General features: G+C 39.2%; 2 protein-coding genes and 1 long non-coding RNA gene across 18 annotated transcripts; 2 read left to right on the top strand and 1 right to left on the bottom strand.

Moving 5' to 3' along the window:
* Window positions 1–25640: 25640 nt before the first annotated feature.
* On the bottom strand, window positions 25641–69129 carry PANK1 (pantothenate kinase 1). Of its 14 annotated transcripts, XM_066191236.1 has the most exons (13): window positions 61792–61875; window positions 61417–61535; window positions 59926–59996; window positions 58882–59040; window positions 58460–58521; window positions 56898–57526; window positions 56065–56177; window positions 43618–43970; window positions 34686–34939; window positions 33083–33259; window positions 32561–32684; window positions 27742–27867; window positions 25641–27121 (listed from the first exon to the last, which is right to left on the bottom strand). In XM_066191236.1, the coding sequence occupies exons 8-13, from the start codon at window positions 43951–43953 to the stop codon at window positions 27062–27064; spliced, it is 1077 nt and encodes a 358-aa protein (XP_066047333.1). In that variant the 5' UTR covers window positions 43954–43970; window positions 56065–56177; window positions 56898–57526; window positions 58460–58521; window positions 58882–59040; window positions 59926–59996; window positions 61417–61535; window positions 61792–61875; the 3' UTR covers window positions 25641–27061. The 14 variants fall into 14 exon arrangements, with proteins under 14 accessions (XP_066047333.1, XP_066047337.1, XP_066047332.1 ...); XM_066191240.1 differs by lacking the exon at window positions 56898–57526; XM_066191235.1 differs by lacking the exon at window positions 58882–59040.
* On the top strand, window positions 68845–102352 carry KIF20B (kinesin family member 20B). Of its 3 annotated transcripts, none has more exons than XM_066191227.1 (34): window positions 68845–68944; window positions 70054–70124; window positions 71601–71757; window positions 72214–72300; window positions 72425–72541; window positions 72734–72872; window positions 73244–73428; window positions 75367–75415; window positions 76057–76251; window positions 77069–77180; window positions 77657–77728; window positions 78170–78316; window positions 78758–78920; window positions 79889–80143; window positions 80926–81065; window positions 81650–81800; window positions 82743–82968; window positions 83540–83601; window positions 83782–83901; window positions 85488–85653; window positions 88634–89831; window positions 91156–91294; window positions 91577–91699; window positions 92136–92196; window positions 92824–92949; window positions 93207–93343; window positions 94308–94463; window positions 95363–95539; window positions 96101–96265; window positions 97594–97797; window positions 98175–98252; window positions 98967–99114; window positions 100472–100614; window positions 102128–102352. In XM_066191227.1, the coding sequence occupies exons 3-34, from the start codon at window positions 71602–71604 to the stop codon at window positions 102203–102205; spliced, it is 5475 nt and encodes a 1824-aa protein (XP_066047324.1). In that variant the 5' UTR covers window positions 68845–68944; window positions 70054–70124; window position 71601; the 3' UTR covers window positions 102206–102352. The 3 variants fall into 3 exon arrangements, with proteins under 3 accessions (XP_066047324.1, XP_066047325.1, XP_066047323.1); XM_066191228.1 differs by lacking the exon at window positions 68845–68944 and adding an exon at window positions 69213–69314 and having other exon boundaries at window positions 98967–99072; XM_066191226.1 differs by lacking the exon at window positions 68845–68944 and adding an exon at window positions 69213–69314.
* Window positions 102353–117276: 14924 nt separating this feature from the next.
* LOC136293836 (uncharacterized) lies at window positions 117277–135010 on the top strand. Its single transcript, XR_010722264.1, has 3 exons — window positions 117277–117350; window positions 134321–134362; window positions 134933–135010. It is a non-coding gene; the product is annotated as an uncharacterized lncRNA (long non-coding RNA).
* Window positions 135011–144179: the final 9169 nt, after the last annotated feature.

Here is a 144179-nt window from a genome sequence, read left to right as displayed (position 1 = left end):
ATCTCTGGCGCAACTTCCCAGCAAGCTTCAGATCAGGGCTGAGACCCCAGTTCACATTTTTAGCTGTACATTAACGTACTTGGGAAGATTTGATGACATACCAGGCTAAGTAAACATAGATTAGCTATTTGGTTACATGGTTACTTGCTGTTATTTTCCCAGAACCCTGCCAGCAAACATTTAATGAGGTTACAAGCAACTGAAAACAACCATATTATAAAAAATGCTTGGCCAACAGGAAAAGGCCACCCAGCCTCCCTATAGCAGATTAGTGCAAACCTCATCTCCTTGACTCCCCACTTGCTTCAAGGAGTGCTGTGCCTTTCACAGCCACTGAACTAATAGGCAAGTTAAATAATTACCTTTCTTGTTGCTGCACATGTCTAAAAGCAGTTATTATGTCAACCAGACAATTACATTTGAAGGTTAGGAAACTTCATTTGCTTACATCCCAGTGCTGTTTTCTAATTATCTGTATGGTGGATAGTACAGATTGTGGACTCTGCAAATGAAGTTGAAGAGCAATAAGGCACACTTCATCTGAGCAATCATGTCCTTCCCATTCCCAAATGCCAGTTTGCTCTCATGTTGCATCTTTTTCTTAATCATTCTGGTATAGGATAAGACTCTTTTTACATATTTGCTTCACCGTAAGGCCTGGCTGCACTGGCTGCCATTATAACGTATCTCAGATGTACATGAAAGTTCCTGCAGCTTGAAACAGACAAAGGAAAGCAGGGTTAAAGTACAATCTCTTGAAACAGCTCTGTACTTTGCTAGATAATTTTCACCCAAGCACTAAGTAAATGTGCTTTGCTGTGAGTTCAAAGAAGATGCAAGTGGGGTGAAGACAGTACAAATTCTGCTGATCCCTCAGAAACGCTTAGTTACCTAATGTGCCCTGGCAGCTCACTAAACAGTGACTCTGTTCCCCCAAGTTAAAACATTGGGTTTCTTTGGCAGGATAAATAATTTATCTTCAGTTACTTCAGCTGTTTTTGAGAAGCCTAGAAAGAAAACAAATGTTCCTGAGAGCATCTCCCTTACTCAGTCACTCAGCAAGCAGAAAGGAGTGGGTGAGGTTACTAAAAAGGCACTGCCATAACCTTGCACCGCATCACGAGGTCCCTTTTGCCAGGAAAAGGAGCACAAAAATCCATGGCAGCTTAGCAACCAGCCAGCACAGCGACAGGAGCCACTGACCTTTTAAACAGCTCACAGCCAGCAAAGCGCTCGCTGCTCCCTCTGCCCACCTCTCCTGCCACCCTAAAGGTTGCCTTTTTTCAAGAAATTCGTTCAATAATGATATCACAACAGCATGAAGATGCAAAGCATTTGTGTGATGAAGGACAGAGGAACAGCAGGTACAAGTCACACTGGCCAGCCTGGGGACCAAGGGTGGCGTTTTTCCTGCCTTGTTCACATGCTCCATTTACTGTGTTGGTGTACCTGGCAACTCCCTCATCTCAAGAAATACCACCTCCAGTGCCTGACAGTTTGGGTGCTTTTTGAAAATGCTCCATTTGCAGAGCGATACAGCTTCAGCCAGAGGAACAGCCATAAGGTGAGGTTTGTATTACAGCTGCCCCACAGCAGGAATACACAGATTCCAAACCATAGTGGGGTTTCCACTCCACTACTTGTTTATTCTTCACCCTATCCTGATTACACAAAATCAAAATGTCTCTGTGCGTTTAGATGCCTTCGCAATTTCTTTCAGAACTGTATGGAAGGATTCTGTGCAGTTTATCCCAACAGAGCTGGCCCAAATATGTATTACCAGCATAAATAGGCACAGAATCCAACACTTACTTTTCACCTGTTCCATAATGCAGAGATGTACATGTCAGAAGAATGAGAAAGAGACTTACCTAAAATTTTCTTTCTGGACCAGTGTGAGATACATCCAAATAGTTAAACTCTGTGTGCCATTTGGTGCCTTTACCATGAAGATCGGGTGAGAGAAGCCTGAGAAACTTGTGACAGTCTGTGCCCAGAATGCCAGGACACACTTTCAGAACAGGTTCATTCACACCAATGAATTTAAACTGTACTTTTCTGGTGAACAGCAACACGCACAGCTTTCAAAGTCACTTTAAGAACATTCGTGCAGATGAATTTTATGAAGAACAAGTATAAAGCAGTTTAAGCATAGCTGGAGAAGATTCATTAATGCGTGAAAGGTAACAGAATTGCATATATTTACTATGTTTAGGCTATGCACCTAGTTTAATATCTTCTTGTATTTACCCTATTCACATAGCTCTAGGACAGATCTTCTTATCATTCTTGTTCTTCAGACTGCGCCAAACATTATTTCTAGGCACTTGCTATATTCATGTTGACCTCTTGCTTTAATACTCTCTTGCTTTCTATTCCCTTTGACTGCTGCATCTTTAATGAAATGACAAATAAACAAACTAAAGAACTATGAATAAAAGAAAAAACAAAAAGGGCATGGTATGAGTATGAAAGACAGAAGAGGAAGAGAGAAGAAAGAAAAAGCTAGCTAACAAAAATGTGTGTTCTGTGGGACAGTGGAGTATAAGATTAAATATTTTACAGGTTTTGAAAGAGTTCATTTCTTTTGCGTGTCTTGAAGGATCAAGAATGACCACGTCTGACCACTGACCAAAGTCCTTCCCAGAAGTTTGCTAGCTACCTTGGCTTATACAGTAGAGCACATTGAAATGGGACGTGGTATTTGATGTGAGCACAGAAGATGCAGACAGATGCAAACCCTCTATTGACTGGTCTAGTTAGGTGAAAAGAGGGTATTCTTTTTTGGCTTATTTCCTGTTAGGAAAAAAAAAAAGACACTTTTTCAGCCTCTTTTGCTTCCCCATATTCCCACACTAGCAATTGCATACCGTGGTAGGCACTACAGCCAGCTTTCTGGGAGGCAGCTAAATCCTAAATTGTTCTTAAATACATGGAAAAGAAAGACTTCAATTCTGTACAGCTCTTGGGAAACAAACACTATTTCTAATCTAATCTATTTTCTGCAGTCAACAGCTGTCTCATTCTCCATCCTGAGTTAGCTATTTAACTCGAAAAGAACAGCTTGTTTTGATTTCAGCAGAGTCTATTTATCAAGAATTATATGACTATGACTTGTTTAAAGACAATCCAAGAGGTTCTTTGCAACCCTGTGTTCCTAAATAAAAATACTCCATTGATCATCTTAAGGCTGTCACTCTTTATTGTCAGCTTTCTTTCTGTTCAAATATGTGTCTGTCCAGTCTCTAGACAAAACCAAAGTTTATGTTTTTCTGAAAAGAGTGGCTGATGAATCCATGGAAATATTCCTTTTGCAAGCAAGTAATCTTGCAGATTATGCATATCTTTACAAGCAGGGTTCACATTCAGCTTCTCAGACCTCCATAAAATCAATATCTCTCCAGCACTGTTAGAAATGGTTAAAAAAAGAACTGCTTACCTGAAAGTTCATTTAGGGAATTGTACCAGAATCAAAGTAAACAAACAAATATCTAAAAAAATCCCAAAACAAAACCAAAATCCAACCTGACTTTTAATTGTTGCCATAACACAAAGACAAAAAGCACATTAAGACAGATTGTAATAAGTGCTTCATACTTTTTCCAGTTTTTTATCCATAATATTCCTGAATAAATCTGGGTGTTTTATTTTGAAAATGTGTAACCACTTTTATAGGTTTAAGAAGGGATTTCCTTATGATACCAAATAAAAGCAACATTAATAATCTATTTGTATTGCAGTAGTACTTTGGGGCTTTTAATCAGAGAGCAGTGTCACAGGGCTGAGCATCATACAAACATCTGATAAAACTTGCCCTCCATCCAAAATGTATCCAGATAGAGAAGATGAAAAGTGTAACAGCCCACCTTATTAACTCCTATCATTATGCTGAACAGCAAATGCTCTTTGTTTGCTTCAGTTAATTCATGAGGGAGGTGGTTGCTGGAGACATTGAACAGGAAAAGCAGTCTGGAAAGCAAAGGGATGCTAAGCAGCTGGTAGAGAATGGAGGTGCCAGAGAGGGGCATACATGAGTGGGGTGACACAAAAGAAAGGCAAGAATTTAGAACACTCTCTTTTTACCCAAAGGTAAAAATGCTCAGAACTGAAACACGAAAAAGATGGCAAAAGGAAGGGCTAAAGAGCAGCAACACACTTATATCCTTAAAGAAATGCTAACATCTGATCATAATTGTTCGGAAATTCTGAAAAAGCTTTTTGATCAAAGTGGTCTTCAAGTGACACTTTTTCCACATCTGGTACACAAATTTTTCCATCTTCAGGACAATCTTGCCCTGAGAAAGAATGCCACTGCAAATCTGCAATAGAACATGTGAGAATAGCACTTTTTTCAGGCTATTATGTAGTTGGTCTGTGGAAATCACTACTCTCCCCTTTCTTCACTGATTCTGCACCCCAGATTCTACTTTGGTGATAAAGATCCAAAAATTAACCTCTCTTAGGTTAGCTGGAGATGACCTGGTGAATCATATAACGAGCAAATGCTGTTCTTATCCCTCCAGGGAAAATTAGGGTGTTCTCAGGCATGCCAGGAGTGCTCAGACACCAAGAGTGCAGCTGTGCCTGGGTAAAACTGAAGGGCTGGCAACATGGAGACACATCTTCCTGAACATTCCTGGAAGTGCCAAAGGCCACCCAAAAGCTGTGGTTGCTGCCAGCTTTCGTGTCTTGTGTCAGATAAGAAATGAGTGCTGAGGAACACCAGTTCCTGCAAATGTCCTCGGTGGAGATTCCCAGCTTGGGGAAGCACCACAACCCTTTTGGAGTGTCCTGGGAGAGGTGACACCCAGTCCAGGCTCCTTCTCAGCAGAGGGGGGATCCAGGAATGCAGGAGGAAGGGCCAGGGGACACTTGAATGCACTCACCTAGAAGCCTCAGTGATATGCTTAGAGAACTTGTATCTGTACTTGGAGCTCTTTCACAGTTATCACCTCTTAAGCCTTTCTGTATGTGGAAAAATTTTGTTCAAGCCGTGCAAAACTAATTTTGTTTATAATGTCCTTGATGTGCCTGGTTGGGTTTTAAAAAGATGCACTTAAACAAAGACATATTTTCCCCACGTTCTTGAAGAGTTCAGAGCCCAAGTGTCATTGCTGAGTTTTCAACAATTCACAAAGAAAAATACTTTTCACAGTTAATTTCCAAGATGTGAATCTTACAAAAGTGCTTTCTAAGAGGAAAGGAGATGACTGTTTTAGAAAACAAATTCTGTACCTACGGAACAAGCTATCCAGAAGGTTGTCTCTATTTATCTGATGGTTTAGGGCTGCTGTTAGCATCAATTCATCATCATCTTCAATGTGCAATATTTGCCAAAGCTAATCAGGCATGGAAAGGCAAGGCAGGTTATTTCCTTTTGTTCACACAAGCTTATGTTCTGAAACAAAGATATTAGGATACTTGATGCCATGCATGCTCTTCTAATGGCCAATATGCACCATATGATAGCAAACTGTCACTGTGACTATTATTTGTCTTGGGAGGTTTTCAGCTGAAATCCTTAACTCTGAAAAAAAGTCAGCCCTACTATCATGTCAGAGCAACAAATTATTTTTCCTTTAATGATATTAATATATAATCATTGTATATTGTAATTATGCATTAACCTCTAAATACTGGACCGACAACTGTTTAAGACAAAAAAACAGGATGTCTGTCATTTCCTGAAACAGACTTCCAAAAGCAACTACTGATGAATGTGGCTTTACAGGGTTAGGTATTTCTGAAAAGTCATTGTGCAAATCACATCTACCTTATTAAAAAAGCATAATATAATATATTATAATAGATCCATAGGTACATTCCAATGAACACATCTCTGCACAAGCAGGCTCACGTGTGTCACTGCACAAACTCTTCAGAAAGTAACAAAAGGGAAGCTACTAAGTTGGGAAGGAAACATTAAATACTAAAATGAAAGACAAGGAAACAGATAGAAGTCAAGAGGAAAAACTCTTAGCATGCCATACAAAATATATCTGACCAGGAAGAATGCAATTGACAGCATGCACACAGTGAAAATATGCATCTACTCACAAGTAACTGTTTTGGTGAAATCCCATGCTGGGAGTTAACAAACAGCCGAAGTGTCTTGGGCAGATCAGCACATTCTTCATGCTCAGTCTTCCATTCAGCCCCACCAAGCCATCCATGTTTCAACTAGATCCTTGCTTGTTACCATATTTTAGTTTTTAAAGCTTTGAGAGAAGTGCCCCGGGTTCCCTTTGCTGAGTGAATACTGGTGCAGCTGCTCGATTACATCATTTTCAGAAATGATCAGCAAGAACTTTCCATGATACTTAAGGGTGTACTCCTGCTAAGTCAGCATTGCAGCCCAGAAATACAGTTTCTCAATTTTATGTTAAAGAACATTTCTCTTCGTAGAATGTTTTTGCTTTGGTAAATGAAACACAGAAAAAAATATTCACTCTGTTATACTTCACATATAATTTTACCATTGCTCTCCAGATTTCTATTTTAATTTCTTTAAAAGTTAGTCTCCATTTTCATTTTCTTTGATGTTCCCATACATATCCTTAGCTCGTATCCTCTCAGCTCCACAGATACACAGAACTGTCAGCAAGCAGAATGTTACACTAAGTGTTCAAACAAGCCTGTGATGGAGATGTGATTGGAAAGACTATTTGAAAAAATATCTGACCACAAGAAGCACGGGATTATCTTAACTCATAAAAAGCATGAGACCAAGGGCATGGCACTAAGGGACCCAAGGGTGCCTCTGGCAGGAAAAAAACCCTGCAAGCAGTGAGGGCTGAAATTTTACAGAAGAGAAGTTTGAGTTACTCTAGCAGTAAATGAGACAGTATGTAGAAAAACAAGAAACCACTTTCCCCAGATTGTATCATATTTGTCTTTTCTCTTCAACATCTACAGTGTAAAGCCAGATAACTATAAAAAATGAAGGAAAAGAGCCCATCTGGAGGAGCAAGACAAGATTAGGGAGCCATCTTGTTAAATGTTAGACAGCAATGATAAGAGAGCCCATAAAAGGTGACATTTTAAAGTACTTGAAAAGGGAAAGAAAGAAAGAGGATGATGCTATCTAAGAAAAATAACCTGGAAATTTATGTAAGAACTGGTTATAAAAACATTGGTCAAAATTCTCTGTTTCTTCTTCCTAATAAACCCAGTCCTAATTACAGCAGCTGAATATTTACAACCCCAGAACCAGCATAACCTGCCAAATCTTCCAAAAAACACCCAAGGGCTCTATGGGCAAACTCTCAAATGGAAACACTTCAGAATCAAACTATGCAGCCTCTGCTTTTTCATCTGATCCTGCAGGCCAACTTGCTGGCCATTTATCATAGCATCTTGAACCACTGAATTGGAAAGTTTATAAAAACAACAACCTGACTAAAAAATTAAAGGATAGATTGTAGAACTAAGTACAGGCTTTAAACCTGGTCCCATGCTCAGGATGTACTCCATATGAGTTCTAAGAAAGCTGAAAAAACCCCAGTAGTCCTGGCTTTTCACTCTCAGGTTCCTCCTTATTCACATTACTGGTCAAGGAGCCATGGGGAAGAAATGTATTTGGTACCTGTTTAGACTGGACAGTCATATGAGTATAATTTGGTCAAAGTCTCACCACGTGCCAGCTTGAGAACAAAAGAACAAAATTTAAAAGGACAACCCAACAGTTATCATCTTATCCTGTTATTCCAGCCAACCTTTTAATTGTCTCTTACCTAGATCTTGTTATCAATAATCCTTTTAGTGGGATCAGTTTCACTTTAAACAGCTTGTTACATGGATGAATAAAAGGAGGAAAAATAACTCAAGAATTATCAGAAAGCAAAAATCATTTCTAAAGTCAATGTTCATGTATTGATACAAAGAGGATGACATTCCTCAAAATCTTCTCACTGTGAATTTAATTTTTTTTCTTTTAAAATGAAGAGGTCCCAGTGACTTTTTCAACATCTTCTACATACAGTGGAAATTCACCCCTTATAGGGAATAAACTATTACGATCAGGATAGTATTATTTATACTGCATCTTCTGAATTACCTGAAAGAATAACTTGGAGCATCCCAAAGAAGAGTTGTTGCAGGGAATTGTTGGTTGACCCATAAATTCATTGGCACCATAATAACAAAAGGATAATCTTGATCTCATGCTAAAACTGATAAAAACTAAGGTTGAATTCAATTATTATCTTGATTTTTAGCGATGAGATTTCTCACTGAGGTAAGTTCCCATTTCCAATTAAGTACCACTGGTGTATCTTGGTACCCTGAAAAACATTAGAAAGATGTTGGCAGCAACACCTGCCTATGAATCCAGCTAAGAAAAGTTTTGTTGCACGCTCCAACAGAGTGTTAGGTAATTTCTCTTCTTGAATGGGCATTTCACATTAGGGCATTAGGTCGCATTTAATAAATTTTAAATTGCTACTAAGTTCTAAATTCACCTGAAGCAAAAATAGAATCACAGCAATTTTTTAATGAGTCCACAAGTGTCAGAAGATTTCATTTTCCACCTCCACTGCCACCCTAAAACACACTCCACTGGTTTCACACACTGTCCTGTCTGTCACCACCTTCACATCCTCTGTTTTTTTCCCCACACAGATTTTATTTGGTGCATTGGTGCCAACCGCACAGACCTTTCCTGTCAGGAGGCATTGATGCACTGACAACAGCATTTACATACTTGCTATATTCTCTAGAAGCAATAAAACTAAGGGATGTTCTATTTTCTAGGAGCTGCTTCGTGTCCCAAATTTTCAAATCCCAAGATTTACTTTCTCATTTGGGTAAAAGTAAAAAATGCCTACTAAAGGAGTACTCTGCAAAGTACCTCTGCTTATATGCCCAAGATGCCCATGCAAGACCTCTCACCTGAAATATTTTGTTAACCCATGCTTTCTGGCAAACAAAGCTTGCAAACCAACAAGTGTCATTTTCCCATCAGTCACTCTAGAGCTGACTTTATGTAGCTTACCTTGCACCATAAGCCAAATGCAGAATCACCTCATATGGGTTGCAACCCCTGAGAGATTACTCTCCACTCCATTAACTTGATTAAAAATAGACCAGCTGTATGGGATAATTCTATTTATTCTTTCCAACTTGCTACTCCATCAGGCTAAATTAAATGGGCACTGATAGAAAGAACTCTGATCACAAACAAGAGAGGAAACACTGGCTTCATGAAGAGCAAAGGATGGTGGACCAGGCAGGGAATGAGTCACAGTTCACCCTAGATTTTCCATTCTCACTTGCACTGCTTTGCTCTTTGCCCTGCCTACTCTACATCTGGATCCCTAAACTAACCAGAAGGGGAACTGTTCAAAGCTTTGGATCTGTGGTGTGTCTTGCAGGGCTAAACAGAGTACAGAAAAAACAGTGTTTGCTTCTACAGGAAGCTGGCTCTGGCTGGGATTCACGGGGTTATCTCTGCTAACAGTGTTTCTGCTTTGCCAATTTGCATCACAGCCACGTGCCAACCTGCAAAAATGAAAACGAAATTTGACCAATTTAATTGTTCTCCAACTGCATCCTGTTTTGACTGCTCAGATTTTCACGTATTTAGGGTGGAAATCAGGTCCTTCAGTACATAATGACAGAAACTGCATATTTTTGCTGAGAGTTTCAGGGTCCTTTGTGATCAGCTGTGATGCCACATTCAGCACATCGCTCATCCAATATTAAATTTTCTGCTCTCATCAAATTGTATTTTGTGGCAGCTGCATTTCCCAATTTAAATATTTGGGCCACTTTCAATGCAAAATACCAGATGCACAGAGAAATAGTCTGAACTGATTTAGATGAGGAAACAAAAAAATTGTTAATTCTAAACTTAACACTGAAAACAGCTTTCATACAAAAAACCTCCAGCTGCTATTGGAGCACAGTATTGATATTGGGCAAGTGGAAAAAATACCTGCTCTTTGTATTAACTCAGTCCTTTCAAGAGGGAAAGTGCTGCTCCTCTCAGCATTTGGGGTTCGACTCTCCTATATCAGGCCTTCTTTTCCCCATTATTTTAATGACTTTTATGGGAAATAAAGGTGATGAGCTTGAAGGGCTGATAACAGGGTCTCTGGAGGACAGGAATAAACACCAAGCCAAGAAATTACCAATCCAAATACTCTGGTACCTTTGGGAATGCATAGGAGTAACACAAATATGGAATCCATATTCCATTGCAGTATCAGCCAAAGAAGACAGAGCAGAGGGGAGCAGGGACAGTGACCATGGAAAAGCAGCACACCCTGCACTGCTCCCTTCTCAGTGTGCAGCCACCCAGCAGGTTGCCTGAACAAGCTCCAAGCACTCCTCTGCCAAAGGAGCTTGATATTGTCAAGCACGACAGCTTGACAAGGCCTCAAGGGGGCATTTGACAAGAGGAGACATTTGACTATGTCTACAGAGTGAATTAAGGACTTCTGTGAGGTCTTCAAGAAGCTCTCAAAGCCAACCTAGTTTAAGCTGTGTTTACAATGAACAGCCCCCAAAACACTGTGGCCAGCAGGAATATCATTTGAATCAGGAGAGATGTTAACTGGGAAACTCAACAACACCGCAGACTCCAAGAAACCCCTAGAGAGGCAGGGGAAAGATCCCACTTCCCACATTTGTATTTCACATCTGGGAAATGTGAATCATTACATCAACATTTAGAGAAATCCAGAAACAGCAGGAAGGAAGGAAACTTGGAGTTAAAAAAAAAAAAAAAAAAAAAAAAAAAGTGAAAGACAGGAGATTATTTCTATCTTGAACAAAGGGAGAGAAAAATGTCAGCACTGTCCTGCTGGGGACTGAGGATGAGCAGAATTCCCAACCCAAAAATACTTCCAGGTCCTATTCAGAAAGGGGGATGCAGGAATTTTGTGGTTGCAAGGTAAAATATCTCTGTGTTGATACTCAAAACCTGCCTCTAGGACCTTCTGCAAGAGTTGGGAAACGGCTTTCATTTTTTAAATATCATAAGAAAAAGTTTTCTTCTTCTATTTGTTTTCTGTCAGGAGCTTTGCTTCTGACATTGCAATCAAGAACTGAAATTTCTTTTACTATATTTTCATCTGCAGTTTCACTTAATGCTTCAAATGGATTTGAGAAAAGCTTTCAGTCATTAGGTACACTGTTACTCCAGAAGAAATGCAGTATAAATGGTGTGTGTAGGCAAGTACACTGGCAGTCTGTTACAAACACTGAGGAATCCCTGAAGTTTGGTCACATCTCTTGGCAAGAATATGGCAATAGTTTTGATGGTATCCCAGTCACTCACAGATTGCACAAGAAACTTGGAGAGCTGGAAAGAAAAGGGTGGCAAATGGGTTTTTCATAATTTACCTGCCAATAGGTTAAAAGAACAAATATGTACATTAGAAATAAATATCCACATATGGTCTAGGGCTTCCCATGATCATTATTTATGGACAATTATGACAACCTTCTGATAGCAACTAATGTATTTACCATTTAAATGCATTCAAGGACATTATTCCCCAGAAACTGAATAGATGGTAGTGACAATGAGAACAGTTAAAGAAAATAATGTTTAATAGTAAAAGAAGGCCAGATTATTTCCCAGGTCTTGTTTTTACATTAGTTTTTAATCCTATCCACTCCAACAGCGTTACCCAACTTGCAAGTTGATGCAGAATGTAAGCCTGATTCCTGGTGCATATAAACATGGGTGTACATCCCTTACATAGACCAGACATGCAACACACATTAAAAAAAATACAGTTGCTTCATTTTTCTCTTATTTGCATAATGCTCTGAGACAGCATTCACACCAAAGCCCAGAAAATCATGTTACAATAAAACACCAAATGAGGAAAAAGACCAACAGTTTCTCAGTGCAAAACGGTAATGTTGTAAACGGTAAAAGTAAACACTAAAGACTCTTCATTTTCTGCTTTCTTGCTTCATTATCTCATCAAACAAAACAAGCAAAAACTAATAAATACAACACATAAACCAAGTAAGAACAAAAAATGCTGTTCTTTTTTTTTAAGTCAAGTAAAAGCAGCAAGAATATCTTGGTTTGTGGATAACTTGTAGTTGTCCCACACTGAACTGCATCTGAGAAACAACTATTCAGTAGCATTTGCATTGTATGCAAAGTAACCAATAGAGTTTTACTAATGAAGACTAAATTCATCCCAACTCACTAACAAAATATATTGTTGCATGCCCTCAAGCCAGTTCTACAATTCCCAGCTGCTGCAGGCTCTGGGGAAGAAATGTGTCACAAATTGCTGGCTAATCTTACCAATAAATAGCTCATCTCGCTGCTGAAGAGATTATCTGCTGCCTCAGGGGCCTGCACAGCTAAAAATGCTGCAGAGACAAAAGTGATGGATTTTGATCTTACAGTGTAAGGAAAGATAAGTGCCTCCTGGATATCCCTGAGTTCTGTGGGCTCCTCTCTACTGCCATGGTGTCTGTGACCATGCCAGACAGGTGTCATCTGAGCAGCACCCACCCTCCAGTGCTGAAAAACAGGAGGATGAGGGACCTGAACACCAAAGATTTCATACTTAGAAGATCACAGCTTTCCCTGCATGCAGTTATATCCAGCATCCTCCAAACTGCAGAGAGAGAAGGAGCTAATCCAGGAAAAGACAGTCTCCACCTGGGTGTCCTCACCCAGAGCAGCTGACTCATTGCCCCATTGGCAACAGCTCTCCCACTTCACAGCAAGAGCAGAACGCTTTCGGAGAGGAAAACAAAACTATCAGTTCAATAAACTCCACAGGAAGCACCTTCATTTCCAGTGAAGAAAAACAGAGTGATTAGCTTGGACAGCTTCAGTTTGGGTTTTTAAAAATTGCACCTTTCCAAATGTCTCCATCCCACAGGCTGGGAGCCCATCTCCTGCAGGCAAGCTGTAGCTTGTAGTTCTATTGCTCAGTCACATCAATGTGTGCCAATTAACACAGGCAACAATATAGCTCATAAAATATGTATTTTGCTCTGAAAAGGCTGCTGTAAAGAAAACCCTCTTAGGAAAAAAATGATAAAATTAAGATTTTTATTTCTTTTAATCTGCTTTTTTAAATCTACATGAGACTCTACAAAGATAACCCAAACTGCAGCTGTAGTGACCCACCACAGGACAGTAAAGGTAAGATATTTTTCTTCAATGCCATGAAGATTCTTGTTTCAGGTTGGAAGGAAAAAGTGATTTTTCTCTGTTGAATGAAGACACTAATAGCACGTAATTTCTCCTTCAAGTTCTATGAACATGTACCATCATCCTCTAAATACCCACTCCTGCTAAATGGACAATGTGCTGTGTTTTCTTACTGGTTACAATAGGATCATGACAAAGAAACAAAGTGTCTAAGGTAGGAATGAAAACAAGTCCTAAAACAACGCACAAAAGCATCAGTGCTTTCCAGACTAAAATAAATGGTAGCAGATTATGGAAACCTTACATTAAACAGACTTCTTAGTCTCACCATATCAATCAAAACAGTGCTATTTGTCTAATTGCTTCTGTCATTCGTAATTTAACAGCAGGTCTACCCTACATTCAAAAGTATATTTAACATTTTATGTAAATGTAAAACAGAGTAAAGTGCATGTATGTAACAATTATGCTCTCTAGGATTAGAGGCACCATCTTAGGGGTGGTTTAATCTTCCCTTTTAGAATTTTAGGCATTCATCTATTTCAGCTAAATACAATCTGATGAATAAAACTCATACTCTTATGATGCCTAGGTCTGTTTTCCAGAAAAGAGAGAATATAATCCAAGAGAGAATAGTAGAGGGAATGTATCCTTAAGTTGTGCACGTAGCTATACATCATGAAAGTAAAATCATTAGGTGAAAACTCAGAGTTACAACAGAAGCAGAGAATCATGTCTTCATGTATACAGCTAACTAACTGCATGTGCACACAACTGCATTAGGATATCTGAGCATCCAGCTACATTTTCCAGGCAACTGCCATAACCACAAGTCATCATACCCCTCTGACCACAGTTTGATAAGCAATTAGTCCTTTCAGCAGCAGTGATGCCAATAGAAACAGCCCTTACCTCCTGCTCCCTGCCACGTGTTCCCTCCTTTCGGGCCACCTTCTCAGCCCTGACAGAGCAGCCACACAGTCAGATAGCTCAGGGTAAAAAGTTAAGAATAAAAAAGAAGGTGCTTTTGAACCCAGTGCAGCCTCCGATGCAGTTCCCCATGAGCCCCACAAAGGGCTGTGCTAGTCCAGCTCAGAGGGTGGCAGGGGGCTGCTTACACAAGCACGGTTCTCTCAGGAAACACATGCCAAATCTCTCCCTCAGGAAGCAATTCTGTTTGCACCAAAACATCTGAAAAATCTCCCCCCCCCGTGCCCAGTCTGTTGGACCTTGGCCTGGGAATACGGATCCGGAAGGGATCCCTGGGGGTGTCCTAGTCCCCTTCCTCACAGCTGCGGACAAGAACCAGCTCAGCAAATCCAGTCAGCCCGGAGCCTGTGCTGCAGCAAGGCAGCTGGCAGGTAAACGCTGCACAGCTTGAAGCTGAAGTGAATGTGCAAGCTGGGGCGAAAAGAAAGTTCCTGAGGTTTCCCCTGTTTACATATCAGCTGAATCAACTCTGATAAAGCTTTGTAAAATCAAATTACACACAGTGCAATATTGTTTTTCATCATCACTTTTCCACCTTCAGGTGAAGGCAAAAGTTAATGATTGAATTTTAAAGGCATTAATGTGGAAACCCCTTAGGGATGCCCAGATAAACCTTCCATTAAAATACAGCTTCTGTTACGCTGCTACAAAAAATGGAAAAGTAAACATTAAATACAACGCAACTGAAAAAAAATAAAATAAGAACACATTATGAATTATATAGCACTAAAAAAACCCCAAAAAACCCAAAAAGACAGTAACAGCTAATGATTTGAGGTAAGCAATAACATGGCCCTAAATGAGGCATAATAGAATCACTCTGAGAAAAAAGCAATCCTGTTTCACTTCATTAAGTTTCATGTTATCCTCCAATTTCCCAGCGCTAAAGGAAACGTTTCCTCATTGCCACTGTAGGAGTGCACTTACAACAACAAAGAGTCAGCTGTCCCAAACAGCTTGTTAACTTAAATGAAATCAATTCAGTCAGAACGCTATCACACAAACCCAAATTCATCCCAAATAGCTAATAAACAACTTACCTGTAGATATATTAAACAGAACAGGTCGATAAATAAGTGGCAAATTATCAGAAAGTTCAAAATAAGGATAATACTCACTGTATCTTTTGGCTTCTTTTTTTCATTGAATAGGTTCCCTGAATTTCATCAGCCTGTGGACACACAATTTCCAACAAGACACACACCACTTAGTTACTGCACACCTGGTTGTCCCACAAGGGACTAAGAACTCTCCTGGAAATTCACTATGTTAATATCCCAGAAGAAATATCAGGGCTGTTGGGGGCACAGATGGCTGTGATTAGCGATCTGCACCTGCGGAAGGCCACAGGCCGGCTCCGCAGCCCGTCAGTGAGCAGCCTGTGCCTCGGGCTTCGGAGCCCTTTGGGGAGCCGCTCACACACGCAGACACCCGAACACACCCAAACACACACACACACACACAGAGCCGCGCACAGCCATCCCGGGGACAGCCGCGGGTCCGCATGCACGGCGACAAGGCACAGCACTGCCTGTTTACACCTGCCTCGAAACAGGTACATTTGTTCTGCTTATGCAACAGAAATAAAAGATACCTGAGTTTCCTCATACCATCTAGCAACTTGAAACGCTGTTTATCCTTAAACGCTATTTACCTGACTAGCACCTTACCTAACCAACAGCTTATATATATATAAGTATATGCATATGTGTATGCACGTATATACGGTTTCTTCATTAAATACTGGCGTTTCCGTTCATTTTTATTGATTTTTCCATGTTTTCCCTGTTCTAAGGCTCCACGACACAGGGAGGGCACGAAAGCGACTCCGCCGCAGCCGCACCGCCGGGGAGCCGCTGTGCCTGCCCCGCTTCCCGCTCTGCGCTCCGCGCTCCGCGTCCCGGTCCGCGCTGCCCGCGGGCCACCGCTCTGTCCCTGCTGGCTGCTCCCGGGCCCCGCACACCCTACCTGCAGCCCGGCAGGAGCCCCCGGCCGCCCAGCGCGCTGCCCCACGGGGCGGTGGCTCCGCGGGCCCGGGGCGGGGGCCGGGTGCGCCCGCCCGCCAGCGCGGCCGTAACCGCGGCCCCCAGCACGGGAGGCAGGGGAGCGGCTCGGTTTCGGCTCAGCGCCCTCCCCGCCGGAGTCTGCCCGGCCGCCCTGGTCGCCCACCTGGCCGGCTGGTTGCCTCTCCCCGCAGCGGGGCCGGTGGGCTCGGCCGAGCGCTGCCCCTCCCGTCAGGCTGTCATCGGAGCCAGCTGGAGTCCCTCCTTCGTGGTACCTTCACCAACACGAAAAAGTGCGTCTAAGCAGTGCCACGGGAGCTTTCATCGCATTAAGAGGGATTTTTTTTTTTTCTTTTCTTCCCATCGAGGCAAAGTCAGTACTGGGATTTATGGATCAGTGCTCTCAGGCTTTTCATGAAATATTTCAAACGATTCCAAAGTCAGGCAACATTTAACAGTGGAAATAACATAACAAGAGTGGAAAGAATGGATGGTCCTCTGTCACACACAGCAGCCCTTCCTGCCCATTAGGAATCATGCTGCTGTTTGGTCGCTTTTAAATTTTCAAACTCAGTTCAAAACCCCAGACCAGGGGAAGGACTCACGCAGATTTGGACCCTAGACTCTTGGAACAAGTTTCAAATTCCAGCAGCCTTCTGTTTATCCAAGAAAGATAAACTAAGTGGCCTGCTGAATACTGTATGTGTTTTTGGGCAAGATCTGAAAAGCAGCAGGTCCTTGCTCAGAAAGGACATTAAACATCCTGTGACACTTTCCATGAGAACAAAGATTAAATGGGATCTTTCCTTACCCTTCTTGTTGCCAGACAAGAGCTGTTTGGTCTTTCTGAAACTGGGACCATGCTCCTTTCAGTGCTGCTATGAAGAGCAAGTGCAAAGCTCCCAGGAGTGTGCAAGCAGAGCCCTTGAGGGGTGGCAGGGAGGTGTTTGCTCTGCTGGTCTTCAGGATAAGTTCAAGCATACGTGCGTAAGCATGGCAGCTTCAGGGTAGATTATTAATGGGAAAAGACTTCCCTTTCTAGGTGATTCTGGAGTTACCGTGTGCCATACAGCAGTGCAAGAGAGCTAGGAGAGACACATCTTTCCCGTCCTTCTGCACACTGTGGCATGAAGCTGCACACCACATCTGCACATCTTCCCTAACGCACGTACACCCCCTCCTGTGGCATGTGGCCCACAGCAGTTCAAGAGAAACGGGACTAGGTTTTCCCCACCATGCATGTGGGTGATAAAACTTGTCCTTGAACAACAAAAGTGCAGCTCTTAGTTTCTTGTTGAGTTTTTGATTTCCCCCGTCTCCCCCCTTTTTTTTAATGTTTCTTTAATATTCTGGAAAGATTTTTAATCTTACCTGTATTAAACTGTGCTTCATGTTGGAAGATTCCCTTTGCCAAAATACACTGCTAACATAATTGTCGCCCTGATTCTTTAGCCTTCTGATGACTGTTTACATATTTCTAGTGGAGTCTCTCACAAATGTAACATAAATACGTAAATTTTTTTCATACCAGTCTGTAATGGACTGGTGAACTGACCACTAGGGTCAGAAAGGTGTTCCTCTCATCTACCAATCCTTGACCAAACTCCAAATCCTATTTAAATCACAAATGATAATAAATTTTCTCTTTCTCTGCTCACCTCTAAACCTGAGTGAGTGTAGTTCTTTCGTGTCCCTACCTGCGACACATAATTGCAGCAGACTTTATTTGAACTGCTTGACACTGCAAGATAGAATTCTGAACGAGATGGTCTGGGCATTAAGCTGCTGGTCAAGAGATTGGGGATCTCAACATTGCAGTGAACTTCCTCTGCAAGTCTGGTTGGCAGCATTTCTATGACAACTCCCCATCAGCAGTGGGAGTGGCAGTGGTTATCTATATTGGCTACTGACATTTTGACATCTGGCTCAACAACAGGTGATGCCTCTCTGGAAGCATTGGTGGAAGCATTGAAGAAGTGTTGTGGAAGAGCACTACAACACACTGTGCATTGTACATGCCAGGGAAGCTCAGAGAGGCAGTAATACCACTCACACTCTGCTGACCTGCTCTCAGCGCTACAACAACTTTAAAACACTTCCGTGCTGTTTAATTTTTATATAAATTCATTTTAAGCACTGAGGTATCAGAAGCTAGATATTGCCAAATCAAAATGCTTGGCTTCATTTGGTTCTTGGATCAAAACTCTAACACTAATAGAAACACCAGGGTTTGGGTTACATTCATGACAGGTTTCCTTTTGTCACTAATTTTTCTCATGCAAGTTTCAGCTGCTGAAACCACATAAATGGCCAAGCAACACAAAAGAAGTCACTAGTAATGGCCTTAATCCTTCCGAAGTTGCAGGACTATGCATCTTGCTTTCTCTAGAGCTGCAATCAAATAGGGAAAGGAGCACGTGCCCCCACCTGGAGCACCTGACCAGGCAAAGAAAACACAATTGGGCAGGGGCTTGTTTTGGTTTGGTTCCTGTGCAAACAAGAGTAATTCCTTTACACTCTTTCACACTTTGCAAACCACAAAAATAAACAGAAAGTATAATACTATAGAATTCAACAGGTAAAGTAAAAGTTTTTGCAGTTTGAAGAATGGTTAGGTGCCATGGTACAGTGGATGAATGGCCTTCCTACACAATGAACGTTAATTTGAACCTTTATATACAAACAGCTGTTGCAAACTTAAAATCTCATTACCCTCCTCTCCCATCTCCCTGGGAGCCAGCCAGCCCTGCACTTGCAGCCAGCCAACTGCACAGAGACAATGCTGCAATGGCACGCTCAGAGTAACATTTCCACATCTGGTCACTAACATTTGGATCTACAACCTTTGGCATTCTATAGCCAAAGGAACCCAGCTTCCCTGGAACCTCTAAAAAATTAAGCCAAAAACTGGGGAAACTATAAGTCCCGATGGTTCCTTCAGCCCCCTCTCTGTGCCTATAGTCCAAATTTTGCCAGCTCCATGGCAAGAAGGTAAAGTACCCACCACCTGAGAGCAGAGGCTCCTTTCTAGAGGTGGAGGCAAGCTCTGTTTCTTACTGACACACAAGATTTTAGCAAGAGATCAAAAGACTGTGATGAATTCCTAAAAATATGTGGCTGTGTAAGTCATATACGTAGCCTGGGATAGAGAAAAGAGGGTATGTAATGGCCTCCTCACTTTTTCACGGACTCTAGCAATTCCTGGAACATAAGACCATCCTTCAGCATGAGACCAAAAGATGCATTTAAAACCAGACAGTATCTAATGACACTCAAAGCTAGATGAGGGTATGTCTTGCTACTTACAGACCATATCATCTTCAGAATATTAGGAAATTTTGACAGAAGTATCCTCTCCTTGATATAAAATAAGTATAGGCAGATCAATACTTGAATATTAGTTGAACAAGAGGATGATTCATCTCCTTTTACTGATTACAAACTTCCACATTTCAAATCTTCTGCCTTGCTCCTCTTTATCCATGTGTCACAGAAGTCCTTGGTCCAAGCACACACTGTAAGATTTCTGGACGCTTTTATATGCACGTATTTTACAAAGATCTGCATTCCAGCTAGCAAGTGCAATAATTTTTCACTGGAAAACACAGATTCATCACTACAAATGTCCTATGGAAACATCATTTAACAAAATTTGGCTGTAGAAATGCAGGAGCTTTTAAAAAATCCTTTTATTTCAAATGACTTGCTTTTGGCAGCCTGCTAGGTTTTCTTGTTAGCAGGCTTTATTTTGGTGAATAAAGTGAAATGAAATGTAGACATTTTGAAATTTCCCATCAGAAGATAAACTTAATTAGACATTGGAATTTTTTCACAGCATGGGAATAATAAATTTGAATTAGTTGTACTTGGAAGCAAGCCTTTGCACAGCTATTCCAGTTTTTCTTCTGTATTCACTGAACTGTGGACCAGAAGCTTGGGCTACTTCAATCCACACAGGAATCTGACACCAAATACAGACTGTGACGGTGCTGCAGACCGAGGAGACCTAACTATTTCCATCATTCTACAACTTTTCATAGCATTGTGTTTCTGTTCTTCTGGATGACAAGTATGGCCTGCTGTGCTCTGCAGAAGAAATGGTGTTAGCAGCTTATCCTGCTCATCATCAACACCCTTGCCTGTAGCAGCTCTCAGGGAATTGCACATACTAAAAGAAGGGTGGATTGGGGTTCAGGGCCTGAAGGCAGTGCAGTGAATTTGCCTGTTCAGCAAATCAGCACACAAAAATAAGTAAAAGAAGATGCTAAACCACCACCAGTTCTTCACACCTCCACAACACAGGAAAATAAGTCATTTGGTAAGAATATTCTGTACCTCTGACAAAACTCTGGCTGGTGTTTCCTGTTGCTGCTGGGGCTTTCAGAGAGAGTTCCTACCCAGCCTGGGGTATACTCTGCCTCTGGACAGGCGTTTGCTCCAGGTTACCTGTAAAGTACACAGCTTAACACCTAGGACTACTTTCAATTCAGTTTTTACTACTCAACTGTTGTATTTGTTGTGTTCACAGTCTGGGAGAGAAGTTTCTTTGGTTTAAACTTTAATACACTCCTTTAAATAAAATATTCCCATTGATAATATCTACAGCAAACATTTACAGAGTTAACAAACATAGAAACTATTGTCATTCCACACAGAAAATTACAAGCATCAAAGATTTCTGTTTTATTTGGAGATTTACCAGATTAGTTCCAGGGGCACTTATGCAACACAGAATCTTACAGATAATTTCTTTTCACCCTGTGCTTGGTACACTTTTTTCCACCCATTCATTTCCTTTTTTTCTCTGTGAGTTATGCATGTACACACAGAGGCCTAAATCAGAGCTAACTAGAAGTCCATCAGAAATTATCTGTTCTGAGTAGCACAATATTTTGGTAAATATTACAGCATTGATTATCCACGGCCTTGCATTTTGGTGTCAGCCACGTGGCTGCAAGGCCACTGCCATCTCAGTACTGGCAGAGCTCCCTGTCCCCACAGGGCAGCAGCATTTCACATCACCTCACTCCTCTGTGGCCACTTCTAACTTTGTAACTGGTGAAGAAACTTCATCCACAGATTTCGGATTCAAGCCCAAGTCATATTTTACTACAGTGTTTTCTTGTTAGCGTTTTTAAAAAGTTCTCTGCTGTTCTGCCTTTTTGTGTGCGTGTGTCCCAAATGTCCCTTTACTGAGTTGCCAGTCATACACCATTGCTTTCTAGCACAGCAGGGGAAGTGGAATGGTCAGGGACTGAAAGGCAACTGACTCTAAATTACCTTCTCTCCTCCAGTGGGTCTGTAAGGCAATAGGCTAGAAAAGGAAGAGCCACATCATACACTTTTGTGAACAAAGATATTTAAATTGCCTTACAGTTTCCATACACAGGACAAACTTTTACAGTGTCTTATGCCCATAGTCAATGGACTCCACAGAGCAGGATCAGTAACAGCTCTTTTGCTCCTAGCCTGATAAAGGTGCTTATAATGCCAGAGTTGGTGTCTTAGAATTTTATAGTAATGCACATAAAATGAAACTTTAAGCAAATTTCCCATAATGTTGTGAACCAGATGTTCACAAAGGCACTTTTATAATTGTGTTTCAGGTAGGAGAGCTGGAACAGAGAGAGAGAGAGGTTGCATGGCACCTTAAAAAAAATCAAGCTCCAAATTGAAGAGAAAAAGATCAGAAATTGAAAAAAGAAGTCTCCTTGACTAAAACTAAGATGGCCTCTATGATTCGTCCCATGAATAAAAGGTGAATTAATCTGTAGGGTTTAGTGCCTTTTCCGCTTGAATTTTTTTTGGATCCAATTTCTTATGCAATGAGAGCAAGGAGTGGAGAGAAATTCAGTTCCTGAATGTTTTCTGCCCTAGCTGTGAAAGAGCAGGTGTGAACTGTGTTACAGGTCAGCCTGCAGCCCTCATCAGGAGAAATCTTTAGTTCCCTTGCACTACTTTTCTTCCTTCTAAGAGGCAAACCAACGATGCCTGGGTGCTGCTACACTGCACAGACAAATCTCCTGGGGAAAAGTCTACAAACCTCATATATTTGAAGAGAAGAGAAAACTCATTTTCTAAGCTAAAACAGAAGTGACAAACACTGGGGAATTTGGGGGTGCTTTTGGTTCATCTTGTAAATACTTCTGGACTTTCTTGTGCACAGCCTTTTGTAGCCAAGTGCAATATGCTGAAAGCTAGCTGGGTAACAGCATGCTGCATGCTTAGGACATAGGAACAGCACGTTTTTGTTTACTTATTCAAATAGCAGTAGGGGTGAGGTTGCTCAAAAAACAGAACAATTCTACTAAAAAGAACTAATTTTTTTAAGTACACTCAGCATTTTGTGATTCATTTAGCCAGTCACCAGTGAAAATGCTACATTCGTTTAGGGGTTTTTAAACTAATACACAATATTTCACAGTTAATTTTTTAAATATAAAAAGAGTAAGAACAATCCAGGTGATGCCTATCCAATCTTTTCAAACGAGAAGCCTCTCAAAGCTTCAGTTGCCTTGCCCACGTTACACTACTGCATTTCACAAAACAGATGTTCACAGACCACCTTGGCTGTGCTGCCTCCATTGCCTCCTGCTGATAATCAGGATGTCAGTGGGGTCATTCCAGTGGGAGGACAGAGGGGGCAGATATAGATAACAATACCATATCCCAAAACTCAGTATTACATCTACAGGTTGGTAATGATTTACTGCCTTACATGAGAATATTTTGATTGCAGTCTCCTAACTGATGCAGCTGTTTTAAAAGCTTGTAGGAAAGAGCATTTTGGTCAGCATGTCTTTCCTATGGGCTCAAGACACTCATTTCTTCATCCCACTTCCACCCAACCTAGCATCTGCATTCAGAACTCCTTCTGAAGGTAGAACTGCCCTGATCATCACATCAAAATAAGCAAAGCCACTTAAGACCAGGGAGTAAAACATAGTTTTAAGTAAAACATGATGCCATTTCATGCTGTTTACCCACCTTCATTCCAGGTACCAAGACACAAAACAGACCACTATCTTTTTCATAGCCTGTGTTTCATTTAATTCCAAACTCAAAGACACCTTGTACTTTAAAAACAGAACCCAGTAGAACTCCTCATCCAACTGGAAACAATCATGAATGTTTATTTTGTCATCAGTTCAACCCCATATGGTTCTCCCATCTCTAAAGTTCTGCTGTGTCCTGCCAAAAATCACTTGCAAGTATCTTGTGACAGTCTAATGGGAACAGAAGTGCTGATAACAGTGAAACACCAGGACAGCTTTGCTGAGGTTGGAATGAACTGCAAGCACCCTACTTGTCCTAGAAGTCAGATTCTTGTAATGCCCCCGTGCACCCCATGCTAGCCTTCTCTATCAAATCTGATAAAGTAAATACTCTTAGTTGTCTCTCTCTCTTCATACAGCACTAGGAATTTTCCTCCCAATACTTTAGTCCAAAAATCTTACTTCAGAACACAGACCCTTCTTCCTAGGGGATGTAATTAATTTTTTGTGAAAACCATTAAAAATTGGGCTGTCTTGATGGTGGTGGGGAGAGAATGAAGAGAGTAGCATGTGATTCAAGAACAAATGTGCAAAAGAAGCACAGGCCATGACAACTGAGAGTGATGAGTCTGATTCGTTCTGCTCCAACTTACCTGAATAATTACCTTACCATGCTTCAGAAAGAGAAGCTAAACTAACAAAGCTTGGCCTGTTAAGAGGTCTCTTTAATTTATACCAAAACAAGTATTTTCAGCACATACTAAATCTGCAGACTCACTGATCTCCCTTAGGGAAACCTGCTTCTTCAACTTCACCATTTTCAAAACAAAAAAAGATCCAAGAATCTGGATATTTCCAGGTTCTCAGTAATAACTCTTTGATAGTGCTGGAGTTGAACTTTGCTTGCACAGACTTCCAGTTTGTACCAGTTATAGCAGAGGTTTACCTGTGTCGTTGAGCAAGAATGTTTTCAGACTCTTTACTGGATGACTGATGAAGTGGGACATGTTGGGGAACCCCTTCCAACAGATGACTGTAGACAGGTAGGCAGCTACTGAATACCAAACACAATCAGAAAAATTCAAGACAACAGCAATGCTCTTAGAAATGCCCCAGAGTACTCCCCTATGGCAAAAATATTGTAACAGTGTCAGAAATCAACCACACTGTCATTCATCCATTACCTTAATTACAGAAGGGGGACACGGAGGAGGAAACCAAGAGCTGGGATTAGTGGGGGCAGGCAAAGTCTGAAGGTAAAGCAGCAAGTTATAGTACTAGCAGATTCATATGCTGATATTGATGAGGAAACAGGAAAAAGCAGTCAACTGTAGATTTCAAGGCAACAAAGAAATCAGGCTTTTTTCCCTCAGGAAAGGAAGAATTGAACATACAGTGTCATTTTCCTCTAGTTTTTCCTACTTTGTGACCTCCCACAACTCTCCATCCTGAATAAATTCTGCAAGTATTTTTCCCAACCAAGTGTACTAATTTATGTAGTATATAATTCAGAGAACTTTTTCTCATTCTTTTAACTACAGAAATTCACCTATTAAGCATTTTAACTATCAAATCAGCATTTTTAAGGTAAAGTTTTATCTTGTGTTTGTCTTAGAACTGTGATCAACTTACCTGACAGTCCCTAAAATCTTAGAGCTAACTTCAGGGCTACCATGATTCTGCTTTTCGTCTTTAACCACTCAGCCTCAATTTGTGCATCTTTAAAGTCCTTACATATTTCTCTGAATGGCTTGCTAGGATTTTTTTTTGAATGTGTGTGGGTTTTTTGGGTTTTGGTTTGTTTGTTTTTGGTTTTGGGAGTGTTTTTTTTTTGTTGCTTTGGGGTTTTTTTTTTTTTTGAGAAGTAGAGAATTTTAATCTTAAAAGAACATCAGTTCTTTTCATATTTGTTTACTTAACATTATAGTCTTCCTTCACAAGTCCAAATGGGAAGAATGCAAGAACACCTAAGTGACAGACATTCCCATATCAAATTCCCTTCAAAAATAGACAGCAAGAAAAAGACAGGATCTTTCTCTGAATCAAGCAGTTACATGGCTGATGTAGTGCTTCCCTCTACTGTTTATCCTAAGAAGCACAGTTACCTCTTAACATTCTGAAGTTTTCCTTAAAAAAACCCAAAACAGTGCACAAGTGAGTCTTTATTCGCAGGTAAAAGTTAGCCAATAACCTTAATCAAAGTTTTCTTTTCTTTATTACAAAAATATAGGCACTGAGCAGAACCATCTGCACTTATCTCAAGCTCAATATTACAGAAAATATCAACTTCATTATAATATTAATATAGTAATATTATTATTACACGCTAATATTATTCATATTTTTGTTTACAGTCCTTTATAGTCAACTTCAAGCAGGCAAAAGGCTGCAAAGACTAAAGCTTTGTTATGAAGAAGCAAATGATTACCGTGGAAAGAAGTAGTCATGTATGTCACAAAAAAAGTGTTACATATGTCACATCATTGCTTTCAAGAAATGAATTCCACAGATACATTAAAACTGTCCAAACAGTAGTCGTCTTTATTTCCATCAGACAAGTTAACACTTCAGTTAATAGTACCATCTTTCAACATTTGGGAGATATGTAAGTTAATGACTTTAAAAAGCAAAATATACCCCCTTCCAAAAATATACTGAATTGTAAACTGTCCCTCTGATGAGTCATTTACATTATGTGGCATCACATACAGCCTTGCAAGACAAAACAATTTACAAACTGTTTTTCAGCCTCTCATTTGTGAGCCCTCAAGGTGTCCAAGGAAAGCAAGTTTATACATGCTCTGGAGCAACCTAAGTACATGGATTTCAAAGGGATCTCAATTCAACTTGGGAAACAAATCTAGAGGGGTCCACAAATCAGAAAAGGTAAAAAATACTGTATTGGAATAAACACTCAAATTTTAGTGTCCTGGAGGGAAAGTTAACACTAGTTTAACAGCAGAAAATACCTTAGTCAGTATTTTTCTAATTTTAGTAACTGGGCTTTTAATAATGCTGTTATCAGTAGTTTTCAATTAAGAACAAGTTAAAACTTGCAGACTACAGAAAATAACAGAAGACAATCTCCCTTTGCCATCTAATACCAAGTGTGAATAACATCTTTGTTACAGAACTCTTGACATTGGTCAGAGGTTTTCATCAGAAATAGATTTTCATTTTAGTGTGAATTTAATAATTAAAATTTTAGTTCACATCTTCTTTAAAATTTTTATTATAGAGAAGAATCAGCCCTGCAAAACCAGTTGGCAGTCTCTTCCTGTTGCAATTCATGACTACTGAAAAATTACAGACTTAAACCCCCTGCTGTTACCAAGCTTCCTTACACTCCTTCAAAGAAACACATTTAGCCACAGAATGGTTTGCAAATTTATTTTTTGGGGGGGGCAGAGAGATGTTAAAGTGTCTCATCTAATGAGGAAAGGAAAGGCAAAAAAAATCAGTGACTAGTTTTCACAGTAAAATGCATCAGTTTTGCAGTTTCATTTGAAACCAAGAACAAATCATGAAACGTCATGAAAATAAGATAAAAAAATCTTCTAGAGTGATTACTAAATGAAGTTAAAATTACCACACTAATCAGTAAACCCCAGAAGAAAAGCAGATGCCTCATATCACAGGTCCTACATTAAACAGTATCCATTTTTTAAAATAAATCCATAAAATCTGTATGTTTGGCCACTTTGCACATTTTTCCCCTAAAAAATACAGTGTACAGGAAAAAAAACCTCATCATTCCCATTATGAATTCTGAAGTATAAGGTCAAAACCCAGAAATTAAAGATCAGCTAAAAGGATTTTAAATTATTTACAAATCCAGCAGGTAGAACTACCATAATGGCTTCATTTCCATCCTTGTAGTGGCTTTCACTCTTACCCAGCAGAATCCACAGTAGGAATCTCTTCAGACAGCTTCATCACTGATCATCTGTCATTTTAAGCATTTCTAGAAGAGCCCCAACAGCTCCAAAATAACCCTTTCAACAAAGGCAAAAGAAAACCAAAACCAATAAATTCCAAAATAAGACACAACATGAACACAAATATTTCAGTTCTGTTAAGGCAACTAAAAGAACATCAGCCCTGCCAAATATTTGCTATATCTAAAATATGATTTAATAAGATCATCCTTAGATAGAAGAAAGGGCCTGATACTGGAGAAAGTCTTACACAGTTCTCCAAAATTAAAAAAAAAAATAATTACAGAACTGTGATATTGATGCTGTACTGAGGCAGGGCAGTTTCCATTACGGACCTGTCCATCTGGTAGTCGTCTCAAAATTATGCTTACAAAAATGAATTATACTTGAGGTTTTCTTATACCAGCCCACACAAATGAACATTGTTGCTATCAAGGTCAGAAAGCAAATATGAGAAATGGGCAATGTTTAACAGCACATACCACAAGACTAGTGATCAAACAAGGAGTTAACAAGTAGTATTTTCAAATAAACTTGTATACTAAATAGCATTCATGCAGAACTTAGCTTGTGCATTCAATTCAAAGCAATGGCACTTCTCCCCTTTCAAGTTCAGCAAATAAAGAACTACAAGAATTTTGTACTCACAAATAGAAGTTCAACACATATTTCCTTACCTCATGTTCCAGAAACAGAGCTTTTAGCTGTCCTTTGGACCAATAATCCATAGCATATGCTAGCACCTTCATAGAAATCATATTAATTCTGAGAAAGTTGCCAACAAACACCACCTTGTCGATGTTCTGTAAAATTGAATTTGAAAAACATACCAGAAAATTATATTCAGCTAAATGACTTGCCTCATTTAACATGTACCTCTGCCTCTACTACAAAGTTAAATGGGAATTTTAGGTTACATTTAAGTACTTCAAACTGAAAAGTCAAAAAATATTGCAGTTACTGACCGCTATGTAAGTGACATTGCAAGAGCAGGGAGGTGTAGAGTTTTATTACAGAGAAAGTGAGAGGATATTATCACAGATGATCAATAATTGCCTAAAATATTGAATAAATATCACGATCTTCCTAACACGACTTAGATTATGAGCATTTTGGTGGTGGTGTTTGTTTTTTTAATTGTATATGGCCACACTGAAGACATTTTTCCCCTTCTGCATGTTAAATGAAGCAACTTTCCAGAGATCACTATGATCATTGAATCCAGATGGAAAACCTCTGAAGGGTATCTGGGAAGGATTACATTAGAGATGGGAAGGAGCATCTTTCATTATCTTTTATCAGAACTGTGACTCCATTTTCAAAAAGCAAGTGAAACGGGGCCAGCATAATTCTTGATACGTATGGCATTCCTTTGTTTCATAGCTCATTTGAACTCAGTCTTCATTCAGGAAATTAAGGGTTTTTTGAACCATCAGCAGTAGGCTGCCAGTGAGAAAGCCACAGACCATCCTTACTTGTATGTACGTCACATAAGCACATGCAAGCAGTCGTTCTGTGTGGTGTTTCAACAATGCCAATAACTATCTTACCAAGCCCAGTTCTGCCTGCTATGCACAAAATTGCACTTGCATTTTGCACTGGTACCAGATGATGTTCATCACACACCAGAATTGTTATGGAAGATTCAGTAGGAGGCCACATCCTGGAGATAAAAGCTTTTATAGAGTCCTGAAGAGCCCTAGGAATGTAACTTCAAGAGTCTTCTGCAGAAGTTCACCAGAAGGGCTGCCTAGGGGCTAGAATTAGCAAGCTCTACATTGACCCAGCTCTACAAAGCCCAACACTTGGCTCTGCAGCAAGTCCTGCACTACAGCCACAGTGGTGCCATGTCCAGGACCGTGCCTGTGACACACCCCAGGGAACATCCTCACTGGAATACTCAGTGTTGGAGAGAGCTGATCCTCCGATGCTCTAACTCATTCACCCAGACTCCACTGAGCCTGACTGCCCTCAAACCAAAGGCAGCAACATAAACTTTATTGAAATAATTTAGCTTTAGTCATCTATCTCCTTAGACTCTGCAGGCACATCAGCATGCATTCATACTCAGGAATTTATGAATGAAAATAAGAACTTCCTAAATTTCAAAATGCTTCTGTGGAACGTGGCCAGGAGCACCCTGCATCCTTGGATAAGGCAGTTTTGTCTCTGAAGCAACTTCAGACAAAGGAGGGAGAAATATGCAACTAATTAATTTCATGTAATGCCATAGCATAAAATTGATTAGAATCTACATTTCAATTTCACAGGCATATGATTTTCTCTGAATATAAAAACAAAGCTACTGTTACCAGAAGAACTACCTAACAGAGAGCATAAAAATGACTGCAAATTTTGAATCTAAAACTACTAGTCGTATCTACTAGAGTAACAGTTGTATATCAACATGCAAATTTCAATTTTGTTTCAAACATTCCTTGAGTTGACAAAGTTAAAAACTGTATTAATAATATAGTTTCCTAGATTTTCTGAACCGAGCCAAAAAAAACTTTAGCATTTTCAGAAGTCAAAATGCTACTCTTAAGGGAGCCTTGTCAATTTACTTTTAAATTGTCCACTGCTGAAACTTTCAAAGCTGAAAGGCAGAAATCTTAAACTGCTGAAGAGATGGTGGTGACATGCTTATTTAAGCTAATCAAATTACAGCATCCTGGAAAAGAACTGAACTCTTTCACTCTGTGGGGTCTTGTTAAATTGTTCAACTACCCTGCAGCAGAAAGCTATAGTATAACTTTAATATAGTATATTCACGTATTTCCCAATATTATTGAATAAGGAAATCTATATCTATAACACAATAAAAAACCCTGCACATAATTTTGCAAGGCAGCTTGTTCAGATGCAAACTTACATGTTCTGTGAGTAAGAAAAGTATAAACCAGGATATCAGTTTCCTTTATGCACTTCTGCTGTGCCTAGGACAGGCCATTTCAAAGGGTCTGTGGCCAAATGGTTCCAGACTATGGAATTTTTCTACTCCCTGCCAACTTTGTGCAAGCAAATTTGCTTTGAAGTTCTGCGGACAGAATATTTCATTTATTCCCCAGCCTCATTTTCTCCTACACATATGCAAGTCATTTTCAACACAATATTAAAGCAGCAATCATTGGGAAAAACTTATCAGAAAGTCTTGCTTCAGGGCATAAATTGATTCTGTCAACCTAAAAGTGAGCTTTACCATAAGCCTAATCTAATACATACAAGCTCCACAAAAGAATATCATATTCAACTGCTTATTTAGCTCTTATTTGAGGATTTGATTCATCAAGCTTGCCGTAAGTCAGAGCCATGTGTCCCAAAGGCAATTTAAATGTCTAGAATATTTAGTAGAATGATAGCATTAGTTTTTCTGGTTTGTTTGGTTTTTGTTTTTTTTTTTCCCCAAGATCAAGCTATCTGAAGATAAGTTTACTTGAAATGATACTGTATGTTTCTCTTTTTAATAGTATGCAAAGTGACTAAATGAAGTTTTCATTCTCTAAAACTACAAAATAATTTACTTCAAGTGTTGGAGAAATTCTGCTTTGACACTGCGAAATGAAGAATATTTAACACATAAGTTCACATTCCTCCACAAAATTCTAAGGATCACATCAGTTTTCAAGAGGCCTGCCCCCAGAACACAGATGTTAGGAACCTTTTCACAATGACTCAGAAGCATTAGTTTCGTTAGCAGCCTATCTCCTCCTCTGAATGTACTGCATGTGGCTCCCTGCTGCAACTCTCTATGCTTTGATAGCCCTGTACAATGCTGCTTGAACTCCATGCCACAAGGCAACACTGTAAAGAAGCTGAAAGCAAAGAGAACACTGAAAGAGCATCATCCTGACAGAAAGAGTCGAATTGCCAAGAAAAGAAATATATGTCTGTTGCCACTTTTCACAATAAAGGAAGGTTATCCGTGGCATTTGATAGGGGCATATGGTACAACTTGTGCTGATCAATATATTTTAAAAGTCCTTTAGAGAGAAGTATGAGCAACAAACGTAATAATGGCATACAGAATCAAAAGAGAATAAAAAATGAACAGCATAGCAGTGCTGAAGAGACATATCCCATGACTGAGGTAAAAATGGGAGATGAAGTTTAAACTAAAAAAGTGAAATGACACAACTGAAAGGGGGAAAGACAGAGACACTTGATTACGCAGACACAATGAAAGGCTTCAAATTAGCCACTTTAAGACGATACCATAGAGGGATGGTTGATGATTTCTTAGATATGAGTTCCATGCTCACAAAAATGAAATATTATGAACTGTTAGTAAAGGACCTCTGAACACAAAATTTATCGATATGCCGTCACATAAATTCATTGAGCAACCACACTCTGAGTATGATCTTAAGATCTTATAATTCAATTTTAAAATTGCAATCATAAAAAGATAAAAAAGATGAAGCAGTGCATAAAAGAGTGTCTTCTCTTTTTTTAGGTAAGGAGACCAAGTATTAGCACCTTTTGTCTTGGAAAGACCAAGAGGGAGATGTGGCAAAGGTTGATTAAAAATCACATCAAAACCCACACCCTCCAAAAGCACCAGTGATTAATTATTTACTATTTCTGATAAAGCCATAAGCTAAATGAGACCAAATGAAATGATTAGATGGCAATTTGGTGAGTTTCTTGGGTTTGTTTTGTTCAATTTTTCTGGCTGTGTGTGTTGTTGATTAAAAATATAAAAGCAGCAGTAAATTTTTACCAACAGAATGCTGTGCAGCTCCTAAACCTGTGTATTAAAAAAATTATATAAATTCATTATCTGCTCAGAGCAGATAAAAGGTGTTAGTTACCACAAAATTGTAAAGGATGCAATCTGCAGATAAAAGCAAGGGCCTAAATGTTTGGGTTTCTGGTGGGGTTTTTTGGGTTTGTTTTTTATTGTAACTGCTGGAAGCTGTAGTGCATGGATGGAACAATCCATCCCTATTTATCATGCCTAATGAAAAGAATGTAATAATCACCTGATAGGAGTTTGAGGAAGGAAAATAAACTGCATTTTTCTTCTTTCTGACACGGTGCAATGGAACTTGCATCTATCCAAACATTTAACATAATATAAACTTTGAACCCATCCTGCTATGGAAACAATCCAAGCAAAAGAGTACTCAAAATAAATTCTGTCACGCTATAGTAAAACCTGTAAATAACTACAAAGTAACAGAGTAATACTTAGTATTACAAACAAGCTGTATTACAGCTTGCGAACAACTGAACACTCGAGGCTGAAGCTCAGTGCCTCAAAGAGATCTTTACAGCAAATTTTTCTACCTTCTTCCTTAGCTTTGAAGCTTGAACAGCCTTACACTTTGCATCAAAGCACACACATAACAAGCCACAAGAGTTACGGCATGATATTTAATACATGCATGTTTACCAAGGCCAGTGACACATCTATGTCAGCAATTTGCATTTTTGCACCCTGATCATCTCACTATGTTGTTTCTAAAGGTTTTAAGCTCATGGTAAATAACTTACCTCATTTAATGCACACATACGAGCAATAGAACCTATGTTGTTGGTGATGGTGACCAAAGTAGCTCTGGCCAAGTCCTCTTTACTGATGGAATCTCTCTTTTCTTTACTCATCATATGACCAAAGCTGTGTGAGGAAGATCATGTCCTTTAACATGAGATATTCAGGAGTGATAAAAGCCCTTAAAATATTATCATTTAGCAAGCTTTGGCTGGATTTGATAACCGTTCATTTGTGACAGATTTGAAATGTGAAAAGGGATCTCATTAGAAAGGCACAACAATGAGTAACGACACTTCCAAAATAACTGCAATTTAAATGGAAGCAAACTGCATCAGGCATTACTTACACCTGTTTAATAAAAAAGAGCAAGAAGTAGGTGAGAGATCTAAGGACAAACCCCATGATACATTGAGTAACATTTCCACAGGGACACAGTGCATAGTCCAGGGATTATGCGCTCAGTTTAGCATGCACAGGAAGTTTCCCAAGGGACAGTTACAAACAGCTCAATTAACACATACCTTGATGCTACAGCAGATCCCTGAAGGCCAAACCGCTCATAGTCTCCTCCATAAATATCTTTCACCAGCTTATCCACATTGGTGCTGTCTCCTTTCGCCGCCATTTCCAGCGCTTCTTCAAACGTCTCACAGCCAGTGAGCAAACAGCACAGGCCCAGGAACGTTCCTCCTCCAAGGCTAGAAAAGCACAGTGCCTTCAGACCAGCAGCTTGAACCAGCTTTTACCACAACCCTCCAGACTGCCACTTACAGCATGCTGTACACAGGTGCCAACCATATCTCACAACTCCTCCCTCAGAGGAGTGAACACAGACACTCTACACTGAGTTCCTATTCAACATAAGTGTCATCCAGTGTGGTTTTAACTGAACTAGACTTGAGTCCTTAATCCTTAAATTGGAGAAATTATACTAAAGGGTTAGCTAAGAATAAGGTCCAGTCCAACACCACAGACACCACTATTTGTAGCACTCTAACTAAAGTTTTCTGCACAAGAATAGCCAGCAGAGCACTCAAATGAGTGAGAAAAGAATGATCAGTGAACAAAGAACCTATAAGGGCTGACAGCCAAGACAGATCTTGTCCCACCCGCAGCCAGTGGCAGGAAGCAGTCTGGCTGGCTTCTGTTCAAAGCATGCCCAGCATCAGCCCTGAATGTTCTTTCCCTGCAAGAACTTTGAGCAAGGAGCACTCACTTGACTATTTTGTAAAGGCTGAAGTACAGTATTTACTGACTATAAATTTAGCAGGGAGCATTTAACTGTGCATAACATGTTGCTAACTCAGTAAAGTTCTACTTTGGACTTTTCAGTCTTACAGACATGAACTTCAACTTACTTATCTCTATATCCTTCCTCATTCTTTCTTGGCCACTGACAAAGTTAGCATATTTGCAGTGCCTGCAGTCACAGCACTGAAAACAAGGTGGCCAGTGAGACACCACACTTGCACTTTATGAAAAAGCACAGGAGGTCACACAGGAACACCATTTAGTCCGTGCTCTTGGATTATTGGGTTTTTCAGAACACACCTCAGAGCACTGTGTAATATACTCAGTATCTGAACAGCAGAAAGCTCTGCACACCAGCCACAAGGCAGTATTGATTTCATCATCTGTAACAAGTCAACAACACACTGCAGTCATGTTTTTCCTTCCATAGCAGAAAGGATTAGAAGCATGTCTACCAAAGATGTCAAAATCTCTGTGCTTGAAAAAGACCCAGAACTGCAAGAAATCCAATGCCTCCCACTGAACTTGTATCCATCTGTACTGCATATAGAGAAACAGAATGCAGGGGAGAGAACATTCATTTGCTGGGACAGTTTTATTTTGGTAATTCATGGCAAGAGATGGGAAATAGGTAAGAACACCAAAAAGAGACTAAGGCAGGTCTAAAGTTGAACAGTTCAATGATTTCCCTTCACAGATCCCCTCTCTGAAGGTATCCTAGGATATTTTCAGCCTTGCTACTGGTAGGCTTTTAAAAGAAATGGGAATACATGCACAATTTGGAGCTGTAGCAACCGGTCACCCTCTCTAATTCTACGTGTTCAGTTGTGAAGGAGAAAAGAAAACCAATAAAAGAAACAAAAATAAATTTACCTGGATCCTGTAACTCTTTTATAATTGTCCTTAGAATACACAGCTAGGATGCTGACCCCTGAGCCTATGTTAACCAGCAGCATAGGATATGGATTATCAAGGCAGTAAGGCTTTTTCTGGCACTGTTCAGGATCTGTAGGATTTTCAAAATAATAACACTCTGGTTGGCCATTGAAACCAACAGAATCAACATAAAGGAGACCCTGGATCAAACAGTCCAATTCATCCAGTTTATAGAGCTGTAGATCAGCCATCTGTAAAAGAATAACAAGAAATTAAGAAACACACATTTCCTAGTATAATACAACACCGAGAAGGACAAAAGGCTTCACTGAAGCACTCTGATCACTTTAATAGTAACACATTATGCTATTTAAGTAGTACAAAGATCTAAGCATGAAGTCTGAAATAAAAATTCACTATCTGCCTGACAACAGCGACCTCCCAAAACAATGACGTGCTATGCAGTAATGCCACTTAGTTCCTTTGCCTTTGAGATATTCTGGGCTCTGCAAGCAGGAAGCATTTCTCCTCCTTAGTATTCTGACACAAGAAAGGTCTTTCCCCTCATTCCCAGCCCAAGAGGAGCCGTGTTCTGCAGCTTTTGGGCAGTATCACACGTATGCCTACACAGCAGCATTCCTCAGGATGCAAAGTACTTTAGTTCATCATCCAACTACCTTTCCCAGCAATTTAATGAAATTTTCAATAGAAGCATTAAGATGTGCATGTGTTATGTTAATATGTATTAAATATACAGTGGATTTTTTTATTTTAGTACATGTCACTAGTTATTCTGGTTATTTTTTTAAATCACAATGAGCACTTTAAAATGCCTCATGAAAAACAGGGGCCTAACTTCTATGTTTGGTGAAAAACCATATAAAAAATCCAAACAAAAAGATTGTCAGGCCCATGCCCTCAGCAGAATATAACTTAAAGAAAAGACAGATGACCAGTAACAAAAGCTGACAAAATACATTCTCTCTCAGATCTTGCAGGCACCGTGACTGTACTTCAACAGACATATCTACTTGCCATAGCATTCCATTCACTAGAATTAGAAATAACATCTTTTTCTCAAAGGGGAATAACATCCCTTTCACTGACCAACTGCAGAAAGTCTCCTTTCCATTTTTAGGTAGAAGAGAGGGCAAAAAAACCCTGCAAAGTTGCCCATCCAAATTCTGAGGTCATTTTCATCCTCACGCATGCAAAGGTGGTCATGCCTAACTCTACTTTCTAGCAAAAAAAAAAGAGCAACAAGAGCATAATAGAGTTACGCAGTACACAGCTGCTTCTCCAGCATTTGCATACTGCAGGATGTTTTCCTAATGGCTAACGGAGAAGATTTACATGGGTAACTATGTCCTATTTTTAATCCTGGAAGCTATATTAAGCCACTATAAAGAGGGAAGATATTTCTGTGGAACAGGCATAGTCAATAGGTTACATTCTTTTAAGCTATTTAAATCTCCCCTGTTAAGTCTTTGCTCTACTTGCACACAGCTCTGACTTGCTCTAAGTGAAAGCCACCCCACTCTTTGGGTCTGTCCTTTTGTTTTACTTGACACTCCACAAATCCTGTAACCAGGGAAAAGAAATAGGACCAAAAAGAGCCCAAACCAGCAGTCTCAAAGACCTCAATATAGATCCAGCTATTCATAGGACAAGCAAGAGAGGTGGAAAACATTTCCTCTTCCATATGTATTTCCTCCTGCAACTTCTGCAATCCCCTTACTTTTTTTTATTACCACAATGCTACACAAATTAAAATTAGAGAAGTGCAGCACGAAAGACTTGAGCCATTTAGCTAGCAAATACAAAGAATAAGCATAAATCGTGAGAACAAGCTTTTCAAGAAATGTTACAAAATTCTTAAGGCCACTTTGCAAATATCTTGGACTTAGTCAATTTCTAACTATTAGACCAAGAGGAAAAGCTCCAAGATATACACAAGACCAGGTATGACACAAGGTATCAACATAATAAACCTTTCAGGCACTCTTTATCACAATGAACATTGCATGGAGTCCACTGTGTCACCACTCCTTACAGGATTTATTTACTTCAACAAACATTGCACATAGCTGGATGACATAAGGAAATACTCTGTTACTATCCACGATCTTTCCCTAGGTTATGTGCTGTACAGCGTCAATTTCCTCACCTTGGTGAGGAAGCTGGATGTAGCATGACCAAACATGATCTAACACAGACCCACAAACGTGCTGTGAACCAGGAGCTGTTGTACAAAGACACATTAGCAGGTTTATGGCCCCTACTGTCCAAATCTCTCTTCTAATGTAAGTCAAATACTCAGCCACAAGCTGCTTTTGTCTGACCCATGCTACACTTTTACAAAGACCTTGCAAGACACAAACAAGTAACACAAATCAGAGTAGAACACTTTTGACATCGGTACAAAACCAGAGATAAACCCCTTGATTCTACAAACTCTCCAGCCTCCTCACCAATTCTGTAAGAACAGAACAAGAGAAACTAATCAGGTTCTCTGTCAAGCACTACACATAGAGGTTTTATTAGGTCCAGCCCTCCACATATAAAAGACACACTAAAATTTGTTCTGCATTTTATAGCTCTGTGCTATATTTAACAGTTGATATGCTGTAAGCAGAAAGTCCTGTTACTGCTTTCTTTCATGTATGATATTCATGGCAAACTGAAAAACTATTTTCCTGTGTCGTTGCAGAAGTCTGGTTTTAATTTTTGTAATAATCAAGACAGGCATCAGTATTCTATGTCAATACACCTTCCTTCAGAGAACCAAAAGCTCTGCAGCCACCAGGCACCCAAGGTTCCAAATAGCTTACTGAGCCACGACTGTTCTTATTTCTAAAAAGAAATTAGGGCAAAGATTCAAGAAATGTAGTAACCCAACCTTGTGCAAGAAGCCACGATAGAGCCACTGTCACAATTCAGTCCCTCTCCCTGCATATACAACTGTGGTTTTGCTCACAATGTCTCAAAGCAGCAAAACTGCATTGCAGAATAGATGTACCTGTAACCATTGTAACTAATTTCCAAGTAGGCAATAATATCTTCTGCTGCCATCATCTGACCCACCACACTCTACTCACCCTCAGCTTTCAGCTGCTCAAACTGCTTCCCCTTAGAGAAGCCAAAGTTTATGTGCAAATATGTAAAAATGGAAGCTGTGTCTAGAAGCACATTTTAATTGGTTGTTTTTCCTACAACGTTTACAAAATGGATTTGCAGGCATTTTCCAGCCCTTTACAACTGCTAATTTGAAAGCAGACAGCAAAATGGTCAAGCTGCCCTACTCTGCACTCCCGTAACTATATGCAGCACAGTGCCTTTCTAGAGGTTATGTCAGAAGGTTGTGCTATGAGATGAACAACTGCAGGACAAAGTACTATACACAGGACCCTGGAGAGAAAATTTACGATGATTACAGGGATACCACACGTACATTTTTTAAAGAATAATTTTTCTGCATTATAGCTACACTGTAGCTGTAAGAGTGTAGTCCTTTTCTAAGACTGTTTTTTTAAATACTGGGGAAGGGAACAAAAACCTTTCGACCTCAAGAAACTCTCCAGGACCATCAAAAGGAGTGACTTAGGATTTCAACCATGCTTGCAAACAGGTGCAACACACCAAGAGAAAGTAGCCAACATTTCCCCCTATAACCTAAGCAACAAACTCCTGAAACACAGCTGATTTTAAGAATACAAAAAGTCTGTTGTTAACTGCCTACAGATATTATTCCAAGAAGAATAAAAGATCATCTCTTGTATTCCTGCAAGAAGTCTTGGAAAATTGTGTTATCTGTTGAAATTTAGATTTAGATTTCTTTGTAGTTTGGCTTGTTTTTTAAATAGTATGCATAACACACACAAAAAAAGAAATTAGCTGTATTCAAGTACCATGCAGTATAAAAAGAAAAAACATGGTACCAGCTTGTTTCTGCTTTCAAGTATGGAAGCACATTAGTCAAAGACTTGGGTCCCATTTGTTCCTTATTATGGGTGAGCAAATACATCCACTTCAGCAAGGTAAACATGAAACAGCCCAGTCCTCTAGAAGTGAGTTGAGGGCAACCATGACATATATGCACTGGGGTTGAAGCCTAATGCATCACCATTGGTGTGCAGACATATTTTGGATGAACCTCCAGCTCTTGAAACATTTCACCCACTTTTACTGTGTTCTGGTGAACACAGGAAAGTTTGAAGCCAGATGCAGTTCCAAGTTCATTTTTCGCTTGGACTTGGAATGAGAAATATTTTTTTTCCTGTAAAAAACTGTAAGGAACATAACATCTCGCAAGTTTTTAATTATCAATTATAACAGCCTCATTTACTGTATCACTGGCTTTTATGTCTGCTGGGCATTGCTCCAGGTTTTGTTTCTTAGAATAGCTTACAATCTAGCTTTTCCTTCCATCTCTCTCCCATTGCCTCGCCTCCACTTTCAAAAAGACTTTGCTTTCTTTATATTTTGAATACCTTCACTTCAACCCCCCAACCCAGCTACTTTATGGAGCTGAAAATAACCACTCACATTCAAGCAAGACAAAGTCTAATGCAAATAAACTGCAAGTCCAACATTCACTGAGGCAGAAGATTCACTCTGCATCAGCTTTGGGCAAAAAAAGCACTCATTAGGAATCCTCTGCAGAGCTCTGCCCTCTTGAACAGCGAGCTATAAGGATCTCTCCTCTCTCTTGGTAGGGAAGAGATGCACTGTTTCCCCCCATTCCCTCTGAAGATGTTACTTTACCCATTCTCTGGATGCCACTTTCAACTCCAGCCTAGCCCCTACGGCCCTAACAGCCCCTCCAGCCTCCTCAGCAAGAAGATTTTTGATTGTCTCACACTAACTGTGAAAGTTACAGAGCTCACTAATCCTACAACAGAGCAGTGAGTTTATTTCATTTAAGATGAACACAGTCTATAAGTCATCCTCAGGTATTCAGCTCATACCACACAGTCAAGCCTTAGAATTAGCTAATAACTGGCACAAGAAAATCATTATCCAACAGCCAAGCTCACTTTTAAAGAATTTTCCTTTACGGGAAGATCAAGGCCTGAGTTTGAGTCTGTGTTGGTAAGAGATTTCCTTCTCCCCCTGTCCCAAATGTTCTTGATTAAGTGATTGGGGGTTTTTAGCACAGATGCTGCTCCCACTGAAGACAGTAGTAAAGTAGTAAAGTATTAAGACAAGTAAGGTTTTGCAGGTGCCTGTTCAGGAAACAAATACAGAGGTTCCACCTTTGAGCCACTGCAATCAACAGAAATTTTATAATAGAGCAGGTTTTAATCAAAAGTCTGAATAGTCCTTCCTCCCCACATCCTGCCCATCCTTCAGGATGAGCTGCTTTACAGAACTGAGTGGCAGTTTTGTAAAACTAAAGATTTATTTCTCACTACATTAAGAGCAAACTTGTGTGCAAGTAATGTGCCTGTGCTATCATGGAGGAGTCACAGAGCACTGACAGATTCTTCTCACAAACAAGTATGTCTAAGGACTCCTTACTTTTACAGAAGTGGTTACTTGAGCATTTACAGCATATGTGAAGTGACAGTATGTAGTTGGGGAAAGGAGGAAGGATTACAAAAAATTAGGTTGCAGATTCATCCATGTCTTAACATCACTGTTACCTGAAAATGAAGTCAGCCAGCCATAAAGACCATTCAGAGTCGTTCAGAAGGGAGGTAAAAAAAGAACAAAAACACAAGAAAAAAACCCCTAGGGTGGAAACAGTTCTTTTGGTGAATTACTTACTGATGCTCTCTTCAATGAACATTAAGTATAACCATATGGTTGGTAATATTATTTCTGTGGTCTAGTTTAATGAATAGAGTCAATTTTCCTACTTCTAGGGGAAGCATTCAGATCTTCAGAATGAGTCACATGCTTTGCCAAGCTACTGACTGAATAAAGATCCAATATGCCGCCAGCAATCAGCAAGCAGACCACGGAGACTTCTTCAGGGATCCACCTCTCCAACAGTGCAGATCATATAAGGGAGTTGAAATAGCTAAGCCTAGCTAGCTTTGTTGATTAAGTTGCCTTTTTTAGAAAAAAAAAAAAATCAGTTTTAAGGTAAAGAGAATATGTCTCACCATTTTATGCTATTTTTAATACCCAAAACCAACAGAGATGTAAAGATCAAACCTATTTAATTCATTTAGGGATTCAGAACCAGACAAAGGAACAGACACAAGTAACAACAGGATATTTGTCTCTCTATTTTAAGGAGAAAAACTTCTATAATCTTAGAAGGCTTCCTTCCTTGGGATTTGAATGTTGTTTTGCAATATATTGGATCTTCTGTCCTAAATCTATGCAATCATACAGTCACATTGAGAAATACTATGAAAGACAAGTAACTTAAAAGCATATACACAGGAAAATAAAGGGCACGAACAAAAGCATGGTAGCTAGATCAAATGAGTTTACTAGCATTTAGCCAGTTTTTTAAGGAAAATAACAACGTTCATAAACATACCTTAGTTTTTCCACACTGCTTCTAAGTAACAAACAGGAAGGTTTAAAGACTTCTCCACATAAGGCATTTTACAATACTAAATCCTGCAATAGCAAGATTTAGACTTGGCACATATTCTCTACTTCTAGAGGTGAATTAGTGGTCAAATGCTTGAAACAGGTATTTCAGAGCTTTGACCAAGCAGTCCTGAAGCTGTTGTCCAGTGTCAGTTTATACACAGCAGAACACACTGATAGCCAGCTGCTGTTACCATGGCTAATGAAGTGCGACAATTTAAGTGCCAGTACCCAGAACACTTTGCCCTTTGAGAAAGATTAAGCAAGCGAACTTCCATGTTAAAGCTAATATTCTGCCTCTGTAATTCTCTATGGATATTACAGTTTAAGCCAAGAAACATTTGCTATAAAGGAAGGTATGGAACTGGACAGTTTTAAGAGGTATCCAAAACACTCCTTTTAGTGGGAGTGCACTTCACTGATTGCTTTATGCTAGAAAACTCCCTGGCCAGCCTTTATAGGGTTTGTCTTGAACTACCTACAGGTGTTGTAGCACACAGAATGTTAACACTGCAGAGATGTGGAATTTCATGTCAAAGTCTGCCAGTCATTTGCTATGTGACCTCATTTGTGTTCAATAGCTGGAAAAACAACCCCAACTCCTCCAGCTATCCTCTCTTGCTATACTGACTATGTTGCAGCTGAGACGAGACTGATCCCTCACTACAGAATGCATATTTACAGCTTGTAAGGCCAAAGCTACAGAGAGAAATGCTCAGCTGTGAGAGCCACCAGGTATCTTCCAGTTCAGTTCTACAGTTGTGGGAGCAAGGGACATGGACTTCCTTACTAAGCAACTGTAGCTGTTACTACATGATGCAGGAAGAATGAATTCAGAGTGACTGACCATCCCCAGGTGATAGTCAGCCTCTTCAGAACGTCCTGAAGTGACCTCCCATTGTCACTAAAGAATGTGGCCTGAATCATTCCCAGGACACATGAAAAGAGACTCAAAAACACCTAAACTGAGGCCACACTGACTAGAACTGAAACTCACCTCCTACTGTGGTGCCAACATCCTTACACAGTGCAAGACAAACAGGTTTCTGAGGACTTCAGAAGACTTGTAAGGGACTTGCAATCAACCTAAATGACAAGAAATCTAGCACGAGTGGCGGACTACTACACCAATTCAGAAACTTGATAGTCCTTCCTTGGACATGGAAACAGTCTAATATTCACTGAAAGTGACTGCACAACAGCCTAACAGTTAGAATTCATGTTGAGCTCTTACAACATTCTTTTTTCCCCTTAGAATCCTGGTCATCTGGTATGTGAGGATATTGATGACAGAAGGGTATTGACAAAGAAAAAACCTCTTGTACAGCAGGAATGGATGCTCGGATGCTTGATGAAGCACAGAGAGCCATGGACTGAAGTCAACAGCAGCTGGTGATTCAGTATGAGAGCTCCCTGGACTAAAGCAGAGACAGAAAAGCAGCTGTAACCAGTCATACCCAGCAGTCACCCCTCAGCCCCAGGATCAGGTCAAAAGTTAGGGACAGACGTGCCAGACCCACCAGCCAAGTAAATCATTCACATTAGTCTTAGTGACACTGTTCTGGGACAATCAGATTTGTGTCTTTTCCACAGACAATAAATGAAGATATGTCCTAATACAGATGGATACACAACAGACAACTGCCTCCTGAATGCTTTTTCTCTTCAACACAGCTTGTACAACAGCTCTTTCATGCTTCTGCACCACAACCAATTTTTGAAGAGTACTCTAGTGCAAAACTTCACATTTACATCAGCTTCTTGAGTTCCCTGCAAAGGCTATTTTTAAATCCTTGGGGATCTGAGACCTACTCATCTCATGGACTGCCTTTCTTTAAATGGCACACTCACAGAATTGAAATCAAAAGCTAGCTGGTATTATTATGCTCCCACACACTGTTTCTCCCCCATGCTCCATGGTGGGTATTCCATACTCTCTTGACTTCAGTCTGTTTGAAGGTTAATACAAAGGGAAGGGAACCTGAATCAAATCTCCAGCCTGTATGGTTTCATTTCTGGTTTCCAATAGATAAGCAGTTTGCGATTACCTATAGTGTCAGGCTTCTAGGTTGTCATAACATACCCTCAGTTGACTATGAAGCATCTGATCATCACAGCTGTAGCATAAAACAACTCCACATTTACTAAAAACATCCTGCACAGCAATACTTCAGTAGAATACCCAGCAAATAGAATAACCTTCACTCTCCCCTCCATGTTCCCAACAATGTCACCAATTAACAAACATGAATTGATTCTGTTGCTCCTAATCAGTTAGGATGGACTAAAAAAAAAGTTATTTTCCCAGCAAGTTTTAAGAGACAGGCTTTCATGATGTTTTCCCCAAGTACTTCCCACTGAACCCAAGTGAACATACCGTTCTAAAGTCTTCCTCAAACTTGTAAGCTCCACCTCCTGTGGCACAGAGCGTAGTGTGCAAACTGGAGAAGTTCTTTTCACTACCCATCTGTATGAACCTGTGCATGGCACAGCTGGGAAAGCGGATGAAGTGCAGGTTTCCTTTGCGTCCACACATAGTCAAGTTTTTCAGTTCCAGGTGGACATCGCGAATGCCAGTTTTACCATAGGCCGTATTGGAGGTCAAGTATTTCCTAATGCTTTTCAGGTTTTCCACCTCCTCCTGTTCCTCCTCTGCAGTAATGTCTTTGGGTTCAAAGTAGACCAGTTTAACCAACGTTCCACCGATATCCATTCCAAACCAAGGGAATGCTAAGAACAAGGGGTTTGGGGAGGAAAAAAGAGAAAGTCACTATAAACATACAGGCTAGACAAATCACTTAAATCATTTGCTGAATGACAGTCCAGTGCAGTCACCGTAGCAGTATCTACTCCTGAGAACTGGGGGTCACTTGCACCCAATTTATATGCTTCAAACACATCTCTAGGTTAAGCCTTCATAAAGTCTCAGTTAAGAGAAAGAATAAAGAAAATCTCAAAACATTCTTGTCTGAAGAAGCAGGTTTTAATAAAATGAAAACATTTTTATTGCCCAGGAAATCGTTTTACTCTTCAGTCACCACCTCTTGACAGGGCACATTTACTGCATTTCACCCAATCAGCACCAGTGGGTGAGAAAATGAAATGAAATTGTTTCACCCAATTGGCTCCAATTCTGCTGAGAATTAAGAGGATGAGGAAAAAACAAGCAAACAAACAGGAGAACAAGATTTCTCAAGTCATATTCCCACTGCATAACATCAACAATTGCCTTTCCAAGCAGTCAGAATTTCCAGGGCCACAGGGCTGTGTCTGAAGAGCAGCAATACAGAGCTCCCATTATGCAGGAGGCCTCCAGACTCCAACCCACCAGAACCAGAGCTCTGCTGGACTGCAACACTGTACAAAGTAGCCAAAAGTGAGCTGGCTTGTATTCAGTATTTACCACTGACAGACCCGTCCTTAGAGCATAGACTCCCTTTGCTGGTATATGCATTAGTCTATCACATAATTATATAAGAAATGCCACTATTTGCGTCTCAGCTCACCACAGCTGGCCTAGGTCCTCCAAAATCTTTGTTCTGTTAATAGCAGGAGAAAATTACTATGGAGAACACCCAGCAGAAGACAGTAAATGAATCAATCTGATCTACCTGCTCCACTTATACATACGCATACATTTTAAATAGTAAGCCAGTAACTTTATGAAGCAGTAGCAATTGAGAATACAAAAGCTATACACAGGCACTGCAGATGCAGAGAGCTAGCAATGTTTCTTAGAAAAATTAAAGTATTGAGTATACAATTAACATTTAAGACACTTCTAAAATAGCAGTCACACAGTCACCTTCCTCTTTTTTAGGGAGAATCAGGTGGACTAGCTAGAAAAATGGTTCTACTAACTAGGACATTTCAGCTTAGTGTTGATACAAACTTGGAACCATAAATACCATATGCATAGCTGATTTTTCTGCCAGTGAATCTAAAAATAAACAACTTGGGGCAAACACTTTAACAAGCATAGGAGGTACTTATCACACTGTCCTTCCTCATGTGATCACAGATCACAGTTAAGTTACTCAGCTTCAGGCTGAAAGAGGCTCAGTCTTTTTTTCTTACCACAAGTGTCTCAGCATCATCTGGCTGAATAATTTCAAAGTCTAAATTTCCAAATTTTTAATATGCTCTCCCTGCCCAAACCAATCCTTAAATGTCATACATTAAATACAGTTATTTCACTCCACTGCTGTATGCCAAGTACTTGAATCATTGGTTTCTCCTCCCAACTCCCCACAGACAAGTCAGGCATAATGCATAAACTCCAGTGAAATAGCTCTTATCTGTTGTAAGGTCTTATTTTTTTTCCCATGCTGTACAAGCTGCACAGAGAAATTTAAGTCTAATTTGAGCTTTGGGAAAATACATCATCCTATGCAGATACATGAGAGTTCCCTGAAATGGGAAGAATTCAAAACCAGTGTTTTTAGAAGAGGCTTTATTTTAAATAAGAGAAATGTATTATAGACTAACCTGCGACTCAAACACTTGTGAAAGAGCAAGGTAAATATTTATGTGAAAGCTGTCTGGTCCACACTGCACAACATTTCAATGCAGTGCAGCTTAGGATGCCAATCCCATTAGTGATTTACACAAATCTTTATTAAAGCTACTGAGAACTTTAATTACCTGACCCATTGGAACAGTAAGTCTCCTCCTCAGATGTATCTTAACTATGTAAGCAGGAAGTTCAATTTTAAAAGCAGCATGGTTGGACAATGCAATACAGAACAAGCCTGTAGCTAAGTATATGCCAATTTCCACTATTTCTCATTAAGGGCATAAAACCTGCTACACTCTACTTGAACCAACATTTTTTTTAAAGCCATAGTGCAAATTTCATCTTTAAGTGAAGCTAGAGGTGTTCCATCCTCTCATCAAACACAAGCCCAGCAATACAAGTGTTAAAGTAAGCACTAACAGCTGAGAGCTATTCTTAAATGACTGCCAAGACATTTTATATCTTAACATTTTAAGGAGTTATAACAAAATAATTCATAAAGAATAAGTACTGTAGAAAACAACTGTGAAGTTTCTTCAACTCTGCATAGTTCTTGGCATAGCTACACATAATGCTTGCATTTATAAAGTGAGCAGAAATACCAGGACACTTTTTTTTTAGCTAATTCTCTCTGTGAATCTAAGTTCCTTTCATTTTGTTGTGAGCCAAATAGACTGGTGCAGAAAGAAAGGAACTTTGCTTTTAGAACACCAGCAGTTTTCTTCAGCACAAATAAAGAGCCCAAGATCAGACAACAAAACCAGTTATTTCAGTTATGCAGAATTCAGCAACCATCTTGACTGGTTGACCGATTAGTAAAAAAAGCAAGTCTCAAAGTTTCTAACAAGTCGCAATGAAATTCATATAACTTCTGCCCAACTGGAGTGAAAGTAGAAACACTTCTGTATTCCAGTGATTATTTTAAAATGTATTCATTGTATCTTTTGTTACTATCAGTATGTTCCAAATCAAAATGCACCTCGGACCCACTATCAGTTCTCCCCATATCTATATATAACTCAGCTGGTGCCTATACACTTCAGCTTTCCTGGTGCCACTGCATGTGGTGCTAATGGAAGTGTGTACACAGACTGAAGGTGCTCCTGGGGTTTGCTGCCTCTGTGAATACAGAGAGTAAGATGATTCAGAGGCCACCAAAATTAACAGAGCCTGCCCAGTACTACAACCAGGGGGTATGAAAGAAAGGTGTTTGTGTAGATAAGTTTTCCATGAACTTGAGGGAAAATGGGGAGAAAATAATGGAGGTTGGGTATTTTGTTGTTGTTTGGTAGGCTTTTTTTGTGTGTGTGTATTTTTGGTGTTTTGCGGTTTTTTTTGGGGCGGGGGGGGGAGGAGGGGAAGGGAGCAGTGTTTGAGGTTTTTGGTCTGTTTTAAACTGGAAGTCCAGCATTGCATTGATAACCTGAATAAGTGTCCCTGAATTATGAAAAGCCAGGAAAGCAAGGAGGGGAAAGTAAAATCTATCCCACCCCCATCTCAGGCAGATCTAAGTTAGTCAAAACTGTGTAATTTACTATGAGCAGTAAAGACACTGGATATGTTATAGAGGAGTTCTCACAACATAGAAAAAATGCACTTCTTCATTAAAATTGTCTGATAAGGCTTATAAGATGATTTGTCTCTTTTCAGTAGGTATGCCAGATACCTACTGGATCAGTTGAATCTATAACTGTGGCAAAACCAGACCTATTCTACTGCATTGCTACACAGCAGTAAGTCAAAAAATAACACTGTAAAATCTAGTTTTAGGTCCCATAGAACCAATACAGAAAGCATCAAAATGCATCATGTGTTCTCAAAAGTCTAGCATAAATCAAAGACTCTACTTATCTTCTTAAAAAAAAAATTCTCTTTATGTTAATAAACTGTCCCAACTACTTAGTGGTTTGCTATCGTGCGATAAAAATCTGTACTAGTGCAGAAGCATGTGACAATGCAAACAGAAGGTATCTACAGCATTGCATAAGCAGGTAATCTGATGCACACCAACAGCTGTGTATCTGGGGCAAAGGTTCACTCACGAGAAATTCCACGATACATTTTACCTAGTTTCTGCATTAACTCTGGGCTAGCAGGCTATTTCTATAAGGCATTATTATATTCAGATTTCAACACCTTGGATTTTTAAAAACCTTATGCTTAACACACAATATAATGAGGGCACGTGGGAAGTAAATATCAAATCACAACATTCTCCTCACAGACGAGCTCAGGAGAAGCAAGAATGAGAGGGAACTCCAGGGTGACCAAATAACATCTACCCCCATTAAAGAAGATAACCAAGGGTAATTCTTTTCATACATTTAAACAACCACCACATAAGGTTAGCTGAACCCTTTTACTCTTCAACATTCAGAAAGATATTGTGCTTGAATCCTGCTGGTTAGAACATTCTCCTCTCTACCTGAGCCCTGGATTTATTCCTACCCATTTGCAGCAGTGTTTTCTTTTGCCAAAACTGTTTCAGCTAATAGATCTCTCTTATAAGACCTGTGTCTCCTTGAAGATAGGCACAGTATTTCAATTTTTTTATCAATAATTTGAAAGGTGGTATCAATACCCTGATACCTTAGTCATAAGTATCTCTGATGAAATACCTTAGTTTCAGCTGCCTTTCCTTCTGAACACACATATGTTGAAATTCTGTTACTTCATTTAAATTTCATTTGCACTGCTGGACACTTTGATGATTTAGGAACTTCCTGTGTTAATTGGGTCCAGAAGAGATGAGAGAGCCAAAAACAGTAACAGGGGAAAAAAATCAAAATAACACACACATAACATGGCATAGTATTCTTACAGCTTCTGAAAGCTGATTTTTATTTAACAAAATAATAGCTTACATGTATTTTTCAACTACTTCTTCCTGTTTTAAACAGTAATAAAAAAATAAAAAGAAGAATTTTTTTCTTTGAACGAAACTAGAATACATAGCTCCAAAAATTAATTATATCTGCTTAGTAATTAAAGTTTCCTCAAACCTTAAAATGCTAGAGCTAAATTATGCACACATATTGGCTTAAGCCTTCCAGTTCATCTTTGGTAGCAAGGGCTTATTGAATGTCTTCCTCCTCACCAGAAAAACAAACAGACCCAGAAGTTACAACCAACCCCACAAAAAGTTCAAACCCAAAAGCAGAGAGCTTTTTGCTAAACAGGTGTGACCATCCATACAAATGTAGTTATATTACCACAAACTGATTTCTAAAGAAAAAGAAAACCAATACAAGCCTAATATCCCTGACAACCCATCTAGTTAAACTAAGGAAAAAAGAAAGCAAAGACAGGATTCCCAAGAGAAGCTGTACTAAGTGAGCCCTCTCTCACCGCAGGCTTGTCAGCAAAGTACACTGATTTTATGGGGAATCTTCCCTTCTGAGAGGGGAAAAAGACTTGTGAACACAGAATTCTACCCCACTTTGTCAGAAAGTAAAAACAATCAAGCAAATGAGGGTTTAAAGGAATAATTACTGCAGAAAGATAGGCTTCATTTGTTGAAATATTGGGAAATGCCAATTATCTCATTATCTTCACCACCACACAAAGCAAACCCTGCAATCAATACTGGTCTCACATGCCGTGTGGCAACCGCACTTCATTTTGCCATCTGTCCTTAAGAAAAGAACAAACAACTGCAAAGGCCAGAACGAAAAGCATCAAACAAACCAGTAAAAATGGTACCGTCTAGTATTCACTAGAGGAGGATGCAGTGGAAAAGCATGCAGTACCAGGACAATTTGAGTAATAATGTAATGAATTCTTTAAGATGGTGACAATGTGCTATCATTATTCCCTGTATGACTAATACTAAATTTCAAACTTTTTCTTGTACAAAATAAACTATATATTAAAAAGCATATCAGCAAGCATTCATGTATTTTAATCAACAACTACATTGCTCACAAACTAGTTCTACAATGCACTTCCCTCAGCTGCTGTTTTCATTAAAGCCTCATTTCATTAAAACTCCCCACATGAAGATTCAGTCATACATCTTGGGCAATACACTCACTCACCTATGGTTTTTACTCTGATGGGCTCTTTTTCCCCTCAAGATGGGATGAAAATTCCAAAGCCCTCATCCTTTCTTAATCAAGTGATTATATGAATCCCTAAAGCTTTATTCTTTGCTTCAAAATAGTTTTTAGTATCATGGACAGTTTGATATGGAAGTGCTGACTCTTCTTAATTACACCAAATCAAAATGTAAACCAGTCCAAGTTCTGCAGGTTTTGTTCATGAAGAAAATGTGAAGCAGGACAAAGACTACAAAAACAATTTGTGACAGAGAGCAACTAGGTCATTGATAGGTTAAACTTGATAGAAGACTAAATTAACTATCAACAGGTACAGCAAGTACTACGTGATTAATCAATCAGAGAACATTCTAAGGGAAAGTGGCATGAATAGCTCACCAAAAGCATTGAAAAAGCCAGAAAAGGCACTGGTTAATACACAGTCTTGTGAAAGGTGCAGGTTGTCAAGGCTGTTTCTGAATATTTTGTTCTGTTTAACCAAGAAAGTTTTATAAATAATCACTTCAAGACAAAGGGGAGAAAAAAAAAAAACCCACAAAAAAACCCCACCACAAAACCCAGAGTAGCCAAATGCACACTACTTCCTACTGAGTAGAAACATCTTTAAGTTTTGGCAACAGGCAGCCGTGATCCTGACCATCCCTATTACCCTTTGGGAACATGCCGAACTTGTAACAAAGAAGCAAACGTTTGTGGGTTTATGTGAAGGGCTAGCGAAGTGAGAGTGAAAAGAAACGGAGTACTTTTCCCCCTAGATTGTTTTACTTAGAGAGTTTACCATGGAATTCAATACCTCCATACCTACCAGTAAGCAAGGCTACTAATCAATAAAGCATAGAGAATTAAGAAAATACAGAATTAACAAGTAGGACGTTTGAGTCTCAGCCTTAAAACCAACCCTGAAATAGACAGCCATTCCCGAACACTTCCTAAATGAGAAGCGTATTACAAATTTAAGCTGTTCAGAAATATTTTCCCCCGCCAGTCAGAATAACTTGCTCCGGGTTCCCAGATTCACTTTTTCCTTCGTTCTAACAACGTCTGGGAAAGGAGCACGCACTAAGCCCTCGGAGCCTTCCCACGCTGCAGAGCGCCCCGGCGTTACTCACAGTGTTGCTTGGGCACTATGAGCTTCATGTGTGCGGCGGGCGAGGACCCTGGGCACCGCCCGACGCGCCGCTCGGCAAGGAGCGGCCGCCCGCCGCCCGCCCGCGTTTGTGCCGGGCCGCCGCTCCCCGCCCGCCGCCGCCCCATTGGCGCAGGGCGGGCCCGGCCCACGCGGGAGCGGGGCCGTGCCCGGGCGGCGCCGCCGCATTGGCCGGCGCGGGGCCCTCGCTCCGCCCGCCCGGCGTCGGGGGGCGGAACGCCCGCGGCGCGGAGCCGGGCGGCCGTCAGCCCCGGCCGGGCGGCGCTCCGCAGGGAGGGAGGAGGAGGCTCGGGACCCGCGCCGCCCGACAGCGGGCCGGGCTGCGGCAGCGCCGCGCGGCGCGGAGGGGGCCGGGCCGGCGCCGCTCCCCAGAGCCGCCGCGGTCATCACTTACGTGGCCTGTGCCGCCGGCCCGAGTCCAGCCTCCGGCGCAGCCTGCATTTCTTAGCCGGGGAGCCGTGGCTGAGCGGCGGCAGCTCCGGGCGCAGCAGCAGCGGGTGTGGCGGCTCCCCGCAGCTGCCGTTGCTGAGCGGCGGGCCCGAGGGGTGGAAGCCGTTCTGCAGCAGCCCGCCGAGCAGCGAGCAGGAGGCGGCGGCGGGCGGCGGCCCCGCCGGGGCGGCGGGCTGGGCGCGGAGCTGCTCGCCCATGGCGGCAGCTTCTCCCCTTTGTCTCCCGGCTCAGGTCCGGCTGGGCGCGGCGAAGCCTCCGCTCATGCCGGCGCCCGTGCCCGCTGCTCCGAGCGCTGGGATGCGGCGCCCGCCCCCCCGCACGGCGCAGGCGTCCTGCCCGCAGCGCGCTGCAGAGGGGCGGCCGCCGCCCTCGCCGGGGACGCGGCGACCCCCCCGCCCGGGCAACGTGCGCGCTCCCGGCGCCGCGCCCCGCACCTGCGGGCCTCCGCCAGCGGCCCCGGGAGCGCGCCCGGGCGGGCCGGCGGGGCAGGGCCGCCCAAAAGCTGCCCCCGGTACAAGCCAGCCCTGCTCGCCCAGCACACCGAGCAGGCTGCCCCTGGCACCGGCTGCGGTGTCATTTTCGCTTCGGCGTACCCTGGCGCACGCCCGTGTGACTCAGGTAGCTGTGTCTCGCAGGCCTCGGTGCGTGGGCTCACAGGTACGCCTTGTGCCTCACTCAAAGTTAGTTATGCATCGCTAGGAACGTTCAAGTCTACACTGTTTTTGTCTACATTGTCACGTGTCACTCAACAGCTTAGAGCGACTAGTGTGACCTTGAATGTGTTTGACCTCATGCTTTTTTAGTATCTTGGCTTTCCCTGCACAGCACTGATAATCTTGTGACTGTGATTTATTCTCTGACCGCTGAGATATCCAAGTGTAAAAACTCATTTTCTGAATGGAATATATCAAATATCAAGTGGAGATAAAACTGGGTGAACTATGCTGTGGTGTCATGTATGCTTGAAAGGAAACACTAATTGAATTTTGCTCTGCACATGAAGGTCATTTTTTTATACAAACTGCCCGTCACTATATACATGGTTGTCCTTAAAGTAAAAACAGGCCTCATAATGGCTCCTTACACACAGAATTAGTACAGGACAGGGGGCCTCTACGGTAGAACACGTACAAAGAATGAAGAGCTATTATAACTGCCTCCAGAAAGGGATACTGCATTAAGAAATGGCTTCATGAGAGGTAATGTGGGATTCTCTCCACTTCTTGGCTGGAACCAGAACATTATGTTTAGGTAACTGGGAGCAAGCAACAGAAAAACATGCACACCAAGTTGGGAAAATGAAGAAAGACTGTTTGAGAACAAAGCAATATTTTCCTTCTAAAAACCTGCAAGTAATATTCTGAAGATGATTTAAATACTTAGAGTTTTCTTAATATTCTTGTGCATAAGCACTTGTAATTGCCAGCTCAAAAGCAACTGCCCCAATTGAAGAGGCTAAGAAGGAAGACAGGCTACAAACTCACTGCTACATGGGGGCTCAGTGCTTCCGAAACTGTGAAATTCCTTGAGAAGTCCCTAACTTACCTGATTATGTTTAAACTACAAAGCAGAAGGCTGGACTGGCACTGAGCCTCTGGTCATTTGATGGCAGATCTAGGCAGCTGGCTGGGTACACTTTATAAAATTGTCAAGTCCAACCTCTTAGGGCATGAGGAATCCTTGTCCCCAGCTGGTAACAGTCGTCCCTTCTGGTCCCTGACACAGAAAACAATTGCATACCCAGCCAGCCCAACATGGAAGAGGAGATCAAACCTGTTTTTCTCTGCATTTGCTGGGAGCAGACACATGAGCAGTTACTGTGTCTCAGCAGAAAGGTGGCAACTTTTTACCTTACTCCAACAAAAGCAAGAGCACCTTTAATTGCACACTTACATTTCCTTGTGGTAGCAGAACAGTTCTTCCACTGACTCACTGGAATACTGTACTCAAGTACTGTGTCCAATTTTAGGCTTCTAAGAAACTTTTGGAATAACTAACAGAATGAAATGAAAACATCAAGTTTTAGTCTATGAAATGAAAGAGTTCAAGGAGTATACATTGTGGAACAGGTAGCACCAAAGGAAATCACCACAGCTGTTGAGAAATAAGAAAATTCGTAAGTGGCAACTGCAGGAAGGGAAATTTATTTTACACTGGAGCCAGACATTTCCAAGCATAAAGTTAGACAAGGATTAGACTTAACTGGAAGTCTTGGCTGTTCATCGCTGGCAAGTTTTTAGGAGAAGTTAAGCATCTGTGGACGAACGGTTTAAGTAGAACCAATCCAGACTTGAAGCAAGGAGAAGCACCTTTCTGAAAGTCCTTCCAACCCTTTATTTCTAATTAAGTATTTCCCTAACATTTTGCTCTTCATTTTGCACAATTATGCCACAGACAGAAGTGGACTGGAACATACAAAATCTGTAAATGAAGTCATGGCATGTATTACAAGTGAAGTTTCTAACACCTTGGTGAAATTAAAATAAATTTTCCCCCTTCCTTTCACCAAAGCTTTCTAAACAAACCCCGTTTGCCAGTTCAGTTTTCAGTTAAACTTGTAAGACAATCTAAATAGAATCTAGGTGCAATATTGACAAAGTCAAGGATGATTTCAGTTCTTTCAAAATTAATGTTTACTCAGTATTTCTGTCTTTCTTCTTCAACTGAAGCAGGTGGAAGCTAGTTTATGTATTAAAATATTTTCTCTGTATCTCACCGTAAACCAGCAATCTGGTGGGAAAAGGACTACAAACACGTTGTATGCTGAACAATCCAGGACACAAATGACCTTACATCACTGAACAAGCCTGCTATACTGACTCACTGCATATTACACACTTGCACAGCAAACACTTCATGGATTATTCCATACCTGCCTGTGCTTCAGACACTCATCTTTCTCCCACCTTTTTTTATTTATTTATAAACACAGAGAGCAAGTCTGTAATTCTCTAATGCTGTCAGTTTCAGGAAACTACTGACTCCCTTGCAGTTAGGATAATTTGCCATGGATCAAAAGTGTCGTGCTCCAGCTGTTCCAGTTTCAAAACCAACGGAACTGGAAAAAACAAACAAACAAGCAAAATACACTACCCTTTCATCAGGATACCTGGCTTGCAATTTTTTAGGAACCTCTGAGGGTTATATCTCCCTCCATTCCATGGGACTCCTATATCCATGGTCTAAGGCTAAGCTAAAATAAGTACCAAACAGGTGCAGTCCATATGTAAATCTGTTATCCAAAAACAAGGATTTATATTCAGGCAGTTGCTGGCACTGCCATTACTGTTTATATTTCTACTCAAATTATTTCCATGTTTATCCTGTTTCTACACTGCAGGCAAGTTATACTAGTTGGCACTCAACTTTTCCTCTTTGAAATAAAGCAAATGCAGTAAAGTAGAATAAATTAACTATTTAGAACATTTCTCACAAAATATAATACTGTTGATTTGTTTTTGGTATATTGACATACTGAACATATCAAATAGAAAGTGCCAAGTCTAAGAGTCTGGTTATTTCTTCCCAATTTCTCTTTAAAACTGGAAAAAACTCCATAATATTTTGGTGTATGCATGACCTTTGGTGGACACGTTTTTTTTTCAAGTTCTTTTTCTCATAAATTGCAGTGCTAGAAGACCAACAGTCAAATATAACTATATAATGACAAGGGATAGATGTGTAATCAATGGGACAAAACAACTAGAAAACTGTGTAAAATTCTTATCTGGAAAGTGCAATGTCAGAGTATTTAAAAACAGACGTAAAGATCTCTGGAACTATTGGTGTGACTCAGGAAAGCTAAGGAAGTCTTACTATCAGCTAGCTCACATGAGAATTCTGCTTCCCCCAAACACTAATGCATCCGAAAGGGGAAACTGATTGCAGATGACAGAGGAAATGAATGGCATAAATTTAGTCATATGCCTAAATCTTTGTCAGATTGAGGCCAAGAAAGATGATATTGAGACCATCAGCTCCTTCCCTTTCCACACACCTATTAGTACAGGCTTCTTTCACTTACGCCTTCAGTGGCACTTAAAGAAAAACTATTGATGTTCTGAAGAAAAGCCCTGCAGAGAGGGAAAGATCATCTCCCCCTCACTTTCATCGAGTGACAGAAACAAGGAAAAAGGCACTCTGTCTAAGCACGAGCATTGCTTTGGCAGTCTGGACAGTCCTGAGGAGGAATGTTCTTTCTCTTTGTTGATGACAAATAGGGCATAGATAGATCTCCTCGCCCAAGTGCCAAGTTCAGTTGCCAGGCAAGGCAGCATGAATGCTACCTGCAATGTTGTATGAACTAAGACACAGAATTGTTTGGGGTGGAAGAGACCTTAAAATACCATTTAGTTCCAACCCCCCTGCCATGTAGAGGGATGCCACCCACCAGACCAGGTTGCTCAGGGCCCCATCCAATCTGGTCTTGAACACACAATGGGGCACCCACAACTTGTCTGGACAACTTTTCCAGTGCCCCACTATCCTCTGAGTAGAGAATTTCTTCCTAACAATATCTAATGTAAATCTCCCCTCTGTTCTCCCTTGTCCAAACAGTATCTGCCTGTGTAACAGACTTGACTTACACATCTACAACAACAGCCAAGACTAGGGAATGAGTCAGAAGGGTACATAGGTGTAGGCAGGTCTTACCATCTTGCCCATCCCTGTGGCCAGACTTTGCAGCGGTCCAAGTGGTTTCTACACTTCTCCTCTGGCAGTTCTGAGATGAGATTAGGGATTGTGGTTGCTGTCTTTCATCCCAACTGAAAAAAAGAATGCAGCAGTCACAAAGCAGTGATAACCTTTTCTTTCTAAAGCCTTCCCTGCCAATACCTCTGTTTCTATGTCCAACTAGACAACCATAACTTAGTTTACACTTACTCTCTCCAACTTCAAGTGATCCCTGGCACTGAGAGAGAGCTGTTGGTGCTCTTCTTAAGTGCCAGGGATCACTTGAAGTTAGAGAGAGTAAGTAAGGCACTTGAAAAATTTAAGTGCCTTAGTTCAGACATTTCAAATAAAACTCGCCATATTAGTAGCATTTAGGGTACTTGATTATTTCTTACGAACAGTGAAGATAAAACAGTTGTTGGAAGCAAATAATCTTTTTTTTCATGCCAGAGTTTCTACTCTGCAGAGAACTTTTTTAAAAGGAAAACAAGCAGGTAATGGATTCAAACTCCTAGGTATGTAAAAAAGCTAAAAAACTCATTTCCAATGCACTCTCCTTTGCCCCATAAAGTCTACCTTGTACCCAAGTATTTGGCTCAGTGAACTGCTGCTAATCTTTAACTATCAAACTTAAATATACAAAATGAGATTAGAAAACATGCAAGTTCACAACCCACTGATTGAGAAATAATGTTCATCATCATAAAAAATAAATTATTGCAACAAGTGGCAGAGCACTTAGTAGAGAAAACAATGGCCTTTGCTCCTGACTGCTCCCCCGCAGACAATTATCCTCATGTATGTATACATACTGGTTTTGCTCAGCTGAATGTCTTCACTTTCTTTTCAACTCAGCATTTTCATGTGGTCCTTCACAATGCAATCAGGAGGTAAGTGATAGTTTCAAAACACTCTCTGTGAAACAATAAATGGCTGCCAAGTACAAGAGACAACCTCTTCCTTATTCAGCACTGCCACATCTAAAGAGGAGGAGAAACTGGTTCTCCTATCAATAGTCAGCTGCACAAGAGACTTTTTACTTACACTGGTCTGTACTCCCAGAGTTTAAATGCTGACATGAAATTTCCATGGATATTAATGATAATGAATCAGGTAACAACAGGGAACCTGACTTCCTATGCCTGTGTTTGGAAGAGATAATAAAAGGTTTCTCTTTAAACTATTCTAGCTGCACACACATACCTCCAATGCAGACAAAACTGGCTTACTCTTCTAACTCAGAAGGGAACACAGTGTCCATCAGAGCTTAGAAAAGACACAGAGGTTTAATTTTCCTTCTTTTAAACTAGCCAAGAGATGAGAATTAGTGTAAAATGGTAACACATCACACCTTTAGTATTTTTCCAGTAGCGAGGAAGCGTATGTTGGAATGAACATTTAAGCACAGGGTTTAGGTCCAAACACCACAACTCACTTGGAGCTAAAAATTTAGTAGAATATGTGCTTTCAGACAGATAAACCAAAGGTCTGTTTAGGCTAAAAAAACATTTATTATGTCCCTGTGAGTTGAAGTTGAAACCACAGACAGTAACACACAAATGCTATTATTTACAAAAATACCTTTTTAATCCATATTTGCAAAGAATGAGAGTCTTGTGTAGGAAGGAGCTATGCTACAAATGACAAATTTGTCCTTAAATACTCCAACTACCTGGTAACAAAGAAGGGAAACAACCTTATGCTAGCATTGGGTGCGTTTGCTATGGTTATATCTTCTGAATATTTCTGGAACTAGTTACTTTACCTTAAAGTAAATATGTTTTGTGCTATGCATTTTATTATGTTCAAGAGGCCAATTTAGAGCTTTCAGGTTTTCACAAGGTCAACACAAACTATGTATACACTAAAAAAGAATACCAGAATTGTAATTATAGACTTCTGTTTCTTCACTAGATACATTGTGAAAAAAGCCCTACCACTGAAAGCAACTTTCAGGGTCTCTCCTGCACAGGAGGCAATTTGTATCTCACTGCAGGGATCTTAGTGTCACCAAAATATTTGTTTCATTTTAATAAAACATATCTAATGCCAACACACGCTTGGTCTAATGGGAATTTAAGATTTAAAGATACCATACGTGTGATCAAAACACATTCTTTGGATCAATTATTAACATGGAAGTGTCTAAGAAACATACACCAAGTACTATGGAGCACAAAAGATTTTGTATCCTGTAATATATGGCATAACACCCTGGGACTTTAACACTCACATATAAAGTTCTGATTATACATATTTATTGTTCTTTTCAACCCAAAATGGTATATCAGACTCCTTGATCTCATAAACACTGTTAACCAAATTTACTGCATTTATCCTTAATTTTGACATGGATGTCAGATAAAGAAGCTACCGTTTCTTTTGGTGCCAGTGATCTCACACATGGAATGAGAAAACAAAAGCATTGTGTATCTCCTGTAAAATAGAAGACAAAGATACTTTTTTTCAGTTTACAAAACCTTTGTGCATCTACTGAAAACAGAACTGATAGAGCAAAGACATCTATCCCTCGTCTTTTATTCCTGACTGCTCTAAAAGTAGTAAGCACCCACTGATTTTCTTTTTCTTAATTTGTAAAATTTAATTAATATACCAGAGGAGACATGTATGTTATCTTCATGCCATTTCCTCTTAGAAGGAAAGGGGGAACTGAACCAAAAACCAAAACCACACAAACAAAACCAAACAAACAAAAACCACACACACAAAAAGGAAAATAAAAAGATTGAGAACAAGCAGAACAAGAACACAGATCAGAAAGGAAAGTACACATACCACATCAGATAAAGGTATAACCACTGATGCAGTGGTTATGAGGCATCAGTGGTCATGGACTGTGCATAACATAATGCCCACAAATATGACATTAGTCTTCATTCACAGGCATAACTGCAACTTGATACAAGCTGAAATAGATGCGTGTAACCTAAAATCCTAAACAAAAAAAAGAGTTGTCTGATTTATGGCCTCTTTATCATCAACAGACTTAGATCCTCACAGAACATCTACAGACATACGTAGACAAAATCATTTTTAGCGCGGATTCACTCCCATATTTTGCAGCAAATGCAAAGAGCACCAGTGATGAACTCATCATAACTATTTTCATAGGAATGGCAAAGACAAACAATTAATGAAACCATCAAGAAACAAACCCTTAGCTTTCCTGCAGAGAGAAATCAGACTGGAACCCGAATTTCAGGGAACTAGAAGGTCTGTGATTAAAACAAAACTCCCAAGTCAACAACCCTAATCACCAAGTTTAGATTTGATTATAAGATTGACTTCTGTCACAGCATAAACTGACATAAGGAAAAAAGGAAGAAAACAAAACATAGCTCTGAATTTAAATATTTTTACCTACATAGTGCTCTGTGCACACAGATCTTCAAACCCTTTAAAAATTCCAAGTAACTGCTCTTCTCACCTTACATTTAAATAAAAAGCAACAATGCTAAAATAAAAAGTAGCAAGAGAGCTGGGAAAGGGCTTGCAGAAAGGTCTCACTTCTAAAATGAAAGCTATATTTGGATCAGTTTGACCCAAACCAGAAATTTAAACGTGCATGCCCCTCAACTGAAAAATTTAGTAGCAGAATTCCAGAGTCATTCTCAGATTTTTTTAACTCATTTGCCCAGGCAGGGTCAATGCTGAAATGGAAATCTGAAAGACTTCTATTTGAAAAACACTGGAATATCTTAATTTTCTTTAAAAAAAAAAATTTGGAAACAGCTTCAGTTCCCCAGAAGCTGTATTCTCAGGAAAACTGGCTGTTAATCTAGCAGTGCTTTAGGAAGGCTGATTAGCAGTGAAACTTACATTTCATCAGGCAGAGAACACGCTGTCTTCCATGTAGTATGGCAGTGCCCTGGAAATACTCCTCCTTCACGCTGCTTATTGGAAACAGGATCCATTTAAGTTTAAATACCAAACAATCAAACTACCTTGCTTGCAGTGTCAGCAAATTAATTCATCAGTATTAGCTTTCTTTCCTGAAGTTCCTTGAGCATATTAGAAACACACATTTTCACTTCACTGACATTTCTTGTTCTGCTAGAAAATTCAGTGAAAAGCTGCCTATTTATCATCGTGTGTACATCCACCCAAGTTATGTCATCTGGGCATTACCAGTGTGATCAAAGTTCCAGGCACACAGGTAACTGACCTCAAAGCACGGTGTTTGAAGTCCTTGTTTGACATGATTTGTGTTATTCTCTGCGTCAATAATTATTTCATCTGTTGTCCGCTATACTTACAACCAAACGAAAGAGAATACAAACCACTGTTCAATGCAGCTTGCTTAAAACATTCTCCTGTCTCACTACAGGAATCATTTCAGCTAATGAATATTCTGAGGATAAGGCTCTATAGGTATCTGCAATAATTATGATTAATTTCTAATGTCACTATAAACTTAAATTCTCAGTTTAAAAATCATAGTTTAGCAACATGAACGTTTCACTAAAATATGCCTAACTTTTCATTGCTACAGCTGAAAATCACTTAGAACTATTGAAACAAAACTGTTTTCTATTCTCATTACATGATGAATTCCCATCATGGAGATAATGTGATTTCTTTAGAGACTGTATGTACACCCAAATGAAACTGTGTGGAGGGAGTTAAGCCTCGGGAGGCTGTGGAAAGCTGGAGAGAAAGCAGCCCCTAGGGTTCAGGGCTGTGGTAAGCCCCCTAGAGAAGAAACCTTGGGAGACTGCTCTCTCCCATAGTCATAAGGTGTGTTCCCCCACCCCGCATAAAGCTTCATCAGTACCACATTAATTGCCCCATAAAGCTTATCCCTATCAGGTTAATTGGTTGTAGCCCACTGTTCTTTCCCTCTTTCCTCCTTATCACCCCAGTTAATTGGGCGATTTTCAGTTCTTCCCCTGGCTGGTCCATTTTTCAATCCCTAACCCGACTAGCCAAGTTGTGTAACCCTGCCCCCTGCCTCCCCTGTATAAAAGTCCCTGCATTCCTTAGCTCTCCGGTGTTCTGTTCCCAGATCCCCTGGAAGAATAAAGCTCCTGGAGAACTCCACCAGAAGGTCCCTTTCTTCTGTGTCGCCCGAATCCGGTGGCTTTCACAAAAGAGCTGGATCACTATAACTTGGACATGCCTGTGCCCCCCAGGATGTCCTTTTCAGGTCTCCCCCAGGAAAGTCACAGCACTCCTAACCACCAGCACCCAGTCACAACAAAACTGGGTTCCCAGGAAACAGTGACAATGAACTTCAATATGAGTTATTCATAAAGAGGAAGAACAGAAACAAAGGGAATCGACGGGGGGGAAGATGAGTGACAGACTTGCCTATTAAGAGGCCAGAAATCCCAAGTTTATAGTCTGGGTTCTCTTCCCATCATGGGCAGGCATCAGCATTAGCTGTGGTTTCATCAGATCAGACCTGCATTGGGATAATACTTCACGGACTGCAGCCAAGGAGGAGCGGGGAGGGCATGGAAAGAAAAAGAAACAAAACAGAGAGAGGATGACAGCTAACAGCCTGATACTATATACATCCCAAGCAAATATGCCATGAATCTTCCCATCATCTCCAGATCAATACTCTCAATAATGATCATCAAATTATTTATTAAGAATCTGAAGTGAAAGGTTGAATCAGAGAAATGCTCCTGTGAAGAGACTTAAACAAATCACCATGCCTGGGTGGAAAGAAATACATACCAGATTAGATTTCCTTGTCCAAATACACTCCTGAGTTTCTTGCTGACCATGGTTGCTTTAGACACCCAGAAGCCAGCTACACCATCCTACCTCAGAAGGAAAAAAACCCCATCAGATTAAAGGAATCTGCACGTGTAATACACCCTCAACCAGCACTGTGGCATAATTTGCAGGGTATAACATCTGTCATACCCAAAATCACGCCTCATGTTTAGTTGTAACAGCAACAGCCATAAAACTATAGAATCTATTTCTGAGTCACTAGTCTTGGGTAATTAGTTTGCCGAGAGCATGAGTCACCAAGCTAGAAATTAGTTAGAGTATGACTCATTTTTAACTTTATACTAATATTATCCTTAAAAATAAAAAGGACTCCTCTCTTCCCCCCAAATTGTTAAATGTTTTGGTTCTTTTCATAATGCCAAATTGTGCTTTATATAGAATATCTGGATCAAACATTGAAATAATTACCTCCTTTTTATAATGCCTTTCACCCAGAAGGATTTCACAGTAATTTTTAAATGTGCCTTCTTCAGTGCATCCACATGCACAATGAAGTGAGGCAGTATGACAGTACTTGGCAACAGTATACAAAGTACCTGACTGAAACTGCAGTCAGATCCTATAATTTATTTAAACAAGACAGGAAAATTCAGATGCACAAAACTGAATTAGCAACAATGGAATTTCACCATTTACCTCTCAAGTTTTGCAAAACAGAGTTTATTCTGACTACTGAGGGTCAGATCAACCAGTACTTAGTAGCACTCAACCTTTCAGTTTCTTCAGATTTCAGCTGTGAGTAAAGCTTCAGTAAGGAAGCCTGACCCGTTTCAAAACTCTGCTTATCCTTGGCTGCAGCATGTTGTGACAACATCAGGCAGGGCAGCATCAAACTGAGACAAGATGTTACACCACCTTTGGAAATACTCTCTAACTCTGCAAGTCTGGATATGCTCAAAGGCTGCAATCCAGGCAGGCACCTGCATTTTCGAGTCCTTGCTGAAGAATTGCCAAAGACGCAACTTTATAAAGAGTTTTGCCAATCCAAGACTGCCTACGACAAGAGAAGCAGCCCTGCCCTCCTGTCCCACCAGCATTTCTGCCTGCTCTTCTGCTGCCCCAGCATCTGTTTGGGCAGATCTACTGGCCAATTTGGCTAAAAAAAATGGCAAAAGAATGTGTCAAAAAAAAAGTTATCTGCTCATTAATCCACCCTTTGTGAAGCAACTGAGACTTCATGAGTTTTCACAGCCTTTCATCTGCTGGTCCACTTTGAGTGAAGAAGACTGTGTTTCTCTTCAGGGACTGCAAAGAGCACTGTAGTCCAATTGCATGGCACAAATGCAGACTCTTCTATTCAGGACTATGATTTTCTTCTTTACAGGGTACATGTCTAGCATGTGTTAAGATCTCTGCCTTCTGTTTGTTTTTCCTCCAGGATGACCAGCGCCCAGCTGGTAATACAGTAAAATGTAAGCCCTGGCCATTTGCTACTGTCAAAGAATCATTATTTTTCAGTACTTTAAAGGTATGTCACTGATTAAGAAATTTGTTTTCTCAATGTTCATTCCTCACCCTTTTATCATGCTGTAGGATAACCATGTTACCTCAAACTAGACATTAATTTTGATCTCTAAGCTAAGAGGCTAGCAAAGCAAGCAAGGTTCCTTCAAAGGGTAATTTGGGTTATAATCACATAGCTTAGCTGTACCATGCAGTTTAAGTCCACTTCAAGAACAAGAATTTACCACAGGCCTGAATCCATTCTGAGCTTTTCTCAGCACAGGCTGTACAGGAAGCCCAAGTTAAAACATGTGAAGGTCAGTGGTGTGACTCACCTACTCCAATCACATCTTCACAGGAGTTAGAGCAGAAGTCCGGAGTGCCCAAAGCCAGGATGACATTCCAAGGGAAAGGTATACAATGCCAGGGAATGGCACTAATTCCTGAGATCAAGACAGATGGTTGACATTTGGCAGGAATAAAAGAAACTCTGTCTTGGGTGTCAGAGCCAGCAAGATGAGTAATCCTACACTATAACATAGCCTGCTCCTTGGATGTAGCCCATGTTATTTGAGCAGTAAACTTCTTGATCCACTTCTTTTTGAGGCACCTTATATTTCTGAAACACAGAATTGTGCAGTCCTCTGGCTTCTACAGAGAACTTACAGATGTTTGTACACACGCCCACCCCTTTCCTGAAATTCTTTCATCTTCTTCACCTAAAAGCTATATATCTGATATATATTTAGAGGTATCTTGGCCAGTTTCCCTATTTCAGAATTGCATTACTCTAGATACATATTGAATTCATGTTCCAATTTATTTAATCTTGTTAAGCTTTTAGTAAGATGATAGAGTAACAATTGAGAATGTAACTTTTAACAGAATATCTTTGGTAAAAATTTCTGGGACTGTTCTGAAGGTTCTGGGACCACTGGACAGTTATTTAGAGCCTGCATTTTACACAGCACTACGAAAAAAAAAAAGCCCTGGCAATATTCTTCAAAAAGTAATACTAAGGATTAAAGCTTGAATTTCTTACATCATGAAGAATATCCACATGCAGCTTGGAAGTGAAATAAAATTTCTGAAACGTCAATTAAAATAAAACTCAAACATATGTTTCATTTTAGGAAAAGCTAACTCTGAGATTTTACCTTCAAATTATAGTTACCCTTGTTGGTATTTATACAGCTCAGCAGATGATTGAAAAAGAATCAATAACACATGGAGAGAAATAAAGTTTTACTAATAAGATTTGGAATGCACCTCCAGCCCTTAACCTGGAGCTAGCACACTGTCTGCAAATAAAATAGTTAACATCATATATACAAAAAAAGTAGCAATATACCTGGCCTCAGACCTGGAAGGTAAAGACATTATGCATATCTTTGCAGAACTTAGGCACAGCTTTAGAAATAAAAAAAAGAAACAAACAAACAAAGAAGCAGGAGGCATTTCAAGGAACCAAACAAAAGCTGAATGCACATTTCAAACACCCTTCATGAAATATAAGTAACATACATTAAAAAGGTCTCCTGAAGTAGCCAGTGCTTATGGATTGTATCTTCTGTATCAACAATACAACTCCATTTTTATGACAAAAGGTTATAAGAACTTGAAATCCACAGGAAAACTAAGATGCAAGATCCAGACTGTGGGAAAACAGTGCCAAAGCTCATCCTCATTTACTCTAAGTACAGCATTCAATTTATTATTCCACCTGTAGAGCCATTTCTAAGAGTATGTCCTGAGGTATCAGTATAATGCTGACTAGGAGGAAAGAATATTAACCATCCATTCAATAGCAGCCATCAGTCTTCCTGCTCATGGATTGTCTGTCAAGATTTCCAGTTATGTGATTACCAATAACCCAAAAACGCCTCATTTACAGGACTCAACCCCAAATGGTTCTAACCCACACCTGGTCTAGTTGGGCTGGTGCTCATTTACTGGGGCACAACACAGATGCCCCACCAACTATATTTAGCTATGGAAAAGCCATCTTGCACGCTTGTTCCTAAAAATCACCCAGCACACAATTTAAGAGTAGTCATCTTTTCTCATAAAAATACACAGAATTTCACAGGATAAAATTGCTGACTGCATATTTTATTAATTATTTGCTTATTTATTATTCTATTACATATTAACAATAGTTTTACTATTGAATATGCATATCTTAAACCCCTAAAAACTAATTACACTGTTCACCATATGACTATTAGTCAGACAAAACAGCTGATACATTTACAGGACAAATATCTGTGTCACAATGTGAAAACAGTTCTTATTATTTATGAGAGGTAAAAGGTTCTGATTTCAAAATGAAAGATCTGACCTTCAAAGCAGTGATTATTTATATTAAAGCACTACAGAGAACAGTTGAAAGGTTTTGGATTAATTACAAGATTTAAAGGTTGGTTACAGCTGAAATGATCTCTTTAGTTCATCAGAGAATTATGCAATAATTCAAAGAAGGACAGAAGGAATTCGGGGGGGGGGAGGGGGGAACAGGAAGACACAGCAATAGCTTTTTTTGTCTCAACTGCACTCTTTCCAAAGACAAAGTCTTGAATTATGCAAAGTGAAAGAAATACACCTCAGAAAAGATGTCAAATCTCCTCCTAAGACAACACAGCTGCTGCTGAAGGAGTAATACTCTGTTTGCCACACACGGATTTTCACGTGAAGCTTTGCAGATTTGAAAATGGTATATTGAGCACATGTAGCACATTTTCATTACATAAAACACCAGCATGGGCCAGGTGACCTCACTGCATCTGTGAGAGGCACAAGCAAGGCAGTGTCCAGAAGACAAGTTTCAAGGCCTAAGTCCAGTACCAGGTGTTACAGGCGCCTCCAGCTGCCCATCAGTGATCCCTTCCTTCCTTTCCAGGCTCCTGACTGGCCCTCTCATGTCTGAATACACTCCTGAAGGCCCCTTTTTGCCAGTGAGCCTATGATTCATTTTCCAAACAGTATTTTATATTCTTTGAGCCTCAAAGGAATAGCCTCACAACCATCTGTGAGCTCTTTCCAGAAGGTTTCCTCCTACTCCACCTGAAACCCCACAATTAGTTAATGAAATTAGCTACAAAACATCAGCAGCATTTGCATAGTGAGGACAGAAAGCTCCTGCCTCCCCCAGAGAGGGGGGCCTGATGCCTCAGCCAATGGCTCTTCTTCGTCCAGCACCAGAGATCTCCATGCCCCAAAGCTACCCGCCCTCCCGGGAAAAGCCTTCCAAGCCAGGGAGCACCCATGAGACTGAAGTAGCTCATGGCTTAAAATCGATCATAAAGGGAAACACACCTACATTGCTAAAGAAATAAATGTGCATCAACAGCCAGGGAAGTTATGAGCTCATAAAACCAGCTGTATAGGCATTAGAAGCCTGAAGGCAACTGATAAGAGTGGGGTAATGAGGGTACAGGATCAAATTAAAGGAAGTGTGAAATGCATCCACCAGACTGTGCATGTTACAGGATAAATGACACACACTGCCCTGAAAGGTAGGAATTCAAAAGGGCTGGCATGGCACACTACCAGGAGGATTACACAATGCACCACTTTCCTCCAAGACGTCTCTGTGACAAGGAACAGGAGTGCTCTTGCCAGTCAGCTCCAAATGACCCCTGCAGAAGGACTTGGCCTGCACCCAGGATGAAAGGCAGTGATGCCAGGGCATGGGGAAGCACAGCAGAACCAAGAGTGATGAGAGAAAACTCGAGTACTTGGTTAATTCCCTGGGGAAGGTGAGTTGAGTACAAAGAAACTGAAGCCAGTCCTGGTTTGGCTGCTACTCAGATGTGCTGAAGGATGCTGGGGAGTGTTGACTGTGTCTCTAATTACTTCTGACAGCAATGTAAAAGCAAGCTGAGATACGCTGTCTCATAGGGCATCATCTCATCACTGCCATCAGAAGACTATCCACAACTTTCGAATCCTGTCTCAAATACAAGGAACAGAAGTTTCTAAGGGTAATGGTAACAGTTCTAACAAGTGCTTTATAAAAATCTTTCCTCTTGTGACTGCCAAACGTGATGCACAAGTTATAAAGAATTTGAAAAGAAACATAATCAAATTTCAGGGGCTGAATGAGTTACAGAATGCTATTTTAGCAGCAGATATTTTTGTTGCAACTGATGTCCTTGCACAAACCACTTTAAGAAGAATATTTTGGTAGAAAGCCATAAAGCTTATTTACATAGATGGAGTTTCATCATCTCCCACTCCAAGCAGGCTGGATTGGTTATGCTGACCTCATGTTTTCTTTATCACGGTTTGCGTGAGGCTGGGAGCACATGTCAGATTGGGGTTTAGTTTGCCCTTCCAGTATCCTGATGGGAGTCCTCTGAGATTCTAGTTTAATTTACGCAGCACATGCAGCATCAGGAAAACAGTTTCAGAAATCTAACATTTAAACAAAATCAAAATATTGCCTGTACAAGGAGCTTTGTGATGCCCTAACTTAGCAAGAATAATTTTTTGCAGGACACAGACCCAAACGTTTTTAGTACTGTACCTTGCTAAATATTCTGAGATCCTCAGTTTCCCTTTCCAACAAGTAGAAGACAACAACGTTCATGTTTTCTCCCAGGAGCTATTTTTTTCCTTTATTTTGACAGCCATTCTTAGTCCTCTCCTGGTATGAAAAAGGTGATTTGACATTAGGTAAGTTCAGTAGTTTGTATTCTGTTTAGGATAGAAACCAAAATAATTTTTAAAAGGTTAGCCACACTCTTGCAGCATGATTTCAAGAAGTTTTCAGTTTTGCTAGCAAACAATTTCAAATTCAACATTGCATCATTTTCTGCTGTGAAAACAGACCAACTCTTACAACGTGGCCTACAACTGAACTGAAATCTTTTAGTATACCTCTTTTACTGATATGACTCAGTCTCTGTTTAAACAAAGTCAGGATTGAATGTTAAAGACAACCTCATGAAAGCAGTTGATACAAAATCTGTGTAGAATTATTCCTTTACAGAATTGCCTGCTTTCACTAGCAGCCTTTTCTTCAAATGAAAAACAAGCATTTGGTTTTGGCAGATACTGACTGCTTTAAAGTTACTTGTCCTTTTATTTCAATTCAAAACTGGCAGACATTTCTTATTAAGGTTGAAAGAACTTCTGTCTGATTCTAAAGAGAAACTCCTGGTGATTTTTGTTACCAAGCTCTGTACATTTCTATATCCTGACCTTCCAGAAACCAGTGATCTCATAGGCAGTATGACATTGTTTTGAAAATAAAGCCAAAGAATTTCTCTCATTGCTGATTAAGAAATTAAATGCTCATCAAGCCAACCTGGCACCCAGGAACAATTTCTGCCTGGGGAAGGTTTTATACAAAGGTACCATCCTAAGTGTCTTCCACAGCTGCCATTTGTCAGGACTGGGACACAGGGTAAGGCACAATCACATCCTGATCTTAAAACGGGTGTAATCCAACTCAGCGGATCCCTGCTCTGGTGCAAGACATCGAGCAGGTCACCGGGCTCTTCCCTCTCACCACCTGCAAACAGCGGTTATCCTGTTTATAAACAGACGGCAAAAGGCCTGTAATCACCCAGAGCTCCAAGCCCGAACTTACACTCGTCCTTCTGCCGCACCTGGGAGAGGCAAGTCCGGGCGCCGCAGGCAGGTGAGGGCAGGCCCGGCGGGGCCAGGGCGCCTTCCCGCGGCAGCCGTGGTCCCGCTGTCGCTGCGGGGCAGGGCCGGGCGCTGGCGGCCCCGTGTGGCGGCGGCACCACAGCCTCCGCAAAGCCGCGGCCCCCGCAGAACCGTCCCGGGCGCCCCGACCCAGCGGGGCGCGGCCGCCGCCCGGGGGCAAAGCGGGCCAGGCGGTCCCGCCCCCCCCCGGGACTACACCTCCCGTCGAGCCCCGCGCCGCCGCAGCGCCGTCCTCCCAGGAGGCCGCGCGGCGCCGTGCTCGGCCATTGGTCGGATTCGAAAAGAAGCCGCGGCCGCAGCGGAGCGCGAGCCCAGGAGCGGCCGGGGCCGGGGCCGGGCGGGTGAGCGGGGCCGGGGCCGCGGGCGCGGCCGCTGAGGGGTCGCGGTGCTTGCGACGCGGGGGCTGTGGGGCCGTGAAGCGCTGTGGGTGGTCTCTGTGGCGGCGGTGTGGAGGCCGCTCCCCCGGCTCACCCCGTTGCCATCCCGGTTGCGCGGGAGGGGCTGTGGGGCGTGAGCAGTTTTCGGTGGGGCCTAGGGGGTTGTGTCCCCTAAGAACGGGCAAATAGCGTAAAGCTTGGTAGTGAAAGGTTGATACCTGCGGAGAGGAAAGTTTCTCTTTTTTTAAAGCTGCCAGCCTTACTGTGAGGTTTGGAGCTCTTTCTGCCTTTTGTTGTGGTGCCTGGCAGCACCACGGGCTGTGTGTGTGCTGTGGCCGCGCTTTTGCTGTGTGGGTCTCTGGGGATCCTCTTCTTTTAGAGTGTCTGCAGCTCTAATACCACGGTTAGCAGGCGTATAGTAACGCATCCCAAGACACGATGCCGGGCAATACAGTTGTTCACACCACAGTACCTGCAGTATTTACAGAGCTGTGTGACTCCATGGGGAGCTTGGACCTCACTGTTCTGTCGACTGGGCTGTGAGAATACTTACCGTGGCTTTGTGTGCACAGCTTAATGTTTGTCTTTTGCTTCTTAAGGAAAAAAATACAGAATGAGAACCTAATCTTGGCAAATCACCTTTTAGGCTTAGATTTAAAGCAACTAAAATGTCAGTCATCTAACAGATATGTTTCCTGTAAAGGACTGATAAGAGTTTTGCAGCGTGGCTTTGAGAAGCTGATGATTAAGGCTTCCAGATTGTGACAGCCACAGGTACGTTTCTTTCCAACTCTAGTTTATTCACGGTTTAGTCTTTGTTCAAGCCATGATGATGTTTCAGGCCAAGTTTTTCCTGGTTTTCATACAGATACTAGGCAAAAAAAAAAAAAAAAAAAACAAAACAAAAACAAACAAAAAAAAAAAAAAAAAAAAAAAAAAAAAAAAAAAAAACAAAAAAAACCCACACCACATTAGATTAGAAAGTAAACGTTGGTGCTTAGTTTGTGTATAGTTTTATCTCATTCGTAGCCTGGTGGTATTTGTTTAACTGCTTAAAGTTGTGCCTGGCTTTTACAGCCTAGATAGGAAGACGGAGCCCTTGAGTGTTTTGACACTGAAATGCAGACACATCCCACATCCCAGGTTTTATGCTGGGGGAAATTGTAATGGGACTGCATCAGAGGCAGGAAACCAACTCTCTTCCTGAGCAAAAGGGTTTTGAGCTAGTCCGACTCTGCCATTGCTTTAATGAGCACTACGTGCTCTCTATTAGTATTTAGTAAAACAATTCTTATGCTTTGGTGTAGACTAGACATGGCAATGTAGCACTAAAAGACCCCTGAATTATGTCCAAAGCTTCAAAATATAGGAAGTATTGTGGTAAGTATTTGATTGCTGGATCCCTGGCTGTCATAGTCTATTAGTAACTCCCAGTGGGTTATTTCAAACTTGATCTGTCAAAGAAACCTGCCCCATCACATCTATACTATCCCAGGAAAAATTAATAGGAGAATAAAGTGCAGAAAAAATATTAATATTTTAAAATAAAATTCCCTTTTTAAAGGTGATTTTGAAATTTGCCTGTCTACTATCAACACTGAATCAATTTACTTTTATTTTCTGTAGCAAATTTTCACTGCTCAATTAGTGAAATGTACAAAAATAAATAAATTATGGATTAATAAATTAATTGCTGAGCTGTAAAATTACTAGAAAGCAGTACTTTAACTTATACTCTGGCATGAGGTTTTCTAATATCCTAGTGCCCCTTTAATAGCTTAACATTATGTTAGTCTTTGGAGTGTCTCTGAACTGTGTCTTGTATTAAGCTGTATTGTGTTATCTTTGTAACACCAAGTGTTTGTCAAGTCTTGCAGAGATAACCATGACATTCTTCATGGATGCTACAATGGGATGATGAAGTTGATGTGGAATTAGGTTTTTGAGTTTTATCTTTCTTGTCAGGCTGATTTTTAGCATGTTTGTGGTATATATGTAAGGCTTTAACCTGGTAAACCTTTGCTTTCTGTTCCAAGAAGAGTGGCTGTTCTCGACTCATGATGCAAACCCCCTGCAGACGCCCTCTCCAGCTATCTGAAACTTGCTATGGAAATTATCAATAGGATGAAGAAAATTTTTCCTTAGAGAAATTACAGTTACCAGTTACAAATTGACTCATTTTCTAAGGGACTTCAGAAGCTCTATGTTAGATCATGAGAGAGCACAAAATAGTTTTATTTTATCTTGCAGAATGGAACAAACTTTGGACAATGGGAAGTTTTACAGACCATCCTATATTGCTAGCATTGAGCCATCTCCAAGGGCAGGACCAGTAAGTGTGGAAGATATTAAAACAGATCTCTCCTCTGAATTTTCTTTGGTTTCTTCAGGCTCAGACACAAGCCAGGTAAGAAAACTTTACTGTATGGATATTTATTTTTTTAAAACATAAGCTTAGTCCTTTCATAGATAAAGAATAGTCAGAATTTTACAGAGAACATGAAAAGCTTCTTTGTTCTTTTTTTAGTTTCAAAGAGATGCATGGGATTTAGACTAAGCTGTGTGGCACTGCATTGATGGCCTATTGGGCACATCTGTTTTCTGTGAATGAGGCTGATTTTCAGTTTGTAGAATGTTCTTGTTGGCCTGAATGCAGTGTTTACATAAATGTGCTGCAAGATTAACTTACCACAGCAAGCTTCTGCAGGGGCCTAAGCACTTGTTATAGCTGATCTAGTGAAGCAGTTTTGATTCCCATGTTATCAAATAAGTCTGTTCAAGACAGCCTGCTGAAATAAAACTGGTTACATGTGCTAATTATCAAGAAAATAACCAAATTTCTAACTTCTATTTTTTTTTTAAGAGGAGCAGTTTGGCGTCTAAGGGACACATACAAGTTTGCCTGCGTATCAGGCCCTTTACAGCATTGGAAAGAGAAAATGGATCAGAGGTGTGACTTTTATTTAGTTAAAAAATACTTAAAATTTGTTTTGTGGGGACTTTTGTTTGTTTTTCCTGGAAGCTGAGCTCTTCATAGTCTCTTCATGCCTGCATTGCTTGTTTCCTTTTAATAGGACTGTGTTTCTCTTGAAGACTCAACAAATATTGTACTGAAGCCCCCCCAGCATTATTTGAGTCGACTAAGTGAGAAAACTTCCGGACCAACATTACAGAAGTTCACTTTTTCACAAGTAAATGAGTTGTCTTTAAATGTTTTTAATTTATTTCTGGTACAGGTTGTTTTAACTTACAGTATTGAATACCGAGCAAACTGTATTTTTAAACTTTATAATCTTTAAGATTAGAAATTAACAGAATTTAAAAGGTTCTTTAAAAGTCCCTAATAATTGCTCAAAGTATAAATATTTCTTGGTAATACTCAGGTGTTTGGACCTGAAACAACCCAAGAAGAATTCTTTGAAGGTACAATGAAGCAACCAGTGCAAGATTTCCTAGATGGATGTAATCGTCTTGTTTTCACATATGGTGTAACAAATGCTGGGAAAACTTACACTTTCCAAGGTAAAAGTAGAAATGAATTCTTCTTGCAAGCACTTTTTTTTTTTTTAAGTATGGATTACTTCTACCAGAAACATTATAATTTTTTCCTTCATTTAAAATGTAGTCTCCAGCCATTTGCTTCTCTTGAATATTAATAGTCTTCAAAAGTCTATAGTCTGATATAGAGCATGAAATCTTCCTGAAAGTCAAATACTTCTCAAAACTCTCTAGTGATATTTCTGTTACCTTGAGAATACAAAGAAAACTCCACTTCTTCATGCTGTAAGTTGTCTTCAAACTCTGTGTATGCCTTGAGATTTATATTATCTTTCTGTCTTCACTTATCTGTATACCTTCTAATAACTGGATTTTTGTTTTGGCTGTTCTTTCAGGGACAGAAGAAGATGTTGGTATTCTGCCAAGGACTATGGATATGTTGTTTAAAAGTATTCAAGGCAAGCTGTACACAGCAATGGATCTCAAACCCTATCGGTGTAGAGATTATATAAAGCTGACTGAAAATCAAGTGAGAGAAGAAACTGCTGTTAAAAATTCATTACTTCGTCTAATAAAAGAGGTAGAGGAGCACTTTTCTACATTGCTGAGTACATGCATCTTTAGATAGCTACATGTTCTTCATTTACAGCGGGAAGACACTGGCTGTATTTAACCATGGATGTGTCTATTTGCTGGCAGACAACCTAGCAGGAAAGTGAGCAGTAGAGCTGATGAGCCTTGTTCCTGGGGATTTTTGTCTTGTGGCCCAATAGTTCATGGGCATGTAAATACTAAGTTTTTGGGGTTTTTTTTCTTTCGTGTAGCTTGTGCACCTGATAATTTATCCTCTGGGATTACTAGTGCTTAATAAGAGCTGAATGTAAATAGTCCCTTCTTTATCTGTGAGAATGCCAGTAGGTCTGATCCTTTAAAGAGCATTTTTAGGATACTTGAAAGAAATTAATAGTTTTGAGGTTGTTGCCCTTTCAGTTGGACAAATATCCTTAAAGGAAGCAAAAATGTGTTTGAAGCAGCAGAGCTATAAAGCTAGTGAACTAGATGGGTTTCTGCTGGGCTGTTTTTTCTTGCAGTTCGATGTTGAGCAGTCCAGAAATGCACTTCAGTTCTAGGAGCTGACTCAAATTCTAAAGCTGTTTGGTCCAATTACAGTTATGGGGAATTTGTATTTTGTATAACCATACCTTTTTCTCTGTGTCTTCTAATTCTGAATTGAGTGGAATAATGTAAAATAAAACTGAGCATATATGAGGATTTGGAACTAGAAAGGTACTCTTTTTTTTTTTTTTTTTAATCAAAAGAATTCAGCATTTCCCTTGCAGTATGTTAGGCTGTAAAAGCTAGTGTTAAAAGGAGTAAGGAATGTACATGTCTGCCTTGATTTTTATCCATTGGTTAACTCCAGTGTGGAAGGTAGGTGGCAGCAAAATTCTGCGACTTCACTTCAGAGGCACAGGAGTAAGTTAAATCTAGCTTTGTCAGCCTTCAGAAGGGACTTCAAGAAAAATCTTTTGTGTGTTTGAATGCGTCTTCAAGTTTCTGAAATTGTTTGTAAAAACAACACTTAGAGCTACAAACTTACTGGAAAAGTTTGTATCTACTGCAACAGAAGTTTGTGTGGGTTTTATATGTGTAAAACCTAATACCTGAAATTTTTATTTTAAAAACTTAGGATAAGATATACCCTTGACAGAACACTAAAAAAACCTGAACCAAGCCGTACCTGGTTTTTATTTCATGCTAGTTCTCTTAAGTGTGCTTATTTCAGTAGATGGATTTCATTTCTTTAGGCACTTCCACTTGCAGTTCTGTGTCTGAAAAAACCTAACTATCCAAAACTAAGACTTGGGAGGGGAGTATATGTATGAAGCTCCTTAGCTCTAGCTATAGTTATTTGGTTTACTTTTTTTTGACAGCAAAAGAAAATTGTCTGTCTCTTACTAAAACCTGGACATTATTTCAACTTTGTCATTTATTTTAAACGTCTATCATGAAGCAATAAGTTGCTCATTTTGGTGTTCAAGTGAATGAGTGTTCTACATTTACCTATATTTCTAAGGGTTAGCCAACTAAACTGGAAATATATGAAATCAAATATTAACAAAATACTAATAATAAAAGAATTCAGAGTTCCCTGGATTTACCAGGTTAAGACTAATGCCTAAACTGCAACTGGAGTCCTGAAATCATCCTTTTGAGTCACCCTGTTTATGTGAGGACTTCCTACCCCTCTAATTTTCTGTGGGTAGACTGTTTGCAAGTCAGCAAGCTGAAATGCCATATACTGATGGAAGGGAAGGGGCAGGGGTGAGTGTGAGACAAGAACAGCCCTGTCATAGCAGTGTACACGTGCACTGAACTACACCTGGTGTGTAACCAGGATCTTCCCACTGGCATATTGGAGCCATGCTGTATTCCCATCTAGTAATACAGTAGAGCTAGCTGTTAGAAATAACTTGTACTGTCAACAATATATTTTAAAGTTTGTTCTCTTTTGCAGGTAGACTATCAGATTAACACTAGCAGCAAAGCATCTATGGATTCTAAGGGTATGTTTTACATAAAAGTTCTGCAGTTAAAGCTAGCCAATAAGCCTTCTTAGGGTCAATAACTGACTTCTGGCCTATGTTAATAAAATGACTTCTTATCAATTTTATATGCCGGTGAACTGGGTAGTAAGCAAATAATCTGGGCAGAAAATGCAAGGATAAAATGGTTAGAAGAATATCTGAACAGGCATTATCTGAAGTTATAGCAAAGTAGCACCACTTATGCTGTGGGTCCTAGTGGTATCCTGACAGGCTTTTATAGTACCAATGTAATTATACAAACTTAATTCTAGCATTTTAAAAACTACCTAAATACTAGGTTTACTTTAAAAAGTCAAAATGAAGTGTCTTGTCAGTTTAGTCTTCTAAAGATGTTGAAGAGATTTGACTAATTCTATCCAAGCTTTGTGTGGTTGATGGAATTTAAAAGTGGAAAAGGAAGCAATAGAGTTGGTGTCTCTTGCAAATATGAGCATATGACTTCCAGATATTTAAGAAATGGGGTGGGAACGTCAATGGATTTTTTTGAATGGATTTTGAGTGTTTTTTTAGAGGGCTTGTTGTATCAATTTTTACTTATTAATTCTTTAATAACTACTTTACTAAGTTTATATTGGTTTGTAATATTTTGTACTTGCCAGATTTGGAAGATATCTCAAAAGACTTGGAACAATCTATCACAACTGCAAGAAGTTACATCAAGTTTTCTGTTTGGGTTTCATTTTTTGAGATTTACAATGAATGTTTTTATGATCTACTGATTCCTATATCAAATGACAAGAAAAGGAAAACTCTCCGCCTTGCTCAAGACATCAAGGGATGTTCTTTTGTAAAAGGTGAATGGAATATATTGCAAATTGCCAAATGTAGTTTGAAAAGTTGCTCTACCTGTAATGATGTTCAGATTAGAAAACTCAATAACAAAATTATTAGAATCTACATACACAAGTGTCTCTACCTTTAATACTGTTTTATCTTTACTCTTGGCTGGAACTGTTAAAGCCTCTGCACTTCACTGCCTTGATATTTCTTTGAAATGGGAGAAATATTGGAAACAACTGACAAATTTCTTAATGGTTTGCTTTTTTCAGTTTGGGGTTTTTTGGGTTTTTTTTAAAGGCTAGTAGTTCTTAACTATATGTATAATTGGCTCAACAGTTCTTTAGATTTTTGTTTCTGGGAGTTTTTCAGTATTCTCTGTAGAGAAGCAGCCTTCAGACATATGGTCTGACTTCCCCTTCCTCCCTTTCCCCCTTTCAGCTGTGGTATAAATTGAAGAAGTTGTTCTTTATTTTAGGATTAAAAGGTAGAGTTCTGCCTTGCTGAATATGACTACAGGGCTTTATACTCATAGTAGACCTTACTTTCTTGACTTGTCTGTGCTCAGGCTAAGATTGCTCACTTAATTTGAATGGAACATATTTAATGTGCTACTAGAATGATGAAGTTATGTGATGTACTTGCCCTTCCTTTCCTATGAGAGCAGGCATTTTGATCTGATTTGTCATCACATAACTTCTGTCTGAAGCAGGTGTAGTAAAATGTTTCTATGCCTTAAGTGAATGTAGTGTCCTTGCTGTTCATACATTGTCCCCATAATGCTTATTTTGGTGATGTAATCTAAAAAAATTATCCTATTTGTTCTTCCTGAAGATCTGCAGTGGGTTCAGATTTCTGACTCTAAAGAAGCCTTTAGACTTCTAAAACTGGGGTTGAAACACCAGAGTATTGCAAGCACAAAACTAAATAATTCCTCCAGCAGAAGGTAAGAAACATTTTGAATGGTATTCCGTGTAGTTGATTAGTATTCCGTGTAGTATCGTGGGTGGGAGGAAGGAGAAACTAAAACATGGCTTATGGATTTTAGGAAGGGAAGAGGCTTTAACAAGGTCTAGATTTCTATGTTTCAGTTTTGGTGTCCTTTAGCAGCGTGTGACACAATGGTTTTTTTTTAAAGGCAAAGGGATTTAATCCTTCAGTAGGGTGAACATGTACTAATGCTCGCAGTATTTTATCAGATACTCTACAAAAACAGTTAACTTTATTCCATCGAAGTATCTGAGGAAGGAGCAAAATACCTGCAACGTAAACATCTCTATAGAAGTTTGTATCTGATTGTGTATGCTTAGGTATATTGACAGATCAAACAACATTTTGAACAGATGTTGTGGAGGCTAAAAATATTTTGGAAGTATTGATCTACTTAATCACTTCTCTGCTGATTTCATTTTCTCCTTTTAGTCACAGCATATTCACAGTAAAAGTGCTAAAAATTGAAGATTCAGGAACACCACGGGTGACACGGGTCAATGAGTAAGTTCAGAACAGTCTGTCTCTTGTGATGCAGTTGTCACTTACCTTCCATGTTGATGTGTTGGTACTGCAGCCAGTGCTCACTGGCAGAGCCTCCTGCGTGTATGGTGGCTCCCTGCTTACACCCTCATGCAGCACTTGCCCCTCTCCCTCAAGCCATCAGGTGTCAATGCTGTTCTGTCTTGTCACCTCTGCTCAGGACAAGGTTCTGCCAGACTTCTTTACTCCTGAGGTCATCCAAGTCCCCAGAAGGAAGAAGTTGAAGATGTGGTGGGTGGGGTGGAATAGGAAGCATATTGGGCAAATATTTAGCAGAAAATAGCAGGAAATTTGATTAGGGAAGCAAACTTGAGAAGGATGAGGAAAAGTGATAACTTTTAGAAGTTGCCAATTTGTGCATCTTTAAGGTAACTACAGTGATTCTTCCTTGTCTGTTTTCAGATTGTCATTGTGTGATCTTGCTGGTTCTGAGAGATATACCAAGACCCGCAATGAGGGTGACAGGTTGAAAGAGAGTGGAAATATAAATACCTCTCTCCTGACTCTAGGCAAGTGTATTAATGCACTCAAGAACTGTCAGCAGTCAAAGTAAGTCCTTCTGTGAATTGCCAACTGGTTGTGTTTTTTAGGTATTGCCTACTATGTTTAAAAGCTATTGTTGAAAATATACAGTAGTAACACTTAAATTTTGGTAGGAAAAAATGTATAGATTTCTGACGTCCATACTGTAGTCTTGTTGATATACCAAAGTTACCTTTAAACTTCCCTTGTTTTGCTTTTTAATTAAATCACTTAAATTATAACATCCTTTAAACATGCTATCGTAGATGTTAGCAATTTTACTTACTTGTTCTGAGCTTGGCTTATCAAACAAACTTCAGAATAAATTTAAATTTAAAAATTATATTTAAAACACTCTTGTCACTAGTAACATAGTAAGAGTGAAACTTTCAAGTCTTCAGGCTGGATAGTTTTACACTGCCTGGAATTTATTAAACTTCTGATCATCTGTTCTTTTGTTTTTTAAAGGTTGCAGCAGCACATACCCTTTCGGGAAAGTAAGCTAACTCATTTCCTTCAAGGATTTTTCAGTGGAAAGGGGAAGGTGTACATGATAGTAAACATCAGCAAATGTGCATCAGCATATGAGGAAACACTCAATGTGCTGAAGTTTTCAGCCATTGCACAAAAAGTAAGTGTTGTAGTCTATCTTGTTCAATAACTTTGATTTTCTTTGAAGAGCAGGTTCTCCCACTTTCAGGAATATGAATTTAGTTACTGGATTTTTGTCATGTACTGCAATCATATTTCTAATTACACTGGATTAAGCTTTATCTCCTAGAGCTTTTAAAAAGGCTTTATTGGGACTTTTTTTTTTTTTTTTACTTTGGGTCATTGGGGGTGGAAGCATCAACTGAAAATTCGTAATTCCTATGAAACATCCAGTCTGATAAGAATCTTACTATATTTGGAAGAATTTCCCTGAGATCTGGGTAATTTTTTTCTGGGGATACAACATGCTCTCATTTCTAGCTGTCCCATATACTACTGCTATCTTAACTTGGAATATTGCTCATCTGAAGTACTGATAAAATAGATTGAGAACCAAAGAATATGAAAGATCACCTTGATGCTCACAGAGGCTTCAGTGGGAAGGTGGAAGCAGAGTCAATAGGAGTAAGTGCAGTGATGTAACTTTGGTAAAGTTGGAAGATGTGTAGAGGATCAGTGGAAGCCATGGAAGAGTTTTGTTGACAGGTCCATGCCTTTGGAGGTTGGGCAGGTTAGGTACAATACCAGAAGGAGCAGACTGTAGTGGTTATAGAGCTGTTAAAGAAATAGATTTTGTAGGATGGTGTTCATGTAGTGCAACTGGAAACTCCAAGTACAGGAAACAGCAATCTGTTGCTGCCTCTTGTAGGTTATCCAGTTACTGAAACCTGGTGTTCCTGGGACCCAAAGAAGGGTTAGGCTGTAATGTGACAGCTTTGTACTCTAGCTGGAAACTGGTTTAAGTAGTGACTCTGAACAGAGGACAGATGATAAGCTGAGAGTGTGCTTTGCTCAGGAGACCTATAGGAGAGTGCAGCAGGTCTTCAAAGTGCCAATGGAGCTTTAAAAAAAATACCAATAATTTCTTATTCTTGATTTTCTGGGTAGGTTCTAGTTCTGGACACATCTATTCTTCCCCATGATCAGTCATTTGGCCAGAAATCGGCAGGAGACTCATCACTGCTCAGTGTCACTAGAGTGCCAATCCCAAGGAAAAGAGCTACTATTCTATGGGACAGAACCTTGGAAGATGTGTTTGAAGGTGATGATGATGAGATGGAGGAACAGCCCACTATGTCAGGAGAAGAAGCAATGCAGAAAAATGAAGGAAATGAAATTGTTATTGCAAAAGAAAAATACATGGTATGTGCCAGAGCTACTTTAAGAATTAGTATAGCGTGGAGCCTTGAAGCAATATATTCTTCTGATTTCTTCCATCTCACCCTTTTTTTTTCTGCTCTTTTTTTTTTTTTTTTTTTTTTTTGTCTTCCCCCCTCATCACCTTATTCTACCTAAATCCAGTGTTTGAAACTCTAAGTGGGATTACTTATGCCTTGGTTCTTATTGTGTGAAAATTATGAAGTGTGTCCAAGTGCAAACTGAGCAGTAAGAATTGCAGATTTGGCTTTCTCTTCTTTTGGTATCCTATGGTCAATACACTGAGGATATTTCCTGGGTTTTAGCAACACAAAATTGTTCCTTTGTTATTTTATGTACAAGAAAACTCTGTATGCTCTTCTTGAAGCAGCAACAATTTTAGTCACTTCTGGGGAAGACAAGGAGTAGGGGAACAGAGGACCAGAGACTGTTTTGTGGAGGTTTCATTAATACCCAAAAAGGGGCATCTGGGAAAAAAAAAGGCCAAATTCTGTGTATCTAAAGCCTGTCTTTAAAGATAATTTTTGTTTTAAACTTGGTGTTCTTTGGAAATACCCACTTTGTGCAAACCTAAGTGGTTGTGTTAGTACCAAGCAGGTATTGCAATCTACTCATAAATCCTTCTGTTCATGGATTAGCTAAAAAAAGAACTGGTAAAACTTTTTCCAGCTGCAGAGTAAAGTGTTGAAGTGTTTGAGGAATGGGAAGAATCTCACTTGTGAGAAAGTATTTCTTTATGAAAACCATAATACTAGTTGTAATTCTAGATGCTGGTGAATCTGGTAGAAGAGCTGAGGAACAAACTTATTACTGCAAAGAAAAATAAGTTGCTGCTGGAAATAAAAATTCGTGAAGAAGTAATACAAGAATTTACACATTATTTTGCTGAGCGGGAAATGGATTTCAAGTAAGCTGGTTTTAAGTGGGTTTAAAGTTGCTTGTTAAGAAAGTGAAAGTAAATTTACTTATTAAACTTCTCTTGATTGTAAGAGACCGCAATCTTCAGCTAGATCTGATCATCTACTGCATCTTTTCATGTGTTGGTTTCTGTTTGGATTATGGGCTCAGGGAAAATGCTCTTTAGAGAAGTCTTTGATTTTTCTGTGGGATGAGTAAGAATGTGTGTATATAATCTGTAAGCAGTGTTTCTTTCCCTGTAGAACTCTAAGGGAAGAGCTGCTTTGGTAAGTTGTAGAAAGTGACATTTGCAAATTCTTTGGCTCTTTTTTGTTTTAGTGATACTCCAAACATACTCTGTCTCAAGCAGTTTAGAAAAAATGCCTTTTTAAGTGCTATCCATAATCTGTGTGTTTGTATCCCTCTACTTCTTCTGGCATGTGTGAAATATACTTCTGGTTTCGGGTAGCAGTATTGTTTTGTTGTGCCAAAATAAAGAAGAAAGCATCTTTGTTTATAGGCAACTGTGCTAATAACTCTGTAGCCTCTCTGATGGCTAGCTTTTAGCTGACTTTTTTTTTTTTTCTACTCTAGAGAGTGCCTTTCTCACGAACGAGCACAGCTTGAAGAAAATTCTGAAAAACGCCTGGAAATCTTCAAGGAACTTGTAAATGGTTATACTAAAAATGGAGATGACAAAAGTAAATCACAAGATCGTCCTTGCAGTGAGCAAGATGGAACCCTGGTATTTTTATGTCTGCCCCAAATGTCCCTTTTACTAATTACTTGTTATGGTCATGGTATTTCTCAAGAAATACCAGGGATGATTTCAAGGAATTGCACACAATGTAACTGTGTCCTCAGCAAGATATGTTCGTCTTATTTTATAGATGAGGTTGCTGAGCCTTGGGATTCATGAATTTTGAGAGTTTTCTGCATTCCTCCAGCACAAAGTGGCAATTATTCTATACAAAGAAATTGGGGGAAAATCTGCAATTTTTTTAAAGCTATAAAATCCATTGCATTTAATGCCTATTTAAAATCTTTGAGGCTGACTTCTCAGGCCCCACATACAGACTGCGCTGCAGTAGTCAGAGACCTCTCTTAGGGCAGTAGTAGCTACAACTGAAGCAATGAGAATTATTCATCCACTTAAGCCATACATAGACTCTTAACTTGAATCTGTGTCTTGAGAGTTTGAAAACCCTTTTTGTTTTTTTAGAAACCAGGCAGGTAAGATGTAAAGTCAGTCTTTTGGATATAACTAGGTATAAGTTACCACAGATTTATTTGACCTCACAAACTTTTCCTGTCATATGAAAATTTCAGATACGTTCCTTCTAAAACAGTTTTCTTGCTCTGTTCATTTAATATTCTCATTGGTTTAAAATATGCTAACTTTTATAGAAACTTGGAGGGGATGTTTTTGTGGAAATATAAGGGAAAGTGTAATGGTGGGTCATTAAATGTTATAAAGTAGCTTTAGCTTGAGACTGGAAACTGGTATGTGGAGGTAGACAGAAACTGACAATCAGTGCATATGAACCCACAAGACGGTTTTGAAATCAGAATTATGACAATACTTATATATTAGATTTCCTAACAATCTTCCATATTTTCTGTAGAAATAATGGCTTTTGTGTAATTATTTGCCATTTCTGGCTGAATTACTTGCCAATTCTTTCAGAATGAAGAAAACAGCACAGACACAGGTGCCTGCATTGATTTTGGGGATGTTATTGATTCTCTGAAAAATGATATCACTGATATCAAAAATCAGGCAGAAGCAGCACACCAGTACATTGTGTCCTTAGAGGACCCACAGGAAACCATAGATTGTCTTGAAAAACGGCTGGCAAAAATAACTGCTGAACTAGTTGAGACCAAGGAAGAGATGGAAAAGAAAACCAAAGGTAAACTGGGCCTAACTGTCATGTGAAAGACAAAGAAATGACTGGGTACTGTAAAGTAAGAATAATAATCTCACTGAGCAGGACTGTGTAACCAAATCCTACATATAGTAGTGGTAATCCATTGCTTTGTGTATGTTCTGGTTAATGAATTCTACAGGCCTTGCTTATTTCATTTTTAAGATGAAACTTGAAATTGTCAATTGCAGACTTAAGAATTGTGGGGTAAAACAGCAAAGTTATTGATTTCCTTGTTGTATTGTAATCCCTGTGCTGCTTTAAGTTTTACTGATGCAGTGTTTTCAGGCATCACATGGAACTTTGATGGAGGAAAAACTAGCAGCACCTCATAATGACCTCAGCAGAGGTCTTGTGATATGATCTGTATTTTCAATGGGTTGCAAAGTTCAGATCAGAAAATGTGAACAACTTCTGAAATGTCCTAGTTGAAGTCAACTTAAAAATAAATGTATTTAAAAACTACTGAAGTACCAGAAGATACAAAGACATGGATTACTGAGTAATCCATGATGCAATGGCTGATTATGTGATGTGGGCTTTTTTACTCTTACAGGTTTTGAAACACAGAGAATTAAATTGGATGAGTCTGCTGAGCAACTTAAAGAAGCCACTGAGGTAACTTTTTCAAAACTTGTGCAAAATTATTTGCTCTAATACAAAATTCCAATAACTTGAAATGCTATTAGACTATGCTTCTACTGGGGTTTTTTATATCAAGCATAGTTTAACTGATCTTGCTTCTAAAAAGCATGGTAGAGTTCCATTTAACACTGAACTTTTTTTTTCTTTTTCAAGAAAATGAATATACAAAATGAAAGGATTCAAGAACTGATTGACATTGTGAAGCAAAAAGATGAAACTATTATAAGACTACAAAGTCAGGTAACCCGCTCAGAAGAAACCATAAAAGACTATGTAAGTCTTAGACATCTTAATTGCCTTTATACAAAAAATCTTAATATGTGCATATAATGGACTTTACCTTGGAAAATCAGAATTTTGTTTAAATAATTGCTATTTACTTCAACTGATAGCAGGTCAGTTAGCATTGAAACTAAAGCCACAGCAAAGTGTTAGCAGGGGTGTGTATAAATAATGAGACTTTCAGAAGTACTGATCTGAAGTTATCATTGGAGAACTCCAGATGAAACTCTGAAAAGCCATTAAAAAAAAAAACTTCAAACTGTGAGGACTTAAAAGAGTGGGAATAGAGGAAGTGCATCACTGTCTGAATAAAAAAGGAAGAAAAGGAGGTTTTGTTACAACAAAAGGTCAATTTTAGTTAAAGTTAGAATTTAAGAATGTAAAAAAAAGACAATAATTGTGTAAATTAGGGAAAAAAAAAAATCAGTGTGTTCCACCCAGCACCACCAACATAGTCACACACTTTCAAGGGAAGTGTGTTAATGTGAATATATTGAGTAGAGTTTGAATTAAGAAGGTATGACATGGGTATCTCTGCTTTTGATGTGTTTAATAAAACCTGGAACTGTATAGTCTAACGATATCTGCTGAATGCTGAAAGCTAGCATGGCTAAATATATACACATTAAAAAAAAATCAAAACATGCAGGTAGAATTTTTTGGGATTTTTTTTTTTGAGCCTGATGTCTAGTAACCTGGAGTAGTTTTGAGAACATTTTAAGTGAAACTTAATCAGCTCTCTGATCCATTTCTCTTACACTGTGAACTCAAAGCTTTGGCCATACTTTATTTTGTGTTCTCTCTCTGCCTCACAGCTGCTTAACTTGTCGATAGTATGAATGCTCCAAGAGTGAGTGCAGTGTGATGACTTACTATTACTGCTCCTTCCAAGAGCAAGGCTTTAACTGTCCAGTGGTTCTATGAGACTGTGTGGCATGAAATTTTAAACATGACCACAAACCTCAAATCTGTGGTCTGTTGTGGTTTTTTAATGAAGTACTTACACATGAATAATTGGTCCTCAACAACCACGTGGCTTGCCACTTGTGTCATCTTGCAAGTAAACAACTTTTTTCTTAGTCAAATAGATAACTTAAGTATGTATGGCAGAGCTGACTAGGCTTTGAAATTGCATCAAATGCGTCACTACAAAAATGACTTGTGGCTTTGCTGAAGGCTGTTAAAGCTCCCAACTCTACCAACCATGATCAGAAAGTGATGAATTTGTAGAACAGATGGTGTGCCCTTTTAACAAATTGGGAGTTTCATCAACTCTTTTGACACTGGAAATTGTTTTCAAATGATAAACTAAGTCCTCTTAATGAAAGTCTTGTGTTTTGTACCTCTCCAGTCTCTTGCTCTGATTCCTGTATGATGCAAAGTATTGTGTTTCTTACTATCTGAAGTTGCAGGAGCTCTTCATTTAACTAACTGATCGGTCACTGACTTTTCCTCTGACAGCCCCTATGCACCTTAACCATAAGGTTTTGTAAGAATATTTGTCTAGAAAAAGCTGCTAAGCCTTTTAAGTGCTCAATTCATACAACTTCAAAGCAATTGATCCTATTTTAACACAGGAGATCACTTTGACTACCATGAAGAGACAATTAGCAGAAAAGAACTCTAACAAAGTGATTGAAAGCCGCCAACTCAAGTATTGTGAGGAAACTGTATTGGAAGTGGGAAGAAAACGTTGTTTACAAAATAAACCTACTGCAGAAGAAGAGCCACCTACAAAGAAAGGTACAATTTCCACCATCCAAGAGGGGGTCTTCAAAAAACGATTGATTACTATTCCAGAAAGAAGAAAATAGCTGGGAAGCATAAACATTATGTTCTGAGGAGGAAATCTATGTTAAACTGTAAAAGGAAGTAACTCTTCTCTAAGTGTAATTTATAGGCTTCTTTTGCAGAGGGCCCTGTATCATTTATTCCTAAATTATTTAAATAAAAGTTAGGTTTTAGACTCTTTCCTTTCTGATGCTTTTTCTTGTCTGTGTATGTACCTGCATACCCAGCTGTAGTTCTTACTGAATTTCTGAACAGTTGTTGTACTAAATTTTCTGTTGCTGGACTTCTGAGAAAGTAGGATGTCCTGCTCAAGTTTTTGTAAATTGCCTAAGCAAGCATCAAAGGTGTCAATGACTTACTGATTGTTCAGTCATACAATATGTGCTGTGAACCTTGACATTTCATTCTGCATGCTGTGAACACACCAGTTCTGGTCAAGGTGACAGTGCTGGCAAAGGAGAAAAATTAATTTTAGCCCCATTCAAGTGGAATGCTAAAGTCCACAAATGGCTTGGATTTTGTACGGCTCTCATGCTTGCACTTCTAGTCTTTCTGCTTTTCTTGATTTATCTGTGAGCTTATCAGGTGAATAAAATATTATTGAGGCTGAACTATATGGGACTTGTGCAGAATGGTATTTGTAAGAGCTGTCTGCCTCTAACTGGACTTCAGGATCCAGCTTGGCTTTGGTTTCTCATAGAACTGTGGAAAGCATGTGCAAAAGGAAGGTGAGAGACCTTTCCTTTCTGTAAAAGGAGAATTATCAAATTCACATGATCACAGAAAAATGATGATACAGTCAATTAACTGAATGTTGGACTACCGTTCATGACATTGTGCAGTGAAAGAACAAGGGAGCACTCAACTGTGGTAGATCAGTTTTAAGTTTATGGTGCAAAGAGTTCTAGTAAATGGGGAAACATCGGGCTGGCTTCCAGGCACCAGTGGGGCTCCCCAGAGCTCTATGGGCCCAGTTCTCTTCAACATCTTCATAAACAACTAGGATGCAGGACCCAAAACTATCTGAAATTTGCTAGTGATAGCTGTTGACTCCCTTAAAGGCTGGGAAGCCCTGCAGAGAGATCTAGACAAATTACAGAGCTGGGCAATCACCAACCAATGAAGTTAACAAAGAAAAGTGCCTGATTCTGCACTTGGGACAGGGTAACCCGGGCTCCAAGTACAGACTGGGGAGTGATAAGCTGGAAGAGCAACCCTGCTCTTAATGATCCTTGAGGATCCCTTTGAACTAAGAATTTTCTATGATTCCATTGAAAAAGGACTTCATGCAGAGACTATTGAAATTCTGATATTTGGTGCCCTAGAAGGTGGGGAGAGGGTGATAGTGCTGGCATAGTTAAGCTAACAACAAATAGGTGCATATATGGATACAGAAGGACTTAAGTAGGGTTGTATTGTCTCAATTCTTCAATGTCAAGACAGGTCCATAGAAAATGTATATATGTATTTGTATATGTAAATAGTAGCAAAAGAAGGTTAAAAAATATTAGGCAAAGTCAGCCTGATGCCATGTCATCCAGTAGGGCATTTCTGCTGTTTGTACAGCTTCAAGTGTCATTTGAAGCTAAGGCTGGGGACTTTGACAAACCCTTTAAGACACCTGACCTCTATTTTATCTGATCTGTTTTCTTAGGACTACACAACTGGGCTTTCAGAGAAAACCATTTCCAAATCCAAATTTTTTAATCTTGTAGGATTTAGAAATATGACCTTACATGCTACAGTAAGGCTGCTATTGTGGTTGAGCTAACAGAAGCACTTGATGTATCTTATAATAGGAAAACTATGGACAAGCAGGAGGAAAGTGTCCTGTTGACTTTCAAAAACCAAAACACTATTGCTAATGCTTCAGACTGACCTTTTGTTAGTGACTCGACTATATAAATTGTTGGATCTTTTCAGAGGGTGTTTCCATGCAGTACAGCTGTGCTTAATGGTCCCAAAGTGAGATGACTGCCTAACTCTGCCTTGTGGGTGCAGCACCCACAAGAATCCATAGTATCTCCGTGTAGTATATAGCTGTGGTACTCTAATCCTTAGAGATAGCTAGTCTTGATTTAATAGTAAAATATAGCATGCATGTTACTAAAGGGACACAATTGGATTCTAAAACATTTGTGTGAAATACAGCTAGAGTCAGTTTTGAAGGTGATGAAATACATGTGATTTTAGTTAAAATGGCTCATTACTTTGGGAAAACAGTCTTAAGTTAATAAAAACGGAATTTTTGGGGTTGAAATGACATGTTGTAAATCTTTCCTGGAGAAGTTCATATGCAACATATTAGGTGTGACTATTAATAGTTATCCTTTTATCTAGTTTAGAAACCTGGTGAATAGAGAAGAGAGGAAGGTTTCAAACACAAAGCAAAAAAAACCCCAAAAACCTTGTGCTGGATTTTTAGCTTTGTTTTTAAAGTAAGGTGATGTAGAGCATGCATAAAACTTCTCAGAAAAGTGTATGACACCATTGCTCCCCTAAATGGAGGATGGGTAATTGCTGGCTCTACTTAAAGGGATTGTTGAATCAGTGGAGGTGGAAACTGGTTATCACTGTGAGTGTTACCTGGCTCATAGGTGTTGCAAATGCTAGTAAAATTAGCTAAATTTTTTCTGCTGGTGAGGCAGAATAGAAAGCTGGAATAGAACTGTAGCAAACTTTTAAAAATCTTCTGAACACCTCTTTCTGCAAATTATGCCTAGAGGCCCAAGAGAAATTTTACTGCATATAAAATATTTCAGAAGGTTCTAACAACTTCAAGACTCTAAAATGCTGTGAGAGTGTGGCTTTTAGGTGGTGCTAATTTTCCTCACAGCAATTACAATTTGGTGTTGCTAGTGACTTGTTGATTTCAAGTAACCTGAGCTGTATGGGGATTTATTTATCTTTGATGTTTTGGTTTTGTTTTTAGGAGATAAGAGAGAGAGTTGGGAGAACCACTGTCTTGATCTAAAGAGAACTAATAATTCTGAGACCCACATGAAAATGCTAGTACTGAAGGAAGGAACTGAAACCTTGGAAGGTCAGATGGCTGCACTTGAAGAACAATGTCAAAGAGAAAAAAAAGAAAAAGAAGAGTTAAATCAGCAGAAAGCAAACTTGCATCTTGAACTCTCTGCTTCTGAAGAAAAGGCTTCTGGCTTAAGTGGAAAACTTCAACGATGTCAAGCTGAATATCAGGAGGCTGTTTCTGAATTGGACAAACAGAAAACTATAAATAAGGAACAAGAAGAAAAGATTGTTCAGCCAAATAATGAAGTAATACATGCTAAACAAAATACAATTGACAAAATGTCCCAAATTCAAACAATGCAGTCCCAGGTCAATGAATTGTATGAATGTCACTCAGAATCTTATGCTGTGGATATTGATACAGTTAATGTGAAGGATTCCTTAGACCCTCAAAAACATGAACCAGAGACAGTTCAAATGAGTCCTCTATCCATGCAGTTCCAAACTGCTTCTATAGCAGATCTGAGACAGGAAAGCTCCTTTCACCACACTATTGAAAGCATTTGGGAAGAATGTAAAATTATGATTAAGGCTTCCTCACGAAAAAGTCATTGGATTCAACAACTACTTCAACAAGTTGAGGACTTAGAGAAGAGACTTCATGATAGTGAGAATTACAATAATCAATTAAATATAAAATTAAATGAGATTGCAAATCAAGATCATCAGTCTGTGAAGGAAAAAGATCTTATTAATCAGTTACGAGAGCAAATCCAGAATAAAACCCAGGATTTTGAAAAACAGGCTGCAGAAAATCAGGAGGTAATTGCACAGCTTCAGGAGAAGGTTGCCAGCTACGAGGGAGAAATAAGGGATTTTGAATGCCTGTTGGAGGCTTTTAGGACTAAAGATGACAGGATGAAAGAATTAGAAGAAGAACTAAAAGAAAAAGAGTCTACTATTTTAAATCTGGAAAGTAATTCAGCAGCTCTGCAAGAGAAATGTACTAATATAGACAAAAAACTGAAAGAACTCAGTGATCGAGAAGCAAATTTGAAGGATGAAGTTGCACAGCTGATGAACAGTTTGGAGACCATGAAACATGCTCTTCGGGAAAAGGAGAAAAAAGAGTGTGAGCAAATGCAGTCTATAGAACTGTAAGTAAATCATGAGATTACTCCTAACCCTTTAAGAATAAAATTAAGTTAAAACTCCCTTATCTCAACATCAGTTTATTTTGACATACCATATTTGCATGTTTATAAACTTGATTAACCAAACTGCTTCTTTGAGAAGTTTCTATACTCTACTTGAATTTTATATTTGGAAATTCTGCTGGCTGTGTTTACCTTACCTGTTTGTATATTCTTTCAAAAATATACATCTGAATCATGTGGAACTGTTTTGCAGGGAAATAGGAGCATAAAATGAAATTTTATTATTTGGGGATTTATAGTAGTTTTGTTGCAGACCCTTTCTGAAGGAAATGGCATAGTGCAATATTATATCCCGTGACTTGTCTAAAAGTAGGGATATACTTGTTTTCTTTGGAAAGGAGTGAATGGTAAAAGGAAAGGAAGAAAGGGGGGGGAAGTGCTCAGGGAGTAAACAGATGGTTTTGGTGACAGCTATTCTAGGTGAACAGCCTACTAGAAAACTTGAAGGAATACTGGGTGCAGAGGATAGAACTTTCCTCAGCACCCCACTACTTTTCAAATCTGTTAGAAACAGGAGATTACATGCATCTGAGAACTTATGTTTGCTATATGGTAAGGAAATTGCAATTATGTAAAAATAGCTTTAAGATGCTATGTAGCCCTTCTCCTGACTGATTTCTTTAGTGCCATATCTGTGGATATTGCACATACTCCTAAGTACAGCTTAGCATGACAGTCTGGTGATCCCCAACCCTGTACTGGTGAAGCTTTGAAAGGATTTCTCTTTGTGAGGCCTTGTATTGTACTGTCATTTATAGGACCTGAAAAGCCTTCCTTTAGTTAGTTTAAAAGTCCAAGATGTCTTACTGGAAACTCTTGGAAATAGGTGTGATCACTTAAAAATAAGCTTCTCAAAATTATTCTTTACTTTGCAGAACGTTGCAGGATTTATTGCAATGTTATTGGTTTTTTCCACTTTTCTTTTTATTCATCTTGATATTTAAAAGAACTGGGGTGTAGTTATCAACTTTAAACTTATCTGATTTTAACCTTGGGCTTTTTCTAATTTGTAAGGTCACCTAATGATAAGAATGGTTGCTCTGCTGTGCTTAAAAAGATATTTTTTAAAAATTGAGTGTTCAGAAGTGAATCTGAGCAGTTTACTTCAGGCTCGTATAGTAAGACATTGAAATCCAAATGTGAAATTATAAAGCTTGTAATTGATCTGATAGAGTTGAGATTTTATTTGCAAATAAAACCAGCAAAGAGCCTGAGCTAATATGTCAGACTAATGTTATTTATGTCTCTTAATTTCTAACCCGAGGTTACGTAAAGATCTTTCTGAAAGCTCTGCCCTTGTACAAAGTTTGAAAAAAGATTTGCAGAGGAAAGAGGAAGAATACACAGATTTGAAAGAGAAATTTTCTGATGCCAAGAAACAAATTCAGCAAGTACAAAAGGAGGTTGGTAGCCATAGGCAAAATGTTTCTTCTGCAAGTTTGGGCTTCTGTTATTAAAACCTGTTTTCACAAATCTCAATCTATGGATGTTAAAAGATTCATAATAAGGCTATTTTGAGTGATACATTTAGAGAATCTTCGTTTGTGCACTATCAGCCCCTGAAATTTAATGAAGGTGCTTGCAAAAAATTAACTCTAATTTAAGTAGTTGGTTATTTAGATTACTTACAGAGATTGTTAAAGGCTTATAACTAAATGTGAGTTTTGCTTGTTGTCTTGTTGCAGGTCTGTACAATGCAAACTCAGGAGAAATCCCTGAGGAAACAAATTAATGAACTTGAAAAAATTAAAAAGCAGTTTAGTGATGAATTAGAGTTCAAACAGCGCACAATGCTGCAACTTAAAAAGGTATTTTGTTTTATAACATTTTACTGGCTCTTATTTATTTTTAACTAATCTACTAACGAGGCAGGTTTTCCAAGCACCTGGAGAAAGCTTACAGAAGCTGGGGTCAAAATAAGAGTAGCTAGCTGAAATTAGTTTTAACAGATGAATGGAAGATGTTTAAAGAAATTCTCATGCAGGCCTTACTTAAAACAATTTTGCAATCGTTCTAGTAAATAAATACTTAATACCTGCAGAGATTCTGATTAGTGATACTTAGATATGTTAGTAGTAATGTCTCTTTATTTTTTAAACAGCTGGAATGCTACTTTATACTATATTCATTTGGGACTATTTGTCTTAAATGCTGTACCTATTATTTATTAAATTCAAAATGAAAAGCTATTTATTTCTACAATATGTATTTGTTTCTTTAATTTGCTTTCAATGTGATATTTAGGAGCAGTTGAATAAAGAAAAGCTGGAAGAAATCTCCAAACAGTATGAGAAAACACATAAAGGTCAGAAAGAGCTGTTACTTTTCCAATTTTTTTGTGTGTGTGCAGTGACAACATAATGAGTGATCGTGTCAATAATAAGTTTGGAGACTCTTGTATATTTATATTTTAGAGTACCGAGACACTCCAACCTGGACATTAAAATCTCAGCCAGAAAGTGGTTTGTATTGAATTCCTATTAGATATATTTGTAAGCAAAGAAACAGTCTCAGATTAAGAAACGTAAGCAGAGAAAATATTAGTGTTCATTTAGTCAATATTGAGATTTACTTGGCTTTATTTTAGTTGTTCATTTTAGCAAAAGCATGAGCTAGCACACTATTGTGCATGCTAGCACAAAGTTTCTGGAGATTTGATAAACATTTAGCAGTTGAACAGTAGTTAGTTTCTCATAGCCATACAAGCCAGTGTCTGATATGTAACACCAAAACACACATATAAATTAAACTGGTGAGAATAGAATCACTTAAGAATTTGGGATGTGGATAGTTCAGTATAGATGCTTTATTTCCTTATAATAGAGTTTTTGGTCTCAGGGAATGGAGAAATGACTTGTAACTAAGGCAGTTTGGGACAGAATGGTGGGAACTAGGAGGAGGCTCATCTGTAAATTAATTTTCAAATTTTCAGATCTGTGTGCAAAGGAAAAAATAATTGAAGATATGCGGATGACATTAGAAGAACAAGAAAAGACTCAGATTGAGCAAGATCATGTGCTTGAAGCCAAATTAGAAGAGACCAACAGATTAATTTTGGGTAATCTCTCCATGGAAAGGGAGCAGGGAAGGAAAATTGTTTTGAATGTGTATTGTGATAGCTGCTTTACATTTCTGGGTTTACTTATCAATTGCTATTTAGGCGTTACTTTTGCATAACAAATAGCAATTTCCTACAAAACTTCTGTTTGTGATCATTGCTGATAAATACAAGCTACTTTAGTAGAAGGATGGGAACATGTTCAAATACATGTTTAAAATTATACATTAAGTAAACTTGTTTTGTGTTCTGCCTAGAACTGGAAGCATGGAAGCAGAAATATAGAGAGTTGAATAACCAGTGCAGTAGTGACTGGCAGCAAAAGATGAGCAAAAAGGAGGAACAAACCATAAATGAAAATGAGGAATTAATAAAGCTGCAAAAAGAACTGAAGGTAAAACATAATGATATAATTCATGCTTAAATCTAAGGCCATAACTCCCATTTAAGAGTCTAAGATTTTTTTGTGTCACTGTCTTCAAGAGCCTGGGGCACAAAATGGCAAGTTATTACACTGATAAAGGAAACTTCCTTTGAAGCATCTCTTCCATAGGGCGTCACTGATGCCCCATAATTGAGTGCACCCTGCCCTATGTTATGCTACTGCTGTGCACAGGGCTTCTGTAGCTGCTTTCCTCTTATAGTTGTCTTAATCCAACTCCTGATATCAGTTCCAGGGATCTCTCCAGTTCCTAAATCAAACTCTCTCTCAAGATCTTGTGCATGCTGCAAGGCCTGTATGGCCTTCCTTGTAAGGCTGAGTACTTTCCTCTACCCCTTCTTGGGTTAGAAAGTAGAGTTATTTTCTAAGCAACTTTACAGGTGCTTCATGTCTTATGTGCTAGAATGTCCGACAAGGGGTTTGATTGTGATGGAAAAGGAGATAAGTTGCTGTGGGTTGAAGTGACATTCTTAGGAACATGCTGCTGTGTCTGCCTACCATTCAAACTGTACTGCTTTGTTTCCCTTTCAGTCTAGAAGCAGAGTTTAGTTTTCTAACGTGTCCTCTAAGGCTGCATAAAAGCTTGGGGATTTGTAAGGTAGAAGTGTCTGTTTGCCATTACTTCTGGTGTATATGTCTGATTGGCCCAGAATGCTTCAAGGAAAAAAACTGTATTCCATGAAGATGTGCCATTCTGAAAAAGAAATGCTGAAAATTGATAATTTTTTGCAATGCAGAAGTACAAATGAGTATAGTACTTGTACCTGGGTGTATACTAGAGTAAAACTGTGCTACTGTTTCTGTTTTGGTTTTGAAATTTTAATAATAATAATCCATTCAATGGTTTTATGAATTTTAAGTCTTCTTTTTTTCTCTCTCTCTACTTATGGTTTTATTTCTGGTTTCATCAAATCAGGAAAATGAGGAGAAGTATCAAACTGATAGAAAAAAGTGGCTTGAGGAAAAAATGGGACTCATAAATCAAGTAAAAGAGGCTGAGAACCATCGCAACAGGGAAATGAGAAAGTTTGTGGAGGATAGAGAACACCATGTAAAGCAACAAGCAGAAATTGTAAGTGACTTTGTCTCAGCAGTGTCCTATGGTGTCTTTAGTACAGAGTAAATCACATGTCAAGTGTTGAACAGTGGGGACACTTGAGACTAGCTGGCCTTGGTCAGTTCCCTTAGCTTCTCACATGGCAAAGCCTAGATGAGATGTTCTCAGTGTGAAAAAAAGAAGAATAGGAGGATCATAAAATGAAAACATCTTAGCACGTAATCTAAGTTAACATGACTGTTCCTTCCTGTTCCATCACTACCACCTCACTATGAAGTTTTCAAATTTCATATTGTGTGTAAAACATCAATAAATAACCTACACTTAAATGAATTGCTCCACAGAAGCTAAGAAAGCTTTCTTTGGAAAATACTTGGTCAGTATGCTGTGGTAATATGTGCTAGCACTGGGAAGACTGATAGTTATTAACTAAGGCACCTTGTTTACTGGACTGCATCAAGGTTGTAATTTTTTAGTCAGATGAAATTATTAAATGAACCTCTGCAATCTGAATCTGTATTTGCATCTAGAAGTAGTTTAGCAATGCCTTTGTGGACCTGCAATCAGTACAGGAGGATGTTAGGAGCTTACAACTACTTTTACTTTATCTGTGACTTTTCTTGCCTGAGATTTGTAATTAATAAAATCTGCAAGTGAGCAAACAGGAGCTGTGGTTTCAAAACGAAAATTCTCTTCACAAAGAGTGTAAATACAGAAATCCTGATTGTAACATGGCTTACTTTTGCATTCTTGTACTGAAACTATTTCTACGTGGGCTTTATAAGATCTGCATAGGCTCTTAAGTTTACTAAAGCTATAAAATAATACTAACTGTGCAAAACAAAACTAGCAGAAGGGTTCAGATACCCTGTAGAAGTGGTGTTCTGTTCTAACCTACCCTTTTTAATATTTAGGAAAGACTTGCTGCACAGTTGGTAGAGAAGGACAACAATCTTCAAAAGTGGCGTGAAGAAAGAGATGAACTAGTAGAAGCTTTGGAAGTACAGCTCAAGACTTTGGCTTCTAGCACCATGCAAAAAGATAAAGAAATAGAGAGGCTGAAGCAGGCTGCTCTAACGGCTTCAGAAGAGGTCAATTTTCTTTCTTCTGAGTGATTTTTGAGGGTTTTTTGTTACCCATTAATTCTGCAAAATACTATAGTTGATCTTTGCATTCTGGCTCTATTTTTATGTTCTTAAACACTATCATATTGAAACCATTTGCAGCTAATTTTAAAAGAAAACCTTTACATTTGTTTGCAACTGAATTTGTAATAGTAACTGGAGTTTGAAAATATTTAGTAGTTCAAGTAAACACTGTTGTGAATTTGGACTGGTTATCTGAAACAACTCTCCCATTTGTTGTCTTTTTCACAGCACCAAGGAGTTCGTGAGCAAATGGGAGGTGAACTTAGAATTCTAAATAAGTATAGTAAAATAGAAAGTTTTGCATTATGTTTCCTCAGACCCTTATAAAACTTTTCTTCACTTTACATAGAGGCATTAAATTATTGGCTTTGTATTGGATACCTGACTGGTTTCACCTGCAGTTCTAAAACCGATCTGACCAAGTAGTCATAATGATGCTTGTCATATATATTACTTTCTTTTGACAGTTCTGAAATTTGTGGCAATTTTTGCTGTGTTTATTAGGAGAAGGAAACTGACATAGAAGATCTAAAAAAACAGCTGGCAGACAAAGACGACTTTATAAAGGAAATGAAACAGCAGATTAACCATGAAAATCCTCAGTCTTTGGCAGAAGTACCTTTACCTTTAGAAGGACAGGATAAAATTGATCAGTCTGTAAACAAAGAGGTATGTTTGTTTATGTATTAATGATATGTTTATAATTCTGTTGGTTTTTTTCAGTATATATTTCTGTATATAGTTCTGGAAATCTCCCAAAACTTCTTTGTACTTCACCTGTATCGTCTGTTCTGAGTTCTTATTCATTCTTTCACACTTACTCTCAGAAAATAAGTACTTCAGTTAAATGAATATTACCTGTCTGTATGTTGTGTGGAACCTTTACACCTGAGGCAAAAACTCGTTAACTAGTCCAGGTCCTAGAGATTTTGGAGACATGTTGTTTCTAGTGTCATCTCAGTTTGATTATGTCAGTGTTAAGGGGATTTCAACTCAAACCACTTTCATGTTGTCACCTTTTGTGTAGCGAGATGATCCTGTGATTTACCAGCCCTAATGGGGTTTATAAGAGCAAAGCAGTATCTTGCATCCTACTTAAAACAACACCAAGCCAGTATTTGAAGTGTACATAAAAGTAGAAATAAAAGCTGTATAGTATAATCATGTGAATAATTATATTTGATTTCAGCTGTGTGCTCTTGAAAACTCACCTCAGTGATGCATATGAAGTGGCTGATTATTGCATTGGTCATCTGGGAAAAAACTATAAGCCCTTTGAAATGTGTGACCAATGGCAGGGCTGACTGGGGTTTGCTTCCTTCCACTGTAGGAAACCTGTGTGTAGCTTTGTTAGCTAATGACAAAGGCTATTCCTGGGCAACTTTTTTAGTCTGCTCCATTCCTGGGAATGCAGTGCTGCTGGGATTCTGGGTGGGATTCCTTCACAGAATCCCATCAGAGACTGTTGGAGAACTAGCTTTTTGCTTTCTATGAGCTTTTATCATTTTCCATTTCAAGAGGAAGTAGGTTCACCCTTCAGGGTGAATGAACATAAGGAGGAACAGCAGGAGTTCTCTAGAAGGGGAAGAGAGCTCCCTAAAGATAAGCTACAGAAATACTATATTTTTCTCACTTAAGCTGCCATCACCTAGTCCCTAAGGAGCAGCAGAGTTAAGTTGGAGACAATCGCTAAGGTCTCTGGCCTTGATGAGAAATTACTTGAAAACAAAGTATCGGGCTGAGTTCAGCAAGGAAAATTCTGTGATCATAGATACAAAAAAGTTCAAAATGTAACAAGAAAGGTTTTAGATAAGAAGGCTTAAACTCTGCTGTAGTTGATTTCTTCACTCCTGTTGTAAGTGTTCTGAAAGCTAACAGCTGGAAAATAGAACACCTACTTTGCAATCCAGTGGGAGATGGGGGTGATGTGTATTATATAGCCTTTAATTCAGAGTTAGTTTAAAACTTGTTTTCTTACAATTTCCATGTATTTGCAGGACCATTCCGAAATTGTCCTGGACTCTACTGAGGTGTCCACAGAGGATGGAAAAACGAGTCGGTTCCCAAAACCAGAGATGGAAATCCAGTTCACACCTCTGCAACCCCATAAGATGGAGGTGAAGCACCAGGGCAGCACCTCACCAGTAACAGTTAAAATGCTCAAGTCAAGAAGGAAAAGGAAGAGTGTAGAGATGAATGAGGTGTGAACTCAACCAACTGATAGTATCTGTTATGAAGCTTTTCAGTTTATTACTCTGATCAGTTATAAAACTCTAACTTCTTATTTTCTGCTGAGATCCCAGGGATTTATGTAGCCTATTATTTAACCCCTATGTCTCCCAAGTGGTGCATCTCTAGCCTGTGTTGAATAAGGTCATAGACTTCAGCTGATCCAGACTGTCTCTTTGTGCCTCATTTGCACTTTCTCTTTACCTTTTACAATTCTCTCTCCCAGACAGTGCCATTTCTTGCTGTCTCCAGCTCTGATCTGTGGGGTTACAGATCAGTTCTATAAAATGGTTTATTTTGGTTTAGGCGGTCATTGGTGTCACTTATAATTTCTTCCAATTTTCTTTAGGATTTTGTGACAAGTGAGAACAAGCGAAATGCAAAACCTCCTGTGGCTGATTCACCTTCTACAAGCAACAAAAAAAAGGTTTGATTTTGGCCAATTTTTTAGCCAGTTTAGCCTTTTCTGTAAAGATAGAGTCATGAAAAGAGCAAATAATCTTATGCAGAAGTATCTTATCTATATATTTCAGCAGGATTCTTCAACATTTATGGTGTCTTTCTACTTAGCTCTATATGCCAAAGGGTGTGTATTTGCCAAGAATGTGTCAAAGGGGAAGGATGTTGCATATTGAGTAGTTAAAAAGACTTAGTTTGACCATGTTACTAAAGTGTGATGTTAAAGGCAATGCCTTTGAAGTAAAACAGCAGCTTATCTGTATATATGACAATTACAAAAATATTATTTTAGGCCATAGTAGTAACCTAGGCAGATTCACAGGGTGAGAGATTTATTTCCCCATCAGATTCTTTTATTTATAATTAATATAATTATATATTTAGCTTGTCTAGTAAAATACTCTACAACTTTGAACCTGCCTTTTGAAAAAAAAGTAACCTCTGTTTCCTGTGTAACTCATGCTCTTAAATGTATTTTGTGAATCTTTGGTGATGTTCTTTCTTCTAGCTGTGAAATGAGGTTGTCTACATTACTTGCTGTAGTGATATCATTACGAAATTGAACAAAGGTGCCAGTAGCAAAGCTCAATGTGTCAGCTTGAGAATAACGAAGTAAAATAAACTGAAACTAGATGATTAAGTCAGTTTTCAGCTTAAACAATGATCCTGTATTTCTGTACAGATGGCTACTACACAATCTCTTAGAAAAGAATACCCCTTAAGAAGGCAAGAATCTACTCTAAATAAGAAGTCAGCCAAGAAGAAAGATGGGACACTGCAGAAAATTGGTGATTTTTTCCAAAGTTCTCCTACTATAATTCACTCTAAAGGTTTGTACAGTATAAATAAGGCTTATTCCCTATTCTCTGGCCATTGTAGAATGCCAGAGAAGAAAAGATTATCTTGGTTGTGTGCACCACATAATTCTAAAACTTAGGTTGAGAATAAAATATAAACCAGGTGGAATGAAAGGTGAAGTGTGAAATATCTGCATATTTATCATAAAAGCAATGATAACTGTTAGGCCCAAAATGTTAGAGTTACTCTGTTCTTACTTACATGTAAAGACAGTTTTAGAAACTGCCCTGCTGCTCTAAAGAGATCAAGGGTTGAATCCAAACTCCAAATCTTACCTTGTTCTATTGCTGTGGGGACTTTCTTAATTTTTTTTGGTGTACGTTAATTTTATGAAATCTGAAAGCCAGTGACTCATGAAAATCTTTGGAAAACTTCATTTAACTGACTATAGAGCAATTAATAAATGTTGTTAAGTTTAGGTATAGCCTTGGGAAGACTTAATTGCTTGGACTTTTGGTTGAAGGATATGTTTTGATTCTTTCCTACAGTAAGAATGATCTCTGGGTTACTGTGTGTTTTTAAAAAAATAAAATTACAGAGGGCACAAGGACTCGCCAGTATTTAGTTCTAAAAGACACTATTATTTTTTTAGAACAAAGTTGGTAATTTTTTAATGTGGACAGTTAAAATAAACTCCTGTATCAACTTGAAAGCTTGTCCTGCTGCAGAGTACATCTGAAATTATCTGACATAATACAGTCTAGATAATAACTGTGTGAAATATTTAAATTTTTCTATGTTTGTACTTTTGGTTCCAGGAGCACAGTATTTAATATTATCAATGGAAGCCAAAGTTAGACTACTTCAACTTTCATCATTAATTTGAATACTTAATTTGAGCAAATGACTTCTTTGTTATAACCTTTATTACCATGTCCTGTATGGTTTCCCTCTTTGTATAACAGTATCACTTATTTCTTCTTTTTTATTTTTTCTAGTGCACATACTCTTCTCTTTATAGAGCTAGTACTAGTTTGATAAAATTATAAAAAGGTATTGAAAAAATTGACTGCACTGTGCTTCTGTCAGCACAAAAGTTAATCCTGTTCAACTTGGTCATCTTCAAGTGAGATCCCAGTGATATCTGAATCCTAATTGATTTTTAATGTGCCTTTTAAATGTGTCCTTTAAGCTTTTGCACCTGAAGCTACGGAAAACTGCTTCCACCTACAGAAAACTGGTAGTCAAATACCACTTCTGAAGTTTTATATTTGAAATTTGGTCTACACTGGTTTAATCTTTAAACTGTTTTAATAAAGCCTACTTTATTCATGAATTTTGAGGCTCACAAAACCGTGACATGTATTTATGATAAAATTTGTCTTCTAGCAAAGAAGCTTATTGAGACAATAAGCTCTCCTAAGTCTGCAGAGCCAGAAGATGTCAAAGAAAATGAGCTCAAGCCAAAACGAGCTAAGAGAAAGCTGTATTCAACTGACATTTCTTGCCCTCTGGATATCCCTGGTTCTTCAGTAAGTGATTAAAATTCCTGTTTTGACCATTGTAATGTTCTTCTGTAATCTTATATTAAAATTAACTATTAGAGGAAAAAGACAAATCTGAAGGTCTAATCGAGTTGCAGAAGAGTTTTGAAAATATCAACTTATATACTTATTCTACCTAACCATTCCTTTTGGTATTTTCTTTCTGCTGTTTTACTTATTTTTTTCTGTTTTCTCACCTGTGCTTCTTTGACTTCTGACTGACTGTGTAGGTGATACAGCAATCATAGAGATACCTTCCCATCTGGACTCACAGATACCTTGTAGTGTGTGGAGGATTGCTTTCTCTCTGCTACAAAAAGGAAGTCTTAATTTGTTTTTCCAGTACTTACAGTTCATTTAAGTGTAGCATAAAGGGAGAACAGAAATAGAGACCAGTAAAACATCCACAGATTTGGAATGATATGTTTGAAACACAATAAAGGTCTGCATGTACAATTAACTTTACAAGTGAGCACCAAAAGTATTTTTCAATTCCATTTATGCCCAGGTGATATTTGGGCATAATAGCATGTGGATACATCCATGCTTTTCAAAGCACAGTCTAAATGGCCTTCTGGATATGTGTTTTAATTTAGTGGCTCTGTCTAAACTTGTCTAAGAGTCATGCAGGCCAGAGTTTGATGTATTGTTTCAGAAATCTAACTTTATGGATTAGACAGTAACTGGAGTTCTGAGCATTCTTCTACTCTGTTGGAAGTACACCTCTTCATTCTGTTCCTTCCTTTATTCCCTATGCTATGGTAAGCATTTGTCCATACTAGAGTAGCCTATTGAATTTTCTGTAAATTGTATGAATGGATGCAGCAGAACCCAAAGTGCTGTCTGTAGGAGGAAGAAGAAAATGGCAGAAGTGCTGAACAAAATAAGTTAAGAGGCTTGAAGTGAAAGAAAAGGTGAAAGACTGAATCCTGGGGAAGTCAGAGAAAGCTAGAGAAATTTAGGCTAAAAATATTTTCTGAACACTTTCTGGATCAGAAAATTAATATTAGAGACTAGAAGTGAGAGCTGCATTCAGATAATATTTTTCTTTGGACTTTGGTATTTGTTCCAGCAAAAATGAGATTTTCTATGTTTTGGAATTTGTTGCTTGTCATGATGCACTAAGATTGTCTCCCGATTCTGGAGACCTCTGACAAAAAAAAGGTAATGAAATAATGGAATTTTTTGGGTTGGAAAAGATCTCCAAGACCATTGAGCCCAGCTGTTAACCCAGCATCACTGGATCAGCTCCACAAAACCATATCCCCAAGGGCCACATGCACACTGCTTTTGAACACTTCCAGGGATGGTGTTTGCACCACTTCCCAGGTCAGCCTGTTCCACCTTTCAGGGATTGGGTAAATTTCACCAGAGTTACTCGGGTAAAACTCTGGAAACAGATTCTGGAAAGAAACTATTCAGTTGGACACATTCTGGAAGGTGAATGTCATTTGTCTCTGAAGAAATGCTGAATAACCATCTTTTAATCCATCTTTTTCAGATCCTTGTAGAACAAAAGGAGAAAGAAAGCGATCATCTAATCATCAAGCGACGGCTACGATCGAGATTAGCAAAATAACCTTCCAAAGGGGTGTTTATATTTCTTAGCTGGGACCTATTCCCATGTTATTATTCCAGCTCATTGTATGTAGGAAGAAATAGGTACATAGTCATTCTTCAAAATATGTATATACTTGTATAGAATTGTTCTGGCTCAAATAAAATTGAGAAGTTAAAAAAACCTTGTGTGTGAAACTTTTTTGTTTACTAGGAACAGTGTCTTTGGAAGTGCTCATAACTTACTTGTTGTGCAGTAAGAGCTATGCCTGTGTGGGATGGCTTAAATTGCTTTTTTTCAGGCAGCCTATCTGCCTTGACTTTGAGTGGAAAAAATGAGTACACATTGATACTTGTATATCCTTTGATTCTAAAATATTCAAAAAAGTGCTAAAAATGCTTACCTCAACTTCGTCTCCTTTTTGATGAAGGTTTTAGGGTTTTTTTAAATCCATATGCCACTCCACTTACAAAGTAAAGGCTTCTGGAAGGAAAATATGAGGACAGTACTTCATAGAGGTCAAGCCTTTAACTCTAGGATGAGCAGTGGCACCATTTGGTCAGAGAGCTGATGCGGAGGGGGGTGACTTTCCTGAGTTGAAGTGAAAAAGGGAGCGGAATATTTTTGGGATGATGTTTCAGCAATAGGATAGCTTCCCGTAAATAACGCAAGTATTTGAACGTGGTTGAAACCTTTCTGGTGCTGTGAGAGAGGAAAACTAAAACTGCTTTGACCGCAGGCGGCCGCGGGGTGTGTGCAGGGCCGGGCGCTGTGCGGGCGCTGAGGAGCGCAGCCCCCGGGAGGTGGCGCCGGGACACCGCGGCACGGGGAGCCGGCCGGGAGGGACTGCGGGTTTGCTTTGGTTTAACACTCTTTGATCCCATTTAGCCGAGAGTCGCAAAAGAAGCTTCAGAGCAGGGCCTTGCAGGACTGTAGTCTCTTGCCCGAGTCCTCGCCCTCCAGATCTTTTTCCCTGTGCCTTCCTGCCCAGCACGCAGCAATCGGCGCAGAGGCCTGGCCCCAGCGGGATCTGGTCAATATCCCTTCAACTACTTCTGCAACACCAGAAATGATTGCACGGGCTCTGTGCAAGACACCAAATACTAATCCTCCCCTCGGCGACTTTTAACACCTTGGCTGTAGTCAGATGAGCCAGTTGAAAGGTTTTTGGCTGGCAACATGTCCCCATGCCATCTCCTACTGATTCAATTTCTTAAAGAATAGAAGCATGGAAGTAAGTTGACATGAGTGGCTTACTTGAGTGTTTGACAGGAGGCTTAAAAGCAGCTGGCAGTAGAATACGGTTTTATTTTCTGAAGAAAAGAGAATCACAGTTGCTGTCCAAATTAGTTTTACCTTGCTTGCGCACTTGTGATATCGAAGTTTATTTCTAAGGAAAAAGGATAGGTTAAAAAAAGAGGAGTTACATATTTATATTTAAACACCTCATTAAGTTTAACTGCTTGGTGATAATCAGACACTTCTGCATGCGGATGCCAATGTGGAAGTTAGTACTCATCTGAGAGGGATCATAGAGTTATGTTCCCAGGAGAGACAGGCAGCTACTACACAAGTACTAAACTAAGGAATTTACAGCAGTAGATGCATTTGACATTTGCCATCTCAGAGTTTTTTACACGTGTTCCAGGTACAACAGTTACAATCTTACGCTGTTTGAACTTAATGAGAAACAGGTTTCAGAAGTTTGAATACTGTAAGAGGATGCATCAGTGTTTTATTCCACCGTGAAAGGTGTGTGCTATATCTATCCTATATTACTTTGATTTGGGTTTTAGGATAGCACTGAAAAGGGGGGAAGATAATACTAACATGGGAGGTAAAAGTACCTAGAAAAAAAAAATCTAATCAGTTAAAAGCTATTATCTCCTTCCAGTGTTAATGAGACCTGGACAAATGCTTCCAGTAGACAGCAGTGTGACTCAGGACCAGATTGCAAAATCAAACACCGTAACTTGAAGTGATCACAAGGCCATTGAAACTGACTGATTAACTGCGCTCTGTGAATTACTTTAGCTGACTTTTCCATCCCAGAAATCTGAAAGTTATTGACTATGTGACATTGGAGGCAGAGCCATAGTGAACAATCTAGAGCAAGACATGCTAATTGAGTTTCACCTATATTGAATATAATATGATCATAATAATGTAATAAAATTAATAAATATAATCACCTATATGTGATTATATCACAGAAGAACTTTTTTTGTAACAGCACTTTCATCATGAGAACAACCTAATTACTCTTTTCCACTGTATAACACCTCCCCTCCCCCCAATAGTGTATTTACTTGTGCTCTGCTGCTACAAAATCGACCTTTTAAAAAGGTCAGTGTTTGGTGATTATCACACTTATTTGTGTGCATTTTCATAATGCACAACTGGCAGAGAAGATAAGTTCCCCCAATTAAAAGAGTAATTGAGCATTTAACACAGCAGTTTTATCAGTTTGACACCCGCTGACATTTAACTGCTGTGACAATAGGGTGTCATACAAAGTTATTGGCAATTTTTTGAGACACCGTGTTGTCAGTGAGTTCCATCGAGGCTGACTCTTTGTGAGGTGACGAGGGCAAAAGACATTATTACTACACAAATTCATTTTAGCATTGCCTTTTTGTTAGCAGGAGTCCTAGCAAACAACAATACTGGCTCCCCTCTCTCTCCAGCCCTCTGGGCTGCTGCAGTGCTCTCAGCCAGAGCCAGGCCGTGGGCACTGCTAAGTAGTTGGCTGAGGAACAGATAAACTGCCTGGCTTGTCATTTCTACAAAGCCTCTGAGCTCCCTATTGCCCTGTGATAAGTGGAATAAAATTACATGCATTTACTCCCAGATACATCAGCTTTTTAACCTTCAACGTGATGTTACTTTTCAGGTTTTGATGAATTATTTAGACCATGATTTCACTGGAACTGAGATTTTGCATCTAAATGCAAGAAGTGTTTGGAGGTCTCAGGCTTTGCTCAACACATAGGTGGTCACAACTTCCTTCTCTGAAAGAAATATTTCAGTCACAGTCCAAGTCTTTACTCATTGGAAGAAATCTTTTATGATCATATGTGGGAAAGGAAGTTTCAGGGATTTGTTGAGATGCTGCTTCACAGGCTGACATTCTCCTCCCCCTAGAAGCTCTGGCTTAACCACCATGATGATTTGAACATGTTTTAGCTCTATCTTTGTATCTGGGATTTAAGATCTTCATGAGGCAGAGGCATTCTGAGAAGAGATGAAGAGGTCCATGCCTTTACTCTCTACAGAAGGAGCATGCTACTTCTGTAATATGGAAACCCTTGAAAAGTGGATTTGAAGGAATCTTATGCTTTGAGCATTACTGGGTTTTGAAACAGAGGCAGTGACCGAATTCCTGAGGAAAGTGGTTTTACAGAGACACCTCTGTGTTCACAGGTACTTGAAAAGGTCACTTCTTCCTCTCCTGGTAGGGAGGAATGTCACTAGCCCTGATCTGATAACATTAAATGTGGTGTTCATGTGCGTACTTGAATAAGTTGTGTTCCTCTTTGGAAAAGAACAATTGTGCCCATTGAATGCTTCTTATGTTGAAGTGTTTCTGTCTTTCCTTAATTGTGATGAGAGGTCAGGAGAAAGACTATATCTTTTAGTCACCTCTTTAAGTTTTCCTGTTCTGAAGTGCAAATCACCCAGCATTCAGATTCCAGAGCACTGGACTTTCTGCAGTCACCAAGAAACAGTCTTGGGCTTCTTGCTTTATTTACGTGGTACAAAGAATAATTTTGAAATTAGGGAAGTGAAGGCTTTTTGGAAACTCTGTGAGAAAGATGTTCTGGATGTCTTTCTTTCCAGGTGGTTTATCCAGCTAAAATATATTATCCAAATAATAAATTTGAATGATTCTTGTTTTCCAAACAACAATTTCACCTTTTATGAAAAAAAAAAAAATCTGAATGTGATGCTTTGAGATTAATATATTTCATCTTTTTAAGCATATAATGTCCATGTATGAAATACCACATGGTATTTATTTCCACTAGCATCTACTGATAATGTCAAGATGATCAGATAGATGTTCTCATCACCAATATTGACTGTTAAACTTCTTGCTTAAGAAAAAACACCCAGTGAAATGCTGACTCCTGCAGACACTGCTTAGGCAAAGCTGAAACACTGAGTTCCCAGTAGGAAATCACTTGGACAGTCTCACACAAAGTAAGTTTTCTCTTCCTTGTAGATTAAATTTCATAAACATAGTCAGACTCTAGTAATGCAAATAAGTAATAAAAAATTAAATAGCAAGTACAGTCAGTCTCTTTGATTCTCATGACAGCTTTTGAAAGAAAAATTCTGGAGTTGAATTTTCCTTAAGGAGTAACTCTTATTTACTAATGCAATAAACTTAACTGATGAAAAAAATATCTGTTACACGGATATTGCCAAAATACATAGTTCTTCGTAACTTAAACATTTCAGTCTTGTGGGAGGTAGAAATCTGTGTTCCAGTAAAATATATGCAAGCCACACTTCATGCAAGCCATATTTGCTTATCATTTGTGATTTACAGGAATTAAATGTCCTGCTTGATTCAGACACATTTATAATATTTAATCCCCAAAGAAACTCATTCTCAGAATGAATTTTCATTTTTAGTTACAAAGAGAGTTTCGAAAAACTGAATAAAATTCTCTTTCTCACCTCCTCATTGCTTAGCATTATAGCTACTAGGGAAAATGTAAATTAAAGCAGGCACAGCATGGTCAGCCCCTGAAGTTTTGCCAGGTGAACCTTTGGTTCATGAGATCACAGGCTGATTTTGGAGCATCAGTGGGGCCAGTCCCCATTCAACCAGGCTATGGCTGTACTGCTGAGCTTGTGCCTCTAAGCAGTTCCTGCTGCCTGCTCAGAGTGGCAGCCGCACCCTGGACTCCTGAACCTGGCTGACCTGGATAGTGACATGGCTGAGGTGAGCCTCCCCTCTGTCTGGTGGAGCTGTCCCCGGCCTTCGGGTGCAGGTGTCTCACCAACACGGATCTCAGCCTGGGCTAATGTTCCCTGAAATTGCTGCAGAGTCTGGCTCTCTCCATGCTGACGTTCTTCTGCTCTTGTAGATACCTATAAAGTGCTGAAGTTGTGCCATCTTGAGAGCAAACAAGTCTCAGTGGACATCTCTACCTTTGTTCTTTTCCTCTCTTGCTTTTTTTCTAATATGTTACAGCTTTTGAAATAGAGGCAGTGTTATTCTGCTGTTTATCCACTCTCTTATAAAGATTTATGTCCTTTATCAGTATTTTGGTTTTACAGTTCAGTAAAGTATTATCTACAGTAAAACAGCACTTGAGGGTCCGTTTTATTACAGTTGGAATGGGCTGAATATTCTTAGTTCCCTTTTGATCCAACATTATTTCACTTCATTCCTTTTCTCCCAGCCTACATGCAGAACCAAAATATCAATCTTTGTTTTGTTTTTAACTTTATTGAGAGAGATCTTATTGCTAAAGCAAAATAACGCCTCTCACTATTTTTTAAACATCTAATGTTTGAGATTTTTAAGATTCTGTTAGTTAACAAAATTATCTTATTAATTCAAAAAACTGAATTCCAGATCCAATGAGCCCTTAAATAGTTTTTTTTTAAATGTCAATACACAAATGAATGAAAGCTGATTAATTTATTACCACATGCACGGCACTGAATTGAATTAAAAGAGTAGGCAGAGAACTTCAAAACTACCCTTTACTTTTTCTGTCTTTTGACATCTTTTTCCCTTGGTTGCTGTCAGTTTGGTTTTGCTTAACTAAAGGCACAGGAAATACTAAAACTAACCGCAAATGGTTGGGAACAGGTCATGATAGATGCAGTGTTGGACAAGCCACTAAAACTACACTCAGACCTGAGATTCTGCAGATCACCAGTCATGACAGAATCACAGAATGGATCAGGTTGGAAAGGACTACAGTGAGCCATCCATTGTGTCCATCCTCCCTGCTCAAGCAGGGCCATTCCAGAGTACACGGTGCAGGATTGTGTCCAGATGGTTCTTGAATATCCCCAGTGAGGGAGACTCCACACCCTTTCTGGGCAATCTGTTCTGGGGCATGGTCGCCTTCACAGTAAAAATGTTCTTTTTCCTATTCAGGTGGAACAGCATCAGTTTTTTGCCTATTGCCTCTTGTTCTGTGTACTTGGATACCCAAGGTACGTGGATATCAGCCAAGCACCCTGGTTTGGCAGAGAATACTGATATGAGAATGTAGCAATTGTAAAACTTTAGATAATGGAATCATTCTTTCATACCTCGCAACTTTGCTTTTCACTGCTGCCATTCACATATACATACACTAAGGACTAAAGCAGAAAGAGGAGACTACAGCATTGTGTTGAGAACATACATCCCTTTTTGTTAGAAAATCCTATCCTGGAAAATCCTAGTCTGGAAATTGATTTAATTTGTAAATCAAATTGGAGTAATTTGCCTCTGTGGTAAATAAAATGTCTGTTTTAGCTGCTATATTGTTCCAGCTATCCTGACTGACTTCTCACAGTGTGCCAAAATCTCTCCTTCAGTGCAATTTTATGTGATTGGGTTGGCTTCTGTGGACATTTGCCTGCAAGAAGGTTTTGTGAGGGACTGTAGAAAGAAGAAAATACTTTAGGACACACAACCTATGAGTTCTGAATAAAAAGTAAAAAACATGTGGCTTGGAGTATGCCAAAATAACCAAAAGTTATGGTTTCATGGATACTGATCAAAAAAAGGTTTCTGAAGTACTGAATTACTTGCTGCTGTTACCAGAGATTCGTTGACAGGCAAGTGCTGACAAAATGATTTTATTTAAACAGGGAGCTGGAGAAAATGTTGGCAGCTGCTATAGAGAGCAGAGCTTCAAACCAGCAGAAGCATAAAGCTTAGACTACCTCAGATATTTTAAATAGTTTTTCCTTGATGGGTGCTTAGTCTCTGCACAGCTTCTTTGTAGGACTCCAAACAATGAAGGGATGAAAACCAAACAAATTAAGCAAAACTGCCACATTTCTAGCCTTCTGCCCTTAGTGAACACCACAAACCTTTGACAAAAAGCAGTCCTGTAAGTCTGTCTCCACAATTTAGCATCAACCTTCTCATGCCTTTAGGACCAGAGAAACCTCACAGAGCTCCATCAGCAACCAGTGAGAACAAAAACCAGCATGGCAGAAATCTGAATTCCCACTTCTCCCCAGTTTGATCTGTATTCTGTCAAAAGCATTCCCTGAAAGCTGTGAATTTATCCATGAAGCTAGGAAAGATAAGAATGTGAGGCTATAAACCTGAGATGATATTTATCTAAGATGCCCATCAGCAAAAAGACTTTTTAGAGTCAGTGATGTAATCTTCCTGCAACAGAGATTAGCAGTGTCTGCAGGCTGTCAGGTGTTGTCTCTGGTAGAGGGATACGACAAAAGCACAAAAGAATAGCACATCTCTGGAAAGGATAAAGCTAATTCTTAATTTCAATTGCAGTCAACTTTTGTGGGAAACAATCCTCAGAAAATACCCTACATTGCATATCTCTGGGAGATTTATTTTTCCCTTCTAAATGACCCAAACTTCAGAAAACATCCAGGCATAAACATTTCACATTTGTTTTGATCTTGCTGGCTTCAAATGCCTTTCATGTACTTTTTTTTTATTATTATTTTGACTGTTTCAGTAAGCTTTACAACAGAAAATTAAGGGGAAAATAGGGTGGATTACCTCCATGAAAAGATAGGGAAAGGATTACTGAGTGAAGGCAAAATGTCTTGAATAAAGGGGGAAAAAAGGAGAAAAAGCTATAGGAATAAGAGACTGGAATAGGGTTGGATCAGATGGTTTCTTCAAGAATCAGGTCTCTCTGCTGCATCCATAACAGAGAGTAGCCCAATTTGGTATCAAAGCCCTTCAGAACTGGAGTCCAGATCCTTCTGGAAATATAGTCCAAAAACTCTTGACCCTCAGGTTTCCCTGCCCTCTGGATTTTTTGCTGCAATATCAGTTCATTATTCCTTGTCCTGTCCTCACAGGATATAACCCCTTTATAACTACTTCAATGCATTTAAAGATCATCTTTTGTGTTCTATGATGTCCAGGCTTCCTTGAAAGGTCGTATTTTCTAGATGTCTGCTCATTCCCTGTGCTCTCCTTTTGTTATCCCCAGTGTGGGTGGTGGTTCTCCTGATCACCATCCTGGTCTTCATCATCAGCTGCTGACTGCCTCTGGCTGGAGGCTGATTTGAAGGTGGCTGCCAGCAGGTTTCTTCCCAGGGTGCTGTAATCCTGTGCCTGACACACTGGGCTAGAAAGGGTGTGTAGGGTCAGGATCTTTGGCTCTGAGGAAATGTCCTGTGGTGCAACAGGGCCACTGGCCAAACCTGGAGGGTGTGAGAAAAATTGGCCACTTCACAGGGGCCTGGGGTAGGCTTAGATGTCGTTTTGGCTCTGTGTAGCTTCTTGCTTTAGTGGAGCTTTTATAATCTATGGGGAGGTTTAAATCTGTTTTCTCTAGAGACAAATATTTGCTATATGTAATGAGATTTATGTGCTTTTAAGGAAAAAGCTAACAAAGTAATTTTCATCTGCTGTTAACTATGAGACTTCAGGCTCTCCGGGGATAAATAACAGTAAATAAAATACATAAATGATCATAAAAATTCTCTCTATCAAGAGATGGATTTTTACTTTGTGTAAACTGGAGCATTATTTTGCTCTGTAGAGAGAATAAAAAAGAATTGTTGCAAGATGTGTTCCACCTGTAGTTTTCCCATGCTGGCACATAAAACTTAAGGTAAATTTTTTCATCTGAAAAAAAGATCAGTTGTCAGGAAATGCTGTCATCAGACTCCTCTAGGACAGAGCAAGGTTATTCTATTAATTATAGTTCCAGTCACTTGTCTTACTAATGTCAGTCTTTATCCACAATATTCCACCTCAATGAACAGCTGAAGACAAGTGGTGAAGCAGCATTACAAGCTTCTTGTTTCTGCTTCCAAACACAGAACACAGAATGAGCTAACTATGAAAGTCTCTCAGCAGCTGCAGCGTGCTCCTCCAGAGCAAATCCTGGTTTGTCCCTGAGATTCAAGAGCTTTTATCCCATGGGCTGCTGTGGGCACTGCTGCAGAAGGGGGGGTTCTGCTGATTTCGGGAGTAGGCTCAGGTGGTGCAGGGCGCACAGGTGATTTGGGAATACAGGGGCACAACAGTGTGTGCAGGGATGGATGGATGGATGGATGGATGGATGGATGGATGGATGGATGGATGGATGGATGGATGGATGGATGGATGGATGGATGGCAGGGCATGTCCTCTAGTGTCTGGCAGTAATGTGCTCTGTTTTTTGAACTAAGGCTGAGGTTTCACAGAGACCAGTGTAGTCAGAGGCACATCCAGCCAAATTCATCCAGTCTGTTGGGGGAGCAAAGAGTGTGAAATGCAAAGAGGATGAAAAAGCCAGAGGTGAGGAGGAATGTGGTGATCACCCTGTACCAGTCATGTTTTCAGTGAAAACTAACATGCCCCTCTAATGTTACCAGACTTTTCTTAGCATGGTGTATCAAACAGGATGGGAAGAATATTGCCCTGAAAAGCTATTATAAGGCTGTCCCGTTATGCCTGCCCTTTAACCTTTCGCTTAGCTTTATTTAAATTCCTGGGCTTGTTTTTCTGTCTCTATGTCTCTATCTAGATATCTGGATTTACTCACACTAGAATTTCAGTGCCAGTTTCACATTAAAAAAGGCAATAACATTTTTCACTCATAATTTTTTGGTAGTAGATGGCTAGTTGTGCTCTTGGCACCTTAGGTGTTATGGGAAGAGCTGGAACTATGGAAAAGAATCCTAACAGGATGTTAAAGTATTTCTCAGTGCAGAAATGGTTAATAAATCAATGTTTCTGAAGAGCAAATGTTCTTCTGGAGTACTTGGAACTGCAATACCCTTTTGGAGGTGGAGGTACACAACAGCATGTATACTTACAATCTTCAGGTAAACACTGGTATACTGATAAGAGTATAGAAACACTATAAACATAGGAATGTAGCTATGAAACAATGAGAACTGTGGATTTGTGGTAAAGGATACCTCTGAATAGCTTCAGGCAGTTTATTGTGTGAGTACAGCCCTTCATAACTCTGTTTTGGGAAGAAGTCTCACTGAATTTTTGAACCTGCGGTTTGCTCGGTCCCTGCAGCATGAAATCTCAGAATTCATACAGCTTAAGCTTCTGTCCCTCTCGGCCTCCCTATGGAGATAATCTGAACAGTTCTGCGAAAACACAGCAAGCAGGCAGCAGCTGATAGTCCCTGAGTATTTATCAGTGCTGAAGGCACATTCTTTTCTCTAGGGTAAGTGAGAACTGCTAATCACCTAGTGTTTAGCAAACTCTCCTGGGGCTCCAGGACAAATTAGTTTCTGTGCAGCCCATCATCGGTCTCTTCATAGATTTACCCTGGCCATAAATTAAGAGCATTCTTTTGTGCTTCCTTCACCACAGCAATGCAAAAAGAGGGAGAAATTGCACTAAATTCTCCAGTGAAAAGCCTCTCCTTCAAATGCAGTTTTTGCTTTAGATGAAGTATCAACAAAGCAAAGAAACTCTTGCTGACATGCCTGATAACTCTGGGCTGAGGGGTTGCTTTCTTAAAGTGTTTGGGGATGGGATAGAAACCCCTTTTTCTTCCTGGTTACAGGTTTTGCTTCTCCTTGATTGCACCAGCCTCTAGCTGGGGGTTGTGGAAAGGACACCTGAAGTGCCCTGGTATGGCCTTGCTCAGAGGTTCAGCCAAGGATAGCCCCTCTCCCAGGACATTGAGGGTTCCTGGGTTACTGGGGCTGAGGGCTTGAAAGGCAAATATCTCAGTGCCCATCCAACAGTGCTCATGCAGTGACAGCTGTCTCTAATGTGGACCTTGGTAACTTCTCTTAATTCTGCACACAAAACTGCTCCACAAAAGATCATATGGCTCTTCCTTCATCTCAGGAGGCCATTTGATACACAAAATTTTGATGCAAAGTCCTATGCTGGTAAAGGATTGGCAGCTTACTCTATCTCTGTCTTCACACTATTTGTGTATTCCCTTATGATCTGATGTGTGCAGAGTAAATATTTTTGGTAAATATTTTTCTCTTAGAAAAGTTGTAAAAAACATAGGACAAAATCTATCTTTGGGTCAAAAAATAGATAAGGAGTGTGGAGTAGTTTAGGATCATTTTTTGTCTCTGACAGTATTTGTATCTTATTTAATTAAAACCCCTAGGAAAAAGAACCCACATCAGGCCATCTTTGAAAAATCTAGGAGCATCCCAAATCTCAGCTAAACTTTCTCCTTCACAGAGTTCAGCATCCTGATTTCCATTAATAAGTGCAAGAAATGATACTTGGAAAATGTGTATATGTCCAAAGGAGTTAATCTGAGGCAGTTTCTGGGTAAGATTTATTGGAATTTTCTCTAAAATCAGATTTTATAGAATTCCTTCTTACTTTCCAGGATGTTTCAGTATAAAAAAAAACCTCAACAAACAAAATAAAATGTATGTGCATGTACACTGACGAAAGAAAAAGACTTTTAACTCCAAATTCGGTTGTCGATTGTGGTAGCCAAATCTTTGCTCTGTCTGATTTGTTAGCATAATTTTACAGCTGTTCTCAGTTAAACCAATTACTCACAAATCCTTTAACCAACCCAATGTCGTTGAGCACAGATAAAGTTCTCTCTCAATTACAGCTACTACACTATAGGGTATAATTGGATCTTCAAGAGAATTTTCCTCTAAGTTATGGAGGATGGGAAAAAGCAGCCTGACCTCAAAATCAGCTGTAAATGGTTAGAAAAGGGCTGTAACTGTGTTAAAATTCCCATAAAGAGTTTGAAAAGTACAGCTTCTTTCCAAACTTAATGCTTTATGTTTTGGTTTTGTGGCTTTTTTAACATCTAGAACTTCCATTTTTTGATATTTCATTGCTTACCACTGAATTTGAGAATCCTGAAACTGAGTTTGCCTTATGTCAACAATCCAGGTACAGATGTTGGGGGTTTTGGGGTTTTTTTTCGGGAAACCAATTAGATTTAAACATGCCACAAAAGCGAGGCCCCTATGGGAGTGAGAAGGTTAATGTTGATGTGACATTCCTAGTGCAGAATTCTGCTGGCCTTAACATCCTAACTGTCTCGTGGAGTGTTTGGACAAAGATGATTACAAAAGCTGGTCAAATATCTTGTCATTGTAATACATATCTGTGTAAATGTGCAGGGAAAGGAAAAAGATTTATTTCATCTACTCCAAGGTGCCCTATTGTAAACTGTATTTTTCTTGTCAGTGTTGTCTCTACATCTGATAGAATCTTGGTCATTTGGAAATGGGGATCAGAGAACTAAGTGAAATTCTCCTCGTTTAATTTAAACAGGCAAAGTACAATTCAAACTAAACATAAATGCAAGGAACAGTTGACAGATCTTTTATGAAAATGAATGCTGTTTGAAGGCACAAGCAGTGCATGATTTTTTTCCATTGTGTGAAATTGGTTTTTCTGCTTCTTCTTCAAACAGTCCCTTGAGTGCTTTTGGATCTGCAGAAGACGTATTCTGTTGGTTTTGTTCTGTATTTTCCACCCTTGATTCCTTGAGGGTTTTAGCTCGTTGCAGTGTATCTTTCTCTGAAGGGCACAGAAAGTCTTGCCTGTCAGTGAGGAAATTCTCTGAATGTCTGTTGTTCTGCTTGCTGCTTACACCTTTCCAGGCAGGGAGGGGACATGTCTTCTTTCCCTGTCATCTTGAGCAGGGCTGAGGACGCAGAAGTCAGTCACATTCTGGCTCTGGCCTGAACACCAAGGAATTACCAACTCTTTTGTGGGAGTATCTGTAATGTAAACTAATTAGCATTGCACTTCTTATCACTATAACCTATAAAAGATGGGGAAATATGGCACTTTACAGAAGCATTTGGCAGCTTATATCAATCATCTGATACACGATTGCCAAGCAGATTCTCCAAGCAGAGGAAACATCAACCCTGAATTCAGTCTCTGATCAGCCTAGTAATTGCTGTTTACAGCTGAGAGACAGCCTCCCAAAATGTGTCACACTAGGATTTGGTGCCAGAGCGCATTGTTGTGCCAGGAGAAGCTGCCCTGGCTTATTTCTGGAGCAGCATGATGTCTCTGCTATAGCCTGGGCTCCAGCACTGGGTTCCCATGCTCAGTCTCCCTGTGCCAAAGTCTAACCTCCCTCGAGACAGCCTGATCTCACCATGCTTGTGTAATCCTTGTTGACCAGGGTGGGTGACTTATGATTAGTGTGTTAGGCACAGAAATTAAACTCTATCCTTGTGCATTGATTAGTTTTCCTTTGTCATGAACCCAAAATCATCATCAGGTAGGAAGTCCTTTGTTAAAGTGCTTGTAGGACTCACCCTAATTTCAGCCCTAAGTGACACTTCAAGAGGTAGCAGCACCAAGCTGCTGCATATTTCAGTGAGGGAGTTTATAGATGCCCCTCTTTTATGGATTTTACAACATCCTAATACACCCATGTCCTTTATATGAGAGAACATTCTGATAAAGAGGCTTTCTCTTATGGACTGTAAACACAACTAGAAGTGCTATTCAGTGTTGTTTCTCAAAGGCATCCCAGCGATTTCTAAGAATCCAGGGACTTCACTGTGTTACTTAACAAAAACTAAACCAGAACAACAAACCTAACAAACCAACCAACCAAAAATATATAGCTCTGTAAGAGCAAAACCTAGGAAAATGGTGTATGGACTGGCAGATCCATAAACGTCATAAACCAGCAGTATTTCCAATGAGGCGATAAAGACCAGTGCTGAACAACCCTGGGTTTTATTTTAAAAATATGACAAAGGTATATAAAATCTCTTACAGTTTTATGTTGTTAAGTTATGGTGAGAGGTGAACCACAGAGCTAAGCTGAGCCCATTCAGCTAAGATGTGTGTTAAATGCAATCGAATGCAAAGCTCAGAATCTAGCAGAAGTGCTAGATGGTCGTGCTTCCAGAAGGGAGAATGCTTCTGGAATATGGTGTTTCTGAGTACCTTTGCAGGGTTGCAGATCAGACACCACTATGTGGTTTTTAATGACAAGTTCAGGACCTGTGTTTAGGAGTGCAGAGATCAAGGCAACTCAAATGTGAAAACAAGCATCACTTTTTAGACTTAGAAAGCTTAAGTGTTTCTAGCACATCTCCAGGAAGAGGTAAACTCACTACTTGATACTCTCTGGCCTTTCTAATAAAGATGTTGTAACAAACAAAACAGCTTACTTTGTGAGTTCAATTAAATACTCTGACCTCTTCTAAACAATTTCAAAGAAATCTGGGACTGCAAAGGGACCAGTCAATCCCCTTATGAACCCTTCTGGCCTTGGTTCCCTCCAAACCTGAAGCAGGGGAATGGCAAAGGCTACCAGTGGCTGCAGTGCCACGATAGGGAAGCACAGGATGACATTTCACGTGCTCTACAAGATGAGGTAAAAGCCCATGGAAGATATTCTGTGTTGTGAAAATGTTTAGAAACAATCCTACTCAGCAATCCCTGAGTGGGAATAATTAGTACTAGAGGAATTTGCAGCTCAGTTTGGAAAGGAGCCTCATCAATACCCAGAAAAGCACAGCTTAAGTTAGCTCCAGAGTGACCAGGGCTGGACATGGTGCCCACCTAAAGTGCAGCATATTTAAAGATTTAGGTGTGACATTGGAGTCCTTCTGTTTATATGTTTGACTACAGAAAAAACATATAAATTTGAAAAAGTCCCTTTCACTTCACAAATTTCTAGGGGAAAATATAAGAGCTAGAATCTGCTACTACTTGTTGACTCTCTGCAGAATTATTTGCTGAGATAAATTGATTTGAGGTGTGAGAGCTCACAGGGATCTCTGCAGGGGCAATTTGCTGCCTGTGGAGTTGTTCAGGCATTGGTGATCACTCCTGATCTGAGATGTGTTAAGGACAGCTGAAAGTAGTAGGTAGAGAGGTCTTCTGGGACTGGAGGGAAGGAACATGTGGCGAGGAAGTAAGTGGCACCGGAGGTTGGAAAAGGAAGATTTTAAGGAGCACATGCTGGTCTGCACTACTGAGCACAGGTTTGGAGCTCTGCCTGCTGAAGACATGGAGCAAAATCCTGTAGCTTCAGTTCCCTGATAGGTAAGAACTGGGTACTTATGTTCTTCTTTCCATCTTTTATCAACTCTAAAGAGGTTAATACTTTTCCTCATCTGCAAAGTGTTTCTGCTGTTTGTCTGGGAGGTTGGTGAAGAAGACTTCTGATGTAGGCTTTATCTTTTGTGGTGCAGAAGGAGATAAAATACTGAAGATTTTTCAGATGCTCTGATCTTGATTTAGCCTGTGTTTTGTAATACTTTATTTCACTTCAAAGAGTGATGTGCTTATATAAGAACTGAAGTAAACATTTTAAAGAACAGTTATTTCTGCAGCAGTTGAAAAGATTGTGCTTTTTCTGGTGTGTTCTTGGGCTGTGTGTTCAGTGCTAGGGAAGTGAATACTTGAATAAGAATTCCACTAAGTTTCTGTTAATCTCTGGGCTTTCACAAATGCAATGTGTTGTTTTTATCTGTATTTTAGCTAGCAGATTTTTAAATAAATGTGTAGGTAAATGTTATGGTGCTGTTAAAGCATAAAACATTTGAATGTAACCAAATATTGAAGAGAAGTGTTTGTTTTGCTTTTTCCCACTTTAATTGTAAGTGGAAACCTTGAGTATTGCTGAGCAACCTTGTGGTGAGTTTGAGCAGACAAACCACTTCTTGTCTTTACTTGTACAAAGACTGGCTCAGAAAAACAAATTATAGAAACACACTTGAAGCAAATGCTCTCCCAGAGAAGGAGGCTTGAAACAGCTGCATGATGTTTAAATTATTTGGGGGATTTGAGGTTCCATAGCTGACTTTGAGTGTGGTTTTCTGTTAAGAGTTCTGTCAAACATGCTTGATTTTATAATTCCTTTGACTCTCATTGCAAGCAGTCCAGGCTGGGAGTAACATCAGGCTTTCTTGGAACATAACAGTCTGAAATACCAAGTTGTTAGCCAAAACATACAGAGTTTTCATGAAGAGTATGATTCCTCTCACAATTCTTTGTTAGCTGTCCTAAGAACTTGATTTTAAAAGGACGAACAGTGAAGAACTGGAATCAAAGGTTCTGGCAGGTGGGGGAGGAAAGACAGCCCTCTGCCTGTAAGTCAGCTGTGTCCATTAGGCCATGTTTGCTTTCTGTAGGTCTGGTTTATGTCAGTATGAGCCCTGCCAACATAAAATCGGGTGTTTCTATCTGGACTCTGATCTGTGTTAGCTGTGTTATATTTGTGACACCTGTTGATGGTACTTTCAGCATGTGGCTACAGCAATACCTGTCTGAAATGTTAAGTGGTACAAAGAGGAGGAAGTAGTACAGCCTTGAGCAGCAGCATGTTCCCTGAAATCCCTGCTTCCCTGTGGAGGGACAGAGCTGACTCTGACAGAAGGGTGTTTTTGCCTGCAAGTCAGTTCTATCTACATGTCAGTACAAAAGGTTTGGTTGTTTGCTTAGATCCATTTTAATTCTGCCATTAAATGCAGTAATGGTTTGGTAGAAGCTTAAGTTTATTCACAACGCTGGTTTCAGCAAGAACCAAGTGTGAAAATGTGGACGTATACAGGGATTTGCACAACTTTACCTACACTCTCTGAAGGTGGTGGTAGCCAGAGGATGCCTGGAAGCGATTCTGTTTGCACTGGGTGTAACTGTGCTGTCAGATTAGCTGGGCTTGTATGGCAGTGCTGTGAGACTCAGATAAAATGAGGAGCTTCAGGGTCTCATCTTACTGGCTTTGTGCTACTGTGCTTTGCATCTGAGAAGACCCTGTTGGTTTTGCTTAAGCATCAGTTGCAGCTCCTCACTGCAGAGATGTGGAGGTGAGCCTCCTGTGGATCTTCTTCAGTGGTTAAAGTGGAGATCAGTGGGACTTCTGATGTAATGATGGGTAATTGCTGTAAAGTGGGCTGATGGCACTGTGGGAACCAACAGGACCTTGAAGCTTATTGTACAGAGGCTTATTTCTGTGGGTGGGGGGATGTGGGCAGTAGAAATGTCAGATGTTGCTCAAAGAGACCAGAGTTCAGAGAGGGAAATGTGGTTTTTCTACTCACATACTGCTCAACTTGCCATCCTGGAACAGTACTAAAAATCACTTGGCATCCTAAATTTTTTTAGCTAATGGAACTGTTTAGCTACCTTTTAAAGTACTTTCTTTCCCCTGAAAAGTGTAAGATCTTAAACACTTCTAAGAAAATGCATCCAGTAAATCATTGTTCTGGGTGAGTTTAAAATGCAAAGGTTAGTATGTGGGTTTTATGTGATTCATAAATATCCCATCTTGCTCATGCACATTTTCATCTCTAACTGAAGAGACTGACACCATCTCTCCTCTGTTGTGACAATTATACTATCTTTTTTAATGGCTACACTGCACTGTAATGTGAACTATGCCTGGCTGGGCCTGAGGTCTGCCTGCTTTGTTCTCGAGGGCCAAAGAATTTTCTGTGTAAGCACAAAACATTTTAGATGCAGCTGCAATTTGAGAGCTGGTGTTTGGTCCATATAGACATAACTAGTGTCTCTGAAACGTGAACAAATTTTCCAAGCTGGAGCACTGAATTTTCTGTGGCAATCACCCTGGAGGCTGGCATGAAAGAACTTTTGGAGGCTGGGGGACAAAGCGGAGCAGCAAGGAAGGTTAGGAGAGGCACCAAGCATCCGTCTTCAGATACAGCTGTGCTTGGGAGGGGTGGTTGTGCTGTCGGCTGTGGCACCTTTACCACCTGGCTCAGGTTTCCTGGTACACAGGATTTTGGTCACTTAGGAAAATTGTTCCACTCTACCTCCACTCTCCAGACCACTGTTAAAGCCACCTGTTTCTTGTCATACAGAACTCACTGCTGTGGCTAGAGGGGACAGCATTATGAGAGGAAAATTCTTAACAAAACGTTTCAAGGAAAAAAACAGACCTGGTGAGGAGGAGGAAAAAAAAAAAAAGGCGACAAAAGTAATTCAATGTTCAAGAAACTGGAACAGGACTCCTGAAAAATTACTGAACTATAATGTGCATTTGGGTAGTAACAAACTAGGTAGCTTCTCAGAGTTAAAAAGGATAGGTGTGTCATCTATTAGTAATGGCAAAATAAAACCAGTTCATAGTGATTGGGTGAAGATTTTAATAGGCTTTAACTTGAATGTTCTAAATAATTCAGGTTTAGACAGTGAGCCAGACAATGAAAATGATTATCTGAGGTTTAGCTTAAGTGCAGTGATCATTCAAATAGGCTGATGTGGCCAGTGTAGGTATGAGACAAGTTTTTATCCATTTTTAATATCAGTGGAGTTATCTGCTTTCATTTTCCACAAAATTAGGGAGATTTTTCTAGCGGTTTATGTAGTCAAACCTCTCTCTCACCTGGCTCTGAAAGCCAGTACACTGTCCAATTAATATTCTCTTCAGGGTCACAAGGTGTTGCTTAAGACCAGGTTGCAAGTAAAAAAGGCAGAATTAACAGGTGACAAAAACCTTCTGATTTTCATTTTCATTGCTTGTCCATGACAAGTCAGCTGTCCTTCCTGAAAGTCACTGACTAACACACCAAACTAACTGAAGGATTGTCCTCAGTATATTACATGAACCAATTAGCACAGTCACTCTCATTTCTTGAGAAAATGATAGTCTGACTAATTCCTTTGTTTTTCTTGAGATTTTTACAAGTAATTTAACATCTTGTAAAGATTAATGTCTCAGAAATGTCATTTTGTTCTTTGCTGCAATTTGATGATTACTATTTTAATTTTGCAGCAAGAGCAAACTAGTGAATTTCAGTTAATATAGCAATTTTTCTTCCTGGATACAAATTTGCCTTAGAGGATTTTCTTTTTAGGCTGTAGGATTTTAACAGCAGTAAATATTAGTGTTGAAGGAAACCAAATTCAATCATATTATTTCTCTGCCTGGAGTACTCCATTAGACAAGTTACAAGAGGTGATTGATTTCACGCTTCCATCAACTCTGAAATATTTCAGTGCACATTCCTTTAGATGTTTAAGCTGAATAGTCTCCATCAACTTGATAAGCTCCTTAATGCTCTTAACAGGTTTTTGTGATGTGGGAATTTTTTTTCTTGTTCTGAGTTTTCTTTGTTTTCAGAAAAATCTAAAATTTTGACACGAATAAAACTCATTTACCAATTGGTTTTAGGTATACAAGACATAATCATTCAAATTATTCACTTACAGTTAATACAGTTATTCACAGTATTGAAATAATTGTGATGCCTATTTTGATCTAGGCATTAATTTCAGGCCTTAAACTTTTTGTCATTCTTAATACATGAAACTATTTTTGAGGTTTTTAAAATCGTTTTTTCATGTATAAAATCTGACATTTTCCCCTGAAGACAACACCTTACTCATGCACATTTCATCACACCTATATTCTGGCTTTAATTAAAAAGACCTGAATAATTTCTGAAAACTCTCATTTATTTTTCCTGTCCCTGTACATGGATGAAATCCTAAATAGAAGAAGAAGCAGATGTTGCCTAGGTAACTATAATACTCACAGCTCTGATTCTAAAGGGCACTTGACCTTACTGGTCCTATTTATCATTTATACTTCTAAGTGACTCCTAAAATTAGTGTTTATGGTTTGGCTTGGTTTTGGAATTTTTTTTAACATTGCTGTTAGCCTGAGCTCTCTGCCTATGTCCTTTCCTCTTCACCTGGATACCCATATGCATCTAAATGTACATGACAGGAGTGATAAAATGACTGATGAGTTAGAAAAAAATGTCCTTCTGTGTGCTGCTGGGGTGGAAGAAGACACAGAGCTTTAACTTTCTGATTATCACAATGTATGCATTTGATGTACATACGGTTTTGCTGGGGATTGTTAGTGAGAATTAAGCAGGTGCATTTTTAAATATTCTTACTAAACACAAAATTAATCTAATTAAGTTTAGGAAATGGAATTATATTGATTGCATTTTCTCTTGGGATGGAGTTGCTGAGATCCATATCAGTAACCCCTTTCTTGACTCTTTCTGTCTGCAAATTAGTACTGTGTAAGAGCACTCATTTTTCATCAATAGCACCATTTGCAATAAAGCTGGAGAAAAACCTGTAAACTTTATCAGTTGTGTGAGGAACAGGGAGCTAGAATGCCAAGTAGCTGGTAGTGGCCAGGTAGTAAAGATCTAAAATGGAGCAAGTCTGAAGCTTTCCAAGTGAGGAGAAACAATGCAGAGGGGAATAGAGGATTGCTCTGTTTCTCCTGCTTGTGTCTTACCATAATCTGCTGGTCCTCTCAACCACAAGGATGACAGCATATGTGCATTAGTCTGTGGAAGAACTTGTCGGTGTTCCACCAATGTGATTCTTCCCCCGCTCCTCCTGCAACAGCACCTTTCTACTGAGAGATTTGGGCTGCCAGCTTCTGAGGTGTGACAGCTCTGTAATGCCCCTAAATACTTTCTCATGGGAAATTCGTTCTTCCCCTAAAATTTAACTCTCAAAACTGAGTTTTATCAGCTTCATATATTTCTAGATTGATTGATTTGGTCTAGAGGTCAGGCAAAAACTTCAGTTATTCCTTGTGTTCTCTTCTTCCTATGTTGTGTTCACTCATGAATCTGGTGTAAGCAACACAGCTCCTCTTCTTTTACATTAAAAAATCTAATATAAAATGAAACTACCTTCTACTCAATGTATAATAATTTAACTGGTTATGAAAAAAAATCATAATTTGCGATGTATCATGAAAACTACTGAGGCAAAAAATAAAAGCTCCCAATAAAACTTGGAGCATGGCTATTTTGCACAAGAATAGTTTATTCGATGATTACTCTAGCATTAAACTCAACCACCACAGGATTTCAATTGGGTCTTATTTGATAAGTTTTTTATTAATTTTTATTAAACAAAGTGGAATTTTGGTCTTATTAAAGTGAGTGGTGAAATCAGATACTTCCTTTTAGTTTCATGCCAGGAACAGCTTTACCCCATATCCTTTAGGGACTTCTGCTTAAGATCCTGTGCACATCAGGAGAAAGGTATGAGGTCATAAAAAGGGAAGAAGCTGAAGGGCTGAGGCTGTAGAGTTGGGTAAAATGATGACCTCATGTCACATATCAGTGTCCAGAGCTCACTTCCATGGATGTTTGCCTCACCAATATTCTGCTCTGCTCTTTCCAGGTATTCTTAAACTTAGGACCCCTGCATGAGTGAGGAAGGACTGTTTTGCCTTCCAGTAGAAAGAGTTTTCTTATAATCCTTTGGGTTCCAGACGTGTCATACCAAGGGACTCTGCAGTGATATTCATCTCCTCTTCCTGTGAAGGGTGCTCTGTATAATTGTGTAACATATTAGCTTGGCTCCTATCAAGTTTTCAATTAAGAAATCTCCTGTCATAACTCTGAATTTTAGCCCTGTTGAGTAAAAGCAGCTCCATCAGCCAAGTAACATCTATTTATAAAATGATGGTTCAATTTTCTTTTGGCCAGGAATTTCTATTCTGTCTTCTCCAATTTATACCCAGTCTTTGCTGTAGGGAACATTATTCAGAATCCTGTGTTTATCAGTCTGAAACTCACCTTTAAATCCATTGCTCTAACGCCATGGCTAGGGGTAGGAATGTTAGCTCAATCAGGAGACTGTAAATGAAGAGTTATTACTACTGTATGTAAATTTTATGCTATTTAGATAGCAAATGAAACAATTTCTACCACTTGTAGAATGAAGCACTGGAGTCCTGTCTCTTTTTCTTTAGCCCTTGTGCCTTAGCTGTGCCAATAAAATTATTGCTGTTTACTTTACTCTGCAAGACCCACAGGCTGAAAAAGGAACACTGCAAACGTAGTTCTGACTCAGCCTGTGGCTTTGTGTCCATTTTCAGCACTTTGGTAGGTTTGTACATTTCTTGCTGAGCTTTGTTTTCAGCTTCTCTGAGAAAGAAAGGAACGGGGGAAAAAACCCAAACCGAACCCTAAAAATATCCTTTTCAAATCTCTTTTACCTCAGAGTAATTTGAGCCACCACATTACCCCACTTGAATGGGGTTTGCTCCTCCAGTGCTGCCAATGCCCTGTCAAGAGACCGTGGGGATTTGACGTTGGCACTAAGACGTGATACTCAGCATGCAGAAATTTCAACGTTTTGCCACTTTGTCAATGTTTTCCATTCTTAACCTTAACAGAAATTTTCACCACCTCTGCTTCATCTTTGTGTAGGAGATAATAGCACAAAGAGCCAACCTGCATAATTACCATAACATGTGAATACTCATTTATTTTGTTCTTTTAGCTTGTTCTAAAGTACTTATTAGAGGGCCTCTGTGACTCAATAAATAAGTCATAAAATCATAACACAAACTTCCATTTTTGTACATACCTATAAAAAGTAGCAATGCAACTAATTTTTTGTGTTGCCTATTTTTAATAATTTTTAAGTATCAATTGCACTAAGATATTCTAAAGCATTTGTCATATTGCTGTTCCAGACTCCCTTTCTTTTCAGCTCCCTCCTACACATCTCATTATTTTAAATCTTAAATGCTGGCAGTGAGAGTTAACTCTTTGATACAGCTCTATCACTTCAAGGACAAACAGACCACATCCATGAAAACTGGAAAATGAGTGCAAAATACTTAGGTAGAAGAATACTATCAATGAAGAGTAAAGTAATAGAGCCAAAATTTGTGTGAGTAATCGCTCTGAGATAATAGGAAGCTACTACGGAATTTTTTCTACTTTAGACAAGTCCAGAGGAAGCTGGCTCTCAGTGTGGTAGAATTGTAATGTAGGTGTGAGCCATAATACTGATAATAAGGGGGGGGAAAGTCTTTCTGATGTAGTGGTCAAACCTCTAACTCTCTGATTCCTGGAGAAATTAAAGAGAATGGTGTACCTCTTTGTGCTGCTTGAGATGAGTGAAGTAATGTCTCTGTTGTGGGGAAATGAACCTTTTCTTCAAGCATATGACACAGATATTAGGGCTCAGCTTTTATTAAGTTTGCTTAACAGACACTATTTTAAAACAATCACAGGATGAATGGAAAAGTTAAATATGAAAAAGAAAGCATTCAACCAATGAACCTCCATATACAACAGGCAGTATTGGATGTCTCAGCATTCCATCTTAAAATAGAGGACTTGCTAATATTCTCCTGCCTGCCTTCAACAAATCTGTGGAACTCGTCTAAGGTGATTATGGTCATACAATTGCTCTTTGGGATCAGTCTTATTGTTTTGCCTCTGTGCCAGCCACATTTTTCACATTAAGTATTTTCCTTTGCCTTCTCAGCTGTTAGGTTCAGTCATCTGTTCTTCCACCTCTCTCCTCCTGTTCTCCTTCCATTACCTCTTGATGAGGATCGTCCCCCATCCAGAATGTTTTGTGATTCTGTGAAAAAAGCTGCTTTTGTTTTTGTCATTATTAACTCTCCCTTGTTGCATTTTGGTAGCTCTGAGTGAGACATTATTTACCTGGAGAGTTAATTTTATGTTTCCTTGGAAACAATAGCTGAAAACACAGAATACTGTGACAAACTCACTTGTTTCACTTTTTAAGTATTTATATTTAAAGTAGGCCTGGAAATACATCTTTTCAGGAGGCAGTGAAATAAAAATTATTTCTGCTCTAATCTCCTGATTTTGATTGGCTGTATTAAGAACCCAATAACAAGACTGTTCCAAGAGAACCTGCTCAGAGTGAGTGTTAAAACCTGAAAGTTTAAGCCTTGCCTTAAATCTTTCTGCCTTCATTCTCTGTGACCAATATAAAAAGAGATCAAAGGTCTCTGAAGTTTTTCTCCATGAAAAAATATAGAGAAGGTTGTGACTGCTGTTATAAGTTGCCTACAATGTACTTCTCTTTTCAAAACAAAGAAAAACTCCTTCTACCTGGGTTGATTTTGTGTGATTTTTTTTGTGCTGAATTGTTGTTTAGCATTTTGTTGTTGTTGTTGTTGGCTTTCTCTTCCATCAATCATACACGAATAGAGTGTGATGCTGTCTATATTCCGTGGGGTATAGAAAACTGGGCCTTCTGTCAGTGCGGGATAGTGTCTATAGTTTATGATCTACAGGTTAGATGTCAGCTGTTCTGAGATCTGCTGGGCCAGTAGATGCAAATGTGCACCGCTATGGATGGCAGCAGTATAGTCACCTCTGAGTTTCTTGATGCCTGTTTCACTCTGTAACCCATGGCTGTTGGAGAGCAGGCTCTCAATGCTCTAAGGGAAAAGCTTGCAGCTTTATGAATATAGAAAATTGTAGCCTATTGCCTGCTGAAATAATTTTCAAAGCTACTGCAATGTTATCTTGCTTTTAATAGCTGTTTTGACATAGGTATCTTTCTTTGTCTTTAACTCTGAATTTTCTAAATAACTTGTGCAGAAATGGAATGTCACATTTACCACCTCAGATATCCCAGTGTCAGATTACTAGAGTCATCTGGAAAGTCTCAGGATGTACCCTCTTATTAGTTAAATTTGATGGCTTAGAATGTTTTAGCAAATGAAGTTGTTCCCTTGGAAGTGAATGGGAAATACACTTTGGATTTTCATTATCTGTGGCATCAGATAAAAGGTTAATGCTCAAGAGTTGGGGAGTGGAAAAAGATCATGCTATGCTTGTCATCATCTTGACAAATATTCTTTGCCAAACACTTCCCAGCCTCTTATCTGGAGGTATGAAGACAAACACAGAATATTTTTGTTGCTGAAAATAACCAGTGAAATACAATAGATTTACACAGCTGAGCTGAACAAATGGTTTCAAAATTGTATCCCTTCCAACAATGCAGGAGAAAGTGCTTTGGAAACATATTGGGAAAATGAGTCAAGTATATATAAAGAATTCGAAGAAAAGAAAAATAAGGGGATTATAGCCTATAGACAATTTTTTTCTGGGATCTGATTCACTGATCAACAGAAATCTTAGTTCTGTGCAGGGGTGTATTTTTAAATGTGAATTTTGAATATGAAGACTAATTATGTGTTTGCCCTGGGTAGACATTTTACAGTTGGTTTTGGGGGGCTTTTGTTAGTTTTTCTGGTCAATGTGTGGTGTTTTTGTGTGGTGATTTTGTTTTTATTTTGCTTCCCTTCTTTTTTTAATAAAAAATGCACTACAGTTGTGCCTCCTGATGTAAATGGAAAGACCTCATGGGGCTGGATGTGGCCTTTGCTTTTCCCCTGTTTGAGGACAAAAGATGCCCATGTATATAAAGCTTTGCAATTTGCAAAATGAATGTATAAAAAAAGTAGTAGCAGGTGTTCATCATGATGAAATTATTTTAAGGAAAGCTTTGGGTTGAATACCAGGGCATCTAAAAATGGATATAATCAGTAGTAATACTGTTTAAAAAACAAAACAATTAATTTGAATTTAATCTGTCATAATTATTATATTTTATAATTTTGGAATATTATCAACTTTTAAACACATTCTAAGTAATTGGTCTGTGGCAAGGCAAGAGTATGACAAACTGTAAAATAGCTGACTTTAAACTTTTATAAAATAATCAGAAAAAAACCTGTAAAATATTACAAAACTGAAAAGTAGAATGAGAAGATTTAACTTCATAATAAATACTTTCAGTCATACGGTCCTGGAAAAATATGACACAAAGTATTTCACCCTGGTTAGTAATAAGCCTTTGATTTGTTCGAGTGAAAAATCATAAATGATGACAGATTATCAATTCATTGGGCAGAAGAAGTAAGGTTCTTGGGGGATTAATTAGTAGTTAAAGTTAACCTGTGTTGCCTAAATAAGATTAATTTAGAATAAGTTATTTTCTGCTCTGTTGGGAGTGTCTCTAAGGAGATGGGATTATAATAGCAAATATCATTTGCTGTCATGCCTGGGTATCTGTCTGGATGTCTGGTTGGATGTGCACTATTCTATGCAACTCACTGGAAAATTGTTCTTCCTTTTCTGGTTCAAGTGTACTTTTTCTACTGAGTCTCACTGTGAAATTAATTGATAACCTCAAACTCAATTACATAGGGCCATTACTGAGTGAGTTTTTCAATTAAGTCAGATTCAGCTGAAGCATTTGAAACACCATTTGTTCACACTTTTGATTGTGAAGAAATTGACTTTTTGTAGTTGTAGTCTTAGAGAATTTTGACATGGATATATATCTTTGGTATTTTAATGATACATAAATAATGCATATGTAAAAACAACAGTAGCAGTGAAACCAAAACCAATCAACCAAAACAATCCAATACCAAAGCAAGCAGAAAAATAGTAACTCTGAAGGCTTCTGCTGAATTTTTGCACCTTAGTAAGGTAACCCTGGGCGAGCCTAGTTTATTAAAAGCAAGGGAAACAAGCTTCAGAGTTAGCTGTTGCAAAGCTGGTCTTTCAAATTATTTCTTTGGCTCAAAAAAGTAGCTTGTTACTTTGCTTTCTGTTTTGCTTCCTTGGTTTATATTCCACCTTTAGTGTGTTCTGCATGAGAATGATCTGGCCTTTTCCTCTTACTCATTTTTGTGCATGTGCGTGGAGAGCAGTTAATCCAGATAAGTTAAAAAACTTCCCTCCTTTGAAAAGGCAGACAGTAACTTCATGTAGATGGCATTCCATTGAAACAGGAAGCACCAAACATAAAGAATAATTTATGTACCGAGCAGGCAGAGCAAAACTTATGTCCTTAGATGACTTTTTCCTGACTTGTCTGGTGACTGTTATTTCTGAGGAAAGGCTAATGCAGGCAAGCAGGTCTTGCTCACAGATGTGAAATTTGTTGGATTATTCCAGTCCCTCCACGGGGAGCTGTAGAATAGCAGGTTGATTGCAGGAAGAATTTTTTGCCATTCTCATTCAAGCTTTAAAATTGGCATAGAAAATACTTTAATCACCATTTCCATTCTCTAGCTCTTGTGTGTGTGTACAGGGTTTTTAATTTTCCTTCTTTATTTTATTTTGTATTCTCGGCAAAGAGAGCAAAACAATGTTTGGGGTTTCAGAATTTAGGTGCAAATGATTCTTTGTCTCTATTTAGTACCACAGGCTATAATCTGTTTACTGTTCTACAGCTGTAACAGTGAGAGGCCAGCAGTTCACGTCAGATAAGAAAACAGTCTTCACAAGGGAAAAATTTGTGAAAGCTCTAGCAAAAATAATTGTATTGGTGTTTAAATTGGTTCTCAAAGATTCCTAGTTTGAAAAAATTCACCAAGCAATCACAGATGCTGGGAATAGACACATCAGTGGACTCTCTCAGTGGCAGCTCAGCAGAGGTGGGCTCACATAGATGTGGAGTGAGGTGAGATTAATATGAACTCTGGATCAACTGAGATTTAGCTTCTGTATGCAATCAAGTTTTATAGTCACTATTTGCAGTTTTACAGCCCATATGTTTATGAGCTGAAGAACTGCCAGGAGCTGAACATTTCACCTCGGCTTCACTTTGTGTTTCCCTGTCTCCCCATTTCCACCCAGTTGTATTCATTTCCCAGGACTGTCATGCCTCTCAGCCGTATCTAGCCCCTAGCGAGCTCCAGTCTTGCATGTGTCATTTTTCACTGTATTTGTTGCTCTGAGTTCCTTTCTTTCCACCCTATTCCTCCCATATTCTTGTACTGGGAGCACTTAAATATTACCTGCTGTTCTGTCTGTGATGCCTTGCACAGGAGAGTTCAGTTTGTGGTTGATGCTTTGCCACTCTTGGAGTAGAAGTGAAAAGTAACAGTAAGAGGCAGCAATAATGTGGTTGGATTTGAATAGAAGTCTACCTTTAAAGAGAACTACAGAGATAATATAGTTAGGTGGATATGAGAGGGGAAAAATGGGATAAAATGTGTATCTTTACTGTGCTGACCCAAATCATGCCCTGTCCCTCTAAACAGAATACACCAGACTCTTCCAAAATACTTTTACTTGTCTCTTAGTTATAAATTTTTAAACTACTTTTCATAGCTATGCTTTATCAGATAAATGTTTTCTTATGAGCTCTTCAGTTTTCTGATGGGCCTTACAGTTTTCTAATCTTTTTGTTATTTTTCTGAGAGTGTATTTTTTATGGTAATGTTCAAATAGTTCCATTGAGACTACAAAAATTAGGTATCTCTTTTTGGTTTTCCATTTTGAACTTTGGCTTGACATAACTGCAGATTATTTCTACTTTTGTTGCTGGGAGATTTGTTTCTGTTTCTCTACCCCAACTGCACGGTGCTTCACACCACTGCAGGGCTGCACCTCTACAATGTGTAGGTTCAACCTGGAGAAAATTTTCTAAGAGGGCAAGAGCAGCCTCACATGTGAACAAAACAAAGGGCACAAAACATCAGAGAGATGCTCAAGCATTTATGTACACTTTGCCAGTGTTTCTTTCTGTTTTAAGCAGCAGTGGTCCCAGTTACTCAGGGCACTATTTGCTGAGTGTTAGTTTTGGTCAGTTCCAGTGGCACTGATCTCAATTCTTTTGTAATTCACTGCTTTGGAGGGATGAATATGCTTTTTTTTTTCTCTCTTTTTTTTTTCTCCCCCTCTGTAAAGGGGAATTGCAAAGGGAAGCATAACAATAGACAAGGGCGATTGCCAGCTGGCTTTCACCAGTGCCCCAGACAAATTCAGCCCAGACCTGAAGCCTCAAATAACCTGCCTGCTTATTACCACTAGACTGGAATGTGAATATTTATATTAAAAGTAGGTCAAGACCTCACTGCGGACACAGGAGAAGTTCTTCTGCCTCTGTAAATCTATTAAGTAGGCTCATATTGCTACTTAAACAATTTTGAAGTTCTAAATTAAGCACGGATATTCTGAGATTCATTGATGAAATTTTTCCTTCCTCCTCTTACTGTTTCTGCCATCAATTATGGAATCTCAGATCACTGTCTGGACACCTCTCTGGGAATAGACATATGAGCTGCAGACAAGCTGTGACAGAGCTAATGACTTCTCCTGCAGGTGACTTTCCCCAAGGGCCATTTCAATATGCTTTGTTTGATTCTGTGATAACAAGTCAGGATTTCCTGACTAGACAGAGGAACCCCTAATTTCTTCTACTCTTGACTCTTCACCTGCCTTTTCAAGGGTCAGATTCATTTACTGTGGAGCCTTTGCTTGCTTGGTCCATCCCTTGCTTTTGTCTGGAGATTATGCCATAAATTGTTATGGTACAGAAGAGGTGTTCTTGCCTCCTTGGCTGCAGTGCTCTGACCCTGTGCTCAGCAGGGTCTGCACCAGTGGCCATAATGCATTTTAGGACAGAATTAGGCTGTGATAGAATGAGGCTCATGCACTGGGAAATGTGCAAATGCATTCATTGAATTAAAAAGAAAATAACTTTTTAAAGTGTCTCTCCTTTATCATGCTAAACTAGTTCCAATGCCAAAGAAACCTTGGTAAACCTCCTTCTGGAGTAGTCATTTTGTTTTCAATCAAAGCTGTTATTCTGGGATAACTATTCTGATAAGATTCCAAGGGTAGACAAGTGTTAATAAATAAAAGTCTGTCACTTTGTTCACACAAGTTACATTTCCACAATCAGCCTTCTTGGCTGCTTTGTTCCGTGCTGTTATTGGTGTCATCCAAAAACATTCTTTGTACCTAATTTGCCATGGTCTTTTTGCAGACCTGTTGTGCAAATGTTATGAAAACTTCCCTCAATTTTTGGAAGGGAAAAGACTTACATGTTAAAAGTGAAACTAAAAGCAAAAGAAACAAACAAAAAACGAAAACACAAATGAGTTCAGTGACAACTTCACTCTTGTTAGAATCCAGATATTCTGTGAAAATTAAAATACCACGTAGAAATTAATTTACATGTAGCAAAATTATTCTGGAAGGGTTTTCTGCGGCTTAAATGATCACATAATGACAACAGATGGTTGAGATGGTTTTTAAAAGCTCTTTTGAAACAAAAAATGTCATTTTAATTCTGTGACTAATTTGTTCAGTGTCACATGCAATATTTCAAATTGCTGAGAATGGACCCTTTTTCTGGTTTTCCTGGTTTTGCCTTACATGTGCATATTTTCCCCTTTTGAATTGTCTCCTAGAATGTAATTTTCCAACTGCTGGCTTTCTACCTCGAGTGTGGTGTGGCTGTGGTGCAGAAAATGAAGCGTCTATAACATGACTTTAAGCAGAGAGATTTGATCTAATTAGATATTTGGTTTTGATATATTTGTCTGTTTGTCAGTATTTCCACAAAAAAGGAAGGGGGGGGGGACCCTGAAATTTCTCCTTCATTAGCTTTTCCTGCTTTTGAAGAAGGAGAGAAAGTAATTTGAAAACAAGTTCTCCTAGAGTAACACTCTCTCCTTTCTGAGAAGAGCTGAGGCAAAGAGCCTCAGCTGAGCTTCAGAATCAGGCTGTGAGCAGAAGCAAGCATGGAGTGAAAATTCACTCTTCTTAAATAAAATCTCTCAGATGCTTTGCAAACTGTGAATGTGTTGCAGGAGTTGTCAGTCTCAATATGACCATGTTTCATTTTAAACACAATCACATAAAAGTTTTACTGATCTTGGACAATGCTTATTTTTTTTAAAACTGAGTTTAAGGGGGGAAAAAAATCACAGCAATCACGACAAAAGAAAAAGCTCCAGAATCTTCGTTAATGAAGATAAATGTATGGATTTGCTAAAGTAGAGGAGGTTGGCAAAGCTGAATTCCAATCAAGACAGTAATCATAGTATATAGAGGGCTCTTTTTCAGGAAGCTGATTAGTCAATCAAAATGCAAGTAATTTGCAATCTGCATAATATTTTGAAGTATTTGGTTTATGGATACTTCTAGCAAAGTTCCCCTAACACATTCACTGTGTTTGCATTTGAAAGCATGTGGTTTGTAAAAGGATTAGTGAACCAAAGCAGTGTGACGTGATTTGTCTGGTAGAGGGCAAGCTGTTTCTTTGAGCCTTTGTGTAGGCTCTGTGTGGACAGAACTTTTTAGCTCACAGGCTTGTGCCTGTTCTTTCACAGAAAATTGTATTCACTGCACTTTGAGTCCTTGGCTCACAAAGCTCTCCTGTGAGACCTCAGCAGACCCAACTGGGAGATCTGTTTAGGTCCTGTGAGTGAGTCCACGGGAATAAATTATTTTCCACTCCTATCACCACCCCTATGTCTGTTGTGGGGTGAACAAAAAGGAATCAAAGGCAGTCACTCAAAATAGATTTTAATCAATCTATGTATGTGTCCAGGACTGGTGTGAAAAACACGTTTCATAATATGTGGGACAATTTATGTTGTTGCATTTGCCAGAAAAGACAACTAAGATCTGTGTTTGTTATGCTGGAGGAACGGGCTGCTCTGTTTTATAATAATCTGGTAGTGAAGGTGACTACCTGACAAGTGGGAGACTTGAAATCGTGTTCTTCCACTGCCTGGGAGGATGCCTTACCTTCCTGTTAGATCTGTCCTATCTTGTACAAAAAAATTAAATGGGCAATCAGATGGAATCAGAAAAGAATAGCTCTCCAGCCTGCCGGCAAGGATGTGCTCTTCAGCTAGGACACAGAGCTTTTATTCTCTGCTCCAATAATTTTATTACTTATTTAATTTTTTCTCTACAGACCTTGGCTTATGTACAGGAGAAACATTTCTCATTAAACTATATTGTGTATGTTTGGAGAGGGTAAGCAAGCATAAAGGCAAAGCATTGATACTGGAGGGATACTTTGCCAGGACACCTCACTGTGTTCCGGCATTCAAGGCATTTCTAGGGTAAGCAAAGTGTGAGACAAAATCCAGCCAAATACAGGGAGTAACTGAACTTGTACCTCTATCAATAATGCATGACTGCCTCACTCAAGGGACATCCATGTACCTGGGGATAGCACTGTTCCTGGTGTCCTCTTTGGAAAGAACATGTTTTTGGGAAGCTTGCCACTGGCAGTGATCAATGCAGGATTATGGTGAGCAAGGGTTGTCTGCTCAAAATTGACCAATACCTATTTGTCTGTGCAGCAAAAGAATTTATCACATAAATATGTTCTCCTACAAGGGTAGTGACTGTATGCAATGGGCACTTACTTCCCTCCTACTGCAGGGGTTTCTCCCTGTGCCTGAAAGTCAGGGCTGTTAACAAAGCCCATTTGTTTGTCTCTTGTTCTAGGAACCTGGTTTGTCTATCTCTGCAGCAGGCTTGTGGCAGGAGGTAAGTTAAAGCCAGCTACACAGACTGCTCTGAGGCCATTATTTACCTGTATAGGCTTTGTTCTGATTTTTTTTTTTTTAATATTTAAACCAGAGTGTAATCTTTTTTAGCACGTCAGTAACTGTAATACACGAGAGAAGTTATCTCATGTACATTTTGTGGTTTGAAGTACACAAGCTGGACACTAATAAAGAATGTAAGTTCCCAGTTTAAGCGGATGGTCACTAAATAAGCCAGCCTGCCTGTCTCTGAGGAGCACTATCTTCCCTTGCATACTCTCTCAAGTCCTGTGCGTAGGCACCAAATACTCTCCTTTATTTCCACTGTATTACTCACTAGGCAATAATTTAAATGATACATAAGTTCATATGTATATAAAACACAAAGCATGAAAAATAATAGAAAACCCTCCTTCAAAAAGACCTCTAACATGAGCTAACTTCAGCCCTTTCAGAAGTGCCAGCTCTTCTTTATTCCACCCCATTGTAGAAATCACTTCTTGAAGGCTTTTGAAAATTGACTCTCTGGTGGTTCATTCATTATGTTGTCTTCTCTCTCACTAACAATCAGTTCCCATAACGCTGGGAATTACTGCCAGTAAAGTACCTGGAACCCTTGCCTACTTCTACGGGAGAGAGAACATCATCAGACTCCACTATACTGCGGACAGTATTGATCATTTCCTTGCTCTGCATATTATAATTATTTATTCGTGTTGGTATGGTGGCAGAGATGCTAAAAGAAGCCAAAGTCTGGGGCAACTTATACAATCCCACTAATGAATGCTGACATTTGATTCATGAATCAAACCCAATATTTGCCTGAGTCACCTGGGAATTTTGCCATGCAGTTCTGTCAGTACTTGAAATTAGAGAAAATTTGTTTGAACCTTTGTTACAGCAAAGGATCTCTTTTTACAAAAAAATCCCCCCTATTTTAAATTCTTCTTGTGAAGATTGGCAATGTTATTCTAAATATAACTAATTGCTTAAAAAGAAAACTCAGTCTAATGATCAGATAAATGAGCATGAACAGAACAGATTATTTGGACAGTGCCATCTAGTTGTTGTAAAATGTAGTGTGTTTTTCTTAAAAATTTAATTACTAATGCAAATCACAGCTCTATTAAAAAACCTTCTGTGTAATTTAAGGCTGTTCTCATCCATTATCCAAGTACTTATTTCTCTGAAAAGAGACTGGTAATGCAAAGTAATGACTGCCTTAATTAATGGAATTTTTTGACCTGGCTGTAATGTGATTTTCCTGTGGTACTCTGCATTGGGAAGACTTTATTTACGATGTAAAAGGTAATCTATAAAAGATCTAATGGCTTCCTGTCTTTTATAGAGCATCTCCCCACCTCTTTCTAAATCTCCCCAGTAACCTCTTCTCACCACCAGTTGTCAGTGATAAAAATTCACCAAACCTGACTTACGTGGATATTCTTAATATATCTGTGCCCGGATCAGCCAAGGTCAATGAACAATTTAGATTTTTCAAGTACACACTAAAAGACCAGCTAGCAATAACTTCTAAGTAATTTCTTTTCAACTTCATTGCTGTTTAATGCTTCTCTGATACATGCCTTGTTGTATACACTATTCTTGATTTGAATATTGAGCAAATGTTTAGTATAATGATTGCTCTCTGCCAAAGACTGCAGTCCTCTCTATTTATAATAACTGAGCACTCTTGTTTGTCTGAATATGGTAACAAAGAAAGATTAAGAACACAATAGCAATTTATCGGGAAAATAAGCCCTGTGCTGGTGGAACAAGTATTAAGGAAAATGAAAATATTAGGGAATATACTGGAAGACTGAGATCTCTAAATTTTACTCACTGTTTATTTTCTATTATGCTATAACTGAATGCTTTCTGAACACTGCCTTGTGGTTGACACGCTTGTTAATACACAGAGTAAGTCTGCAATCAAGAGGTTGGTATTTGGCAGCATCATTAGATCACCTTTACACCCCCCTGCAGTCTAAAGTATTCATCTCACGCTTCTATAAATCCCTTAATTAAAAAAGAAAAGAATAATCACCATATATTCATCCATTATAGTGGTCCTTTTCCCCCCTACATTATAGATTGAACAATTTTTCTTGGAGTGAAAACATCAGGTGAAAAAGTTTTAGCTAGCACCTCCAGTGTTCAGGGGAGTCATTGAGCAGAAAGGTTCCTGGGATGATAACTTCTTAAATGAAAACTTCTTGCTCTTAAAATTAGCTCTTGGTGTACCACTGTGGGCTTGGAGCAGAGGCTCCTGCAGTTCCCTAAGGCTGTCTCCAAGAGCAGTCAGCCATGGATATGTCAGGCAGAGTGTACTGCAATCGGCTCGCTTCCAGCAGGTTATAAAAGTTATGGTTTGAGTATATGATAGAAGGCAGACTGGAAAATGGGACTGGCGGTGAGATGAATCCAATCCTGAGTTGGAAGGAACAACGAAGATCATAGAAGTCCAGCTCCTGGCCCTGTACATGACCGCTCCTAGAATCGTATCATACACCTGAGTGTTGTCCAAAGGCCTTGTCAACTCTGGCAGTCTTGGTGCTGCTCTTCCCTGTGAGCCCTGATCCAGTGTCCAACCATCCTCTGGGAAAAGAGATTTGTCATGGTAGCTAATCTAAACCTCCCCGACACAGCTCACTGCTTTTATATAACCTGGGTTTGTTTGTTTGGGGTTTTTGGGGGTGGTGCTTTTTTGCTGGGTTTTTTAAGGAACTTGAATCACAGTAGCATGCAGGGAAAGGAAATCCATATGCTAAGAAATTAAGTAATTTCACAGAAATTTTATTCACACTGCTTTGTAAGGGTTGAAATATTCCTCCTTGGAAACAGTGGAAGCTCTGTTTTGCAGGGCTGTTGTGTAGAAGATATACAGGTTTAATCTCTTTCTTGGTCTTGGGGTCTTAGAGCTCAGGACTGAAAAAGTTGCTCTTAGGACATCTCATTGAGAATCAGAGGGGAGTGCAAGTGTTCACTAGATGTCCTCACATGAAACTGCTGCACTGAGTTCTGCAGCAAGAGTTATGCCTTCAGCCAAGACAATTAATCTGCACATGTGAATGACACTGGGAGAATGATGATGCTCTAACCTTTATTTCTGCTCCCTCGAGGAAACAGTAAATAATGAGCAGTATTTTTGTGCTCACAAAACTCCTAATGAAGCTGCAAATATGCAGACTAAACTATTATTGCCATAGCTTTGTTTCTTCTTGATGGTTTATTTTTACTAAGTAAGCCTCTTACACTTCTTTTATATTCTCCTCAATTTAATATTGCACTATTCCTGTCCCAGTATAGACCTCTCTCTGTAACATGATTCCAAACATCCCGATTCTGAAATACTGCTTTCACAAGCACTTAATTTGTAGTGATAGTTCCTGGTATTTTTTTAATCTGCATAGTTGGAGTTGAGATGTTTTACAGGCTTTTAGAAGAGCCCAGAAGTTACTGAGATGAATAAAATAATTAGATGGTCTTCAGTAAAGCTTGAAAAGTAAGAGTAGTTTTACTGATGTTAATCAGTTGGAAGTACTCTGGGGCAAAGAATCATTGTGCACAACTATTTCATTAGTACAAACAGTATTTCTTCAGTACAGATAGAAATTGTAATGGTATAGGAGCAGTTATGGTTTGAACTAAGTCACTTTGGTGGCTCCAAGATCAACTTATTACAGTATTCAGTCTTCAGTGTTTAAGAAGGTGATTGCTCCTATGCTGTAATGGTTTTTTAGTTAAGGCATAAATCGCCAGTGGCATTGCCCAAGAGTGTCATGACAGATTTCTCTGCTTGCTCTGATCAGATGCAGTCATAGCATCATTTAAAAAAACCTGAAGTATAAATTTTGTTGTGAACTAGGGACAACCTAAGGTTGAATAATGTTTTCTTCACACATCAGAGAATTTGCCAGCTGAAAGCTATTCACAGTGTAATTTTTTTTAGTCTTATGCAGAACTTGTATAGGAGGACATAAAAAAGAAGTTATAGTGTCAGCTGAAGCATATGTAGAGAAATCTAGTTGCTTTACCAGAACATGCATAATGACAGTTGATGCTGCAGAGTGTGTGGGTTCCACAGAGGCATCAGTTGATAAATCCTGAATCTGATTTTGTATTTTTAGTTATTAATTTATTTATCCTACTGGGAAGTAGCTATGATGATAATTTTTCTTGCAGTTATTAAAAAATACAGAAATGTCAAATCATCTTAGAGCAGTATCCAAAACTTCTCAATACGTTAATTTTTGGTTATTGACATGAATATTGCCAAGTTGCGGAGGGATCCAAGGTAGGGCATAACTTTTTTAATGCATTATTCTTTCCCAGAACTGTTTTTGACAAGAAACATAATAACCCAGAATATATAATCATTCCAGGCTCTGTGTGCCTGTTTCAATTCCAGATGTGGTTTCTGTTCATGTTTCAATCATGCAGGTGATTTTGACAATCTTATTTTCCATGAGGAATACCAAAAGAAGAACTATATGTGTATAGTCTATGTTTCACTTGGGAGTTGAGGCTGCTTCTAACTATTCTAGATGAGAAGAGGCAAAGGGTCTGGGAAAAGGTATGTTCCAAGTATGAATAATTCATTTCTTGTTTTAACTGAATGAGCATTCATCGTTATATTTTAATTGACAAGGTTTGTTTTCAGTACAAGGCGCTAAGAATGGTTTGACAAAATTTGTTCCCCATTTCTCATACGCGCCGTTGGCGCGGAGTCTGCCGGCCCCAGGTGACCGTGCTGTCAGCTGGCCCTGCAGATGGCACACAGCTCCAGATGATGACAGCCTGCTTCGTGGAGTGGAAAGTGTAATCGCTGTTTTAACAATGCATAATGTGGGGTTTACTGTCGGTACTAAAGCAAGGGAAGTGGAATAATACGTCACTGAAATCTCTCTCAAGAAGAGACAAGTTCTTTAACGCGGGAAGAATGGCTTTGCTGGCATCCTTAAAAACTATCAAGTGTTTCCAAAAGTGTATCTTCTCACTTCCTATCCATCAGCACAATCAATGACGCCCAATGAGCAGAGGCAGACTCTCATCCATTCTCCAACCTTTTCATTACCTGTATGTAGTGTCAGTTTTGCACACAGCCATCTGAATGGCTGCTGAAGGAAAAAAGGTGGCTGGGGAATGTAAAGCATGTTTCCAACTGAGACACATCCAAAACCACTTTAAACCATTCTGAAGTATTGACAGAATGACCCAAGACTGTAAAGGTGACCTATGACTACTACTAGCTTAGGGGACCTAAGGAATTTCTACATGCTTTTCTAATCTCTTCAGCAATTTTTGAGGTCTTTGCATTTTATGCAGCAATGCACTGCTAAGATAGTGCAGAATTTTATAGCGATTTAATTTATATACAATAAATATATGAACCTTATAACTTATTTATTATTGTAATTTCTATCTTATGTGCGTATGATGAACACACATATATAAATACATATAAATTTCAAAATCTCATGGACGTGTTTCATAAAAAACCTACATGTTGCTCTGAGACAGTTTGCAAATTATTATGTGTTATTATAAGTATCCTCACTGGAAAATTTAGCAAGGTTTCTGAAAGTAAGAACCACCTTTAGATTGCTTGGATTTTGAAATTTAAAAATTTACAATAAAGGGCATATTGTGAATATGGAAAAACAAGTGTGTTTGGGGAAACCTCTTGATTTATGACATTGTGTCTACCTATTTTGATATTTAGGGCTTAAATAGGATAAATATTGAAAATAGTAATTAACTGTCTAAGGCACCAATGATTAATAGCTTAGTGAGGAAAATATTGGCCAAAGCCTCAGACGGCAACATCTCTTCAGTGCTAATGGAAGTGCCTAGCCCAAGCTATTCTTGGTTATAAATTTGCTACCACTTGTTGCCTATTAGAAAAGCTGAATGTATTTTTATATTCTCTTTTATATACTCTCCAGAAAATGGCAGGCAGGGGCCTTTGAATTTACTGAAGTAGAAGGAAGATGGGCAATAATTTAAATTTCCATCTGAGTACTGAAAGCTCTTAACTAATGCAAATGCATGTGAAGTTAATGTGGCATGCTTACTACATTAATAATGACTGTGATGATGAACATGATTGTGGAGATGGGTTTCAATAGTCAGGACTCAGCCCTGTTCATGTCTTTATATCATATTTGCTTGTTTTTCTGCACACAGAAATGAGGTATGGCTGTACACACCATATTCTACAGGTGTGTACAGGACTGACGCCTGAAAGCCAGTACCAAACTGTGTTCTCACTGAAGTTACATTCCCAAATATATAGTGTTTCTGCAAACTTAGTAGACTTGTTCTTCCAAGGCACGATCCTTCTTGGACTATCTGTCCTGGAGTCCAGAAGACACAAATTTTAAAAGTGACTGAACCATACGAATAACCAGGGTCAAAGTGATGCTTCTGTTGTTTTGCCTTCAGGCGGCTGAAATTTGGTGCACTGTTTTGTTCCTAAATTACTACTTTGTGTAAGTTATAAGTAATGCATCTTTGCCACTGTTGTATTTTCAAGTACATAAATTTCTTACACTGACTTACGGGAAATATTCCTCTCATGGTTATGAACCTGTCTTGAACTAGACCTTGTTGGATAGATGTGTTTATCTTTTAGTGTGTTGTGTATGCTTGTAGTGAAATGGAGAGCAGAAAGCTGCCAGTTTTCAGAAATGTCCTTAAGATTCTCTTCTTCTTACAGCTCTTCAATTTTATTGATTTGTGTTTGCTGTCTGAATTTTTTCCTCACTGCAGCACCTTTCAAAATTGTCACTATTCAGTGTGCAGGGTAAACTGAGTAGAGAGAAGTAAAATTGTGGGCAGAAAGTGATGAGCACAATTGACCTTCAGCTTATCAGACATTTTTACAGCACTTTGCTTTTTCATATGGGTTTTGGAAATGCTTTTGGAGACTATTTTCAAGTTGAAATGGCAGAGTAAGAAAAAACATAAAACAAAGTTAATTCTGAATATTATATGTCTGTTGGAGTTTTATGGCCAATTTCGAACAGGAGTTGCTTAGTGCCAGGAGCTCTATGCCTCAGCACTTTGTCTATTATCTGAACTTATCACTGCCTGCAGATGCATAAAAAATCGTGAGCTGTAAAGCGACCCAGTGGATATTCATGAATCATTAACAATGTGTGTATGAAGAGGATGCTTCTTTAAAATTGTTATTTTGAAATGCAATGAGTGTGAACTTGGCACACCCAGGGTAACCTAACACGGGCAGCTTGATGTATCCTTCTGTTGGGGAAACACTGATTAGTTTAAACTTTGAACGTGCTTGGTATGTGAAAACATTTCCTCCTCTTGCCATTACTCTCTTCTTTTTCTGAGTGGTCTTTCAAACAGACCATAACCTTACCAGAAAAAATCCAGAAAAAAACCCTGAGAAATAGAAGTAGGGAGTTTGTATAGAAGTTTCTATGTAACTACCTAGAAGTATCTAGGCTTTGGTATGAAAAGACTAGTTTATTTAGCAGAAATAAAAATCAACAATGAAAATATTTAATAGCTAGTGTGGTTAAAAATACTTTATAATACTTTTTAGTTGATTGAACAGATAAGTTTGCATTGATTGACGTAACATTATTTCCAGTTGTCCTTCTCTCAGAAGAAAAAGTATTAGGGGCTGCACTTAGGAGGTTTGAAGTAAGAAGACATACTTGTGCTTTAAGCAGGTAATTAATTGCATTTTCAAGCAAGGCTACAAATCTTGAAACCTCAATATAAAAACATTTATGGTGTATCCATGGGGCAGAATAGATGTTGCCTTATGAAGCTTGTATTGATTATCTCTGGCAGTGAGGCAGTGGTAGCCTCACTCTGGCAAATGTTGCATAGCCTGAGGAGTTAATAACTATTATCACTGCAAAGCTGAAACCCTTTGCAAATGGGGATTTTGGCTTTTACCTAATTTTCAGCAGAGTTTTCAACACAGTATGAGAATGCAAAGGATAAATTGATAAAGCCTGGCTCACTTATATTTACCTCAGGGTAATTCAGTTGTTTGACTAAACAAAAGACTACCAGCATTAGTGACTTTTTCTCTTGCTCTTCTCTCCTCTGGGTGACATTTAACAGGCTTGGGCATCATTTGCAGTTAACATAGTTTCTGCAGTTGACAAAAAATAAAACTGAAAAGGATGCCTGTGCTAGTTAGTGCAATACATTTAAACCATGTTGTGTTCCCTCAGCTCTACTACACTTGACCAGATTCATTTGGAACGCTTGTTTGTCAAGATCTATCCTGACTGTGTGCCTGTAAAATAGGGAGAAATAAAGATCGCTGTTTTCTTTGTCCAGAAAAAGAATCTCTTTACAGTGTTTCTCCCTTATGTCCTTGTGCTCCAGGTGTTAGGATCTGCAAAAATAATTGTTGCATTTTTCTTAATTATACTGAGATACTTTTGTATATTCACCTCAATACATTTACTTCAACATTTGCAGTATTTCTAATTTGCACAAAACTCCTATTAAGACAGTTCGATATGAACTCCTGCTGAGCAGTTCAATACAAATCAGCATTTCCTTACTAGCGAGAGAACCACCTATTTTTAATTGGAATTGAATATTTGTGTGCATGTGTGTATATGCATTTTTTTACAGCTGCTGCTTTGCTACTAAATCTTTTGATTTATGACAGTCTCATAATGGCTCTGTTTTCCCTACATAAAACAGAAAATGCTGTTTGCTTTCATCCTTGATGACTCTTATTGAAATAAACACATATAGACACTGCAGGAGACAAGGGAAAATGATGTTCTGCAAACAGCAGTGACCCCAATAATTGCCCTAGTAACTGACAGGCAGACACAGCCATGGCAGGCACGGTATGAAGGAAGCAGAATATGCCCTTGAATGTAATAATAACATATATTGCTAACATATTTTGAGGTCTAGTTCAAAATCTAGTCAATCTCCAACTTTCCACTGGTCCCATGCTGACTAGAACAGTGCTGTAAAAACCAGCACAGTTGTAATGATATTCCATGTTTTCTTTGTAGGAGAGATCCTGTTCCACCCTGAATGTTTGGGGAGTTCAGTCATAACAGAATGTGAGCTTGTGAGTTGCAGGGCTTCCATCAGATGCTGCTGCAAGCTGTGGAGTTTCAGAGAAAACTAAATGTGCAGTCTATTTCAAAGACTAAGGAGTGCATCAACTATAAAAGTGCAGATTTAAAGCTCCAGAAAACTTTTTTTTTTCTTCCCCCCCAAGGCCTGCAGTGGGCAAAACTTTTTATCTTGAAGTAGTTAAAGATTCTTTTTTTTCTCCTCAACCAGTGAATTTTCCATTAAGCTGGGTTTTCATGTGAAAATATTAAGAAGTGTTGATTTCAATAGCACGGAGCACAGATATGTTCTCACAAACTCTTTTTCATCAGACTTAACGGAAACTATGATTCAGTGTGCTGTCAGATGAGAAGTAAAAAATGTGTTTTTTCCAGGCTTCATCTTCTAGAAATGTTTGTTGGCCAAACTTCTCTGGAGTTTGATTTTTCCAGATGCTTAATGTCGGTAAATATTGTACATTGTTACAACTGTGCATGCATGCCCTTTTCCAAGATTTTAATTATTTAGCGTTTTATAAGGGAGCTCAGTTCTCTGGATTTCAGATCTGGTTCACTTCTTAACTGATCTGTAAACTTCTCCAGGTATTCTTGGTCAAGTTGCCTCATCCCAGTCTTTTGATTGTGGAGAAGGAAGTGATACATGTCTCATTTAGAAAAGTCTAGATGCCCATGACAGACTTTGGCAGAGAAGTTGCAATTATATTTTTTTTCCACAGGTGAAAT

Source organism: Chamaea fasciata, unplaced genomic scaffold (genome assembly GCF_029207755.1).
Source record: "Chamaea fasciata isolate MVZ Bird 193981 ecotype frontalis unplaced genomic scaffold, bChaFas1.0.hap1 SCAF_9, whole genome shotgun sequence".
Taxonomy (NCBI): Eukaryota; Metazoa; Chordata; class Aves; order Passeriformes; family Sylviidae; genus Chamaea; species Chamaea fasciata.
This window is presented reverse-complemented; position numbering and strand designations above follow the sequence as displayed.

Coding starts and splice junctions, on each gene's coding strand:
- PANK1 (XM_066191229.1), bottom strand. CDS start 51,608: ATGGGCGAGCAGCTCCGCGCCCAGCCCGCCGCCCCGGCGGGGCCGCCG. Junction 43,971..51,355: donor GGGCCGGCGGCACAGGCCAC/GTAAGTGATGAC, acceptor CCTTGTTCTTAG/CATTCCCTTGGTTTGGAATG. Junction 27,122..27,741: donor CTCTGTTTCTGGAACATGAG/GTAAGGAAATAT, acceptor CTTTGTTGAAAG/GGTTATTTTGGAGCTGTTGG.
- KIF20B (XM_066191227.1), top strand. CDS start 71,602: ATGGAACAAACTTTGGACAATGGGAAGTTTTACAGACCATCCTATATT. Junction 71,758..72,213: donor CAGGCTCAGACACAAGCCAG/GTAAGAAAACTT, acceptor TTTTTTTTTAAG/AGGAGCAGTTTGGCGTCTAA. Junction 94,464..95,362: donor TAAAGCAACAAGCAGAAATT/GTAAGTGACTTT, acceptor TTTAATATTTAG/GAAAGACTTGCTGCACAGTT.